Source organism: Euprymna scolopes, chromosome 3, assembly GCF_053919585.1.
Source record: "Euprymna scolopes isolate OS-2025 chromosome 3, ASM5391958v1, whole genome shotgun sequence".
In the NCBI taxonomy this organism is placed as follows: domain Eukaryota; kingdom Metazoa; phylum Mollusca; class Cephalopoda; order Sepiida; family Sepiolidae; genus Euprymna; species Euprymna scolopes.
Window position 1 is genome coordinate 73,855,915 of NC_136484.1, and position 144,179 is coordinate 74,000,093.

General features: G+C 33.8%; 2 protein-coding genes and 1 long non-coding RNA gene across 4 annotated transcripts; 2 read left to right on the top strand and 1 right to left on the bottom strand.

Moving 5' to 3' along the window:
• The first annotated feature begins 34,300 nt into the window (after positions 1–34,300).
• On the top strand, positions 34,301–34,906 carry LOC145261157 (uncharacterized). Its single transcript, XM_080119478.1, has one exon. It carries the CDS (start codon positions 34,301–34,303, stop codon positions 34,904–34,906), a length of 606 nt encoding a protein of 201 aa, XP_079975604.1.
• Positions 34,907–34,974: 68 nt separating this feature from the next.
• Positions 34,975–35,334, top strand: LOC145261164 (uncharacterized). Its single transcript, XM_080119486.1, has one exon. It carries the CDS (start codon positions 34,975–34,977, stop codon positions 35,332–35,334), a length of 360 nt encoding a protein of 119 aa, XP_079975612.1.
• Positions 35,335–42,039: 6,705 nt separating this feature from the next.
• On the bottom strand, positions 42,040–120,252 carry LOC145256268 (uncharacterized). Of its 2 annotated transcripts, none has more exons than XR_013863955.1 (2): positions 119,841–120,252; positions 42,040–42,491 (listed from the first exon to the last, which is right to left on the bottom strand). It is a non-coding gene; the product is annotated as an uncharacterized LOC145256268 (long non-coding RNA). The 2 variants fall into 2 exon arrangements; XR_013863951.1 differs by lacking the exon at positions 42,040–42,491 and adding an exon at positions 96,796–97,749 and having other exon boundaries at positions 119,841–120,251.
• Positions 120,253–144,179: the final 23,927 nt, after the last annotated feature.

The window sequence follows — 144,179 nt, forward strand, 5'->3', positions numbered from 1 at the left end:
ATTGGTTGGAGTTTCCTTTCCAATCCATGCACATATGCATACATGGATTCGGTCACCCAAACATAAGTGCACGTATATATACAAACAAGATGTAGCATAGATAACAGATGATATATAATTATACACACACGCATACACAATCATATGTGTACACCCACGCACATACACATATACACACGCACACACGCGCGCACACACACATACATACGTTTAATTTCTAGTTGTTTGTTTAGTTAACTGACAACTACTTCTACTTACTATCCGACTACATAAAACCTCGCAGCTAACATCACGTGGACTTAATTCATTGAACATTCTTCCACTCGACATCATGGCGAAGAAAAAGAGAAAAAAAAATATATAGAGGTTGACAAAGGAGTATATCTTCGAAATATATTTCTTAAAAAATAAACACTGGTTTATTTTATAAAAAAATTTCGCATTTCAGTCATTTGGCTTCAAACGTGTTCAATACGTATCTTATTTTAATTTTTAAATTTCACTCAATGCTTCTAATAAATATAAACAAAAAACTACCCATACATATATATATATATATATATATATATATATATATATATATATATATATATATATATATATATATATATATGATTATTTTTCTTGGAAAAAGAAACCCAGCAGAGTGCTCAATTAAAAGGAAAATCTGAAATGTAAGAGCGTATTTTTATTATGTGTACAGAAATTTGTTAGATGATATATATATATATATAAATATATATATATATATATATATATATATTATATATATATATATATGTTATATATATATATATATATATTATATATATATATATATATGTTATATATATATATATATATATATATATATTTGTCCTTGCACAAAAGAGCAGGACACAAAATGTTTTAAATAATAATAATAATAGAATAACAATAACAAAGACTTTCGCTGGCGAGGACTACTATTGACCGTAACCAATTATACAGTCCTTTTGAAATTTTCATCTCTGTTTTTCTCGTTATGTACTGAATATTTGTTAATGAAACCTATATGAAATATGTTCCTTATTAAATTTTAAAGACTTTTTTATTCAGAAAGAAGTTTAAAAAATTTAATCTAAAAAAGTTATTTTAAAGTTTTTGTTAAAAAAAATTTAGATTTTCTCATTATTCAGACCTGAATTACAAAGAGGGGATTGCAAAAATGAGTTGTGGTGTGAGGAGTTGTGGCACTATTTCTCTGTGCCACATTTTCTAACACACTCTGCGGCATGGCCGAGTGGTTATTTGGCCATGTGCATAGAAATACAAAGAAACATCTTCCCATAATTCCCTTTCCTAGAGCTCTTCCTCTTTCTGTTCAGGCCGTCATGAGGTGAGCACCATAACTTTTGTCTCTCTGTAAACAGGGGGGGGAGACTAGTTAGGTTAGTTAGCTTTGAAAAGCCTATTGTCCAGTTTTAAATTGTAAAAGCTTTTTGTAATATATTGTATCTCTAATGTAAAATAAAATAGTTATTTATGTTCCATATATATTACAATTGTGTCGCGTGTCGTCTTTCTTGTGTCTGCCATGAATACCCTTATAAATGCCTTCATTGAAACAACGAAGCCGTCCGGAGGATGAAGAAAGAAAATTCCAGTCATAACGCAATCGGGGTGAAGAGGTCAAGACGTTTCCTGGGAGAAGAAGGAGCTACACATCATATCCAACATCTCAGGTATGCTTTTCTTCTTATAGGTCCTAATGACGGCCATCTTCATATCTTCCCGAGACCACTTAAGACATTTAGTGTAACATGTTAAGCCAGTCACACCTCTGTGACCGGCTGATCGTGGTATAAATGGTGCACTATGACCAGGACATGTTGTTTCCCAGCATGAACATGATTTCGACCCTGCAAGTTTTAAATAGATTATGGTACTACCTGTTATAAATGTTGCTTTCAGACGAAAGATTGATTCTGGAGAAAAAAAAACCCACGGCACAACCAAAGGTGATAACCACTAGACGAATAAAGAAAAAAAAATGGTCCACAGTCTTTAAAAACTGGACAAACTGAATATTTCAGGCAAAATTAAAAAAAAAAAATGGCACACTCAATGGAGCACAACACACGCGCGCACAAAACCAAAAAAAAAAAAAAAAAAAAAAAAAAACGCACTCAAAGAAAAAATTCAGAACCTGAAAAAAATGCGAACAAAAGATCGATTAAAAGAAAAGGGTATTGAAAAATTAGCCTTCGAAAAAAAAAAAAGTAAGAATGTGTCCCTCTACAAAAAGAAAAAAAAAACAGAGACGAAAAAAAGTGTCTCTAGATTATGCAAAAAGAGATATCAATATCTCTTTCTCTCACACGCTCTCTCCCCCCCTCTCTCTCTCTCTCTCTCTCTCAAGATATATATCTATATGTGTGTGTATGTATATGCATATTTGCGTGGAAAAATATCCTTCAAGCAATGCTGGAAAAGTAAATTTAAAAGAAAGAAAAAAAAAAAGAATACCTAACATTATTTTTAATTTGATCTTTGTTTCAGATTTGAAAAAAAAATAGAACTCTTGCTTCAATATTTCGTTTTGTGAACTATGGAAAGAAATCATAAGTTATGAACAATGCATTTTTATCTGTTTCATGTGTTGTTTTTCATGTTATATAGCAATTAACGCCGAAACATAGGTGGACTTTTTGATTTGATGTTTTTTTTATTGATTGTTTTGTCTGTTAAAAAAAAGAAAGAAAAGAAAAAATATTATTGCTAAAAATTTAGATTACATAATATGAAGTTTTTTTGTGTGTGAGCGCCTTACGGAAAGTGAGATCCGTTTTTGACAAGCTCAAGCTTAAGCAATAATACTATACATCTAAAGAAGATTAGGTTTGAGGCTCACAAAGTCTATACTAGAATTGTTCACATGGACACATGACACAACAGATAATAGCTTTGTTTATCAATCAGTTTTAGATGATAGTCTTGCAGATTCGATGCTTATTACAGGCGATAATAACTAAGAATATTATAACAATTAACATTTATACAATCATAGTTGAGGGAATGAGAAACATATATAAATAAACGGTCCAGTTTGAAATTCTGTACAAGTTCCCGGGTTTAGCACAAAAATTCCTAAGTTTGATTATTAGATTCCTATGATCGAAGCAATGTATCTGATGAGGGTCAGAAGATACATCGACTGAAACATCATGAACACTAAGATTAGAATGCTAATCCAAATATTAGAAATTATCAATCCTCACCTACAAAAATTCCAAAACATAGAATTATACATCTCAAAAATTCTGACAGACATACATCTTAACTTAAAATGAGATTATGTGAAAACGCAGCTGTATCGAAAACTATGCATTAAAATGGTGCAATTATTTTTATAGCATAACAACTATTCAGTGTGGTTATAAAGCTCCATGTTAGGCAAAATGGCTGACGTTTCGGTCTGATTTTGATGGGATTAAAAAAGATAACATGCTGAAAAATAGTCATTTGATTGAATGAAATTTCTGGAGTTTGCATTTTTTTATAATGCTTGTTATATGTTTCGTGAGGACTCATGGCACTATGGATATAAGTGTCAAGTAATAAACAGTACTATGTAACAATCTTCTCGAGGTTGAAAGTTCAATCTTCAGCATGGGCGATACTAAAAATACAATTACTAAGTAATTTTTACTTACTTCTTGCAATTTTTGGCCTATGTAACGTTCGACCTTTTTCAGGTGAGTCTTGTCGAACACAGAATTTCAAGCAGAACGCTTTATTTATTTCATGGGGGGTAGTTTGCTTTTTTTTTCATCAGCCATGATCAAGTAGAAGCCTTAAGTAAATCATAATTGTATTCATAATATTGTCTATACTGATAATTGACCATTTAACCCCCCAGAAGACTGTCACTGATTATATTAGCACTTATATCCGATGCGCCATAATCCAAATTATCAATCCTCATATAAAAAAATCCGAAGTATTACGATGATAACTACTTGAAATTTGTGATCCTAATCTTTTCTAACTAAAATAAGCTTTGCAATATTGTAATTATCAAAATGGCCGCCAACACCAATTAAACAAATATTCTTATGCATTTTTTACAAGTCATACGTATTTTTCAAGAGCGAAAAAAGAAAATTTAGCATAATTTCATCTTTTTAATTATCAACTATTTTGATGACCACACCCGCAACAAGACGCCTGAATATTGCAATTGTTTACAGTTATTATCTCTCCTATGAAATTATATAACAGAAACTTTGGCTGTGTGTGTGTGTGTGTGTGTGTGTGTGAGTTCGTTCCGTATGGACTTGAAAACGACTGGGCCATTTTTTTTTTAATTTCACACAAAGGTACTTGATGTGACTGGGAGTGTTCTTACGTGGGTTTTGTGTCAGATGCCTCAGATAATTATCAAAAATCGATAATCGAAAAAATCAACGCTCTGATCCCCAGCTGGCATCAATTGTGATGGATGGCTCTCGTCTGGGTGAGGCCCCGTGTTTTGACAAGCTTCTGGGTTTGACCTTTACTCCTGATCTGAAATGGAACACGTACATCAAGTCTGTTGCCAAGGTCGCAGGAAAGATGGTGGGATCCTTCTACCGCTCCAGAAGATATCTCACTACTGATGCAATTCTCTATCTATATAAAAGCCAAGTACGGCCAAGGATGGAATACTGTTGCCATATCTGGGCAGGAGCTGCCAAAAACAGCCTATCATGCCTTGACAGAGTACAAAATAGACTTCGTGGTTTAGTGGGGGATGCCCTTTTCTCTACCCTGCAACCCCTCTCCCACAGAAGAGACGTTGCGAGCCTATCCTTGTTTTATCGTTATTTTCATGGCAGGTGCTCGTCTGAACTCCAATCCCTGGTCCCCCCCTCGCCAAACTTTCACGAAAAACACCCGTCTAGCTGAATCCACTGTAAAAAATTTCCCCCACTCTATATCTGTGCCTAAATCAAAACGCGGATTTCATGAGCAAAGCTTCTTTCTTAGAACTGCACGCCTGTGGAACTCTGTTCCGTCTGCCTGCTTCCCTCCGGACTACAACTTGGATGTCTTCAAGTCTAATGTTAACAAATTCCTAATGAACCGCCCCCCTAATTAAACACTTCATAAAATCTCCTCACTAACGTGATGTACTTGCAATAACCCTTATCCCTGAGTGGCTTCCGGGCCTTGATAAGTGGTGATCACTGTGTAAAAAAAAAAAAAAAAAAAAAAAAAAAAAATCCAATTAAAGAAAGTCCAATTTTGACCAAAATTAACGCTTTTATATAACCTAAAATCACAAGTGCATTTGAGAAGTTTTATCACCACACAAGCAGAAAGGCCTAGTCTATGAAATCAACTTTATATTCTTTTATAAGAAAAGGGCACGTTCGAAATGAATGTTTATTTTTAGAGCAGGATCAACCATGATAACTTTTATACGTTTAACTTTAAATCAAGTGATCATGTAAAAATAATTTCATAAAATCAACAGTCGGTTCTTTGATAAGACAGAGGCATATTTGCAATGGATGTTTCTGTTTAGAGCACAATTGAACCATAATACTTGACATTTTAGCGAATTTCAAATTATCATGTAAACGAATGTTTGATTCTATGTACATTTACTTTATTAAAAACGTTTCCTTTTATATTTTTATTGCAAACAGTTTGATCAGATCTTCTACACTGATCTTTTGCAATACTTAAATAAACGAGATGTATGTTGTCTTACTATTTCAATATGGCCCTTCGTTTTTCTTTTGCTTGATGTCTTTGAAACGCGCTTATTTTAATTAATGGTTAACCCAGCCGTCCTTAGTAAAGCCAACCTTCGAACTCCAACCAAAGACGTCGCCACATACTTTCCAACGCACACATATTCAACCATGGGCTATAATTGCTGTGTAAGGGCCAATTTCAGAAACATACTCGAAATCTTGTTATTAATTTTCTTTAGGTTTGTCTCCTTACAGAAAGTATTAGAACAAGTGTATGTTTTAAAAATAATTGTTTGTTATACAAACGTTTTCAATAATGCCAGAGCCAAAGTGCTAAAGATGCAAGCCTGGCCGTATAAAGAGTGCCAAGTAGGAATATATATTTCATGGCCAAGTGTCAACTAAGCATTCATGAACACATTTCTTTTTTTCGAAGAACACATAAAAACGGCTTCTCTCTCTCTCTCTCTCTCTCTCTCTCTCTCTCTCTCTCTCTCTCGCCAACACAAGAAAACAAAAACACCATTTTTTCAACATTCAATTATTCTTGTTTGTTTTCCCTTGTTTTCCTTTTATTCAAGCGTATTTCAATATTATTTGTTTTCCCTTGTTTTTTTTTCAACAACATGCTTATTTCAATATTATTTTCTATTTCGTTCATTTTTGATTCTGTATTTTCTTTTTTTTCTCGTTACATTATATATGTATGCAATGAACATTTTTTTCTTCGGTTTATTAACCTTTTTTTTGTCTGTAACTAATTTTTTCCTTTACTTTAAATTTCTTTCGTGTGTGTGTGCTTTTTTTCCATTTTTCCAAACTACAAAAAAAAAAAGACAACAGAAAGATTTCTGTTGTCTTTTTTTTTCTTGCGTCTCGTGTAGATTTATTCATATATATATTTTTTTATCTCTTTTTAGGACCCTTCTAAAACATTGAGCTTTATTTTCTTTATTTTTTATTTGTTCATATTTTTCTCTTGGTAACCCGGTTCTTTATTTTTCTTTAAATCTGCGACTTGAAGTCACAGAAATTAAACGTATGTTGTGTATTGGGAAGGGGGTGAATATCTGTATGACTGTGTATATACGGTACCAAATTAAACATATGTTGTTAACTGTTGTGTGTTGAATGTGCATGTGGCACTAATAAATGTATGTTGTGTTATTATCATAAACGAACCAGATATGTGTATTATATTGTATTTGTTGTATAACGGACTGTTATCCTAACTAAATGTCTACCGTACAACCTCTTACTTCTAGCGGCGTTCGTGTGTGCTTTCGCATAAGAACGTATAATACACATAACATAACATGACGACATACCTGTTTCTGCTATTGTTTCAACAGTCGTCCTCGAGGGAGTTGGAATCTGTTTAAAGGAACACTTCAAGACAGAACTCAAGACGATGTTAGATTTTATGCATTTTATTCACTCCCATGTATTTATCATAGCAGGAGGAAGTGATCGACGATCTTTGGCTTGGGGTTCTTCTGTCTCCATTCTGAGACACCCTCTCCCTCATGGGAAGGACCATTTTTTAGCCCACCTGTCTTTGTTTGTGCTTCCCATTCAACTACCAACTATGCTTGTGCAAACCGGAACATGTGATATGTAACAAGTCACGTCCGGTCACTGTTCGCGTCTTCTGGTGCAAAGTGACTAGTCACAGAGTTTCACAAAGTTTGACAACCTATCAAAACATAACAATTCAAATCTCTGTTGTCCACTCATCGCTAGATAGATAGATAGATAGATAAACAGACAGGCAGATTAACAGAAAATTTACTGCTTCTGCCCAACTATTCTCTAACAGTACTAACAAGCAGAAGTTTAAATGTAATGTGAAAAGACATCTCGCTTCTCAACTTCCCATGACCCCTCCCGTTTCAAGTGGCAATATACCTTGTTTAGGGGGTGGGGAGAGTAAAAATATCCCGCCAAACTTCTATATTTTGAAAATCATTAAATGTAATTTTAAATTTAAAAACGTGTTTTCAGTAAGTTCATGAGTCCGTAGATATGGCCCTCCTCAAAAAAATAAGGAAGTTTTTATAAGCTAATGCACAAACTCCAGATTGCATTATCTAAAAATATCATATGAAACAAAATCAACAACACTGATAACATTTATAGTTTCGTTGTATGGATTCTTTGTATATTTATTGATGCAACAAAACAAAAAATGTATTATCACAAAAATTCAGTGATAACACATTTCATAAGTGAATCTGGTGCTTCTTCAAGAGATATCCATTCTCAGTAAGCATCGAAAATACGATTCCAATCTGATGTTATACAGACTTCATGTTATGTAGAAAAGTAATAGTTCAAGGTTTAGTGAAAACAAACAAGTATTTTGTTTTTATTTATGACTTTCGCATTTTCTTAGAAATTTTATGAAAGAGAAAATCAAATTCAAATGGTAACTAGCAAGGGAAAATAACTCAATAAGACTAAATCGTGGCTACAGTTTCAAAATGGCTGTTCTTTAAAGACAACTGGAAAATCTCTTTAAAGTTGGGCTATTTATCGCCCTGAGAGGGATATTAAAACACAAAATTCATATTCAAAATAAAAGATCAATATCTTTTTAATATACTATATATATCAGATGTATGTGAAGTTAATTAATTTGCATATTGCTTTGCAAAAAGAAATCTCACTAATTAACTATTCGTGTTCATTGTTTTCTAATTCAATGATAATTTTTACTTTATTATAACACAGTTCGATTTTTTAGATGATAGTATTGATCAGGTGTATGCGATTGTCATAGTTTTAGACTTAGTATTTTTCATAGTAATCGCTCCAAACAAGACATGAAGTCATCGACCCAGAAAACAGCAATTTTTTTTTAGAAACATAGAATGTGAAGACAAAATCAGGGAAGTGACAGTTATGAGACTGTCAAAAGTAAACTGAAGCTTCACTTTCTACTCTTTTTATGGGTGAAAAGAGTTTTTCCAGTCCTTTCCGGTTAATTTACTGTGCTTAAAGCAATCACGTGTTAACTGTTCTACACTTACCCTGATGGATTGTTAACTATGCTGCGCTCTAAGTAACAATTTCCGGGGGGGAAATTCATACATTGCTACCAAAATCTTCCTACTCCAAAACTCGATGTCAAAAACTCAACTCCAAAATTGAAACTCTGCTGTCAAAACCTCTCAACACAACGCACTACTGACAAAACTTGCTAATCTAATATCTAAATCTAAAATCAATGCAGTCTCTGAAAATTCAGGCTTTTTATGTCAAACCGGAAGCATCTCTTGAATATTAGTTGACAATATCGCAAGCATATAAAGAGAAAAGGCAGCCTTTTTCTCTTTTTCTTCATTTTTTCATGCATGGGACTCTACAGGCTGCATGAAACACGTTTGAACCAATTTTTAAGGCGTTTAACCACAGAAAAGTAATTTACTTTGTCCATTGGTAGCATTACAGACCACATTTACTTTCAAGGGTTGTAATTCTTGATTTCTTCAATATTCCCAAAATACCGTGACAATAATCTATTATATAAAGGACAGTTGTGAGTGTGTGGATATGTATGTCCATAGAAATCAGAAACTACACTAAACATACCTATATAACTGTCATATATTTTTTCAAACAGAATATGGTCACATTTTCTTTCGTTGTTGTTTTAATATTCTTTCGTTTAGAGGTTAACAGGAACAAAATTAGTCAGAGAGGATGACATTTAGAGCGATTTGTTCCTCTTGACCTTTGGTGTGTAATTGTGCTATTGATAGATGTGGATGGGAAAGATGAGAGAGGAATACTGGGATAGGGAGAGAAGAGTGGGGGGGGAGAGATGTAGAGCGAGATCCATGCTATTCTTAACTAAAAACTCGTATTTACTCATACTTATTGTAGTTATTGAGAATTGTTATTCCAAGAACCATTGTTTATCGGAAATACAAAATGTTTACCACAAAAATACCATTAAAACAAGCACAGTTATTCTTAATATACTATAGTTTATTTTAACGATGTTATAATGTGGCATGGTTGCAAGATAGCAATGAGTTGGACTTGTAAAATAGTTGCTTGTAATGTTACAGTAACATCACAGTAGTATCTATCTACTTCAGTGATTACCACACGTTTTCACAGTTGGCCAGATTTACTGAAAGAATGACGAGTGTGGACCACATAATCATTTTATTCAATATTCGTAAGCCAGGACGAAAAATGTGGGATAGAAGACAAAACACTAAATTGCGAAAACGATGTAAAAATATTGAGTGATGTACATGCCCCCCCCCCAAAAAAAATCAAAAAACAAATGCAATCAACATATTTATTTACTAAGAAATTATCAAAGGAGGCAAAAATATAATTACATAGCGCAAGGTAATTTACTGTGGCTTAGGGGATAATGTACTTGGTAAAACAGTTGTACGTTACACTCTTTTGGATGTTGATGGTTCAATCCTCAGTGTAAGCAACACTCGAAATACAATACTTCTACTCAGTCATGGCTGATGGAACGAGAGCATGCTACCCTCGTGCATTAAATAAAGGGTTCTATTTGAAATTCCGTGCAGATTCTTGAGTTTGATAGAAAGATTCCCGAGTTCAACAAGATACATCTGAAGGTCAGTGGTTACATCAACCGAAAAGTTTTGCTAATAACACTCAAGATGAAAGCAGTAGTCTAAATAATCCAAATGATACGAATCAGATTTACTGCGCACATATTAAACTAAGTAGCAAAAATGCAAGTGAAATTTGTAAAACTGGCTTCCAAAATATCATCAATGTTTGGTTTGAAATGACTGCATCCCAATCAAGAGAATTAATTTCGAATGTTCATTAGTCAATCTTGTACAATCTGTTGATTCCACACGTAATTTAAATGAGTTTGCTTCTTTGAAAGTATTTCACCAGCCAGAGTATACCGCTTCTCCCTCCAAGAATACAATGAGATTTCTACTTTGGAAGAACAACTTGTTATTGTCATTCCTTACATTCTCACAACCATATATAGCATATAACATCCTTCTCACACACACACACACACGCACACACACACACACACACACACACACACACACACACACGCGCACGCGCACACACACACACACACACACACACACACACACACACACACACACACACACACACACACACACACACACCATTATTTGTGTTCTCACAATCCTACACTATCTATAATATAAATCTCACCTGTCTGTTTATAATGTATGTATGTATCTATGTATGTATGTCTGCCTAAAACTTTCGACAGAGGCGACAGATTTTCATGAGATTGGTATTGTTTTCAAGCTCGACCCTTCAGACGACAAATACCGAAAAATTTGCTAAAAACATTAATTCCTTCACCTGTAACTGGGAACTTCTCTACAGGGAGGGGTCGCTTTTTTCGCCGATATTTTCGGAAGTTATCTCCTCTTTTCGATTGAGTAGCCTTAATTTAAACCTTCCCCACTTCCGGTTTGGCAATGGACGCAACGGCAAAGGCGTCATTTTCTTTCACGTTCTTTTCCTCCTTCGCGGTACGGGTTCAAGCCTGCCTGACTGCCTACTACGACTTTTTTTTTTTTTGCTTAACACATACCTTCAAACACCCGGGCAACGCCAGGCACCCAGGCTAGTATATAATAAATCCCTCACCCTAACCAAAATACAAGGATTTTTCTATGTTGAAAGAACCTTCTGAGTTAGCTAAGGAAATTATTTTCTTTTATATAAAATGTGAACTGAATATAACTATTTTAGTATCTAATTGCTGATATAATATATACATATATATCTATACCAATGATGAATAAGCCTATCTTATTGTGATTATTAGAAAACTTTTTTCCTCCTGTCATCATCATCATCATCATCATCATCATCATCATCATCATCATCGGGTTAACACCCGTTTTATCTGCTGACATATTCAGCAGCTCCCAATTTTTGTAATAAAAGACAAACCTTCATCTGTTCGTTCCATGAGTTACAATCAATCCTGAATACGTTACCAAATCTGCGAAAATAGGCTTCAAAAGTCCTTCAGTGAAATGTTTCTAATGCTGACTAAATCGCGGTTTAGGGAAAATCATTCTAGTCTGACTCGTAGCTGTCTTTCTTTGCTATTATTTTAGTTAGTAATTCCAATTTTTCTTTGCCTGTGTCTGCATTTACAGTATTTTTTCACTGAACTGCCTTCTTTCCTCATCTCTTTCTCTTTTTTCTTTTCTTTCTCTTTCTCGTATTTCTTCTCTTCGTTTCTGTAATTCAAAAGTTCTTCCATTTTGAAAATGACTTACAAACTAATCTATCTCTGACCAAGTTTTTATTTACCCTTCCATCTTCATCATTTCTTTCTATGTTTTTATTGACTTTCCCCTGTGAACTTACACTGCTACCTCAACTGATAACCTTACAGGGAGATTAAATCTAAACAATACAAGGAAATGAATGCAAAGCAAGAGACTTTCATGATTTGGTCATATTGAAAGAATAAAAATGCATAGGTTAGTAGATGGAGAACAGTGGCTGTAACAGCATCAGTTGGCAGAAAAGTGGAGAGTTTCTTACTTTTGAAAATTAGATGTTAAAGTAATCGAGCCCCCCCCCTTGCCAATCTTTCATGAAAAACACCCATCTAGCTGAAACCACTGTCAATAATTTTCCCCATCTTTATCTGTGCCTAAATCAAAACGTAGATTCCATGAACAAAGCTTCTTTCTTAGAAGTGCACGCCTGTGGAACTCTCTTCCGTTTGCCTGTTTCCCACCTGACTACAACTTGGATGTCTTCAAGTCCAACATAAACAAATTCCTGATGAACCGCCCCCTTAGGTAAGACACTTTATCAAAACTCGAATACTAACGATTAATACGATACTATTGATTACTTACTGTACATGCAATAACCCTTATCCCCGAGCAGCTTCCGGACCTTGATAAGTGGTGACCTCCATGCAAAAAAAAAAAAATCGAATGCAGATTTTGAGTCTGCCTTCGCCCAATAGGATTGAAGAAAAAGATACAGTTCATCTTGATGTAGATGCTGCACATTGTAGTGAGAAGTAAATAACATCTCAGAGCAATTAATGGAGTAATTTGTTGTTCTTTTTAATTGCTTCGATTATTCCAGCCACCAAGAGAATAAAGGAAAAAAAAGGAGCAACATTCCTAGCAATTGTTTTATCACTACTGCTGAGGACATCACTATCTAATGAGCCAACAATTATATGTCAATTAGAAAGACGAACACCTATTTCCTGTCTGCTAGACAACAACCGGCCGGTTGTTCACAATCAGTATTGAAGAAAACCTCATACTGTGCTATAGTGTTACATACAAAGGAATAGCTGTCTATGCATATATACACAGACAATAGACATTAAGATAAATATTTTTCCTAAGATTAATATATGCTTATTTATATTTACAGATAAGAATAATGCTGAAATAACTTATAGTATCTCATTAAAACTGCATCTAACTACATTGAATCATGCCATGAACCAAAGGAATATCAGATCTATCTGAATTTATGCAAGGACGAATCGTGAATCAACATGAAAGTGATCTTAGTCAACGCAAAATAGCACAAACTCTTTCAATACGCCTTTTTACTGTTAATAGAGTGATCATACAATACACAAAAACCTTATCCATGTTGTCCCTGGCCCTCTGAAATAACCTTGTGCCTTGTAAAAAGAAATGTTGAAGACGATCCTTGGTGTAAAGCCTCTGACATTGTAACACAAGCTGGTGTCAATCTCAGAACAGCTGTCAGGTATGTTCATAAGCTGGGCTACTATGATAGAGCTGTGAGAAAGACACCTTTTCTTGGTCCTGCTTATATCAAGCACAAAAAAGATTGGTCTCATGAGATGATGAAGAGACTTATGATCTTTTGGACAAATTTCATTTTCTCTGATGAGTCAGGATCTGCATTATTTCCCTATGGTGGAAGGGTATGGGTATGAAGACTTCCTCAAGAAGAGTTTTACTTTAAAAAGACTGCAGCCAACACTGAAACAAGATTTCTCGGTTATAGTATAGGGTGTAGTTTGGAGTGATGGTTGCTCAGACTTGGTGGAGTGCGAAGGAAACGTCAAATATGCTAAATATGTTTCAATATTATATTAAGGACTCTTACCAATATTCTCGAGTAGTAAAATGAACCAAGTTAACTCCCTATGTATAAAAGACGGAGCTCCTTGTCACTTTGCTGGGGCGACATAACATTGGTTGAGCCAAAATATGATTAATAAACTTCTATGGCCAAACCAGTCTCCGGAATTGAACTCAATTGAAAACCTTAGTAGACCGGAATCTTTGCAAAAAGAAAAGGAAGCCAACATCTAAGCCAAAACTGTTCACATTATTGTACAGACATAGCAAGAAATTCCTCAAGATGATATTCGTCAACTGATCAATGCCATACCTAGAAAAGTCCTAGCATTAGAGAATGTCAACCAAGTATTAGTTATTAAATTTGTGGCCATTTATTTTTGATTTTCTTCTATAAATTATGTTTATTGAAATAAACTGTTTTTATAGGTGTGTATTCTTTTCTGTCATGCCTGTGTATATTCAAACAGAGACACAAGGTATATTATTATATTAGCGATTGTTAACTGGGACACAAGGTGGAACAAGTACCAGCATGATTGCAAGCATTAAGAGTGGATGGAGTGAGTTCAGGGAACTTCGGTCATTACAAACAATAGAGTTTTATCACCGTCGACCAAAAAAAAAACAAATCTATCAGACGTGTACATAGTATGAAGATGTATGGAGGTGAAATCTGGGTAGTGCATGAGTAGAAATGATATGAAAATGATATGCATGTGTAATGTGAGTCTTAAAAACATGCATATTAGAAGAAGATTAAATCTGGACAGTATAGAGAGATGTGTGTAGAAGAATAGATTTCAATGTTTTGACTTTGTTGAAAGAATGGATGTCAATTCTTGTGTTAGTAGATGAAGGAAAATCAAGATTGCAATAGAGAAAGGCCAAGAAAAATATGGGAAGAAGTGATAAAAGTTGGCTTGAAAAGAAGTATAAAGACCTGATGATGACCTCAGGAAGAGATAGGTTAGTCTGGAAGTTAATTTCTTAAATATGTCCAACACATGCCAACATGTAAAACGAATGTTAATTCGAATATAATGATGATACTGATGGTGGTGTGTTAGATAGATAGATAGATAGATAGATAGATAGATAGTTAGATAGATAGATAGATAGATAGATGACATCTTTGGGAAATATATGTATATTCATTAACAGCTCCGATACAAACGAAGCCTAACAATTGCAAATTTTGCCCACTCAGGCAAGGATGTTAGCGACGCAATCGTGTGGCAATCTTTATCATTTGCATATTTCTATATTCCATGGACGAAAAAGCAAACATTTTTACAGTTAGTTCTACGTGATGATGAGATGCCAGATGTTTTGTGAAGCGACAAATTCACCAACATAAAAAACAAAACAAAATAAATAAAACATAATGCATATTCATAGGATGCGTCCATTTAATCTGCACTTTTACTAATGAAAATGTAATTTCAAACTTTTAAGCAGCAAGGCAGACAGAGCCTCTTGTAGAAATATAAGGTCGCACATAAACTAGATCAACCTCATTCAGTTTATTATTACTTATTTTGGGTTCTTTTTATTCAGATCTTCGAAAATAATCTAATTATCTAATACTAGCAAAAATGTGCTCTTTCTCTCTGGTCTCATGTTATTGGTAGTATATACGAATAATGAACATATACTACACTGTCTCTCCTAATGGAAGAGATAATGCTTGGAAGGATTATATGACAACAGAACAGACACTAAATTATTCCACACACACACACACACACACACACACACACACACACACACACACACACACACACACACACACAAGCATTGAAAAATATTACATTAGTTTGAAATAAGGAGAATCGTTTCATGATAACAGAACAAATACGGCACTACACTCCTCCCTCCCAATAAAAAAGTTGATCCCTGGGAGGATGGTATCCTCACCAGAGAACAGGTGCTACAACCCTAAAAAAAATGATTTAATGCCTGAGTGGATGATATGAAAAACGGACAAAAAAATACACTGCCTCCCCTAAAAGAAGAGGTAATATCTGAGAGGATGATATCGCACCAACAGGATTGAACTATATTCCCTTACACAAAACAAGGAAGTAATGCCTGGAATTATGGTATAATCACAACGAAACAGACACTACATTACCCTCCCTCCCATATACACAATCCGGCATTGAACGATAGTACATTAGTCTGAAATAATATAACAAACTGAATTGAGCATTAAAAGATTGTACAATAGTGCAATCAACAGAAGTAATAGTATAGTTTCACTGGCAAATACCAATTCTAAAATAGTTCCTTAGTTTTTGGATTGAGTTACGTTTGAAAAAAAAAAAACTTCGATTTTCATTGTTCTAATAAGCTACAATTTGCAATTAATTCACCAAGTGACTCATCTCTTATTAAGCATCTATCACTTTCATCCTCTTTTGTTGTCTGTTGCTTAACCAACCATTCATATTTCATATGATATCTATAACTTCAACCACTCTTACTTCCATCACTCTCTCTTTTTTTATTCACAGCTGAAGGTAAGAAAGAGGAAAGAATAAAAATATTGGAATAGCCCATTATGGACAATAGAGCATATTATCAAAAGTAACAATTCTATTTAACTTGTAGCCATTGAGCGAAAGACAGAAAAAGTAAGCAGAAAGAAACTAATTTTGAATTTTGTCAGTATTATAACTAACTTTGAAAACTGTTGCGGTCATGTTTAGGAGATCACAATATTAAATTGAAACAGTCATGGTGTTCACTGCAAACGGTTAAACTATGCGTGTGCTCTCTGCTTGACAGCAGAAATGTCTGGCTTACATAGTGCCAGACGAATCCATACTATAATAGATATACAGGTGTTAACTACCCCAGGACACCCTCCTCTGAAGATTTATTTTCCCGAAATATAACTTTTTTTTCTTGGGTTGATTTCCAAGGTGTCTGTCAATTTCCTTTTTCTGCTGGAACGATGTATTTCAGTACTAGCTTGAGGGGGTTCCAGGTCAAATGCGTCATACAGTAGGTCCAATGTCTCTTCTTCAGGCGAAGTTTCACTTGACTCGTTCAAAGTGCGTTTGCATATCTGGTTTAAGTGTTTCTTATGCATGGAATGTGGTCCTTCCACAATGTAGACCGTATGGCCGATCCTGTTCTTGAGTGTTCCCTGCTCCCAGAAAGTATTATTATCTTTGTGCATCTGGAAGAATATTTTGCCAAAGACTGGCCATATTTTTCTCATGAACATCACTTCCGCCGGAGACATCTGAGATGGTGCATTCTCATTAGGCGTTATGCGGTACACTTGAAAAAATTGTTGCAACGCTTTTTCAGATGGAGTGTCCTTTGCTTTCTTCCAAACCCTCTTCAAGGTGTCCATACATGATTTGGCATGTCCGTTTGAACTGGGGCGGTAAGTCGAAGTTGTGATATGGTCCACTTGGATGTCCTCCATGAACTCTTTAAAGTCCCCCATATGTAAACTGAGTGCTGTTATCTGGAGCTAAACAGTTGACCACTCCAAACCATATGAATAACTCATGAAGAGTTTTTATAGTGAAGTCCATAGTTGGGCTTTTACACTTAAAGACTTCAAGCTATTTAGAAAAGATGTGCAATACTATGAGGTAGTACTGTCCATCAAGTGGTTCCACATAGTCCACGTGTATCCGTGACCATGATTAGTTATCTTAGGGCCATGGGCTAAATTAAATTGGTGGCGCTTTAGCAGCTAGTGTACATCTTCTGCATGCTTTCAACTTTTCTTAAATATTCTTGGCCATATTTTTCCAATACACGTATGAATGCATTAAACTTTTCATTCTGATGGCGCCAGATTGTCCGGTGTGAAAATCCTTTAAGATTTTCTTTTGGAGGGTCGCTGCAACAACTACTCTCTCCCTATATAATAATACCTGGTCGCATGCTGACAAAACCTTGGCTACTTGTTCATCATTCTGCAGTTTTTCCTTGATTTCTCTTATAAAATCGTCGCTTTCAGCTTCTTTTCTCATATCATCCAGAGTAATGGAAAGTTCTTACACAGTGTTGCATAGGATCGAACTATAATCTCTCTCTGATCCTAGTGATGCGATCACCGAGTCTCCAAGTGGTTCACCATTCCTTAGTATTAACTGGGATAGCCTGTCTGTGTGTTCTAATTTCTTTGATGGAAGGAACTCCATATCAAAGACGTAATTGTTCCCCATCTTTGGAGTCTGTTTGCTATATATGTAGGCAATCCTTTCTTTGAGCCAAAGATAGAGATCAGCAGCTTATTAGGTCGTCAAGAGGAAACGAATCTGTACCACCTCTATTTATCTGTTAAATAGAATCAAAAAAATTACAACCAGAACTTGCCCCCATACTTTCCAAACTGTTTAAGCGTTGCCTTAAGGAGAAGTGCTTTCCAACAACCTGGAAAACCTTATAAGTATGCCCTGTATTTAAGAATTCAGGATATAAGTCATCCCCCTCTCAGTACAGACCAATAAGTCTCCTGTGTGTCATGAGTAAGTTGCTGGAATCCACAATAAATAGAGAAGTAGTCAACCACCTCAGCAGAAATAACCTTCTTAGCGACACACAATATGGTTTCCACTCTGCTAGATCTACAACAGATGTGCTAACGGTTATATCTCATAGGATTAGTGAATCTCTCGACAAAGGCTTCATTTCTAGGGCAATTGCTCTCGACATATCAAAAGCCTTCGATAAGGTTTGGCATAAAGGCCTACTACACAAGATTTCCAGGTACGATATAACTGGAAATGTTTTCTCTATCATTAAGTCATTTCTCTCAAATAGGCTCATAAGAGTAGTGGTTGATGGGCGAAATCAGAGGCCCACAGTATTAATGCTGGTGTCCCTCAGGGGTCCATACTGGCCTCAACTCTCTTCCTGATCTACATCAATGATCTCCCAAAACACATACTAAAATCTTTCGTTGACATCTATGCTGATGACACGACCATCTATGGCAACACATCAAAGGCTGTAAATGATGATGTTCTCTCTGATTCACTCTCCTCTGATCTTGGGCGCGTGGTACAGTGGGGAAATAGGTGGCTGGTTACCTTTAATGCATCTAAGACCAAGCTCCTATCTCTACATCATAAACGCTCTGATCCCCATCTGGCATCAATTGAAATGGATGGCTCTCGTCTAAGGGAGGCCCCAGGCTTTGATAAGCTCCTGGGTTTGACCTTTACAACTGATCTTAAATGGAACACATACATCAAGTTTGTGGCCAAGGTTGCTGGGAAAATGGTGGGATCCTTCTACCGCTCCAGAAGATATCTCACTAATGATGCAATTCTCTATCTATATAATAGCCAAGTACGTCCAAAGATGGAGTACTGCTGCCACATCTGAGCGGGGGCGGCTAAAAACAGCCTATCTTGCCTTGACAGAGTACAAAATAGACTCCGTGGCTTGGTGGGGGATGCCCTTTTCTCTACCCTGCAACTCTTTCCCACAGAAGAGACGTAGCGAGCCTGTCATTGTTCCCCCCTCGCCAATCTTTTTCAAGAAACACCCGACTAGCTGAAACCATCGTCAATAATTTTCCCCACTCCCTATCTGTGCCTAAATCAAAACGTAGATACCATGAACAAAGCTTCTTTCTTAGAACTGCACGCCTGTGGAACTCTGTTCCGCTTACCTGTTTCCCTCCCGACTTCAACCTGGATGTCTTCAAGTCCAACACAAACAAATTCCTGATGAACCGCCCCCCCCCTAAGTAATGACACCTCACAATTTCTCCAATACAATTGCTACACTATTCCTTTGATTACTGTACACACAATAACCCTTATCCCTGAGTGGCCAGTGGCCTTGATAAGTGGTGAACTCCATGTAAAAAAAAAAGACACACTACAAAGCTGTTCACAATTTATTATATATATTTTTAAAAACCTGCATTTTTCACGAAAACCTACATCTTTCACAAAAACTTGATTTTATATATAAATTTATCCAGTTGTGAATAAGTATCGAAAAATTAATAAAATTCTGACCATCTTTTGACTTTTACGATTTATATTAACAACAAATGTACATATGCACCTTACAAATGTCTACGCCATAGAAACGCTATTTTAAAACGTCCATAATGTAAACATTATATTAGTTTCTCATTTACCTTATTTTCATATGCTAAAAAAAATTTATGAGGGTTTCTGAATTAATTATTATTATCTCAGTCTAGGAGGACTTCTGAATAAGAAAATATTAAAGATAATGAAAAACAAACAGTTTCATCATTTTAAAATACTTATCTCCTATTAATTTAAAAGAATGCATCGACCTTCCTGAATCAGACCGTAGATATATGACTAAGGCTCGCCAGATCATTCACATCTTCAACGATGAGGAGCCCGATCGTCCAGAAACCTTAAGCAATTTACATATAGACAATGAAAATATGGCAGCTTCACGGTGAGTGAATATGGAACAATTCCCCTACATCAGCATATTCTCAAATCATCATCTGGTAGGGATCGTTGTGGACAGTGGTGCCACTGGGAATATGATTTGACACTCAACAGCCAAGCGCCTAGGTGCTAAAATCACAAAAACTTCTCAGTCTGCCAAACAAGCAGACGGATCCTCCCCACTCAATGTGGTTGGAGAGATCAGGCTTAGTCTGGAGAGAGGAGACACAATGTGCTTCTTTGAAGGCCTGGTTATTGATACCAAGATACTTAGCAGTGACTCATTCATGTGCAATAATGACCTGTCAGTGAGACTCGCTAGGTTTGAGATATGGGTTGGCGACACAGTTCAGGTATGGCTTTATGTTTTACATGCCCCACCATAACAAACCACAGCGTGGCCTGGCGAGTACTTGGCGCTCTCCATGCTCGCTGATGAGGATGATGAATTCACCATTGTGCCTCGTTGGGATTTAGGCCATGTAGAATCAGTTAAATCTTGGCCACTACCCATAATCACAAGGTGTAAGAGGAAAAGTGCGTCTTGTAAAGAACACTAATGAACCACAACAAATACATAGGTCACAACACATTTGTCAGGCTATATCCACGTTCATTCCAACAACAACACATTTTCAGTCTAGAATAAATTCTCAAACAAGGAAAGGTGAAAATAACGAAAAATAAATATTTTCAGCATTTAAAATCTACTTATTCTGGACATATTTATTATTAATACAGTCTAAGAAAGATTGGAGACAACGAAAATCGAATAGCTTCTGTATTTTAAATACTATTTATAAGACGGACGCTTACTTTTTTCTTTTAACGGAAAACTCGGAGTAAAATACCATTTCATTTCTCATCGTCCTACTATATGAGAAAAAGTAATGCAGGATGAAAATAGCAATTGCATTTTTTTAACAAATTCGTCAATTTCTTTAAAGGAAAAGCATTAAGAAAATGTTTTATTTAAAAAATAAAAGATTAACAAAAAATAATAAGGACCACTAAAAAATTATTGCTCAAATGCACTTTTTTTTTAATAACTCTTAGCTGTGTATTGTAAACATCTGATGTTAGATTTGCAATTTTGGTTGCCGGTTAGTTGTTTGCAGCAACTTTAACGATTTTTCTTTAATAAATGGACGAATATATATATATATATATATATATATATATATATATATATATATACATATATATATATATATATATATATATTATTGTTGGGACGATTATTGGAATCGGGAAGCAGAAAAATTGGAAGATTTGGGGGCATCGGAATTGGAAAAATTGATGCCTATTTTCCGATGCCAAAACGATTCTTTTAATTGTTTTTGTATTTAATTATTTTTTAAAGTAAAGCCTTCCATTGCTGGTAATAATGATAAAATAATAAATATTTATCGATTTTAAAATACTAGTAAAACTAAAATCGATAGATCATCCGCCACAAGTGTATGGTGATGTTTAGGATGTTTAGGAATATTTAACATGTGTTTTTACGAAAATCGGGAAAAATAATTATCTTATAGTTAAATAATTAGAGATTTATAAAGAATCGAAATCGGAATCGGTAATTGTATTGGAATCGGGAATTTAGCTCGGAATCGGTAATTGTATCATAATCAGGAAAAATATTGGAATCGTCCCATCACTAATATATATATATTAAATTAATAAAAGGCTATGCGCATAGTTTATTCCACCATTATGCCTTAATTTGTTTCAGTTTGTGTCGACCCGTTATAACTCCGCATTATATTATATTATTATACTTGTCTTGGCATCATCTCTCTTTCAGTAATAAAGATTTTAAACCTGTCTGTCAGTCAATTTTTTAAATGTAATACATCCACTGCAGAATTTTTCTCATTCCAAAATATCAGACATCATAGCTACTTTTAGAAATGGAGAATTAATATATAAATAATAAGGTTCTGGATATGACCTTAAACTATATCCGATGGTGAGGCCTCAGCTTGTGGGCTTTGGGGAGTGTGGAGCCACGTCTTAATTGCCATTGGTCCCAGGTCCACTCTGACCCGGAGTGGTAGTACCTGTTAGGGTCCCAACTATGGGTTGAATAGAAACTGACTTGAAAAAAACCCAAAAAACAAATATACTCTATTAAAAACTTTTTCTTCAAAATCACTGGATTCGGCATTAAATAACCTGAAAAGGGTTGATATGCGGTAAAACAAAAACAGCTGATATAAATAATAAATTGTTAACAAATAAAGCAAATGCCATGCTCGGAGATTGAAACAGAAACCTTGAGATCTTCAGTTTGAGGTTCTACTAGCTAAACTATATGAACTTTCTTTTTGATAGAGCTCCAAACACTACCTTAAATTAGTTATGGCTTTGATGTAACATCATAGAATTATGATTTATGTCATGTTTCAAAACATGAATTCAAACATAAGCGATAATAAAAAAATATAAATTTTCGTTAACATACACGCAAGCAATCTTTAGCAGAGTAAGCATACAAACATTTTGGTTTATGATGTTAATAAGAAATGATTAGTGTATATGCAATTGTCCATTGCATGAAGTTATATAATAATGAATGCAGAAAATTGATTGAGTCGATTATTTATGAGGGAAACACTGATTTCTTCTATAAAAGTCACAAAAGACTAAAATACCATCAAACTGATCATAAATATTCATTTCTTTACAATATGTCAGAAATTTTAAAAGAAAGGTACAAAAAAGAGATTCTAATTCACACTACTATGTAAATCATAGCTGGAATGAGGATATATGAATGAGGATTCATGCATTTGTCAAGGGTATTAGTGAAACTGATGTCAAATCTGGCACACAGAACTCAAAGGAGTCGTAAAACAAATTTATAATTTATTGTAGAATTTCGCTTACCTAATTTGGACATATTCAAAAAATTAAATTAAAATCGATAAAAACAATACGTACGTATATATATATATATATATATATATATATATATATATATATATATATATATATATATATATATATATATATATATATATGCAAATTTTACGGGGGGTACAGAATTTAATAATTTAATAAATACAGACCAAAAAGCATAATGAATTTAAAAAATGAAAATAAAGGTTAGGTAACCAGGTTTCGTTCCTCGCTTATCAAAGCTAAATCGATAAAAATACGGTTAAAAAAAAGAGAAAAAAAAGTCATGAATATGGTGGGGGTAGGAAAAAAAACGAGGGAAAAATTACATAAGGAGACTAAATTAAGTCCAAGAAGATTTTCTTTTTGCTTGCAAAGAGAAGGTCTCAAAGACTTAATAAAAAGAGCCTCTAAAACTTTCAAATGATATTGAAAATGCGACTTACTAAGGATCGTAAACATGTCAGCACTGAAATTCGTGGCACACGCATGGTTATTTATAAGACCAACTTATAAATAACCATGCGTGTGCCACGAATTTCAGTGCTGACATGTTTACGATCCTTAGTAAGTGGCATTCTCGATATTATTTGAAAATTTTAGAGGCTCTTTTTATTAAGTCTTTGAGACCTTCTCTTTGCAAGCAAAAAGAAAATCTTCTTGGACTTAATTTAGTCTCTATGTAATTTTTATCCCGTTTTATTTCTGTTTTTTTTTTTTTTTTTTTTCCTACCCCCCGTCATATTCATGACTTTATTTTACTTTTTGATTTTTTAAATTCATTATCCTTATTTGTCTGTATTTAGCCAATATATATATATATATATATATATATATATATATATATATATATATATAGTCCGAATTGCATGCTGTATCTACATGTATTCCCTTTAATATATGTAAATATGTATGAATAAAAATGATCATTCACACTGAGAAAGATCGAAGTATCGGTCGAAAATATGTGCTTTTGAAAGACACATTCTTGTTTTTTTTCAAAAGGCTTTTGTATTCCTACACATCAACACATAGGAAATAAATAAAGCAAAGATATAAACATTTATATATTTTTCGTATTGATGTTACAGGAAAAAGGTTGTCCCCTTTCCATGTTAATAAGAAGAGTATTAGATAGGTGAAAATGAGATTAGGATAAGCCGAGACGCGAACCTTGTAAGCAAGGTTAAGAATTGGAATGTTAGAAAACAAGGCTATTGTTAATTCTGAATATTAAACATGTCAGTAAAAGAATGAACAATGAAAATTAAAAATATATTGTTAAAAAAATAGGTTAGGTTAAAAAATAGGTTAGGAAAGGATTCTTTGTTTGCAGAAAGTGTGTTTTGGACAAACATGCATAGCCACGTGAATTAGTCACGTTTTAAAAACACACTTCTGATGTCATAGACAAAGGACGATTCTCCATAGAGTTCTATGGGTTCAAATTTCAGAGTCAGTCTGCTAGAACAGTCAGCAGAGTAGGTTGGAGAGAGTTGATCAGCCAAGAGTTGCCATCGTCAGAGGAGGGTCCACTTAGAGGCGAAGGGGTAGAAGATTAACCATGTAGAACAAATGTGAATTCCTGACGTCATCATCATTCGACCGGGCCAATGAATAAAGAATCATTTTTGTGTTCTTATAAAACTGTTGTCATGTGTCATCTTTCAACACTTAAAAGGTAATGTGTTAATCATCTTGTAATGAACATTGTGTAACACTTACAAGATTATGCATCTTCCCTCCTCTGTGTTAAGAACTTAAGTATCTATATGAAGTTCCAATCATCTCAGAACAGAACTGTATCAATGTCTCTCTCCCTCTCACCATCATCGTCATTCATGTATTATATGGCCCCAATACGAATCTCCTTAATATGTGCCCTACGCAACATTTACGTTATTTGGTGCTCGTTTTCCAGTGCACCCACACAAGGGTGTGGAAAAAAAAACTGAATCTCGCGTACACCACGGAAACAACTAAGATCCTTAGCTAGACGAAATACACAAATACACGCAATGGAAAAAGAAGTAAAGCATAAACTCTTACACGGAAAAAAAATGTCGATATGCAGCAAAGAAAAAAACAATAATAATAATACTAAAAGCACCCACATACAGAATATCTATTTAGAAAGGTAAAGAAAAATGCCGGACGATTTACCATACATGCACATATGAAAGAAAAAATGTATTAAAAAAAGAGACGATTTGCCCAAAGAAAAAAAAGAAACAATAATAGAATAAAAAACAAACACTAACAAAATCGTAAATACGACGGTCACAAGGTACTTTTGAGTAAAACATGATAAATACTACGATTTCGGTTAATAATTTTCATTGATAAATGAATTGTTTTGTTTTAAAAATACACACATACACACAAGTAGAGAAATTGGAGTCATTTATTATTATTTTGAAATTTATATCAATGTGTCAAATTGAAATTATTGAAAATTGTTTTGCATAACTGTCAATCAAACTCAAAGTCGCCTGTACTTTTAAAGTCTGTGTTATGAGAAAAGATGTGACTTTGTTGCAAAAAGAATTTTGTGTTCATAGTTGAACTTTTCAGCTTTCCAGGTGTTTATTTATTTTTTTTTAAACAAAGGGAAAATATTTTTGACAGACTTTGTTGTTATTGTTGTTGTTGTTGTTACAGAAAAAAGTTTTGAAAAAAGATATAATTGTAACGTTTTGTGTAAATCATAGTTAAATGTGATAATGTATTTTTTGAAAATGTTATATAGTTGAACAAATATTGTAAATTGTTTAAAATGTATGTATAATGGTATTGTATTTGTTCGTCAGGAATTCAAATCATAAATAAGTAAATAAATTAAAATGAAAGAAACATGTCATAGAAAAAATAAAATGAAACGATAATTGAGACAAATAGTTGGCCTAGAAATAAGTTAGAATTTCAGCGAGGGAACAATAGAAAATTATGTAAACAGGTATTTTGAGTTTTTCGGATGTGATAAGCCAAAAGAGGGAATTTTTTTTTTGATTTTTGCTTTTTTTTTTGATGTCGATAAACATTTTTTGCAAGAAGTGTAGCTTGCCAGGAGACAGCATTAGAATACCCCTGTTAGGAAAAATATAGATGGGAACCTGCGATGTTGTGTGCTTATAAAGCATGCTGCAAGTAACGGCACCAAGCAGAATTATAAGTTTCGGCACAATAAATTAAAAAGGCAGGCATTGAAGGATACGAGAATTCCTTAGGGTGCAAAAGGACTATAACAGTCAGTACCACGGGCAAATCACATATAGCATTAAGAAGGGAGAAAGTAAAATATACCGTAAGTGCGTAGGAAGAAAAGATATAACCATATATTTTTTAGAGATGTATGAATGCGGAATATCTCTGTTGGGATCTTGGACGCTCTGATGGAAGAAAAGAAAGAAAAATCACAGAAATCCAGGCCATAGTTAGAATTCAGTGCGGAAATAGGAATTTTGGCTCAAGGGATGGGGTTTATTTAGTTATATCTTATAATTAGAAGCCAACCACAAAGATTTACGTAAATGAGCTATCTATATCATTATATTTTATGTGGTATATTGGTGGTAGTATCTACTTTAGAGTGGACCAAGTTTTTGTTGCTAAAATGTTATGTTCACCCACCACCTCAAAAAAACAAGTAGGCTATCATGTCAAAGCCAAATAAAGTTATTGTGAATTTTTATTTGTCTAAATAAATTTAACTTTTGGATAGGAGAAAACTACAGCATTTGTTCTGATATTACTCTTCAGCTGTTCTGTCCTCAGTCAGTGAAGGAGAAATCTTTCTAGACTGAAGCAATTTTTATTTGGTGAGCTGGATTTTTCTATGTTAAAAACTGACCTTGCATCTAACTCTGTTTTCATGAGGACAACTAGTGTTCAAGCAGACAGTATGATGCTTGTAGAGGTATGTGAGGATATCATTTGTATTTTTCACATGAAAAATCGAGGGAAGTAAGAACAAATATACGAATAAAACAAAAAATTATTTCCAAATGGAGAGTGCATATACATTGTATTGTTTAAAATAGATTGAAAACCGATGTTCACTTACGTCCTCCAAATCTGAATTCTTGGAAAGAAAATATGAGTGATATGTGTGACTCTTCCATGCAAACGATGTATTATTGTCTTCTCAATAAACATTAAAAAAATAATCAAAATATTTATTTATGATCACAAGGATTCATTTTTCAATGTTTAGTTTCCAAACGGCGATTTTTAGTCTCACTGTTTAATTAATATATTCATATTGCACTGTAAATAGTGCTCAATACTTTATAATAATAAAATGGACTTGAGTAGAAGGAGAAAATATCTTAACTGTTGAATATGGCTTCTAATCAGATTTGTAGTTTAACTTTTAGTTACAAACTTGCAACTACTTCACTGGTACATTTTCGTGAGTTTTTATTTTTTTAGAAAAGCCTTTCATTCAAAGTATCTCCGTGACCTCAAAACCATACAAAATATAGTTTGTAGTAATGAAAACGTTTTAGTACTTGTTCAAAAGGATGGGCTCCATTTATATGATTGAATATTTGTATAAATAGTCGCTTTTACAATTCTGTCTCCACAAACTAGCACATAGGTGCGCAACATTCAGCGATACTTTCCACGGTGGCGTTTATTCTGCATTTTCTTTGGAGAGAAATGAGGGTGTTATCGATCTTAATGTGGAGACCTGTGCAGAATGCGTTGTAACCTTCATATAACACGATGCATGTACAGACAGGATTCATAAAAGTAGATCAACGCCGTGTGCACCTACTGCACATGACTGACGAGGCTATTTGTTTTGCAAAACTTATTTGTCCAGTTAGTGACAGGTCTTTTCTACAAAAGATCCCAATTTTATTCTAGTGACATATGCTAAGATGACGTTTTAACACGCCACTCAACATGTTCCCACTCAAGGCACATACATCAATTTGCGTGTCCTGTCAGAAGATAGGCATCATTGATAACTTATGAGGCCAGCGCTTGATAAGGATACTCGTCCACAATAATTACACGGCAGGGATTGTCTTCATATCCTCGGTCCGCTAGGGCCACTTCATATTTATCATGTTCAGCAACGAGTGTTCTTTAACTCTATGTTTGTTTTCTGTTCCGTTTTCCCAGCTAATAAAACTAAATTGCGACGGCATTCTATAGGCATTTTCAAAAAGCGTTGCCTTAATATTTGCTTGATTTCTGTTTTTATTTGAAGACTTACGGTGACGTCACCATGTTACATTGCAAATACATGGCCTTATAATGTTGCCCTAACTTTCTTTTTCTAGACTCCCCCCCCCGCAACAACGGGAAATATAAAACAAAATCACGATTGAGTTCATAATTGAACAGACTGACTCGGTTCAAGCAAGACACACATTGTTTGTTGAAGATATAGAAGATGCTTGAATAATAAATTTTGTGTAAGATATCCTGGGGATCTATACGACTGCTACCAGGAAAGGCGTTTCATGAGTGCAGCATCAGAAAGATATGCACAGCCACTCATTTTTATACATGAATGTTCCGCTGCGAGCCCTCGGATTCGATAAAATATAATAATGGTTAATTACTGAATTTAGATTTTAATTACTGCATCTAGTTAATTATTTTTGGAGCACCGCTTTTAGTTTCAAACCGGTACATAACAACAGAGAACATTTCTATTAATTTATGCGTTAATTGTTCTCTCTCACATTTTACCTTTTTTCTCCAGATTATTTCTTTATAGCATATTCTTATTGTAATGGTCTTTTCACGTTAATACTAACTTCTCTCTATTATACATCTATAAATATAAACTTCAATGAGATGTCATCTATGCTAATAAAAGTGTACGAAAATAATATTGATAATTTTTTTAAAAATCTATAAATTAAAAAAAAATACTATTAAAATATCAAGCAATGCCTCAAAATGTGAATAGTTGTATGATCTCCAAACACGCGGTTACGTGATTCACACGCCAACATTCAAACCTGAACTGTTGATTCTACCGAACGGAGTTTTATCTTTGAGACACTAATATGTCTAACACGAAGGATTAAAAAGGGGGAAAAATGTCTATATTTTTGAGAAGGAGCTTTTACGTCAAAAGCTCAAGTCTTTTAAATACAAAATTTATTTTAAAAATTAAATTTATTTTTTTTTCAAACAAATTCTTATATGTTATTGATATATTTATATATCTATCTCTTTCTGTATATATGCGCGCGCGTGCACACACACACACACACACACACACACACACACACACACACACATATATATATATATATATATATATATATATATATATATATATATATATATATACTAATTTTAATCCGTTCGCATGGATTAGGAAGGATTGAAAATTGCATTGTTATGATTATTGAACTCATGCATTCATGATCTGAAAGTTTCATCTCTCTGTTAAAGATACTGAGGGTGTGAGAAGAAACTAACTTCTGTCATGGACGTGCGTCATTGAATCCCTACATTCAGATAAAAATAGAACCGATTATCATTCATTATCACCTGTTGAATGTTTAAGAAGTTAATATAGTTGACATCAGCACAGTTAAAAAACGGGTTCGTCGATTTCAGTGTATCAACAGAAATGTGAGTGACGAAGCGCACTTCGGACTTTTACAACCGAGGCATTGTTTATTGAATAAATTCTGGAATACAAACAGCCACTTGTTTTAATGGTGCGGCCCTCATTTTCGTAGCTCTTCCATGTTTTAGGTTTTGAGTTAAAAAATAGGAGACCTTACTTTTGATACGGCTCTTTTATATATGCACACACATATATGTGTACACACACACACATATACACACACACACACACACACACACATATATATATATATGTGTGTGAGTGGATGGGTGTAAATATACTTTACTTCCTTCTAATATATACTAATCCTTATTTAAGAAACTCAATGCAATTATAGAGCAATATAATGAATGACAAAAGTCTATGTTCCAAAGTTCATCAAAGTTTTACAATTTTATTCCTTTAATTCAGTTGACATTTACAATTCTTGACAGTATCTGTTTCGTAGCACAAAATCAATCACTTAATTATTATGTCAATTATATATATATATATATATATGTGTGTGTGTGTGTGTGTGTGTGTGTGTATACATATATATATGTATATATTTATATGTATAAAGACATATATATACATATATACGTATATATACACACAGATACACCTACACACACACACACACACACACACACACACACACACACACACACACATATATATATATATATATATATATATATTGTGAACGTTGCCATGGAAAATTAAGAAACCCAAAAAACTTCTACTCCCATGTCTGAGCCCTTTATTACTCCGTCAGACGTAGCAAAAAGCTTTTTAATATTGAATATGTGTTCTGGAGGAGATGCGCCTTGATCATTAAAATATCAGAATGAAATCTTACACATGTGTGATTGAAGCATTTGCAAAATTTGTCCGTCAGTGATTATGGAATAATTATTTGTTAAAAAAGCAATGGAGAATGTGTGAAACAGGAAGGCAGCCATAAGAGTATGTTCTGTCTGTCTTAATAAACCGACGTACTTCGTTGATATGAACTGAAGAAATAGAACCCTGACAGAATGTAAATAATGCTGAATGACAGTGATTATTTCGTATTAACGTTTCTTTTAAAATAAATACTTTTAGGGTATTGTTTATAACATTATATACGAAACAAGTAGTGATGTAATGTTTATAAATGATTTCGGCAATCGAGGGTTTGATACCAATTAAGTGAGTGAACATGCTATTTTCAGAATATGTCTTATTGATTTTTAGTCCCGATGTAAGAGAGGAGTGGAAAAGTACCTATGAAATAAGGAGTAAAGAGGACTCCCATTTCTTTTATTAATAAATAAAAACAGTCAAGTAGTGATAAAACATCCGAATAGAAGAAACAGATCGAAAGTAATAAAATTATTTTTAACAACATGGATCAGTTAGTGTTAGGGTTCGATATCCCTTCAGATGAGTCTTAAACAAATAAATAATTGAAAGGGGATCATTTTAAATTTTAACCCACTCGTAGGTGAGTTCTGTCTGTCTTAATAGAATATTACTGAAAAAGTAATATCCATTTTTTTTTACTTTGTAAGAAAACCCTGTGTAGAGGACACAAATCTGCTTTTAATCCAACGAGTTTCTGTGTGGCAGCCTTTAAGACACATGAGGTTTATTAAATTTTGAAAATAAATATTTAACACTCCCGTTATTTTATTTAGACTCGATCCTAGTTCAATGTTTAGAAATAAAATCCATTGAATTGGCTCACAGCACATGCACATAACGGGAAGTTCAAATAAAGTATTATAGCAACAAAATAATATAAAATAAAAAAGAGGTCAAAAGAAAAAAAAAAGAAAGAACGATCGCTGGAGATAAAAAAAAAATCATGTACGCCAAACGTGGCGCTGATCACAAGAACAAATTAATATTGAAATCGTTCAGCTTGAAAATTTCCCACGTGAAATGGGCTAGCGCCTCGATTGGAGGTATATTGTACAAGATATCTAGTAAAACATGTCAACTATTAAGAAAATAAAGAATGCATTTTCGTAAATTACGTTCATGTAATCTACACGGTTAACAATAAAAAATGCCATTTTACAATTAAACGTGACAGACCGACGAAATGTGTACGTTAATCGAAGATTGCTTTTTTTCTTTTATGTTGACACACCGCTTATCAAGGCCAAGAGTAATTCGAGGATAGGGGTTAATGAGAGTGAATTATTATATGAAAGATGAGGAAAGTTATGGGAATATTGATCAATTGTATATTTTTACTCTAATTCACCCCAAACAAGCATATTGCCATTTAGACGTAAGAGACTACTGTTTGAAACTATGCCGAAAGGAGGACTATATAGTGTGTTGAACAGCAAGATATCTGTTTACATTACATTTAAATTTCTGCATGTTAGTACAGTCAGGGAAGTAGGAACCAGAGAGAAAATTCAAAAGTTTAGTAGTTAGTGAGAATTATTAGAGTAGAAGGCTTTCCGGCATCTAGGGACCTGTACAGTGAAGATGTGGGATTTTGCTGCTTATTGGATTAGTCAGTGGGGTTTGAGGGGGCACAAGTGCTACAAATTCGTCAGAGCACATTCCATTAAGGTATTTGTAGTACAGGCAGAAATATGCAACATTGCAGGGATGGTTTTTAACTGATTATTTACTTATGAGGCGTTATTTATTTATTTGATTATTTATTTATTTATTTGTCTACTTATTTGACAATAATTTATTGCCATTCGATTTGAAGGCGAATGAGTTGTAATTAATAGGGAAGCAATATAGCAGTAATGATACTTAAGAGGGGGGACGAGAAAGAAGGAAAGAGAGCAGAGGCGAGAAATAGGGGACAAAAAGAGAGAGGGGAAAAATAGACAAGAAAAGTTGCGAATTGTATTTATCAAAGCTAAGAGCCACTCGAAAATAATGGTTTAGGAGACTAAAATATAAGGAAAATTATGTAAGTACAGATAATGATCAATGGTATGAAGTGATTAATACTTATAAATTTTGGACACTAATTTATTGACATTATACTTCAAGACGACCAAGTTGTAATCACGCAGGGAAGCACTTCAGTGGTAATATGTTTGACAGATGGAAAGCAAAGAAGCTCTGTCCATGAAAATTTGCACCTAATATTATGAAAAATGAAGAGAGAAAGGAAAATCTGACATTGTTTTGTGATGTGGCAGAAAACAAGTTCCTGCTGTTAATGTCTTGCAAGGAAGAACCAAAGATTGATTAAAAAAAAAAAAAAAAAAAAACTTAACGGACCAACGAAAATGTTAACAATGGCAGACTGCCGTAAATGTTATGGTACTGAAGCATGACAATTCGACTGACAAAGCTTCTCATTGAGATTTGTGAATGCAATAAAAGCAAAAATAATAAAAAAAAACTAACTTTATAATCTTGCTATGAAAAAATATGCAGGGCATTAAGGAGTTAAACATGTCATATGTAACCAAAGTAATAGATATTTTACTCAATGAAACGAATATATTTACAGGTGATTCATAATTGAACCATGCATTCACGAGCCAGCACAATGAGGAGGAGGAGGAGGAGGAGGAGGTTACTCACTGTTCTCTTTTTACTTGCCTCGCTACGAGGGCAAAGTTAGACATAAGATTGTTTTTTATCGTGAAGATTGCAGCTCCCTAAATTGGAATACTCGGGGTGGAAAAATGGCCCAGTTGAGAAAGATTTCTGTTTCTCTAGTCTGGAACAGGACAGAACACTACGCCTTGATCCACGCTAGAAGGGCGGAAAACACTTGTCCTTATATTACTTATAAACAATAATGTAAAAGTGTCTACGTCATTTTAGGGACAATGTGCAGTTACACACACACACACACACACACACACACACACACACACACACACACACACACACACACACACACACACACCGAAAACGCTCGCGCGGACACCCAGAAATCACTTACGCACACACACATCCATTCCGCACATTTTCTAATTAATAACAACGAATTACTTTCCTCGCGAATTACTTTCCTCATGGGACTTTTAAGTAAGGCAAACTTCGTCAGATAAACATAAACTTTAAAATAATCTCATTATTTTCACACAGGACTTCAACCTTCTAAACTCCTTGATTCCACGAAGATTTTAATCCTAATGACTTCGAAAGAACTTTCACCGATCGGACCTTTGTTTATTCACCTTACTTTTGTTTTTTCGTTTTGTTTTTTTGTTTTTGTGTTAAAAAAATAAATGCGGTTCATTTTAAATCAGAAGGAGGTGTCATTTTGTTTTATTATTTTTTAATTATTTTGTTTGGCGCCGAGAGATTTAATTTTACTTAAACTTCTGCACCCCTAGAAATTGGTGACACTCGACCGTTAAATGAAATATGCACTTCTTTCTACAACCATACAGTTCCACAGCACGCTATTCCCATTTAAATCGGGACCGCAGACGCCCGTCTGCACCGACTCATTCAGAAATAACTCCAGCCACTCTATCGTGAAACATCCCGGTATTCAACTCAGCCAACATCAAATCCTGGTTTATCCAAATCCAAGCGTTATTCGACGCAAAGCGGATAACGTCGCAAATGACACGATACACTTACCTGGTCGAGAAATTACCTACTGACATCGGACTCGAAACTATATCAGAAGAAAACCATTACGACCGGCTGAAGGAAGCAATTCTAAAACGAACTGGCTTATCGAACGAGTCAATGCTACGCAACCTATTTACGCAGGTCGAACTTGGAGACTACACTCCATCGCAGTTGTTACGTCACATGCGCACCCTTTTGGAAGATAACAAGATGTCAGAGAACATCACGAGGAGTTTGTGGCTGGATAAACTACCAGCATCAACAATGCAAATCCTTGAACTAACGACGGAAGGAACAGAGCCTGACAAACTGGCGGAAATAGCAGACCGGATTCACGAGAACCTCTGGACACGCCGAGTAAACTCGCTACAGCAACAGCCTATGCAACGAAGAGACGAACAGCTAGCTGAGCTAAAATCCATGGTTGAGAAGCGGTCCAAACAATTACGGGATTTACTGAAGGCAGATCGCCAACGCTCTCATTACAACAGGTCACCCTATAGACGAAGGAGTACCAGCCAAAGTCGAAGTGTGGAACGCGACAGAGCGGATGGACACTGTTTCTACCACAGTAAATTCGATAGTAACGCGTAACGCTGTACCCACCCTTGTTCTTTCAGTAACAGAACGAAACAGAGAAACGAGGATGCCAGCCAGTAAAGATGACGACTGAGGCTGGACCCTCTTTAAAAGGTCGTCTGTTCTATATCCGTGACAGCACCCACGGATATAATTTTCTAATAGACACTGGCGCCGAAATAAGCGTAATCCCACCACTGACCAGTCAGAAGATTACGACCAAATCATATCACTTGCAAGCAGCCAAAAGTACCAAGATATCTACATTCGGGGATAAATCACTGACCATCAACATCGGCTTCAGGCGGACTTTCACGTGGATTTTTACCATAACCGACGTAACGACGTCCATAATAGGAGCGGATTTTCTGGCGAAATTCAACTTGTCTGTGGATATGACCAACCACACATTAACAGACAACCAAACGACATGCGTGGTGTGAGGAGTCTCCACTCGATACCAGTCAACATGTATCAGCTCAGCCCTACCTGAGGACCCATCTATCCGTCGATTACTCCAAAAATATCCGCAGCTGTCTCAGCCATTCAGGGACATGGACACGGCCAAGCATAGGGCTAAATATTACATTAAAACAACCGGACAACCAGTCCACGCCACCTCCAGACGTTTAAAACCGGATAAATACCGAATAGCGAAGGAAAAATTTCAGCACATGCTACAGTAGAAAATTATCCGACCCTCAAAAAGTGCATGGTCTTCTCGCTTACATATGGTGCCCATGCGGCGATTTCAGAAGACTGAATGCACAAACTGCACCGGACAGATCTGTATCTCATATCCGCGATTTTGCGATCGGATTACAGAATGCGACAACGTTTTCGAAGTTGGATCTAGTGAAGGCATACTACCAAGTTCCTGTAGCAGAGGAGGATATCCACAAAACAGCCTTGACCACACCATTTTGACTTTACGAAATCACTCGCATGCCTTTCGGACTTCGAAACGCTAATCAAACTATCCAACGTTTAATAGACCAAGTTTTCAAAGGATTGCTATTCATATTTGCATACGTGGATGACGTCCTCATTGCTAGTAAAAACCTTGACCAACATAAACAGCACCTGGATCAAGCTTTCTAGAGATTATCTCACTACGGCCAAAAAGTAAACATTGAAAAATGCATCTTCGGCCAATCAAAAGTCAACTTCCTCGGACACACGATCGACAAGGGCGGAATATCACCACTACCCGAAAAAGTGAGTGCTATCGCTAATTTTCCACAGCCCAAATCTGTTCGACAAGTCAGTTGATTTATAGGGATAATCAACTACAGGCGATTCTTACCCAACTGCTCTGAAATTCTCACACCACTAACATCGCTGTTGTAAAACAAGACCAAGAACTAGCAGTTAACATTAGATGGACCAGCCTTAGCAGCTTTTACTCAAGCGAAGAAAGTCCTAGCAAATTTCACAAAGCTGACTTACATAAATGACAAGGAAGATACCAGACTCACATTTATAATGGACACGTCAGACGAAGCCATAGGGGCAGCCATACACCAGCTGACCGATGACCGCTACATAATTATTTTCGGCCAAGCGAAACAAAACGCAAAGAAAATACACCGCATTTTCGAGGGAATTATTGGCAATTTATCTTGCGATTAAACATTTCAAACACATCTTGGAAGGCAGAAATTTCACGGTCTACACAGATCACAAACCGTTAACTTATGCGCTACACACACATGTGGACAAATATGGCCAACGAGAGATCAGACATCTCGATTACATTGCACAGTACTCCACGGATATAAGATATACCGTGAAAGGTTAGGAGAACATTGTAGCAGACGTCTTATCCAGAGGCATGATCATGTCTCTAAATTCCAGCTCGATAAGCATGGAATTGATAGCAGGAGAACAGGAATCAGACACAACACTTAAAGATGTTCAGGAAACACATCCTTACAATTCGAAAAAATGCCCGTAGTCTTCAGTACAGCGATTGTTTATTGCGACACGGCAAAGAAACAACCATGACCTTACATACCACTTAGCCTCAGACGGCAAGTTTTCCAACATCTTCACAATTTATCTCACCCAGGAAAAAAAGTTACTCTAAAGCTAATTACGCAGCGTTTCGTGTGGCCAAATATGAACACAGATATTCGAAATTGGACTAAGACGTGCATACCTTGTCAAAAGCACAAAATTCACAGACACACGAAATTACCTCTGGATTCTTTTAGCACACCCGATGCTAGATTCACCAACATCCACATCAATTTGGTAGGACTGTTACCCACTTCAAAGGGACACACCCACATCCTGACTATCGTCGATAGATTCAGCAGATGGTCTACCGCCATAGCCGTTAAGGATACTTCAGCTTCAACAATAGCCAGAGCCATACTTCAGGACTCGATAGTCATTTTCGGAGTACCTACAGTCATTACAACAGACAGAAGTTCGCAGTTCCAATCGATACTCTTTGCGGAATTCAATCAATTACTGGGAACGAACCACATCAAGACTACGGCATATCATCCATCCTCGAATGGCTTGGTCGAACGCTTTCACAAGCAGTTAAAAACTTCCCTGGTAATGTGTCTAAACAGCACAGATTGGGCAGACAATATACCTTTGATACTATTAATGATATGGAATTCTGTAAAAGAAGACTTACAAAGCACACCGGCGGAGGTAGTTTTCGGTTCCACTTTGACTTTGGCAGGTCAATATTTTGATCAACACACGGAGATCTCACCTACAACCACGTTCGTAACACAGTTGAAAGACAAAATGTCTCGTCTAAATCCCCCCACAGGAGAACAAACAGACAATCCTATACCCAAAAAGATCTTCACACCATCAAACACGTATTTGTCAGGAAAGACTCAGTGAAAAAGCCATTTTGTCCAAATTATTCGGGTCCATACCCAGTTCTGGACAGGCAGGATAAATATTTCACTGTTTCAAAAAACGGGAAAAGAGACACTATCGCGTTGGACCGACTTAAACCGGCATAAGTCGATGAAGATTTTCAAATCATTTCCCTATTGAAGCAACCTTTTAGAGAACCCACTGTTGCACAGAACGCCAACGCGAATATCAAAACGAAAACGAAAGTAAACTGGCCGAAACGTTTTAAGGAATACGTTACATATCGAAAAAAAAATAGAGAGAGAAAAACAGTTTTATATCTTTTTTTCAATCTGGGTGGGGGGAATATTTGTGCAGTCACTCATTCACACACATACACACACACACACACACACACGCGTGCACGTGAAAATACACGAACCTTTATTCACTTCAATTTCCCTGCGCATTTTGCACAAAAATATGTTCTTCCAGCAACGGCACATTTATGGCGGACGTAGTTGGCGACAGTAACACGTGACACAAGCGACTAATGAGAAAATTCAAAAAATTGTCTTTTTAACGCTTTTCCAAAAACCAAAATATCAGCAGTAGCAATCTTGTTTTTGGAGCCGGCCCAAAATGTATAAAAACGCATCAAACAGTCTTCTAGAATTTATTCAATTCATTCAGTTCATTCCGTGCATTAAGTCACTCCAGTCTTCTTCCTTTCTTCTCGCTTCGACGACACACGAGAACATGCATCTCGTCTTCATAATATCGTCGCTTTCAACACCTCCAACACCATGGTTACACACGCTACGCGGGCACTCAAAAGTCAGTTATGCACACACACATCCATTCCGCACATTTTCTAATTAATAACAACAAATTACTTTCCTCATGGGACTTTTAAGTAAGGCAAACTTCACCAGATAAAACACAAACTTTAAAATAATCTCATTATTTTCACACATGACTTCAACCTTCTAAACTCCTTGATTCCACGAAGGACTTTCATCTAACATTCTAATCATAATAACTTCGAAAGAACTTTCACCGATCGTTCTTTTGTTTATTAACCGGTGCATTTTAAATCAGAAGGAGGTGTCATTTTGTTTTATTCTTTTTTTATTATTTTGTTTGGAGCAAAGAAATTTAATTTCACTTAAACTTCTGCACCACTACAACTTTGACACAGCACGCATGCATGATCATCATTACTGAAGTGAATCCAGAGAAAAGAGAAATTTAAAGAAAGAAAGAAAGAAAAAGAGATAGATAGAGAAAAGTAACGATGAGATAGAGTGGGCAGATGGGACTGAAAAAGAAGAGAGAGAGAAAGAAAGAGAAGAAGAAGAAGAAGAAGAAGAAAATTTAGAAAGAGAGTGGGGGAGAGAAAGAGATATGCAGAGAACAAGGAAGAGAGAACGGGAAATAATAGATGGAGATGAGCAGAAGAGAGCGAAAAAGAAGATAGAGAGAAGAAAATTGAGACAGAGAGATTAGGGGTGGAGAGCATATGTACATCTACAGGTGTTCAATGGGGGTTATTTAACCCCCCCCCTCCACGAGGGCGGGATGCGACAAGAGGTCGTCATTTTTTGTGGATCACTGTGATTTCGTTGTGGATCACTCTGTGATTTCGTTGTCAACAAAATCCATTATGAAATAATTACCTCTGCCCGCGACACTCCTCCACGCTCAGAGTCTCATATTATTAATCACAGTTAAGTATGAGTGAGCATATATGTTTTTGTTTACAAACTAAACAACCACGGCGTACTAAATCATCCGCGATGGTTCCAAAGCTTGCAACACGAACCGGCGACCTTCCATCATGGCCGTGTATAATTGAAACTGAAAGTAAATGTTTTTGTTCTAGTTTAAAATTGACAATTAGTTTCATTTTTTGTGTAGATGATTATTATCTGTTACACACACTAAGTAATTGTTCATTCATTTACTACTAATTATTATTCACCCGGCGTTGACCGGGAGTCTTTTTACTTTAATTTTCGTTACCCATTGCCCCCACCCCCGCTTCTAATCTGACCTTTCTTTTAATTTATTGTAACAAAATATTTACGTTTTTTGTGAAGATTATCCAAGGAAGGACCATATGTTATTTGAAAAAGCGGTTTTACAACGAAAAAAAACAAAAAAAAAAACGAAATGTTGAAATTTAAGTGTTTGAAATTTAAATCCCATAAATAGTTTCGAGTTTGATTTGTCTTTTAACAACAAAATAAAGAGGATACGTCAGGTACGGAATAACAGATTATAATTAAAACATCTGTTGTTGCACTGTCCGATCTCTCCCACTTTTTTGCTTGAAATTTTGTGAAACGTAATTGAATATATTTTTGTAAAGTTTAATTAATGCATCCGGTGTCGTTTATTCATTACATAAATTCAATAAAATTGTTTTAAATTATCGGAGAGTCCTGCATTCTTTCATGCAGCGTGTCTTGGGCAAGAATAGCCTGGCGGCGCCCACTCCTCTCCAGGCTTCAGAGCACATACAACACCTGGTCTTAAAAAATGGTCACCCATTTTTGCGTTGGCTTTACGTCAATTAACGTCGCTTAACTTCGGTGATCTAACGATAAACTGTGTATTAAAGTGATTATGCCGTATTTAAAATCACGATACACTACTAATAATAATCATAATTTCGTTTGCATGCGAACTGCCGCAGATAGACAATGTGTTATCTGACAATTACATATACATTTACTTCTGCTTTTCACCATAAGGAATAAATGTAACACGAGATCCTTTTAGTAAGTGAAAAAAGGGGGCGCGTCCATTGCTTTAAAACATCCTGGACCAGTTGCAAAGAAATATTATGGAATCCCCTAAGCATTCAAGTGAGAACTCCCCACGAGGCATACAATAAAAATATATCATCGCCTTTTCCCGCCTTGATCGGGGGAATCTACCCCACTTTGCATTCCAGTATTGGGCCAGGTATTATTTTTTTTTTTATTGTCAAGTATATTAGGAATTAATTTTTGGCATCCGTTGGACGCATACACAATGTTTAAAATATGTTTCATATAATACAATGTCTCAATCCGTTTTTTACCCGACGTTACCCGGACGGAGACATATTCATCTACTGATGAATTACAAAGTTACATGTAAGCGCAAACCGCGCGCATATAAACGGGACTTTGATACTTTCATTGTTACAGAAAGTAAACAATACATTTATAAATTGACACCCTTCGCTGAATCACCACCTAAAAAAAAAAAAAAAAAAAAAAAAATGATATTCTACTTTTTAGGCGATTAAATGTGAACATTCTAAAAGATTTGGCGTAAAATAAAACTAAAATATATTTTAGAATTTAGAACAAGGGAGCAATTTTATATATAAATTTAACATAACATGATCCTTCATTTTTGGGCCATTCTAGCTTTTATGAGCAACTAATGAATTTTTTTTACCACTAACCCTAAGTCTGAGTAGCATGGTCAAAAACCGCGCGTAATCCCCCTAAATACAGATCCTCACCTCTCAAAAGACTAATATAGATTTATTTTCTAGAAAAAAATTAACTGCCCTAAAATGATAGAACGGTATGGAAATGGGGGATCATTTTAGGTTAAATTTATTTGCGAAACTGACTCCAGCAGTTATTTTTTCTTCGCCCCCACCAAATTTTTCACGGTGTTTATATGCAATCGCCTAAAAAAATATAATATAATATATTTTAATACTTCACTATTTCCATAATGAACAGTTTTCTTTCATTTTCCCTCTTTTTTTTTATTTAGCGATTGATACGTTTTTCTTTCTATTTTCTGTTTAAATGTTTTCTTTCTTTTGTCTTCTTTCTCTAGAGATTAAAATGTTATTATTTTCTTAAAACTTTCCAGTTCGAGGCGTTTTTGTTGTTGTTGTTGTTGTTGTTGTTGTTGTTGTTCTTCTTCTTCTTCTTCTTCTTCTTCTTATTATTATTATTATTTATTTATGTATTTATCTTTCCCAAATGAGACATTATTTTATATATGAATATTAGTGCAAACACTAATGAAGCATAATTTCTCTCTCTCTCTCTCTCTCTCTCTCTCTCTCTCTCTCTCTCTCTCTCTCTCTCTCTTATTTAGGGAAGGAACAGGTTTGCCTTTTAAACGTTTTGAAATCTTCTGGTACATAGTGCGTCTGAAGTTTGCGCGCACGTGTGTGTGTGTGTGGGGGGGGGGCGCGCGAACACGCATATGTACACGGTAAGTAATATGCTTTTTATTGTCAAAAAGCACAACTGAGTTTTTACTGACATACGTTTTCAGGTTAAGCTTTTTTAACGTAACGTATTATCAGACTTATACAATTTAATACTATTTTTTTCCTAGCTGACATTTATATGCAAAATAAACAAACTAACAAATGTGCGCTTTTTGTAAGTGCGCAAAAAAAAAAAAAAGAAAAGAGAAGAAAAAAGCGAACACACAACATTCCAACGTGTTTTTCTTTTCCTTCTTTCTTTTTATAATTTCGATATACTCACAGTCTGACGGGCTTTTCAGTACTGCTGCTTCCATTATTTGCCGAATCGTTGGCAGACAATGGAGAAGGGTGTGTATTTTCCATGGCCACGTTTTGGTGACAGTCTTGTGCGTCTTCTTTGTCAACGTTTTCTTGGAGCAAATAATAAACGTGTGTTGTTCGAAAGTGAGAAATACAACAGCGAGGAAGCAGGCTGTTCTGTGTGTTCCGTGGCTTCACAGCGGACCCCTGGCTTTTCTTCCCTCAGTCTTCCTGTGAGAAGAAGAACAACTCAGAAAAAGAAGCGAAGAGGAAGTAAAACGAATTGGGTTTCGAGTTGACGAGCAGCGATGAGAAATTCTGCTCGCAAGACCGCGTACATGCTGTGTGTGTGTGTGTGTGTGTGTGTGTGTGTGTGTGTGTGTGTGTACGATGTTAACATTAGTGCTGTTATTGTTGGACATTACTTCTATGATGAGAGGGTTACGAAGATATATACCTTTTTTCTTTTAGTGAGCGTCTACGCTAGTGCAGTATAGAGAACTAGAGGATGCCGGAGAGAGAGAAGTAACTAATAAATGCAACAGAGGAGTTATATATATATATATATATATATATATATATATATATATATATATATATATATATATATATATATATATATATATATATTACTTTTACCCCGCACATACACATGAGGGCAGAGTTAGACACAAGGTAGGTTTTAATATGAAAAATATTCAACTCCCTAAAACGGGACATCACTCTGGATTGAAACAAAAATAATCTGCACTAGTGCATAAGTAATACCAGCACTTCTTCAAGCAACGGTCAATAAATCGACTCCTCTGAAAGGAGGAGATAATGTCTGGGAGAATTCCCCCAATGCGACACTTTAAATTATCAATTCACAAATAGAAAATAAATTTTACTTACAAATTAGGCACAGGATCAGTGATCACTGAAAAAATGTGTGAGTGGGTGGAGAACGTTTGGTCAGCCTCGACTTATCGCATTTTGATTATTTCTCTATTATCCTTCCTTTCAATATTTCATCATCTGTCCATCACTTTCACTTCAGCAGGCACCACAATACCACATTTACTCTATGGACTACCCAAATTTAAAAACAACTTCAATGGTTTAAAACCATTTTTTTTTTTTATAAAATACATTTATTTTTCTAAATTTTTGAGATGTGGATTTGTATTATTTTTATTACTTGGACTACTGTTCTCATCTTGAGTGCGATTCTCATAACGTTTTCGCTGATGTAATCTCCGACCTTCTTTAAAATTATCTTGTTGAAGTCGTGAATCTGTATACAATTTCGAACGGAACGCTTTATTTAATCTGTTCCGTCGGGCGTGACTAGATAGAAGTCTTAAGCAATGCTACCCCTCTAATTTAATTCAAAATTTCATGCAGACTACAGAGTTCAACAGAAAGATTGTTGAGTTCGGCAAGATACACTTAAAAGAGGTTAAGGATTACATCAACTGGAACGTTGAGAGAATCATGCAAGATCAGAATAATCTAAATAATACATTTTTACAATTCCATTGGAGAAAGGTGGAGAGTGCCCTTTCCCCTAAAAAAAGGTGCTGGTTAGTAAAACCTCCAAACCAATTTAAAGAGTAGACTACTCAATATTTTCCGGTTTGTTTAGCCCCCCCCCTCACAAAAGACAGGTATATCTCCAAGAGAGAGTGGGAGGTAAAGTTTGGAAGTGAATGGTATCCTTCTAATACAAATAACATTTGAAGAAGTCAGAGCAAAATAAAGATGGGACTGGCCATCTTGAATAAAAAAGAGGATGGGGGTCAATCAATTAGCTAAGAGGCTACCTGAATTTGCGTGAGTTTCAAAAGAACTCATAACTGTATGTAATACGTTCAGACAAGGAACACATAAGCATGCTTACCCCCCTTTCATATGCACACCCTCACAACGTGTATCCACCTTTGTTGAATTCCATGGCTGTCATCTTTTTTCCATCACATATAATTTGGACCTTAAGCTGATGCTTGAAGAATAAACTCAGACACTACATTTTGACTTTAGCTCAAAAACCAATAAGTATATGATAGATTTTTATGTTGATTGATTTCTTTGGATAAATTTTACAATGGAACATTGCAAAATATATCGGTTTTTGCTTTTTGGATAAAGTTGTTGAGTCTTAAGTGATATTTTTTTGTCCTGAAATATAGCTATAAGCAATCGACTATGGAAATTGTCTTTGAATTAGAAATTTGAATAACTGGCAGTCATCTTGGGATATTTTATAATGCTTATGATTTTGAAATTAGTATTTCATCATTTTAAAATTAATATAAGAAATTCTTAAACAAAAAAATTTAAGTAAAAACTCTGAAAAATTACAATTTTATGAAGTACAAAAAGAAAATAATTACTGCTGGATTATTACTTGGAAGCATTAAGACTTCACGTTTAAAATCTTAGTGGTAATGTGCCATTCATGAATAAATATTTAATTTAAGTAAAAAATACTTTAAATCCTTCCATAAATCCACTTTATCAATTTATCGTAGTAATTATCTTTTAATTAAAGATTGTTCTAGAAACTTCTAAAACATGTTGGCATAATTGAATATTTTTTGAGGGGGGGAGCATAATTAGTAAAATTGTATTCTTTGAAATTATTATTTGCATGTGTAATATTAATAACTTATGAAACCTGTTTCAAATTTTGCATTGCTTCCACATTCATCTGAATAATTTACTGTTGATAATAATATTTCTTTTAAAATATTAAATACCTTTCAGAATCATTACTATTAAGAAATATTTTTTCTGTAAAATAATTGTCATTGGTAGCTAAATATTCTTTAAGTGCATAAACAAACGCGTCGATTCTTTATTTATTTACTAGCAAGCAACCCGGCGTTATCCGGTCGTAAAATAGGCATAAATATTAAATTTTAATTCATACAGAACTGACACAATGCATGCGAGTATTATGTTTTTTTCTAAACAGTTCACTTCTTGTAAGTAAAAAAAAAAAACTACTCGAGCTGAGATCGAAACCAAATCCTAAATACAGTGAGTTAAGCACGATAACCATCAGGCCAGCTTAACACGATCTCTAAAAAGTCTTTTCAATCCTACTTATTCTTTCAAAGAATCTGTCGTGTGAATAATTCACACATGCACATTCGTCAAACAGTTGACAAACATAAAATTCTGATGACCCTACATACCAACTTTTTATTTTGACCCCTTAGCAGCTCTTTTTATGGCTAGTAAAAAACGATTAAAAACTTTTCCACATGTCTGACTACCTTTTATACCAAATTTAATGTCTGTAGATAAACATTTGTTGAGTATATAGGTTGAGAATGTTCTCTCTCACACACACATGCACATTCTCACTTTTTTAGATGTATAGATCTAAAATTGTAGCAATTTAATTAATTTTAAAACAGTATTGTCGTATCACTGTCATCTGCATAGTGTCCCAATAAATACAACGAATGTGACTTTTTGAAATGTATTTATTTGAAATTGTACTATTTTAGTCAATGGGACGGCATAATTTGACTTTGGAACAGTCCATTTTATAGTGGGTAACGTTCAAATTATTCACCTTAGCGACATAAGAATAATCAATATCTTTGCTAACTCATTTTCTTTTAATGTGTGTGAGCTCCAATCTCTAGTAAAAGATTTACAGCAAGAACTCGCCCTGCAAAATCTTTTGTTTCTTTCTCGGTGTGCCTAACATAAAGTAAAATTTCTATGAACAGTTGCTTTTAAATAAATTTCTAACTATGGAACACATTGCCACAAGATTGCTTGTCTGAGAGTATGACAACAGGCATGGAAACAAGCGGCCAAGGGTGGCGTGTGCGACAGTTGAAACTTTAAACTCGGTTGATTGGACATGAAAAGGTGACTTATGCTCAAATTTGATCGCGTCTTAATTTGCGTATGTCGAATTTGAACATATAAAAAACTGGTATTTCTTTGATTGGAGAGAAGATTTTTTTACTCACTCAGTCATTGCATGTCAGTGGGACAAAGAATGACAGGTTTTGTTTTGTACGGTAAACTTACATATCAGAGGAAGACAAGAACAACGGATTCTTTTTTTGTGCACGAAATGGTATTCGGCAGTTTAAAACTTTAATTTCAACACTTCAAGCTATTCCATCCGTTATCATGGCGAAAATACAACTAAGCAGTGACATGGTGAAATAACCATTTACTGGTGAGGGAGATGTAATGACATGGCTGAAGAATTAAGGTTGGTAGCAAAACTCCAAAAGATAGACAGTGTGGCAAGCCTATTGCCATTGTATTTGGAGGAGGATGCATTGACCCTCTACTTAGAAATGAGCAAGATTGACCAAATCGACGTTGAGCGGATAGAGACTTGATTAAAGGAGGCCTTCACAGATGGTGCATTCACAGCCTACAGGAAGTTAACCATGGGGAAATGTGTTGGCGAGCAGGTGGACATTAACACGAACAATATCAGACGGTTGGTTGAACTGGCTGGTTTTGAAGAAATTGAACTAGAACAACTTGCCAAACTGATGTTTGCCAGAGGATTACCTGATGCCATTTCCATCAAACTCTGGTAGGCACCAAACATTGAGACCCTAACCATGGGGAACCTAATAATAAGAGCAAGGGTGTTGACATCAATCAGGAACCAAAGCCTTCACGTGAGACCATCAAATGGTAGATCTGCTGTTCCTACTGGGGATAGTCCTGGCACAGGAGTAAACTGCTTCAAATGCGGCTGCAAGGATCACATAGCAAGAAATTGCTGAAGACATGAAACTCATTGCTACTGATGCAGCAAGGGTGGACACTGGGCCAAGGACTGTTTGGAAAACGAGCAAGGGGATGAGACACAAATGCCAGCCTACTCCCCCACTAAGATGTAAATGTGGCGCTTCCGGAGATTGTCGTCTACATTGATGGAATGTGGTGTTCGGCATTGACACAGGATGCTCACATACAATAATAGATGCAAATCAAAGTCGATCCTGAAAGACAGCAAAAGTGAACGTTTGACTACTGGAGACTCGTCTCGTGCGTGCTGTAGAAGAGAAGTCATTAGTTTCCACGCATATGACTATCTCCATCAGTGAATTAGACTTTACTGTTATGTTTGACTATCAGAAACAAGCATGGATAGTGGCATGGAAATGGGCAGATGACTGCCCATCTGAAGGACTGCATAATGGAGTACAAAAGTGGCTGTGGAGCTTTGACTAGAATATGATCAAGAACTTTGAGCATGGATGGAGAAGGGTTGGCTTGTGCCATGCTCTGAAGACAGACTCTGACGTTCAAAGTGATTAATTCTATTGATAGCCATGATGCAGCGGATTAAGGTAAAGGTACGACTACAGATGGACTACCTCAAACTCAACAATCATATAGATGCATTCATAGTGAATGCAGATGTTTGTGTTGCTAAGATGCACGAGTAGTGCCAAAAAGGGCCAAACGTATCACTGCTTGACCTCCGCAGAGCATATCTCCAAGCACGAGTCCACGAGACACTGTTGTCATACCACACGGTATAGGTAGATGGAAATAGATACTGTCTGACATGTTTAGAGTTTGGCTTGAACGTGGCTACCCTCATAATGAAGGTTATCATTAGCAGGGTGTTATCATAGAAGGAAGCAGTGAGCTGTGGACGATGCAACTTCAGTTTACATCGATTATCTTTAATGATGAAGTAATTGTGCTCGCCTCTCAAGTCCAAGAAGATTTAGCTTGATTAGGACTAGAATGTAAGGACTTGGAACAATGGGGGACAGCACGTGTGTGTTGGGAGTGACAGTCTTAAGAAAACACGGTGTCCTGCGCTGGAAACAAGGGAATGCAATCCCAAAAATTTCCATAACGCAATGGACTGTATTTTCCTTGAGTGAGGGCACCTCTCAGTATGTGTGTGGCTACATGTGGAATGTGGCGTAATAAAGAGAAGAGCCTGCTCAATCACAGACGGCTGGAATGATAAGGTGACAGAGTCCCTACTCAAACATATGATGCGTGAGACTGTGGACACAGTAAATCAGAACAATTCAGCTTGTGGGGACTCGTACATAGACAACCGGGAACTGAATGTATGGGTTGATCAGTTTTGTCATATTTTGCTGATCTGCCACTGATAAAAGCAGAACTCCCATAAAGGGGAGTTAAGTCAGTCTGTCATTTAATCAAGTAATAATGAATGGCAGATGTGACAAAACACAAAACTACTTTAAAAATTTTATTCAATAAATTTTCATAGTATTTTATGAAGAAACTTTAGATTTACATGATACATGAATATATTTACATGATACATGAATATATTTACATGATACATGAAAATATTTACATGATACATGAATATATTTACATGATACATGAATATATTTACATGATACATGAAAATATTTACATGATACATGAATATATTTACATGATACATGAATATATTTACATGATACATGAATATATTTACATGATACATGAAAATATTTACATGATACATGAATATATTTACATGATACATGAATATATTTACATGATACATGAATATATTTACATGATACATGAAAATATTTACATGATACATGAATATATTTACATGATACATGAATATATTTACATGATACATGAATATATTTACATGATACATGAATATATTTACATGATACATGAATATATTTACATGATACATGAATATATTTACATGATACATGAAAATATTTACATGATACATTAAAATATTTACATGATACATGAATATATTTACATGATACATGAAAATATTTACATGATACATGAATATATTTACATGATACATGAAAATATTTACATGATACATGAAAATATTTACATGATACATGAATATATTTACATGATACATGAATATATTTACATGATACATGAATATATTTACATGATACATGAAAATATTTACATGATACATGAATATATTTACATGATACATGAAAATATTAAGGAGATTTTACTTGAATGCGATTTTCACCCATGCCCCAACACCAACATTTGTTAATTACTGTTTTTTCTTTTGATTAATTATCACCCAGAATAGTCTCTTTTACAAAGACATTTTTTGGGAAATTGAAAAAAGGATTATAAATCCTCACACCAATTCTAATAAGGGTGTCGTAACCTAGAATAAAGTTTACTATCAAAATGAATGCTCACTTGTAAATATAAATATTTGTAAATTTAGTCTTTAATCAATATTTATCAGAATAAAAGATTTAAATAAAAATTTTAGAGGGTATGAGTCGCATGAACTTTCATCCACAATTTCGTGTGTAAGAATCAATAAAGTAATATGAGTCTTGAAGGTAGGTTTAGATCTGATGACCTCAGAGGAATATCAAAATCTGAACTGTACTGGACAATGTGCGCAGAACAAGAGACTTCATTAACATTGTCACATTGAACGAATGCATAAGAGTTATAGCTAGAGTAAGTAAATGTAGAACAGTTGAGGTAGCAGGGTTAGTTGGCAGGGCAAATCCCCCCCCCCAAAAAAAAAAACGTGAGGTTGGATTTGAGAACAAAATGGTATAAATAAAAACCTGCCGGAAGATAGGTTACATAGGAAGTCAATTTCTAAAAGCTGTCTAATACATAAAAAATGGACATTAAACCTAATATGTTGATGATTGTAAAAAAATAATAATTAACAAAGAAAATACAGAGGGAAGTCAGACCATTCTGTAATAGATCCCCGGGATATGGTGGCCCAAGAATATATTTTTTCAGGTTACGATGTGGAATATGATGTTTTTCCTGGTCTCTGATTACAGTATTTGCCCCGTCTTACGGTGTTATTTATAATGTTATTTGATTATATACACTTGTATTATATACTGTACTTTATTTATTTTTTTTTTAACGAATTTTTAATGTCGTTGCCTGGGGTTCTACTGTACTTGCATAATGTGATGCCTAATCGATAGTTATCCAAATAAATTATGAATAGAAAAAAAAAAAAAAGAGGTGCAACATTTAACTTTCGTTCACTGTAAATATAATGTTTCACTTTTTAAAAAAATATTCTCATTATTTTGGGGATAGAGCATCTTACTGGATGCCAAACATTCACACGTTATTTGTGGCACTCCAACCGAGAGATCTTTTTAAGATTCTAACTGCCTCTTTAAGTGTAATTGTTTGAATCTCTCTTGCACTTGGTTCTTCACCTGATATATTTGCCAAGTAGTTTTTGAAATTCTTTTTCATGAGTTCAATTGCTCCTATAGTTATTGGAATGATGGAGATCTGTCTAAGATTCCAGTTTTTTTTTCTTTCATGTTGTGTATAAGACTTTGGTGGTATTTCGTTATCTTCTCCCTCTCAGACCTGTTAAAGCCAGTATCATTGACTTCAACTAGGGTTACTACTTTCTTACTTTTGTCCCATATCACTATGTTACGTTTAACAACTCCGTTATGAGTGGCCTAACGATGATATTTATTTTCCAAAATTTGTTCGGATATCTATTAAAATAGAGGAGTAAACGGAATACTGATTTAAATTCATAAATAAATATGTATGATATTAATAATATATGAATACGCATGCGCATGTAGTCAGGCGTTATTATTCAATTTGCATAAGACGTTATCCTATATCTATGCGGTTAAAGAATGGGGACAGTTGTAGGATTTCTGAAGAAGGGTTCAAGACCACCATCTTTTTTTTTGATGAAGTAAACTGGAAAAATAAATAAATTTGTCGAATCATAACTTAGTCTCAATCTATGGCGATGCACCCGAGCGTAGTGTTTATCTAAAATGATAATAATATCGAACCGATTTACATCTTGTAATTATTTACTGCTGATGAAGTAGAATACATTATTATTTTTACGTTTTTTAACGACGCATATGCTAGAGAAAAGTGGGTGAAAATCTCAGACGTAGTTACTGACGGAAGAGTCTATGTTAATTGTTTCAAACACAATAAAAAAACACATGTATGGCCGGGGTAAAGAATTTATAGAAAGAGTAGATACGATTTATTTTGATGATATTTGGGAATGATATCTGCGACCAGTTGAAAATAGCTATGCTAAGATATCTAGCTGTTAAACACATATACACAGTTCATACAAGCACATGTGGTGGTAGTCGAAATGAACATACACACACTCTCGCACTAACAAAATAAAGGCACGCTAATGCATACACGCATACAGTCCTGGTCAAAATCATAAGACCACTTAAGAAAGTAAGCGTTTACGCATATTATCGAATTTTTAATCAAACAAATGGTTGAAACCATTGCCAAAAGGGAAAATATGATGGAAAAAAATGAAATCTGCTTCATTCGAAACCTTAACCCTGATCTAATAATTATTTTTTAAAAAACAAACATTTTCATCTGGTCAGAATGATAAGACCACTTTAAAATTGGTTAGTTTTGAAAAAAATGAATACAAAAACTTTCTATGTGACTAAAAGCAACTTGTTAGTGGATAAAAAGCATCTTACTAAATTATAAATGGCAAAAGGGAAAACATTATCAGAGTTTGAGAGAGGAAGGATCTTTGAACTTAATAGGGGTGGACTCTCCCATAGATCCATTGCAAACGAAGTGAATCGTAGCAAAACGGTCATCACAAATTTTTTAAGAAATCCGGATCAATATGGGCACAAAAAGAGTTCAGGTCGACCAAAAAAAAAAAAAAAAAAATAACCCCATTACTGGATCGCCATATCACAAGAAGTTTAAAAAAAAACTCCAGTGTGCTGAGAAAGTTCCAACCAGAACTTGCCCCCATACTTACAAAACTGTTTAAGCGTTGCCTTAAGGAGAAGTGCTTTCCAACACCCTGGAAAACCTCATCAGTATGCCCTGTATTTAAGAATTCAGGTGATAAGTCTTCTCCCTCTCAGTACAGACCAATAAGTCTCCTGTGTGTCATGAGTAAGTTGTTGGAATCCATATTAAATAAAGAAGTAGTCAACCACCTCAACAGAAACAACCTTCTTAGTGACATGCAATATGGTTTCCGCTCTGCAAGATCTACAGCAGATGTGCTAACGGTTATATTACATAGGATTAGTGAATCTCTTGACAAAGGTTTCCAGGGCAATTGCTTTTGACATATCAAAGGCCTTCGACAAGGTATGGTATAAGGGCCTACTTCACAAGATTTCCAGCTACGGTATCACTGAAAATGTTTTCTCAATCATTAAATCATTTCTCACTGATAGGTTCATAAGAGTAGTGGTTGGTGGGTAGAAATCAAAGGCCCACAGTATTGATGCTGGAGTCCCCCAGGGGTCCATCCTGGGCCCAACTCTCTTCCTGATCTACATCAATGATCTCCCAAAACACATACTTAAATCATTCGTTGACATCTATGCTGATGACACGAAGTTCTCTCTAATTCTCTCTCCTCTGATCTGTAGCACATGGTACAATGGGGGAAGAGGTGGCTGGTCACTTTTAATGCATCCAAAACCAAGCTTCTATCTTTACATCATAAACGCTCTGATCCCCATCTGGCATCAATTGAAATGGATGGCTCTCGTCTTGGGGAGGCTCTATGTTTTGACAAGCTTCTGGGATTGACCTTTAGTCCTGATCTGAAATGGAACACGTACATCAAATCTGTTGGGATGCTGGGAAAATGGTGGGATCCTTCTACCGCTCCAGAAGATATCTCACTACTGATGCAATTCTCTATCTGCATAAAAGCCAAGTACGTCCAAGGATGGAGTACTGCTGCCACATCTGGGCAGGAGCTGCTAAAAACAGCCTATCCTGCCTTGACAGAGTACAAAATAGACTTTGTGGTTTGGTGGGGGATGCCCTTTTCTCTTTGCTGCAGCCTCTCTCCCACAGAAGAGACCTTGCAAGCCTGTCTTTGTTTTATTGTTATTTCTATGGCAAGTGCTCGTCTGAGCTCCAATCTCTCGTCCCTCCTCACCAATCTTTCACGAAAAACAACCGTCTGGCTGAAACCACTGTCAATAATTTTCTCCACTCTTTATCTGTGCCTTAATCCAAATGTAGATTCCATGAGCAGAGCTTCTTTCTCAGAAGTGCACGATTGTCGAACTCTCTTCCGTTCGCCTGTTTCCCACGTGACTACAACTTGGATGCCTTCAAATCCAACATAAACAAATTCCTGACAAATCGCCCCCTTAAGTAAGACACTCTATCAAATCTCCAATACTAATGATTACTACAATACTATCTCATTGATTACTGTACACACAATAACCCTTATCCCTGAGTGGCCTGCGGGCCTTGATAAGTGGTAACCCCCCATGTAAAAAAAAAGAAAAAAAGTCGATTGAAAAGCCAAACAGAAGCAGAATGTAGTCCAAAAACCATCAGAAGGCATCTAAAAATGAAGGGTTTCTTAAATATGCCGCCAAATACCAGACTTAGGATGAAGAGAAGTGGTAAAATGTAATTTTCTCCGATGAGAAAAAGTTTAATCTAGATGGTCCAGATGGATTTCAACTCTATTGGCATGATAAAAATTTTCCCAAAGAGAATTTTTCAACTCGGCATAGTGGAGGAGGGTCTTTAATAATCTGGGATGTTTTCTCGTCAGCTAGGACCCTAAAGTTTCAAGTAGTGAAAGGCCGGCAAACATCATTAGAGCACATTTCAATGCTTGAAAATGCTTCTATCAGGACTGAAGGTCCACGTCTGTGTGGAAGAAATTGGATTTTCCAGCAAGACAACGCTGCGATACAGACTTCTCGACAAGCACGAGAATACTTTTCTTCAAATAATATAGAATTGTTAGATCATCCAGCATGTTCTCCAGACCTCAATCCCATTGAACATCTTTGGGGATGGATGGCAAAAGAAGTGTTCAAGGATGGAACCCAGTATGATTCGATAAAGGAACTTTCTGATTCAGTTTTCAGTACATGGGACAAAATTCCTTCTCAACTGATAACAAACTTAGTCGCAAGCATGCCGAAGAGAATTTTTGAAGTAATTTGTAATAATGGAGGCTATACTAAATACTGAGACCCTTTTTAGTAATTTATAATTGCCTTTTGTTAGATAAATTATCAGTGGTCTTATCATTTTGACCAGGTGAAAATGTTTGTTTTTTAAAAAATAATTATTAGATCAGGGTTAAGGTTTTGAATGAAGCAGATTTCATTTTTTTCCATCATATTTTCCTTTTTTGCAATGGTTTCACCATTTGTCTGATTAAAAATTCGGTAATATGCGTAAACGCTTACTTTCTTAAATGGTCTTATGATTTTGACCAGGACTGTAGTTTCATTCATGATTATTCATTTGCAGACGTGTAAACGCACACGGCACCAACCAAAACAAGTATGTGTATTCAGTTTTTCTTATACATAAACAGTTCTTTCCTTCAGGAACGTTTCTTTGAATTCTCATTATTTATGAGCACTTTATTTCATTGTCTTAACAAGTTGTCGAATAAAATTAATTATTTTGTATCGATAGACTTTGTTATTCTTTTATTTGATCATGTATTTGTTACAGGATTTTGTAAAAGACAAACGTAAGCGAAACATAATAAAATAATTTATAAAAGAGGGAAAATAACATACTCACAAATGGAAACGTCTCGTTAATAGTCCCAAACATAATCGAAAACCACATGTATTGCTAGGGAAAACAATTTTCCTAAATAAAATCAATTGATTGGGTTAGCATTGAAATTTGTTCTAATATCTATTAAAATAGAAGAGTAATGATAATAAGAATCTTCCATTCTTTATTAAAACCAACGTGTATTCATTTGCATATTAATAAATATATGTACGTGTATCCAGTCACACAAACGTTAGTGCGTAAAACATACATTTTTAGCACCCAAACAAAATTATTGATGAGATGAAACGAAAAAACAAATAGCAACTCAAACAACCACCTCAGATGTATTCAACTGCCTGCATTGAATACATAAAGAAATCCTGCAACTACTACCTTTACAACAAAATTGTCAGTATTGGTTGTTTTTTCTTTATGACATAAGAAATGATAATAATTTATATATGTAAAATTAAATTACTGTTATACTTCTATTTTATATGAATATTTTAGTAATATATTTAGATATATAGAGAATGCGAACACTGGCAAATAATAATTTTTGTCATTTTTGACAGAGGATGTATGCTAGTATACTAATATAAAATTTATTTGCAGAGGCACTAACATCGCCTGTCCTAGAAAATGGCAGTGGATGATCTGAGTGATAAGTTGTCTTCATTTCTGTTAAGATAATAAGAGTTCCGTTTTTGTGTTAAGATCTTAGTGATCTCCCTTGCTTATTGCTGTGGATTATTGGCTAAAAGAAAATGGAAGCTTATTTCCGTTTCATGAAAAACTAACGGCCATTATCATCGATAAAGTCAAATAGTAAACGATTATTTCAACAACACAAAGTGATTTCAAACGGTTATCGAAAGAGGTAGAGGGGACTGGACATCTGGGGAATCTTGTTATCACTCAGACTTTGTGAGCAGCAATCGTTATTGTCAATAAGCGATCCAAAGTAGATTTCAACATGTAAGAAAAAACTGTTTTTTATTTTTTACTAAAATTCTATTCGATATTTTTCTGTAATGTTTGGTATACACAAACATTTTTACCTGCTATGCAAGTATATTTCTGTTATTTTAGTTTCAACCGCCATATTTCACATATACATCAATTTAAATAAGTATACAAACAAGTATCTCTCTCGATATTTCAACTGCTCCACCCCGTGTAAAATTTTAAAAGCAAGAATTGATTTTCTGCCAATATAAAAAAAAAACTTTCTTTTCTCTATGTACTTTAAATCAAACGAAATTTCCACAACAGCCTTTCTGAGACATTTCCATACGTGGAATATTTTACCACAGAAAAGTTTCACTATAGACTACAACATGCTCGTTTTCAAGTTCAATGTCAACAAATATCTGTTGAGTCGTGTTGTGAATTAATCACAGTACTATGAAAGGATTGAATCTTCTCATAGCACTGTTTCATCATCTAAGTGAAAATCTTACCAACCTCTATCCTCGAGTGGCTTTTGGTTTTAATAAGTGATGCTTCATTAGTTTAAGAAAGAAAAGTTGTTTTCACAAACAACTATCTTTTGCCCTACATTCACGCAATATATGCATATCTACTTGCTTTTACTTGTTATTTTGAAAATATTTTAAAATAAATTCTTTTGTTTTGTTGAAATGTTATTGTTCCCTTTTGTTTCCATTCATTATACGCTTTTTTTTAAGTGACAAATAAATAGAACTATTTTTTCTACAAAAAAAAAAGAATAATAACAAAAGATATTAGAAAATAGTTCAAGTATGCAATTTGAATGAAGGTGTAGTTATCTCTGTGGCGAATCGAGTTAACAATTGAACATCTATCCTCGAGGCTAGTATATGCAGAGTATGGAGTTATCAGGTTGGAGTTCTTGGATGTATCTTGGATATCGATAATGTGTAAATAGCATAATGTATTCGCTTGTGTGTTGCAGTGTGTATGCATATCAATGTTCGTGGTCAATGATCATTCTAGTGAAGTTGGAAAACTCCTTAGGCTATGCAGTTTTTTGTTTTTACACATTCATCTGGGTCTTACTTCATAAAAACACCATATTTTCAATTGATTCCAGAAAGTTCTGCACCTACATTATCCTTAAGTAATTATCTGCATGTTGAATATGATAAAAGAAACAACGAAACCTTCTGTCAGTTCACACGTATATTCTTATTTCCGGATAAGAAGGCAGTGAACCGTGGTTGTCAAAAGTACCCCATGTTTCCAACAGCCTAGCCACCTACCGTTAAAAACACATCCACCACAGTTAAGATCTTAAGAGAAAAAGAGAACAAGCGAGGCAAGAAACGGAAATGACTTCAGTGCCCTCTCGGCTCTAATGTCATCTTTAACGACCTGTTTGGATTAAATCCTCGAATATAGATGTACGATTGTAGACTCGTTTTGTCGCGGAAATAACTAGACTTTCGTTTTTTATTACTCATTTCCTAGAGAAATCCCTTGAAAAAGATGAATAAGTCACGTTCAGCTTGACGGAATTAAACAATTAAAGCAGGTACATACGCATATTTGAGTTTCTTCCAGTTCGACAAAGCACTAAAAATATCTTTGCTCCAACTCAAAGAAAATGCGAGAGACACACAACATTATTTTTCAACCGACTCTTTGAACATTCTATTTCTTACTCTACCTTAGTAGTAGTAGTAGTAGTAGTAGTGGTGGTAGTGGTAGTGGTAGTAGTAGTAGTTGCACTACTGTTCAAATCTTCGTCCGAAATACAAAATATTAATCCTCATCTGAAACATAAAAATCTACATAAATTTTGAAAACTTTAAATCAATTCTTTGAGCATTTCATTTCTTGTGAGTATGCCAACTTTTCTTATGGTTTCATTCATAGCTAATCCGTATTACAATTACTTTTCTTTGTTCAGAACATTTATTGTAAGCGATTGTATTTACCTTCATTTCAAATTGTTACTTGGCGCATTTCGTTTGTATTTTTCGACGTCAGCACGGAAACTATATGCATTAAATGTGTTTCGCTTCGAGGAATATTTTTTGAAAAAAATTGTCTACAAACAAGAATTTTTATTCCTGTTTTATCGCCTCATTGTTTCGGGTTAATTTATGAAAAGAAAATTTATGTAAAAAGAGACAAATTTATGACAAAATCAAGAAATAAATAAATGAAAACAAAGAGCTATATATATATATATATATATATATATATATATATATATATATATATATATATATATATAATGCATCTAAAACCAAGCTTCTATCTTTACATCATTAACGTTCTGATCCCCATCTGGCATTAATTAAAATGAATGGCTCTCGTCTTGAGGAGGCCTCAAGTTTTGACAGGCTTCTGGGCTTGACCTTTACTCCTGATCTTAAATGGAATACGTACATCAAATCTGTTGCCAAGGCCGCTGGAAAAATGGTCGGATCCTTCTATCGATCCAGTAGATATCTCACTGCTAATGCAATTCTCTATCTATATAAGAGCCAGATACGTCCAAGGATGGAATACTGTTGCCACATATGGGCAGGAGCTGCTAGAAAAGACTTGTCCTGCCTTGATAGGGTTCAAAATAGACTACGTGGCCTGGTGGGAGATGTCCTTTTCTCTTCGCTGCAACCTTTATCTCACAGAAGACATGTTGCGAGTTTGTCTCTGCTTTATCGTTATTTTCATGGAAAGTGTTCGACTGAGCTTCAATCTATGGTCCCCTCTCGCCAAACTTTCACAAGAAACACTAGACTAGCTGAAAACATTATCAATAATTTTCCCCACTCTTTATCTGTACCGCAACCTAAACATAGATTCCATGATCAAAGCTTCTTTCTTAGAACTGCACGCCTGTGGAATTGTCTTCCGTTTTCCTGCTTTCCAGCTGTCTATAATATGGTTGTCTTCAAGTCCAACGTGAACAAGTTTCTGGTGAGCCATTCCACCTAAGTTAACAAATTTACCCAACTTCCATTACTATCTATTACTATATTGTCCTTTTGACTACTCTACACTCTTTAACCCTTATCCTTGAGTGGCCGATCGGCCTTGATAAGTGGTGACACCTATGTAAATATATATATATATATATATATATATATATATCTCGTAAAAGAGTTTATTAGTAGTACAGAACTTACAAATAACAGGAAAAGAAATTCTTTAAGAGCCTAGAGGTTTTTCGTCATCCTCATCAGGGGCATACGATGGCATTTTTTAACTTAAAAAAAAAAAATATTTTCTTTTTTAAAATAGTTTAAAAACGCCATCGTTTGCACCTGATGAAGATGGCGATATATATATATATATATATATATATATATATATATATATATATTGCTCTTCGTTTTCATTTATTGATTTCCTGATTTTGCAATAAATGTATTCCTTTATAGAAGCTCCGACTGTCGTTTGGGCAGTCAGGTTTCAATCCTGGCTTGAGTTTATTGTTTGTCTATCCACACTGATGTGCTGTGATATAGCGAGACAGTATTGCATGTGAATGACTATAAATGCTCTCTATTTTGGGTTGAGCATATTGGAAAGTGATATACAAACTGCTATTAGCGCATTAAGCGATTCTCTTTGTGTAAACAAATTGAGTTTAGGTGTTTGGAAAATGTTAAAATATTATTAGTTCACTGCCCCGCAAAGCAGCAGCTGAATAGCGTAACGGTTTTTCGGCCGATTGGGTTTCAATTGTAGCTTGAGGTAGTTGTTTATCTAGCCGCACTGATGAGCTGTGATACAGCGAAACAGTACTGTATATGAATGACTACAATATATATATATATATATATATATATATATATATATATATATATGATTTGTTAAGTTTCGTTGTAGTTTACTTTTTCATTAGAACCCCGGGATACGGTGGATACGTTTTTTTAGGTTACGATGTGGAGTACGATGTTTTCCGGCCCTTATTTACAATATTTGTCCCGTCTTACGGTGTTGTTTATAATGTTATTTGATTATATACGTGTGTATTATATACTGTACTCTATTTTGTTACTAATTTTCAATGACGTATTCTGGGGTTCTACAGCATTTCTAATTTTAATACATATTAATCAATAGTAAATAAAACATAATAATAATTCAAAGTGTTGATTTAACAAAGTTATATATAGATGAGAAACGCATATATATAGACAGGACTTATTTTTCTATTATCGAATAATGGGTGAATTAGTTCTGGCATCTGTTCTAATATTTAAAATATATTTCATGTAATACAATGTCTCAATCCATTTTTACCCAGCGTTGATCGTTTATCTGGTGACTTCCACAGACCGAAGCGTAATATAATTCTGATCTTAGCCAAAATTAATTAAATATTAAAAAATCAAACACACACACACACACACACGCGTTTCAATAGATGTTGTATTTTTTTTACTATTAATTAATCTTGGCAACACCCAAATCGATCCCTGAAATTATATATATATATATATATATATATATATATATATATATATATATATAGAGAGAGAGAGAGAGAGAGAGAGAGATAGATAGATAGATAGATAGATAGATAGATATAGCATGACTATATAAGAAAATAATATTCCGACAAGATACAGAAATGAAAAAGATGCAAAGCAGATTATGTGTTCATCAGCATTTCGTCTTTATTTCAAGAATTCATCGGGTTGAATCATGGAAAAAATAAGATATAAGTACAATATTTGAAAGTATCCGGAGTGTGAAAATTTTTTTTCCATTTCAACAAGCATATGGCGTTGTGAAGTGAGTGATTTATAACTTCATATAGTTGTTTAAATATTTTAAATTATATGAGAGAGAGAAAGAGAAAATGAAAGCAAGCGAGCGAAAAAAAGTAAAGGAGTAGACTAAAAAAAGGAGAAATAAAAACAAAAAGAAGTAGATAAAGAGAGAAATGAGATCAAGAGAGAGAGAGAGAGAGAGAAAATGAAAGAGAGATAGAGAAAGAGAGAGAGAGATGAATATAAAAGATATATATATATATATATATATATATATATATATATATATATATATATATATATATATATATCCCTCTCAATACAGACCTATAAGTCTCCTGTGTGTTATGAGTAAGTTGCTGGAATCCATATTAAATAGAGAAATAGTCAACCACCTCAGCAGGAATAACCTTCTTAGTGACACACAATATGGTTTCCGCTCTGCAAGATCTCCCACAGATGTGCTGACGGTTATATCCCACGGGATAAGTGAATCTCTTAACAAAGGCTTCCTTTCTAGGGCAATTGCTCTTGACATATCAAAGGCCTTTGACAAGGTATGGCATAAGGGTCTACTTCAGAAGATTTCCAGCTACGGTATAGCGGGAAATGTTTTCTCAATCATTAAATCTCTCTTAATTAAATTTCTTAATTAAATTTCTCTCTGATAGGCTCATAAGAGTAGTGGTAGATGGACAAAAATCGGAGGCCTGCAATATAAATGCTGGAGTCCCTCAGGGGTCAATCCTGGGCCCAACTCTCTTCCTGATCTACATCAATGACCTCCCTAAACACATACTTAAATCATTCGTTGACATCTATGCTGATGACACGACCATCTACGGCAACACAGCAAAGGCTGTAAATGACAAAGTTCTCTCTGATTCTCTCTCCTCTGATCTCGAGCGCGCGGTTCAGTGGGGGAAGATGTGGCTGGTTACCTTTAATGCATCCAAAACCAAACTCCTATCCTTACATCATCAACGCTCTGATCCCCAGCTGGCATCAATTGTGATGGATGGCTCTCGTCTGGGTGAGGCTCCGTGTTTTGACAAGCTTCTGGGTTTGACCTTTACTCCTGATCTGAAATGGAACACGTACATCAAGTCTGTTGCCAAGGTCGCTGGAAAGATGGTGGGATCCTTCTACCGCTCCAGAAGATATCTCACTACTGATGCAATTCTCTATCTATATAACAGCAAAGTACGTCCAAGGATGGAATACTGTTGCCATATCTGGGCAGGAGCTGCTAAAAACAGCCTATCCTGCCTTGACAGAGTACAAAATAGACTTCGTGGCTTAGTGGGGGATGCCCTTTTCTCTACCCTGCAACCTCTCTCCCACAGAAGAGACGTTGCGAGCCTGTCCTTGTTTTATCGTTATTTCCACGGCAGATGCTTGTCTGAACATCAATCTCTGCTCCCCCCTCGCCAATCTTTCACGAAAAACACCCGTCTAGCTGAATCCACTGTGAAAAATTTCCCCCACTCTATATCTGTGCCTAAATCAAAACGCAGATTCCATGAACAAAGCTTCTTTCTTAGAACTGCACGCCTGTGGAACTCTGTTCCGTCTGCCTGCTTCCCGCCGGACTACAACTTGGATGTCTTCAAGTCCAATGTTAACAAATTCCTAATGAACCGCCCCCTTAAGTAAACACTTCAGCAAATCTCCTCACTAACTTAATGTACTTGCAATAACCCTTATCCCTGAGTGGCTTCCGGGCCTTGATAAGTGGTGATCACTGTGTAAAAATATATATATATATATATATATATATGTATATATATATAATAGAAATGGTAATTAATAAAAACTTGAAGAAAGTGCCCAATACTGTTGTAGAGCAAATATGCGTTTTATTTTTTATTACCGTATTTTTCTGTTTAGTTACATTATTGTTTCAGCTACGCAACCGTTTTTGGCCGTCATGTAGCCTCCTCAGACTTTTACAGAAATGTTCGTTTATGGTGGAATGAAAGAGTGAATAATGTCAGGGGAGGGGTGCGAGCACACACATGTATACATACGTATACATGTGCGCGTTTCTTTAAGTGTATGTGCGTGTGTATGTGCGCATGTGTGTGCTCGCGCGTATGGTCCCAGGCTAACCTTCTCAAAGCACTTAACAACAAATAAAAATCAAATAGATAAACCGAATCATAGCCCCTCCCCGCCTCCCAACCTAAGAGAACACCCAACAGGTCAAGATATACTTAACAAGGAATAATCTCACCAACGAGACGCCAACAGCTTAGAACTCGAAATTTAAAGTACCCCCACTTCTTACCCCTACATATTTCCCTCCCCCTCCATGTATCCCTATGTCCTTAGCCACACCAGAGATGAACTTCCCAGACCCTCCACAACCACCTAATGTTCTTGAACTCCAAAACTAAAACACTACCGACCCACCAAGCACCCCCCTCCCACCTTTCCCCCTTTTTCCCTTCTTCTTTTTCCGCTTTACTCGCACCCCTCCCCTGACATCATTCACTCTTTCATTCCACCATAAACGGACATTTCTGTAAAAGTCTGAGGAGGCTACATGACGGCCAAAAAAACGGTCACGTAGCTGAAACAATAATGTAACTAAACCGAAAAATACGGTAATAAAAATAAAACGTATATATATATATATATATATATATATAGAGAGAGAGAGAGAGAGAGAGAGAGACAGAGAGAAAGAGAGAGAGAAAGTAAGACAAAATAAATGACAGAATAAACGAAGATATACAGAGCGACATAGACAGATAGAGAAAAAAAAAGATAGACAAAAAAAAGAAAAGGAGGTAGACAGAGATAGAGAAAGAGGGAATAACAGAAAAAAAAGCAAGAGAATTAGAGAGAAAACAGAGATAAAGAGAAAAAAAGAGAGATATAGAAAAAGAAAGAAACAGAAAGGAAGAGAGAGAGAGAGAGAGAGTTTGTGTGGGGAAGAGGGGGGAAGGGAGAGCAATCCGAACAACATAGGAAAGATATGAATAAAATGAGTCGGAGAAATATACGAGTCTGTTAGTGGTTGAAATGCAAAGGCTTGATTTGATTAGCCCAAGTGATTGATGTGTAAAAACTGACGAATGGCTCGAATTTCTTGATGGATTGTTCCTTCTTTTAAAGATGGAAATAAGTTATGCACGGAAAGAAAATGCAGAAAAATATGAGTAATGATGTATGAGGTAAGAGACAAAAGGTGTTGATGAATTGAGGAGAAAAAGAAATGTTGAAAAGATTTTGACCTCTCCAGGTGATACATTTTTTATTGATGAAGTCAAGGTAAATATAGATCTTACAAAAATAGGTGAAACCTGTGAAAAAAAAAATAAATAAATAAATTGCAAACCAGAATAAAAAAAAAAAAAATTAAGCCTCCTTTCTTAGTTCAAAAAATGACATCTGTATGATGAAGTCAAAAATAGATTTTGCCAATAAAAGAAAATGCCGAAAAAATTCCGCCTTCCTCTCAACTCGCCCAAACAAAAAAAATATCCAATGACATCTGTGGACATGATGAGAGAAGACAGTGACACATTGTAGGTTGCGTGTACCGGCAGGAAAGGGACACTAAGTCATTAAGGTTGAGAGAAATACAGGACATAAGCTGGATTCAAGCATAAGCAATCGCGTAATCCGAGCAGACGAAATGTAATGAATTAATTATTTTGTGAAATAGAATAAGATGATGAAAAAGATGAGGAAGTAGAAGATGCAGAAAAGATAACAATAGAAATGATGAAGAAGATAAAAATACGATGTAGAATAGGAAGAAAAAGAAAATGTAATGAAGGATGATGAAATAGAAATTGACAAAGGAAAGAAAAAGCTGGAAAACATTAAAAAGAAAAGGAAAGATGAAGAAGATGATAGAAGTAAAGAGACGAATAAGATAAAGAACAAATGAAGAAGTAGAAGATGGTTTAACAGTTTTATATTAAAGCATGTATTAGACGGCTTTTAGTAATCGACTTCCAAAGTAATCTCTCTCTGGCCAGGTTTTTATTTTTCCCTCTTCCTCTCAAATCCGTCTTTGTCACTTACTCTCATGTTTTTTCTGAATCTTCTCCCACCAACTAACCATACTAATTCAACAATTCTAACCCCAAACATCTCATCCATTCTTTCACCAAACCAATGAAATTTCCTGTTCTCCACAAATCTTCCTGTACTCTCCCTCTTCCTAATGTTTACTCTTCCTCTCAGATATACGCCTGTCTTTAAGACTCACATTACGCATTCACCACCAATCTACGTATTATTAACACCTTCATTGGCCAGGTTTCACTTGTATACATCAAAATCGTATTAGTGAAACCATTCACAATAGAGAGAGAATTCAGAATAGAATAATGTCAAACACTGAACGGAAGCAATGAAAAGTTTCAATAGAAAAGTTAAAAAGCTTGTTTAAAAGAATAGTCTCTATTTGAAAGGTTATTCTTTTGATATTGTTATTTTTCATTATTTACAAATTTTGGACAGTTTTCTTTCATTATGTTATTTTATTTCATAGTTCATGTATTAAATATATTTCAAACTATCATTAGAATATTAGTCAAAGCTAAGTCAAGTACCATTAACACATTTATTTACAGTAAACATTAAAAAAAAACCAACATCATACAAAACATAAATGACATTAGTTTTCGCTCTACATGTTAAAATAAGAACTCAAATATTCTTCAGAGGGATCCTTGAACGAGAGGTCGAATCGCAGTGAATTCTCAAAACTATTCAGTATTTTTTTGGCAAAACCAAGAGGAAAAATCTAGCGGTGTCCAGAACTGGTACACCACCAGGATTGGTTCCATACACCCTTGTTGTAATTGTCACAACATTTAGGCCGTTGTTCAGATGATCTTTGTCATAATCGGTTGATTATGATTCCTACTGGCTAACTGACATTTACTGATCCATATAATCTTTAGCATGTTTCTACTAAAATAGTATCTACTTCCTGTTTTTATTCAAGGGAAAAAACTCGCCTATCACTTTCATATAAACACGGTTACACTGTGGGAATTTCCATTTAAACCCTTTATTTAATCCACTGACTGCTCTCATTCTACATATCTTTTTAGATATCTAATATTTAATTTATTATTTTCATCCTTCCCTCACAACCTCTGAGTAATCTCTATAATATTAAAAAAAAAACCTTCATTCACTTGACAACGTGTACAGTATACGTGCATACTTTTTTTTACCTTTTATCATTTTATACTTGTTATCTAAAGGTATTTAATGATAGTTCAAACGGTTAATCTAAAAATAAAATAATAATTTATTATTGCAAATGAACAATGCAATACGTAGTTACAAGTTGAGTACCTGGCTTGTAATATGTATGGGTAACAGTCCAACTGTACTCGTACCATTATCGTACTCTTTGGGGTTAGCATGATTACTACTATCAGAGAAGCAATTCCAGGATAAAGTGTTCCATAGATGATTATATTTTAAAAGGAACTTTGTTCATAGAAATTCCATTTTATGTTAGACACAAAAAGGAAGAAAAGAATGTAATTTGCATTTGTTGCAATAACGTGAATTCTTGCTGTGAATGTTTCATAGAAAAAAATCAGAGATTGCAACTCAGTAAGACATTTGTTGCGGTTCAACCAAAAGAAATCGCTCATCAAAAAAAGATTCCAATTCAAAACATAAACATCACAGCCGACGACCCTTCGACAAGTACTCCAACGTGAATAATTATCCCGTGGAACACTGTAATTCCTGCTAGAATATTACTTGCAACTTTCTCAGCTTCAATCTTATATGACACATGAAACACAAGCGGTATGGCGTGTATTATGGATAAGGACGAAATAAGTCACGTGAATCGGTGAGAGTTGTTGAACATAAATGACAAAACTTTAAGGGAAAGAAGTCAATTTTATTTCGCTTGATGAATAAACCTTCGTCAGCAAAAGATGCGTATGCATAGGAAACAAAACGGCGAAAAGGGAAGAAAAAAATCCTCCTTGTAAAGAATTCAGGTGTTGTGAACTATAATTCTTCAAACTCTACAGAAAATATTCCAAAAGTCTTATTGGAATACTGGAAAAACGCCAACTATCACTCAGAATATTTTCCTGTCTCTTTTAACCAAATCTTAACGAGAAAGCAAAAGTAAAATGTTAACATATGAAGGCAATTCTCCAAGATGAAAATAATCTATATATATTTGGATAGACCAAGAATATATCAAATCTTTTTTAAGTAGGGTCTTTTGAATATTTTTTAATATTCAGTTTTAATTTAATTTTAATCTTTTTTTTAAAGAAATAATTTAAAAAGAACAGGAAATGTAAGAGTTTTGTGCATACATATCAAAAATCCATTGCCGTCTTTACCTAAAATTTAAATCCCATATAAGAATCTGTACATCAAGCACTTATCAATGGCTACGTAGTTTTCGATGTTGAAGTAGTATTTTTCCAGCTCCTTACATCTTTAATTAAAACTAAACTTACAATCAATAGCGCCGTTATTTTTCAGCACTTTCTGAGACAAATTGCAAAAATAGTTTTACGGCATATCAATCCTTTTTAATTCAGAAATAATGTATCCATTATCAACAATTTATCCTATGATTACAAACTACTGTTTAATCCGTAAGGGAAATCGTGGATTCATAATTTTTTCTGCAGTATTCCACAGATATGAAGTTCTTGGAAATCTTTCATTAAAAATAAACTTATAATCGATATAGCAGTTATTGTTCAGTAACTGCCAAGGCAAAATGCCAAAAATAAAACTTGCTTGGCTTGTTTGTTTTATGGTATAACAACCCTTTTTGTTTTATCTATTATCTCTAATAATTATAACTAATATCTTTATAATTATATTTATTACAAGCGATTTATTCCATGCGGTTATCAGCATAAATTGCTATTTAATTCAAAGCTGGAAGGAAATTGTGGGTTCATACCTTTCCAACAGTATTAGTGCATAAGACATCCCAATGGATCCACTACGTTTTGAACTACGCATAATCGATTTAATAATCAATGATAAAGTCCATTGGGGCAATTATGATGCATTTAGATCCACCCCCGTGCAAATATTATATCAAAGAATTTCTGATGTCTCTTAAAAAGAGTAATATGCTGAAGCGGTAGTGGAATTTTTCAACTGACTGATCATCGTAAGACACTTGCCTTTTACATTAAATCTATCATGCGTCATGTTATAGTATCATCCTTATTTAGATACACAATGGACTATAATACTTTGCCTGTAATATACTCAAAGAGTAGCAAAATGTTACACAGGTGACAAATATAGCAAAAAGTTACACTGGTGACATTGTATTCCTGTAATATAATATAACCTTATTCTTCTTTTAAACATATATGATTGTTTTATAAATTTATTATGGCCATTTGAGGATATAAGATATCGCATTGTATCGAAGTGGAGATAGTTGATAAATGCTAACTATAGTGAAGATATAGCAACAGCATATTGAATAATTATGTGTTGTAGCACGTTTTTCCCATAAGTGTGTTTTAATCTTACTTGCTGCTACGAATTTGAACGACTAGTAGTTATCAAGGAGGTATTCAAGTGATATATGTCTAAGATGCGTAGGAATTAGTCTTCTCTAGCTAATTCATAGTTTAGTGAAGATTTGAAATTTAACGGATCTGATGTTAAACCTGTTTGTTAATTAAAAACATAGAACGCTTAAGTTTGGATAAGAATGTAAGATTATAAGATGATGTGATTTCTCAAAAAGTGATGTCACATAGCAAGAAGTAGCTCTCTGGAAGATAAAAGAAAAGATTTGTTTCCTTGTCTGTTTAGTTCAAGACACTGATCAATATAGACTCAATTTTCAAATGTGGTTTTCATTTTGCAATTAAAATAGTCACACCTTAGTACTGTAAATACACATACTGTAATCCAAATTCACGGCTGAAAAACCAGTACCATCTTATTTGCATACAAGTAATGACAGCAAAGTATAAACTTCGCCGCTACACATTCTAAGGGGTGAGGGGTATTGGAACACCTTAGCAAAAATGAGATCCACAATTCTTCAGAGAAAAATACAAAAAAGGCGTAATAAATTAGTGAAATTTATAATATGAAAGTTATTTTTATTTTATTGGTTATTATGGCAACTATGCTTGATCTTACTACAACCACTAACTAGCGTAACATCAAGGAGTAAAATTACTACTAAAGAACGAAAAAGAGAAGCAGACACTATACCTACTGGTTCTCCAATTACCAGCAGCAAATGGCACATCAATTATTATTGATATGTTTTACATCACAATAAAATGACAAACGCACAAGCCATATGGTTGTAATGGCAATAAGATTTTGTGTAAGGTAATACTACCAGAGGAAATAAAATTCGGCTTCTTGGTAATGACGGAAATTGTATTCGGAATGATTTAAGGATGAAACCTCTGAACCCTGGTAAGTGGCATAAGAAAATAAAAAGTCTGAAGAAATTAAAAAATTATTAAGCTGCAACAAAAACAATGTAATTTTTTTAAGAGGAAGTGCACTTTTTAAATTAATTATTCAAAATTTAGTACAGATATAAATATGTATATATACTTTTGGTCTTTAATCATACTCACCTTTTTTTTCAGATACATAAATAAATAAACGGATATCAAAATGGCTGCCATTTTGAAAGTTTGACAGAAGCAAAGAGCAGTAATCGAGTTCTTGTTGCCGAAGAAAAACTCACAATAAACATTCACAATGAACGTGCGAGCATACGCCCAACGCCGAGATAAGAATTAAGCAAACTCAAAAAAGCTGAACAGACATGCTTTTTGTAGCTATATTAGACGTTGGTGAAATAGAATTGTCCACATGAAGTATATATAAAGTGAAAAAAATAGAAATTCTATTCGATGTAAAAGATTAGGTCATGACGTCATTGAGAGGAAGTTCGGTGACATGGTGCAAAGAAGCTATCAAAATATTTCTTTGGCTAGAAAGCTAGTCTGATTCAGATGCCTTTTACAGAGCTCTAGAAAGAATATTTAATAAAGGTTATGAGTCTTTTAAGCTTGTGTAAATATCAATTCTAAGGAAAGTAGCATTATTGTTAGCATTTAGAACTGCCTAAACGAAGGTGGCTACTTTGCTCAGGATAAGTATTTATGTGGACTTAAAAGGCTTATAATAAGAATAAGCTAATATGATATATCTATGAAAACTCAAGAATAAACTAATCTGATACAGATTTGTGAAAACAAAAGCAAAAACAAAAAATAAAAGAAAACGATGGCAGAAATGGTAGGCCCATAACCATTGGCGAGTCAGCTCAGAGTTAGCTACTTCCAACAATATTGAATTACTTATTAAAAATTGTGCGTTGGTTATCAAAACAATTGACAGATGAGCACAGGATTGCATTATTTAACATTGTTCAGTGTTCTAACGTCTTCAAATAACTTTATGGAATGATGTTTTCAATGATGTGACTTATCACTTCTATCAAAAATATTTTATATATATTACAAACAATGCTAAAAGTAAACTAAACGACTATCTTAGTTTTAGAACTATTTGCTATGAACAAGTTAAAACTTATAGAAAGTATATAATGGGCTTAGAAGTGATAATGTAAGAGGTCAGGGTTGAGAACAAGAGGAAACAGAGGAGCTCATTAATTCCTGGGTAACACCGTGTAAGTTGTTAATAAATACGTGCAAATAATCATATGATATCTCAGATATAAGGTGTTATTTTAATTGTTAAATGAAAATGCTGTTTCTTGCCAAGTGGGCATCAAGCTCTGGCTCTTGAAGTCTCTCATGTAGTGTGTCACCCAAATACCGATCCTACTTGTAGTTTCTATTTGTTTTGGCTCTTGTGCTATCCGATCAGCATACGGCAACAGGATGTGGGCACTTTGCCCAGCCTTTTAAATACTTTTGTCCAGATGGAAAATTAAGTTCTTAACACTTACATTAGTAAAGTACAACACACACACACACACACACACACACACACACACACACACACACACACACACACACACACACACACACACTAGTAGACTGTTCGGTGTTATGCAGTCGTAAAATATGCTTAAATATAATGTTTTAACTCATATTAAGTATTTATGATTATTATATTGTACCCAATGTATACAGTAATTATTTCAAAAGTTAAAAACATGACTTCAGTGCCATCAGCTGGAATAAAAACCAAAAAACATTCAGGCTTAGTTGTTATTTAGCACTTAAGTCTTCATCGTTACCATCTGAGCTATCACCAGATGTGGATAAAAAAGGTTAAAAATTAAGTTCAAACTAAAAATGTATATGTATACACGCTCACATGTAAGTCGATTTTCTCCTGCCAAGGTAAACTGTTTATTTTTTTCAATTTTGACCCCTTAGCAGCTATTTCTACAAGTTAAAACCAAATTAAAAGTCTCCCTGTCCAAGTACCCTATATATCAAGTTTCAAGTCTGTAGACCAAATATTTAGACAAAAGTTTGGTATACACGTTTCGCACATACACCGCTAAGATCATTATATATATATATATATATATATATATATATATATATATATATATATATATATATATATATATATATATATATATACTAGAAGGCTGCCTGGCATTACTTGATCGTAAAATATGTTTAAATATGATATTTTAATTCATGTAGATTTCACATTTATTATTATAGAGCAAATTTTCTATTGATTATTATATTGTACCCAAAATATATAGTCATTATTTTTAAAGTTTTACAAAAATTTTGACGACTTAGCAACTATTTCTACAGGCTAAAAATTAAATTGAAAGTTTTTTCGATGTTCAAATACCGTACTTATCAAGCTTATCATGATTAGAACGTTTTCATCAGAAATTCTACAAAATTATGCTCAATGTAAAAACTATGCATCAAAAGAACTAAGCATAATATTTAGACAAAAGTTTGGTATACACGTTTCGCACATACACCGCTAAGATCATTATATATATATATATATATATATATATATATATATATATATATATATATATATATATATATATATACTAGAAGGCTGCCTGGCATTACTTGATCGTAAAATATGTTTAAATATGATATTTTAATTCATGTAGATTTCACATTTATTATTATAGAGCAAATTTTCTATTGATTATTATATTGTACCCAAAATATATAGTCATTATTTTTAAAGTTTTACAAAAATTTTGACGACTTAGCAACTATTTCTACAGGCTAAAAATCAAATTGAAAGTTTTTTCGATGTTCAAATACTGTACTTATCAAGCTTATCATGATTAGAACGTTTTCATCAGAAATTCTACAAAATTATGCTCAATGTAAAAACTATGCATCAAAAGAACTAAGCATAATAGTCAAATGAAACCAATCATTTAATAAGAAAATATGAAAAATGAATGATTAATTAATGAACATTAGTTTTTCAAAGGAATATGCAAATTAGTTAACCTTCATAAAGTCACTTGCATATCCATAACTAAGTATATTGAGAAGTACGTCTTAATAATTTTTTTAAATAGAAAAAGTAGGGTATTAATATCAATGTCAGAGTGAGAAAAAATTCAGATCTCACAGGTCTTGATGCTCTGGTGAACTGCGAGGAAAGCTGGATCTACTGCTATGACCCAGAGACCAAGAGACAGAGTTCCCAGTGGAAACATGCTGACTCTCCCAGACCCAAGAAGGCCAGACAGAGCAAATCCACCCAGAAACGTGTTTCTTTTTTTTTTTTTTTACAGCACAGGAATGATCTACATGCACTGAGTTCTCACTGGTCACCCAATCAACAAAGAATACTATGTTGAGGTTTTAAGGGAGTTAAGGAAGGGATTCTGTTGGAAGAGGTCAGCACTCTTCAAATCGTTCAAGAGCATTTCCAATAGGACAATACACATCTCCAAACCATTGTCACAGACTATTTCATCAAGACGGGCATCAAGACAATTTCTCATCCTCCCTATTGTCCAGACCTTTCTCCCTGTGACTTGGTTATTTCCTAAGTTCAAGGAAAATCTTAGAGGCTGTTGCTATGAAACAATTGAGTAGATGAAAGAGGCTGTGACAAGGATAATTAACACGCTCAAACAAGAGGACTTCCAGAATTTGCTGGAATGGTAAAACAAATGCATTGCAGCCGGAGGAGATTACTTCATCAGTGCCGCTAGACTAGCACCTATCCCAAGCCGAGGATCGAACCAAGAACCGTCGTGATGACAGTCGGCAGTTCTACCCCTTGACCACGGAAGCGGTGCCCGCAACTAATCTGTCCGAATATGTATTTAAATAAACATCCGTCCGCCACTCGTAAAGTGCTCAAACGTTTGTTTGTAAACAAACCGCGAGCTTCGCATTTTTTCAGCCAAATTAAGTAGCGAGTGAGATTATTTACGATAGTGCTCAACCCAAAGAGGGGGGGCTTTATAAAATATATTTTAGTCATCGACATACAGTCCTGTTTCGTTGTATCACAACTCATCAGTGCTGCTAGACTAGCACCTATCCCAAGCCGAGGATCGAACCTAGAACCGTCGTGATGACAGTCGGCAGTTCTACCCCTTGACCACGGAAGCGGTGCCCGCAACTAATCTGTCCGAATGTCTATTTAAATAAACATAAAGTTATTTATAAGCAATAAAACCATCACACATTTCATACAGGACCTTGTAGCAAAGTACCTAACTACAGTCCCTGTTATCAAGGTTTCGAATTGATAAACTGCAGTAATGGCGAATCCATGCACATGTGTTTCGCCATTACTGTAATTCATCAATTCGAAACTTTAACAACGGAGACTGCGGTCAGTTTCTTTACTGCTTAAGCTATGAATGTCATGTCTGAAAAATGTGATGGTTTTATCTATTATAAATAAACTAATTTATATATCTCTATATAAAGTAGTAGCGTTCGTGTGTGTGTGTGTGTGTGTGTGTGTGTGTGTGTGTGTGTGTGTGTGTGTGTGTGTGTGTACAACTCTTCTATAGTCCACATCATTGGATCGATCATGATCGAAGCTGGAATGATGATGTTTTCCTCACTTATAGATGGTGCACACTACTTTTCAAGATCAAGGTCAAAGGTTAACCTTGATATGACGTATTTGCTTTAAAGTTTATTGTTGGATTTAAGTCACTTCAGGAAGTAATTAAAAAATCTTAAACACCTTAAATAATAGTTGCTCTTACAGCATGCACTTACTGCAAGGGTGCCTGCCATTTGTGAGTACCCGAGTGTACAGCAAAATCTGGCGCAAAGTGTGGGTATCTTTGTTAGTAGAGAGAGAGAGAGAGAGAGAGAGAGAGAGAGAGAGAGAGAGAGAGAGAGAGAGACGCACACACTCCTTCCTATCATATTTATTTGTATATTTTTACATAAATATATGCAGCCAGGACAAAAAAGTTAACAAGTAAAATGTATGCCTTTTTCCAATCTATTAATGAAACAATTTTCAATAGTGAAGAAAAGTGAGAAAGCAAGTAGCAAGTCAGGCAACTTGTGCTGCTTGAAATTAATTAGAAATTCTTCACTCTACATAAAAATTCTACGGTAGTTAGTTTTTCTTTAGGTCATCAGAGATGATAATTTATATATGAAAGATTAAATGACTAATTCTATGATTTTATATTAATATAAATGGGGATGCTTGCAGAGCATAATTATCTAATGGCATTTTTTGACATGTATACACTAGTGTATATACATACTATATATATATATATATATATATATATATATATATAGATATATATATATATATATATATATATAGTATGTATCATAAAATAGTCGAAAAAAAAAACAAAACAACAAAAAAAACACATGTGTTCGATTTTAGGTTCTAAAAGAGCTAATATAAAGTATTTTAAGTCCAAAATAAAATTTACAGTTTTGGGTGTACCAGGGTTTCATCAATCGAACCATGCTAAGTTTTTTCTTAGATTCCCTGCCTACTGAACGATGCTGAAGGGTCGATGTGCAACTATAAGACAGTTTCTAACCCAAATCCAGGATGGACAGATCGTTGAAACTCTCATGCCTATGTAATGCATAGTTTTTAAATAAATTACTCTATCTTCTTTCTTTTAACATCGCTTTTCCATCGATCAGGTGTCAGACATTTTATAATAATATTCGCAAGTTAACTGCCTTTTTATAATGGTTCAGTTGCTCAGCTGTTTCTAAATTTCAATTTGTGTTGTCTTGTCTAAACACTCGCTTCTAAGTTGTCCTTGGCCGGTCAACCTTCCTGTGATTTTGGACTTCTATGTTTCTGCAACAGTTTATCCAGGAGAATGAACATTCCACAAGACCATAGCAGCATAATCGAATTATCCTTACGATAACCTCCATATTGGCTTTCAGCAAATCTTGTTTGGTCAGATTTCATATTGCAGATTAATCTGATCATGGATCTGTCATTGTGATGCAAACGGGGGAGAGATAGATGGATGAGGGCCCAGTATTCACTATCATATATCATGGCGTTCATGACAACCCACTGTGGATATACAGAGAAACAGCTCGCAATGTTATCAGAGGCAACAACTCGTAAAATTTCACTAAAGCTACATCAACATTAATGGCCATACTAAGTGCTCATCCACCACCTGAACTCAACATATATCGGACAGGGTAGAAAGTGTTTACTACCTTCAAGGTGTTGTCATATAGTATCATATATAGAATCTATTAGATGTGAAGGGAGTACCTATTATTTATGTTCTAAATCTTTTATAGTATGTTATAAGTAGCTGAATGATTCAAAAGAAAATAAAACGGTCGCGCGAAAATAGATATACCTACAAACATTGTGACTGTCTGTGTGTGTCCACTTAAAAGTTTAAACTATACAAGATATATCCACAAAAAGTTTATATTCTTTTTTATCATTGTTTCGAGCAGAATATTATAAAAAGGGGGGTGGGTTATCATTCCCACTTACCTCCCTTTAATACACTAACAATCTAAAAATAGGGTCTGTCTAATTAACCAATCAGGGACCCCCGTTTATCTGGTTCGCTTTTAGAACAATAGTCTCTTCTTCTTTTAAACACAGCTCGTCCATGAAGCAACAGGTAGGAAATTTCCTCTCCTAAAATTTTGTGCCTATACGAACATTACAAGAGCCGTCTAATTCTTTGGACGTAAAAGAACTTTATAGTTGGACTTTTTCTAAAGCCGCAAACACAATAAGTTTTGCAAAACTTGTAAATTTTATTGTTTTAATAATTAATACTTTTTTTCTATATCCTGTTTTGTGTCGTTAGTGAATCCCTTTATTTCAGTCTGCTCCAACGAACTTCGCGGCAATTTCCGGACTACAACCTCCATTTGCCAGTATTCGCTTTATTATGAGCTGTTTTTAATTTTCATTATTTTAATAATCAAAAAAGTATAAAATTAGTCAGGTGTGTGGCACAATGATAAAGGGCCCTTGAGCCGTCCACATTTAAAAGTCTTATATCCGATCTGTTTTATCGTTTTTGGGAGACAAATAAAATTGTAAAAAGTGTTAGTAAAATATGACGAATACAGCAACTTTTGCTTATCTGAAGCTGACAGTTTATTAACAAAAAGTCAGATCAATGTTAAAAACAAAATATGGATTTATGTATCTCTCTGTTTTTGTCTCTGTGTCTTATATATATATATATATATATATATATATATATAGTCTTTGAAGTTTTTAACCTTTAAAACTATAGAAAAAATATTTTTTATCATTCGTTAGAAAACCATCTAGTCAGTAAGTCATTTAATCACCTGCAATCACTGTATCAACTCGCTCTCGAATTTACTATAACACCAATAATTTATTTTTCAAGAGATCATCAGTTGTTTACCATGAAACACTGTTTCGGGGATTTAAAAACAAAACAGTATATTACATCATAGCTCGCCAGCAGTGTTGATCAAACACCACCTTCCTTAATCTTAGGAAGAAGACATGTTACAAACATTTGATCCAATTTCCTATTCTTAATTGCAATTACTAACCTTTTTATACTATAAAAATGAATTTCTTACCTGTACGATTCATCAATTTCCACATTTAAAATGGATACATTTTAAAAATTTTTTAATTTATCAGTCTTGTATTTATAAGATTAGGATTAATCCATTTAACTACTTGTCATCCCTACTATGATTAGTATTTAGTATATTTACATTCTTATTTAAAATTAGATATATAAAGGTTAAAAATATTTTTACATATATACATTTTTTTTTTAATATATAAATTTATTATATGTAATTATAAATACATTTTATACATTGCTAATATAGTTTTGGATTTCCTTTATTAATATAGTCTGGTTTATCTATATATTATATATGCCTATCTATCTATCATTATATCTCTCGTATTTGTATGTAAAGTTTTTCGGCGTTGTATGTGATATTGATAAAGAGCGCTTTCTGGGAGAGCTCTTGAGCGCTTTATATTTAAACTAGCGGGGGTGCTTGGCGTTGCCCGGGTGTTTAGGTGGTGTAGTAAGGACGCCCGGGAGGTAAAAACAATAGTAGCTGGGGTGCCCGGGTGTTTGTAGGTGGTCTAGTAAGGAACTCCGAAAAAAAAGTAGGAGTAGCAGGAGGGGGGATCAAAACAACAGTAGACAGAGGTGTTAAAAAAAAAGCTGTAGTAGATGTAACCATTACGAAACCGAAAGTGGAGAACGTTGAAATTAAGCAAAGTCAATGCAACAGTGACGATGACTTGCTAAAAAGTCGGCGAAAAAAGCAACCCCTCCTTGTACAAAAGCGGTCGAGTTAAGGGTGAAGGAATTAATGTTTTTGGCCAATGTTTTGATATTTGTCGTCCGAAGTGTCGTTCTTCAAAATAATATGTAATTCGTCAGGATCCATTGCCTCTGTCAAAAAACATTTATCCCTTTATATATACAGAAGTCTTATATCTGACCTATCTTGTCCTTTTGGGAGGACAAGTAAAGTTGAAAAAAAGGGTTAGTAAAATATGACGAATACAGCAACCCTATGCTTAACTAATGCTGACTAGTGTTGACAAAAAAGCGAAGGCAACCGGAATTTAAAAAGTCAAATCAATGTTGATGACACACGCTTCTAAAAAGCTTAAAATTCAGAATAATCTCTTGTAATTTAATAACGAAATACATATTCATGTATATTTCTCTCTCTTTTTATCTTTAATGTGCTTTTTATCTTTAATGTGTTTAAAAAATTGTAATTCAGTTGAATCTGAGATGACGTCACAGCCGGGTCAAAAACGGTGGATTTTGCACGCCGTTCGCAGTGCGTTAGTACTCAGATCAACCAACTCTCGAGTTAAAGAAATTGCTCGTTCTTAAATGTCTGAATAAATTTCCGTTTTTATAAAATTTTTATGACTCTCATTTATTTTATACAAATATTCAGTTTCGACACAGCTGTCCTTTCAGAAAGCATGCTGACAGAAGTTGCTGGAATCCATATTAAATAGAGAAGTAGTCAACCACCTTAGCAGAAATAACCTTCTTAGTGACATGCAATATATTTTCCATTCTGCTAGATCTACAGCAGATGTGCTAACGTGTGCTATATCTCATAGGATTAGTGAATCTCTCGACAAAGGCGTCCTTTCTAGCGTAATTACTCTTGACATATCAAAGGCCTTTGATAAGGTATGGCATAAAGGCCTACAGGCCTACTTCAGAAGATTTCCAGCTACGGTATAACTGGAAATGTTTTCTCAATTATTAAATCATTTCTTCCTGATAGGCTCATAAGAATAGTAGTTGATGGGCAGAAATCAGAAGCTCTCAGTATTAATGCTGGTATCCTTCAGGGGTCTATCCTGGGCCCAACTCTCTTCCTGATCTACATCAATGATCTCCCTAAACACATACTTAAATCATTTGCTGACATCTATGCTGATCTATGCATCTATGGCAACACATCAAAGGCCGTAAATGACAAAGTTTTCTCTGATTCTATCTCCTCTGATCTTGAACGCGTGGTACAATGGGGGAAGAGGTGGCTGGTTACTTTTAATGTATCTAAAACCAAGCTTCTATCTTTACATCATCAACACTCTGATCCTCATCTGGCATCAATTGAAATGGATGGCTCTCGTCTTGAGAGGGCTCCATGTTTTGTCAAGCTTCTGGGATTAACCTTTACTCCTGATCTGAAATGGAACACATACATCAAATCTGTTGCCAAGGTTGCTGGAAAAATGGTGAGATCCTTCTACCGCTCCAGTAGATATCTCACTACTGATGCAATTCTCTATCTATATAAAAGCCAAGTACGTTCAAGGATGGAGTGCTGCTGCCTAATCTGGGCAGGAGCTGCTAAAAACAGCCTATCCTGCCTTGACAGAGTACAAAATAGATTTCGTAGCTTAGTGGGGGGGGTGTCCTTTTCTCTTCCCTGCAATCTCTTTCCAACAGAAGAGACTTTGCGAGCCTGTCTTTGTGTTATCGTTATTTCCATGGCAAGTGCTCGTCTGAGCTCCAATCTCTGGTCCCCCCTTTTCAAGCTTTCACGAAAAACATCTGTCTATTTGAAACCACTGTCAATAATTTTCCCCACTCTTTATCTGTGCCTAAATCAAAGCGTAGATTCCATGAACAAAGCTTCTTTCTTAGAAGTGCATGCCTGTGGAATTTCTTCCGTTTGCCTGTTTCCCACCTGACTACAACTTGGATGTCTTCAAGTCCAACATAAACAAATTCCTGATAAACCGCCCCCTTAAGTAAGACAGTTTATCAAATCTCCATTATTAACGATAACTACGATATTATCCTATAGATTACTGTACACGCAATAACCCTTATCCCTGAGTGGCCTCCGGGCCTTGATAAGTGGTGACTACCATGTTAAAAAAAAAGACCCACCAGTAGGTGCAGCCGACGCTATAAATCCCTTGATGTAAGAGACATTTTATTGTATATGCTTATCGCTTATTCCTTCAGAGAACTGGGTGTCTTGCCGGGTCGTAACAGATATTCCAGAAACGTCCGCAAGACACGGACACACCTAAGATTCTTTCCCTGGAAACAATCTTGTCAGAGGTGGATCAAGATTTAGAACAATACTTTGGTATGAAACTCAACCTAAAATACGCTTTCTTAGTCTTATGTTAGGATCAATGTGAAGCATCTATTCTGTCCTAAGTCGGTAAAAAGTATTTTATTTTTTGCCTGTGGAGGAGGAAAAGCAGAGATTATGAGAGGATGGTAGTGGATGAAAGACGGAGGGGGAGAGGAGTGAGTGAGAGATAGAAACTTAAAAAAATAGAAATATTACACACTTAAACGAAAAGAGAGAGATAGTAAGGGAAAAGAGTGAGGTTAAGAGAGGATGGTGGAGTTGATAGAGGGCCAATTAAAAGAGATAGAGAGCTCAGACAATCTGAAAGAGGAAACTCACAGTCGGAGAGAGAAGAGAATAGATGGAAAAGAGAGGAGAAAAGAGATAGAGGAAAGAGAGGCGGTAAACATGTGAGCATATATATATATATATATATATATATATATATATATGCGCAAAGATATATACATATATGTGTGTGCATGTGTATGTGTGCAAGTATATGTGTGTGTACATGTATATATGTGTGTCCAAGAAACAAGCTAGAGAGAGAGAGAGGGGGGAGATATATAGAGAAAGAGAATGAGTGTTAAATGGGGATATACCACTGTACTTATGTGTTAAGAAAGAATCAAGAGACAAGGAGACAAAGATGAGGAAGATAGGGAGACAGACAGGGTAGAGCAGAGATGGGTATTCCAAAAGAGAGAGAGAGAGAGAAAGAGAGAGGGGGGAGATAGATAGATAGAGGGAGAGAGAGAGAGAGAGAGAGAGAGAGAGAGAGAGAGAGAGAGAGAGAGAGAGAGAGAGGGCAGTAAAATTCTATTCACTTGAAACTCTTTCCTCTTAAGGAAAACCTGCAAGAAACATTAAAGCATCACTTTTGATTCAAGTAGTCACATAAGAGCAACTGTTTTTCGCTTTGAAAGTTGAAGAACTCACCAATCAAAACGAAAAGAACTGAATCAAAAACAAAGAAATCTATGTCAAATATGTCGGGTGACAACGCCTTATTACAACACTTCACAATTTCCAACAGAAAATCTTCAACAAGAAAATATAAACATTAAATTCCGTAATACCACTAGTTTTTTAAAAATAACTCTACTTAATAAATTTCTATCTTACAGATTTGATGTCGCTAATGGTTTATCCCTCACCCCCACAACCTATGCAATAGGGGCGTAATTATATTGCAGAGATTAGCTAATTTTAATCACATTTTCAGCATTTATTCAATTGCCCATCTTATAATAAAAAGCAATGTTTATTTATTTGTAAATATATATATGTGCCGCCACACAGTAGTTTGCCCGATGAATAAAGGAGGGAGAACGCAAATCTATTTTCATACCGAGACGTTTTCTTTATTTATACATTTCTGCTTTCCATAACGATTTATACTTTTTTGCCCTTTTTTCTTTCTTCAAACTTTCCAGTTTGAGACGTTTTCTTACTTCTTTTTTTATCTGAGCAACGATTTTTCTCTTTCAATTTAATTTTTAATCTTTTCACTTCCACTAGCGTTTTTGATTTTCAATAGTCTTGCGTCATTCCTTTGATGTCTAGCCGCCCGTACCTCCTAATAATCAAAGGATCACGGTTAAAGAAAGCAAACAAAATAATAATAATTAATAAACCAACGGGAACGTGCTAAAATTAATGTTTTCCTTTGATTTAGAAGCATAAATTAACCAGAGACTTGAGTTGTGCTGTTACACTTAAAGCCTAAAGTGACTTTATATTTCAATTCAATTCGATCAGTTTGGCAGGAAATGAAACAAGCTTCAGTTCCTATGTAAAGAAACGGTGGTAGAAATTACATACAAGAGGATACAGTTACTCAGCATCTGTTCAATTGCAACATGCATTCCTGCATTGATGACGCATTTATTACCTCTTTTGGAAGTCTATTTCAAGGTACAGGGATCCTGATTAAGAAAGCGGCCCTCCTCTAGTTCATCGAAATCGAAGATTAAATAGTTTCTTGTGATGTTCACTTAGATCTCTTCCTTACCAACTGAAATGACTTTCTAACTTATAATGATCACAACATAAACATATATGACACATTTTATAAAGCCTCCACTCTATAATAAAAAACGAATATTTATTATTTGTACATAAATAAATATAAATCTGTCTCTGGGTAAACATAAAGTGTCTTTTTTCTTTTTCTAGTCCATGGACGAAACCATTTCAAATGGTGAGAGGAAGCGAGAAAGCAAATAGCAAGTCAAACAACTTCCACTGTGTGAAGTGGATCGGAAATAAATCTATTAATCTTAATAAAAAGTAATTGGTAGTGTGCTTTTTTCTCTTTAGGTCATCAAAAATGATAATTTATATGCAAGAAATTGCTGACACCATTTTATAATTTTATATGAACATTAGTGTGAATACTGGCGAAGCATAATATTTTTTCCCCCCGCGTCGTTTTTATGAAGCGTGTACGAGAGGCGCGCAATAAGTAATGCCCCTGACCCAGTTCCAGTTGTCTAATCTAGCTGAAATTTTGCATGTGCAATGATTTATATCTCTACGGGTTATGTGGAAAATTACAGCTCTGAACTAATTATGGTTTCTGTTTTACAGGTGTTTGAACTGAGTCAGGTGTGAAATGGAGCCTGTTGAATGTCGAGCAGTGATCCGGTTTTTGTATTTGAAAGGACGCACACCACAGGAGACTTTTGATGAAATGAAAGAAACTTATGGTGATAATACTCCATCATATGACCTTGTAAAACTCTGGCATCGTGAATTCAAACATGACCGGAAGTCTGTGAAAACAGCTCCCAGACGTGGTCATCCTCCTTCTGCCATTGATGAGGCATCTGTCCGTCAAGTTAAGGCTGCCATTTTGGAAGATCGGAGCATTACTATTCGCCAAATAGCCCAAGATGTCAAGATTAGTACAGGGTCTGTGGAAACTATCATTCATGACCATTTGCATATGCATAAGGTGTCTGCCAGATGGATTCCCAGGTTGCTCACACCATTCCAGAAGTGAGAACGTGTTGAGTGCTTAAGGATGAATTTGGAGATGTGCCAAGAAGATAAGTCAAAGTTTTTCAAAAGACTGATTACACAGGATGAAACCTGGATCAATCACTATGATCCAGAGACCAAAGCCCAGACCAGAGCCATTCATTTCCATTGTTGCCAGACGGGGATCAGAGCTTTGTTGATAGAAAGATAGAAGCTTGGTTTTTAAATGCATTAAAATTAACCAGCGGCCTCTTTCCCCATTGTACCATGTCATCAAGATCAGAGAAAAGAGAATCAGAGAGAACTTCGTCATTTCCGGCCTTTGAAGTGTTGCCATAGATGGTAATGTCGTCAGCATAAATGTCAACAAGTGATCTTAGGATGTGATTTGGGAGATTATTGATGTAGATCAAGAAGAGAGTTGGGCCCAGGATGGACTCCTGAGGGACTCTAGCATTAATACTGTAAGCTTCTGATTTCTGCCCATGAACCTATCAGAGAGAAATGATTTAATAATTGAGAAGACATTTCCAGCTATATTGTAGCTGGAGATTTTGTGAAGTAGGGCTTTATGCCATACCCTATCAAAGGCCTTTGATATGTCAAGGGCAATTGCCCTAGAAAGGAAGCCTTCATCGAGAGGTTTGCTAATCCAATGAGATACAACCGTTCGCAGAGTTGCTGTAGATCTAGCAGAATGGAAACCATATTGCATGTCACTTCTTTTTACACTCTACTTTTTACTGTAGTTATTCTACTTTTTCTTTCCCCTTAATTTCTTAGTGTTATGGTATTTATGAATTATTTAGTAATGTTTACTAGACTTCAAAGACTACTTAGCACCAGCAGGGTTATTTTGAGTCTGTTCCGTGAATCGGAATTATTCAAGTCAATATAAGTTTCCATTAGAGTTAATGTTAGACTTAAGGTTCAACATAAAAAAAAAATTCTATCTTTAAAAATACAAAATTAAAAAAAAATGTTTTTGCCAAAATATAATTAAAAAAAAAAAAACTATCTTTAAAAATACAAAATTAAAAAAAAAATGTTTTTGCCAAAATATAATTAAAAAAAAATTCTATCTTTAAAAATACAAAATTAAAAAAAAATGTTTTTGCCAAAATATAATTAAAAAAAAAATAGTTTTACCACATTTCATGCAAGAAAATAATAGTTTTACTACGTTTTATGCAAGAAAATAATAGTTTTACTACGTTTTATGCAAGAAAATAATAGTTTTACTACGTTTTATGCAAGAAAATAATAGTTTTACTACGTTTTATGCAAGAAAATAATAGTTTTATCACGTTTGAAGTAAATCTATATAATTATAAGATATTTCTGATATGTTATATCTCCCCTCTTTTGGAAATAGGGTACGATTATGAATATCTCCAGCACCAAATAATCCTTATATACTGAAAATTTACTTTATGTATGAAAACCAAAGAGGGAAGATATAACATATGAGAAATATTTGGAATCAAGCCTCCCCTTGCCGTTGTTTCAGATCATTTACAACCATAGCAGCAAGTTTTAGTTTTCCCTCTATCAAGGCCAGAGGTTTGGGGGAAATATAAGATATTTTGTAATTCATATGCAAAACTAGGAAAATAAATGACTATGATTGAAACATTTTCCCATTCTTGCCACAGATCAGGTAAATCTTACTGTAAAAATCGAAACAACAAATAAATAAAACTTTGCAAAAATATGAAATAAAATATGCAAATTGAATCTTATTTACGTGAATAAAGCTTTACAAAAAAAAAAATGCAATGTTTACTTAAAAAATTACTTCTCCCTTTCTCTCTTGAATGTATAAACAAGCTAGCAACTGGTTGAAAACAGGAATTAAAAGCTTTAAGAATTTTTTTTAAAAATTCGATTAGAACGAATAAAAGCAAAAAGTAAATTTAAAACCAAACCAAGACTTATCATCATTTCTTAACATTTCTTTTCTTTCTAACAAGTGCTACACAACTTTCTGATTCTATTATTGTTACATATCTGTGTTTTAATGAATATTTGCTATCGATTATAGTTCCGATTTTTCTTGTTTTGTTTTTCCTATTTACTTTGCCTCCCCACTAGGGCAGAGTTAGACACCAGGGTCGTTTTTTAATGTGGAGAAAAGGAACAAAAATAAAAATTGCCTCAGTCGTGCAGGATTTTTTCACCACTAACAGAAAACAAGAAATTGAAGTGTAGTATCAGATACTACACTTTGATCTTGACCCAAAGTTTTGTTGTAGCTGAGAGGTTAATACCGCACTTGGGTTCTATGTCAGGTATTTCTACACCTGCTGAGTATATGTACCGAGTATTATCTTAAGATTTCTGTGAATTATCCAAAAGATTTGGAATATTAAGAATGGTAAGACATTTTTTAGCTATAAACCTTATAAAGTGCTAAGAAATTCTGGTTACCGACATAATTAACAAGTTATTCAAGTTTTCAACTAAATTGCGTTAGCACCAAAAATTCTTTGAATCTTTTAAACACAACGTGGGCATAAAATGATTAAAAAAGCAATTAGTCGGAATGCATACATACTTTGTAGCATCAAGCTACATTTGGTGTCGTGAAACCCAGAATACAACCATGAATGACTTCCGTGGCATATGGGATCACATACTGAGTGTAAAAACAGAAGAATGGACCAACCATAAACGGGCAAAATACCTACCGACTGAACTATCCCAAGAATATATTGATAGGGATGGTTCCCTGGACTGGCTCAAAAGAGGATCCCTCCATTACGACCAAGAGAGGTTGATATTGGCTGCACAAGACCAGGGCCTCATGACAAACGCCTTCAAAAAGATGTGTGGTCTAAGCAACAATAATAAATGCAGGTTCTGTAGCACTGAGGTTGAGAGTGTGGGCCACCTGATTTCTGGTTGCAAAGTCCTACTTGGAGACGGTTATTATACAGATCGCCATAACGGAGTTTGCAAATACCTTCACTGGAAGATATGTAAGAAACTCAACATTCAGTGTAGTAAAAACTCCTGGGAACATATACCCGAACGAACAGTTGGGAATGACAACTACACTATTCACTATGACTACATAATCCCTACTGCTACATATCTTGAAAATGCAGCTGTTAAACCAGATATAGTGATTTGGGACAGAGCAAACAAAAAAGCGACCGTAATAGAGGTCAGTGTACCCAATGATACAGGGCTTAACAGAGTTGAGAGGGAAAAGATTACAAAGTATCAAGGACTTATGTATGATATGAAACGAAATTGGAAATTAAAAGACGTTTCAATTATACCAGTCATCATAGGAGCAACTGGGCTTATGAAAAAGAACTTTAAAAAGTACATAGCAAGCATACCCGGTGAACCAAGTGCAAGTGAAATACAAACGATTGCACTGAAAGGGACGGCTAGAATCCTGAAAAGATCTCTTGGTTGGACTCACTAAAATAGGGGTAAATGTCAGACATCTGGTTGGATGTCCCATCCCCTAGAAGAAAAAGTTTAAGAAAAATGAAAAAAAAAAAGAGAGAATTGGTAACTAGAAAGAACTTGAATATCTACTAGATACTTTTCTTTGAGTGTTTAAGATTTCTCTGTATAAGGGTTTTCAGGACAACCTGACATGAGGATAGTTTTTGCTACAAGTATATTTTGAGTAAATATTCAAAATCACATAGTATTCGTTGTCCAAATAAGATATCCTCGATATGGCTAACCCACACTGGTTCTCATGAGGAATGGTGCACCTTCTCCAAATGATATTACAGCACAAAGCTGGACACTCCACCAGACTAGATGTATTCTTGCCCTGGAATCAAGTAAGATCAAAGGACCAAAATGAAAGATATACTATAACATTTTAAAATGATATATTAAGGAAAGGGAAATAATGTTCTCAACTTCTGACTCAATGTTTGAAAGATAAAGGAGAACTTTAATGGAACATTCGAATAGTTATGTTCATATAGAGATCAAGTGTTAGCCACAAGAAGGCGCCTCCTGGATGTCTGAGAACTTTGACTGAAGTAAAATGAAAATTGGTAACATCTTTTCAAAAAAGTATATAAGTATAATGGTTTACTTATACAATAACATTTAAAATATATTTCTTATGCAAAAAATGAAAAACAAATCCAGTTCTGATGTTGTTTATTTGGCCTTGTAATATAATTTGTGGTCAGCTAAATGTCATTGCCAAGCTGTTTGGATTTGTGCAGTAAGAATGCTTTCTTATGATATCTATCTCACAATAAGCCCAATTATCTTTCTCCTTCTGACAAGGAAAGGTATATTTGGCCAAAAGTCAAAGTTACAAAGTGACATTTTAAAATATGATAACCATTTCTTCTTCTGCAGACGTGAGAGTTTAAACTGGCATGGAAAACTGCCTCCTGGAATAGTAAAGTTGGTGAACTGCCATCATTAATTATAATAGCCTAGTGGAAGAAAATGCTTTTATACGTCAACATGTTTTGAGATGAAATATCAGCAGCTTTTAAAGTTTCCATTCACTCAAAGTGATGCCTTTAAAAATAATCTTGTATGATTGCACAACTGATGGGTTTATAGAATGATGTTCAACATCGGAATAATTACTTTTCCATTGGTTAAGGAATTTTAGGATTTTCAAGGAATCCAAAAGTGTGTGTGTGTGTGTGTGTATGTGTGTGTGTATCAATCTTTCTACAAATCAATTCAATAAAAATAATTGCCCATGCATGTTTGTATTTTTATATCTATAATAATACGAGTGTATTTTGCCTGTCTGTTTGTAAGTCTATTATCTACTTAGGATATTAAATATGAATTTTAAATTTTATAACAACTTTATTCTACCTATACAAATAGTTATATCTATTTAAAAAAGAGAGACTTTCCATGGAAGTATGACTTATCTCTGATTATTTTTCAATACATTTCTTTGGGATTTTTATCCCCCCCCCATATATATATATATATATATATATATATATATATATATATATATATATATATATAGTACAAGATATATATATATATATATACTTGGATGTTGTGCCAGTATATTTGTTCTCATGCTACGCTTTAGTTAGTGTTGAAGCTCGACTGAACACATGGAATAAATAACTACAACACAAAGTAAAGTAGAACAAATATATTAGAAGGAAAAAAGTATATACAAATATTTACATAGAGTCCATTGGTATGGTCATGGGGAGACCGTCCCTGGAAGAAGGTGTCAGCTGGGTGGTCGTTGACTCTCGATCTCATGACTTTCTGAGTCTCTGGCTTAGTCTTTCATTGGGTCTCTCCCTTCTTTACAGTACCAACAATATTTATATAATTGACACTCCACGTATGCTAATTAGGTGGATCTTACCACAACACCCCCTCCCAAACTTTGGAGTCCCTTTCGGATTTCAAATGACTTCATATATGAAATGATGATTATGGGGTATTTTCGTTGATTATGGGGTATTTGCATACTTTATATGAATATGTCCATAAGTGTAATTTTTAATATTTTTTACGTTTTTTATTCATGTCCAATTTTTTATTCATGTCCAATGGGTCCGTGAACTTTCATTTCCTACCAGATCTAGGTTCAAGAGTATTTTATGGAGGTTCCATTTGAAAAATTTCAGGAATTAATTCTTTAGGATCTTCCTCCTCATCCAGTATACTCTCTTCATGCTCTTGTGCGTAACATTTTTTTAGTTAGTTCTGGTGCCTTTTATGAGAATTTTTCGGTCCTTTAATTATGTAAATTATGTCACCGATTCTCTTATCCACTATGCCTCGCTCCCAGAACACAACATTGTTTTTGTAGCACTTGAAAAATACCTTCTCTCCAAAGATTAATCTTTTTCTAGATGTATGCCTAGCATTCTTTACTATATTCTGTTTTGGCAAGAGTTTGTCAAATAATGACTTAACTTTTCTGGCGAACATTAATTCAGCTGGTGACAGGTTTGAGGGTGTTCTCTGGTTCGGCATAATCCTGTATGCTTGTAGGAACTGCTGAAGCACCTTATCCATTGGAATTCCGAAGGCTTTTTTCAGGGCGCGCTTTAAGGTGTTGACAAATCTTTCTGTGACCCCGTTGGACCTTGGATAATACAGCTGTGTTGTCATGTGGTTAATTTGGTATAACTCACAGAAATCCTTAAACTCTTCAGAAGTGAATTGCGTCTCAGTATCACTCACAATACACTCTGGCACACCGAACCGAGCAAATGGTTCATATAGAAAGGTTGTTATGATATTCGCCGTTGGCTTCTTGCAGCACATCTGGCGATTTTGTGAACCTATCTACTACTATTAAGCAACAATATTCTTTTACTGAACCAGTGAAATGAATGTGTAATCTTGTCCACGGATGATTCGTCTTGGGCCATGGTTTGTGTACTATAGGTGGAGCCTTTGCTACTAAGAAATACCCTTTACATCGATGAACCATGTTTGCGATATCGACACCCATGCCTTTCCAATATAAAAAGCTCTGCATTAAGCTTTTTGCTTTATTGGTACCTGGGTGACCCATATGAAAGTCCCGCAGTATTTTTTTTCTGCAACCTTTTCGGAACTACTACTCACTCACTTTATAATAAAACTCTGTCACATACTGAATAGGTCTCTTGCACTTTTTGTATCATTATTACAATTTTGTTTTTTATGTCTAAAACAAAATCATCATTTTCAGTTTTCTTTCTGATTTCATTTAGTGTAACTGGCAGTTCTCTTACAATGTTGTTTATCAGGCTTTTCACCTCATAATCTGTTTTGATAGTTGCAATAATCGATTCTTTGAAATTTTCGTCTTGAACTGGTGCGAGTCTTGATAAACTGATCCGCATGGCTTATGTTTTTAGATGATAGATGCTTTATGTGAAAGTAATAATTGAGAAGAATGTTGCCCCATCTCAACAATCGATTTGCCGAATAAACGGATAAATCTTTCTTCGACCCAAAGATTGTGATAATAGGCTTATGATCCGTTTCTAGCATAAAGTGCCTACCATAGATGTATCTATGAAATATTGTTTTAATTTGTGCAAGCCACAAATATAATATAAGTTGAACAAAAAAATTGAACCAACTTTCGTCTTTTTTATTTCATGTCTTGCTTTTGACATCCGTAAGTCCGTGATAATCAACTTTTGATATTCTTTTATATTTTGGGAACAGAGTCTATCGGTGAAATTTTATTTATTTTTTATTTTTACTCTCTGCGAGTATGAATTATTTCACTTGCAACACAAAAAAGAACGAGTCTTTATAACTTCTTTTTAGCAATTGTCATTGTTCGTTCGTTCTTTTTTCATTGTACTTCTGTTCGCGTATTTTAACGAAAACACTTCCGATTTTGATTTATTATCAGAAGTAAATTCGTTACTAGAGAATTGAACAAACAAAAAATAAATTTTATAAAGTTCGTTACATTTTCAAAGTTAAGTGTATTTGTGCGTATTTTAATTCCATGTATGTTTTAGTAGTCAAACTAATTTTATGGTGTTCGTTGCAGATAACTTTTTCAATTTAAAGTCACCGTTGTTAGTGTAACGACATATTTTTTTCTGAATGAAAATACCTTAATGCTTAGTCGTCTTTTAACGACTTTTATATATCATAAAGTTCTGAATCCTTTATCGTCATTGTTGAAGCTCGACTGAACACATGGAATAAATAGTTACAACGCAAAGTGAAGTAGAACAAATATATTAAAAACAAGAAAGTATATACAATATTTACATTGGTATAGTCATAGGGAGATCGTTCCTGGAGGAGGTGTCGGCTGGGTGGTCGTCAACTTTCGATCTCGTGTCTCTCTGAATCTCTCGTTGGGTCTCTCTCAACCATATTTATATAGTTGACACTCCGTATGCTAATTAGGTAGACCCTACCACAACAGTTAGGTAGGTAGCGTTCATATAAACCACAGTTTTCTAATTGTTCAATAGCAGTTGACATATATTCAGAGAGAGAGAGAGAGAGAGAGAGAGAGAGAGAGAGAGAGAGAGAGAGAGAGAGAGAGAGAGAAACAGATATTTAGTTGTTTTCTTTTACTACGTATCAACCTTAGTCATTGGTTCGCTGACCTAGTCAGATTTGGACCTTGGAATTCACCCTTGTCCATTCGTCCACTCGTTCCTCAAATTCTCAAAAACTCATTACATTTTTCTGAAATTTTCTATGAAGTTACAATTACCCATAACATTCTCGGATGTTTTTAATAATTCTGGTTACGTCCCCAGGGGGTCAGAAGGGATCAAAATGGCCCAAAATAACACTTTCCGGACAAAATCTTTTCCAACTATTAGATTTTGCTGAAAATTACCCAAAAGCAAGACCACATGGATGTACATCTGGAAATGTAATATTTGACCTGGGGAAAATTCTGGGGCTTAAGCCCCAGGGTGTTTAAGGGGTGAAAAACACACCTTTTGAGGCGAATTTTTATTTTTCTCCTAAAATTCATACATATGTCTAAATAAAGGGTTTAAATGATACTGAATTTAAAATAATTAAGGCATCGTTTGTCATGAAACAGTATCATCTGGCTGTTTTAGCCCAATGTTTTACATTAGGCCAGGGGTTTAAATGGGCAAAATAGGTAACAGTTCTATGACTGATTTTGGCTAACAGTATAAGGGAAAGAACTCTTGCAGACTCGATTTTACAAATATTGATTATATATTCATAGATTGATACATGCAATTGGTTGTATGCTCATGTACTGTCAGCCTGGCCCACTAGGGAATTTTATAAATCTTTCTCACCAATGAGTTCAACAACTTGCCTCTTGGTACTTTTGTTGGGTGATTTCAATTTGGATCAGCTTCTTGCAAACAATGTGGCACTAATAGAATCCGTTAATGGATCTCAACAATTTTCTTCAGCACTCAAATTACACCACTCAAATTGAACGTGGTATATTGGACTTAATTCTTAATACAGAACATTTTTCTTCACCAGCTCTGTGGCTTCCCATCCTATTTAGTGATCAGCTTGTTTTGTACTTTAATGTGTGATTACTTTATGTCTGTTTTGATTCATTTACTTCATATCGATAAAATAACAAAATATAACAATTATTATATTAATATATGTTAAATATTATAACAAATAACAAAAGATATATGACCCCCTCCCGATTTTAACATCTAGAACATAAAAAAAATAATTAAAAAATAAAAACTTATGTAGAAGCAATACCTTGCCGTGGTTATAGGGCTTTTACTAAAGTTGCTTCATTACCTTTTATTCAAAAACATAACAAAGGCATCAGTCGGGGAACCATAGAGGTTTTGGCTTGTTCTGATAAAATTTAATTAATTCAACTAATAGACTATTTTAGCCAAACATATAAAGTAAAAACTTGCATGTAAATCAAATTTTCTCAGTCATAGATATTATATGGTAAAATGATTATATTTAGAAAGATAATCTCTATATTAATAACTATGTAGCTATATTATATGATATCCTAACTTCATGATATTGTCTCATATATATATATCCCCAATGGTGATTTGGTATCTTTTCTTTCTGTTTGAAGCCGAAATGAAACTAGTACTATTATGTACTATCACTGTATTATCTATTAATGATTAATTAAGTTTACTATATTATTTCAGACGAATTTACTTGATTTCAATGATTTTTCAGGATGAAGGCATTGTAGTATCTGTACCTTTCCTATGATACCATCATCTTGGGAAATACCTCCTCCTTTGGGGAGGGCGTAGTATAGAATATGCTCGTTCGTCATGATATCATTCTCTAAGGGATTATCTTCTCTTTTTGGAGGGGATATTTTAGTGTCCAACCGTTTCTTTGCCATGAGACAATCCTCCTGGACATTATCTCTCCCTTTGTGAAGACGGTTGTTTAGTGTCTGTTCGTTCGTTATGAGATCATCTTCCCAGGCATATCTTCTTCTTAAAGGAGGGGCCTATGTACTATATATTCGTTTGTCAAAAATAATAGAAAAGAAAAGTCACATAGGCAATAATCATTGAAAGCGAGATGTAGAAATACAAAAAAATAGAACACATTATTTATAGCAAACCTGCATAAGCTATTTTCCACATCGTCATTTTTAATAATCATAATAATATTTAACGTAAACAGTAATGTTTTGCAACATGTGTAAACTTGTGGTATCAATATCGATTTAATCTGACGTCGATGTTGAATCTATTTGCTTCATATATTCATATATTTTACAATTATTTCAGACTAAGTCTGGCCCACTTTACACTATAAAAACAATCTGATATTAAACAGTTGATATTTACTTGATTCCCACCGAAGTAAAAGGGTGGCACAAAGCCGAAGATGGGAGGAACATTCTGGCTTATAAAAATTGCCTGGGCAGCACGATCAGCATTCGGAGCATCTTAGGCAACTAGCAATAAACTAACTCCTCCACAAATAAGGAAGGCGAAACCAAGTAGAGTTGACCTCCTGAGATTACCCAGGACTGGTACCACAGCCTAACAAATAAAGGGCTTCCTGTTTGTAAACAAATGAACTTGAAAAGGAGAAAAATAGTTGAAAGTAAAGTAATAAAACTTATCCACAGTAAACACATGGGCAGTAGCTATATTTCGATATGGAGTGAATATTATTCAATGGAAAGAAAATAAACTGAAAGATATGGACAGGAAGACAAGGAAAACAATACCAATGAATGGAGCTCTTCATCCAATGAGTGATGGTAATAGGTTATATGTGAAAAGAAAAGAGGAAGAACGAGGACTAATAGGTGTAGAACGATGTGTAAAAGAAAAAGAATATAGTCTGAAAGTTTATGTCTCCAACTGTAAGGAAAAGCTTATAAAGGGTGTGTCAAAATTTTAAAATTTGCAAGAGAGCAAACTAGTAAGAAGCAAGAAATTTAAAGCAATAAACGAACAAAAAATGAAAAACAAATGGATTGAGAATAAAATGCATGACCAGTTCAGCAGAGATTTACCAGAGGCAATGGACAAAGGAAAAACCTGGTGATGGTTGTGAAAATGTAACTTGAAGGTTGGGCAAGACAAATGTATGTGAAGTATCACGTTGATTAAACGGCTGAACGTCCCCCATGTTGATTGTTTGCACAGAAAGGTGAGAATGTACAACACCTCGTCAGCAGTTGTGAGAAGTTAGCTCGAAAGGAATACAAGAGACATGGCAATATTGTGAGAAATGTCTATTGGGATATATACAAGAAAAAAGATTGGAATGCAGTGAAAAATGGTATGAGTATGTTGCAGAAGGGGTGGTGGAGAGTGATTATGTGAGATTATTGTGGAATATGAATATCTGATGTGATAATGTGATTGAAGCAAGGAGACCAGATTTAGTCTTGTTGGAGAAAAAGAAACACAAGGCGATAATCGTTTATATAGCAATGCTAGTTGATGTGAATGTGGAAGAAAAAGAAAAGGGTCGAAAAGTACCAAGACTTGAAAAGGGAAATAAAAAGATTGTGAAACTTGAATAAAGTAGAAGTATTTATTGTGAAAGGTGAAGAATTGTGATGGAAACTCTGAGGAGTGTAAGAAAAGGATTTGACAAGTGGATCGAGAAAAGTGGGATCCATTGCAATGTTGAAGTACTTCAAAAGACTGACTTCTTGGGAACTGCCAAATTCTTGTGGAAAGTGCAAGAAGACTAAGAAAACATTATACTGATAGCCTATATTCATTTGTTATGATCCGCCTATCGGTATAAAATCAGCAGTACCAATATTCATACACAAAATATGAATAATAATAAATTTTTTAAAACAATTAAAATTATTTTCAAATTCTGCGGAATTGTTCACTTTTGCGATAGTCATATTATGCACGTTTTTAAATCAAACACACGAAAGACAAAATGTCAGAAGGAATATGAAAATATTTTTTGTACACGGCTGCCATTCTAACCAGTAAGGGACATAATTATGATGATGACCATAAATTTTAGATTCAAATGTTAGGCATTATGTGCTCGATAGTTTTGATTGCTATCTTGGAATATACTTTCTTTTTCCATTAAATTTTTAATTATCAAAATGGAATATCAAGTAAAAAAAATGACCATTTTAAGCAACACACCGGTTTTACTTTAATTTTATTTATTTTTGTTTTTAAAATTCTACCGTTTAGATATTGAAAATCTTGTTAAACACTGAGAACAAGTTGACAACAACAAGGGAGATTAAATTACTAATTATTTCTATTGAAAATTTGAAATTAAAAAAATTTGAGAACTTATTTGCTAACCCAATATATTTTTGGTAACCCCGCAGTTTGAATTGAATTCCTGGAGATTGAAGGTTCAATATTCAGTGCAGATGACCCAAAATTACAATTGCAAATTGCTTGAGACTTCTAACCAATCATGGCTGACAAAAAGAAAGTATGGTGCCCGCCTCCCCATAGATTCACTGAAGAGTTCCGTTTGAAATTCTATGTAGATTTCCGAGTTCAACATAAAGATTTCTAAGTTTGACAGAAAGATTCCAGAGTTCGACAAGATACATGAAGAAGGTCGAAGAGTACGTTGACCGAAATGTTGTGTAAATAACATTTAAGATGAGAAGAATCTAAATAATATGAATAAATCAATCCTCATCAAAAAAATTGAAAAATATAAAGCAATCTATTATACAAAGTAAAGTTGTGTGTGCGCTTAGTTAAATGCCAAAAACTACACAAAACACATTCACAAAGCTGATATATTATTTATCTTAAAAATATTTATTCTTTTGGGGTCAACAGAAAAAATAATCAGAGGATCGACATTTAACACAATTTTAATGTTATTTAGTAATTCGTCAACGATTTTTTTCCACTTGTCAAAGAATGTGATAGAGTATGTAATAACGAGAGGAAGAGAGAAGTAGTTGGATAGGAGAGAAAGGAGAGAGAAGAGAAAAAGCGAATAAGGACGGGAGAAAATATAGATAGACAAAGATGGGGAATAGAAAGAGCTATGAAGAGAAAGACATTTTAAAAGAAATATATTACACACACTTTTTAACGCTTCTGTCTTGTTGTCCGGGATAACACAGGGTGGCCATGCTAGTATTAAGTAAACTATTCTTTGATGACTTTCATCATTTTTGTATAGTCTTCGTGTTTGTAGTAATAATAAAATCTCGCTAAAGTCAACTGTACAAAAGAATATATTTCACGTGATGTTTTGGGGAGTTTTACAAGTGAATTCAGTGACAATTCTCGCTGCAATGAAGAAATGCGTTCTCATTCCATCATCAAAGTAGTTTTAGCATATGCGAGGAGTAAATCAGTTGACTTTACTATGTTGCCTAAAAAACACACTAAAAATAGTAATACTTATCTGAATGAAGTCAAAACCTTTGACTGATAATCATGCGACCATCAAGGGCATCTGTCAAAATATTTATCTAAATAAAACTATTAAAAGCAAAACGGTCCAAGTGTGGAACACTGACAATATAATGACCTTTTCAAGTTTATTTTCTTTTTAGCATCTTTAGACGGTATTAGAAACAATTTGACCGATTAAATTTAGCAGCAAAATTTCTGAATAATTAAAAAAGAATTAGTATTATTTACAGGAAAATCCATTACCACAGTACTGAGTAGCTGCCATACGTCTTTGACAATCAGTTCAACAAAGTTTAAGTCATTTTTAAGCAGTTGATGAACTTGCAGTCAGAGATACTCTTCTGTGCAGTTCAATGAGGTACACCTTCCCAGACATTACTTTCTTTCTTTTAGAAAGGGGTTAATTTATTACTAATTGCCAAAAGGATGTGATGAGTCTGCTTAAGAATTTTTTATAGGCCAAAATACACTTCTCCCAGTGGACTGGCTTTACAAAACTTTTCCTGACTTTGTGTTTAAACCCTGAAAAGACCATTGGTGATCTTCTTTATATATATATATATATATATATATATATATATATATATATATATATATATAGCCAGTAGAGTTTAGTTTCCTAGAAGTACATCCAATGAAACAACATGTGTCTACCAAAAGAGTGCTCAATGAGTGAACAGAGCAGGTATATTAAATTTATTTATACAAACATTAATGGCTACATATGTGCATACATGTTTCTGTAATCATCCGCATTGGGGGATTACATCTTCAGGCCGACGGTAATTCTTGGCCTGAAGACGTAATCCCCCAACGCAGGTGATTACAGAAACATGTATGCACATATGTAGCCATTAATGTTTGTATAAATAAATTTTATATATATATATATATATATATATAGAGAGAGAGAGAGAGTCATCCACATACGGATTGTTTTGTTGTATCACAGCTCATCAGTGCGGCTAGACTAGCACCCATCTTTAGCCAGAGATTGAACCTACAACCATCTAGTTGATAGTCTATCTAGTTGGCTGTTCTAACTTCTGGCCCAAGGTGGTAAAATAAATTTGTCGTCCTAAAGAAAACAACACTACATCTTTATTTTAAAACTTTTATTGAAAAATTCAATTCAGGTAATTGATTATGTAGTACAGGTGATATCTATTAAATATAGCCGCCGTCAACCTCAATCACGACCTTAATATGGGTCCAGAACAGGGAGCATGCCTTTCCTTAAGTCCTGGCAGGAGGTCGGCGAATACACAGCAGATGGTGGATATCAGGCTGGCTTTGGTATTGTGGGAGGTCATGTTGGTGATATTCTCGACGTATGACCAAACAAAGTAGGCTAGCAGGTTCAGCTCAAGGAAGGAACGGACCAGTGAGAGAAAAGTACAAAGTCATAGAACTCCTTCTGAAGCCAAGCCTGAGTCTCTTTGACTCGTGGACTAGCACCCAGTCCTGCTGCCACACCCAGGGTCTGCCAAAGGCCACATGATTGCATCAGGGATCACCACACTCTTCAGCACATCCACATATACTTTGGGGTTGACTTTCAAGCCGACTTCAAAGATGTGAGGTGGCATGATGTGGCCTTCACTTGAAACTACTCCAAAGATCATAACCGTGGCCAGAAACTGTGTTGAGCTGTGCCCTCAAGCATTGAACTGTCCGGATTTGCATTTTAAGAGTCTTGGGAATGGTCCTGTTGTCATAACTTGGATCAGTAGAAAGCATGAGTTGTTCAGCGGTATATTTCTGATCTCGTTTGTTGAACATTGTGTCACTTTCAGACATGACAGAAGGCTTCAATTGCTCTTTGGATTTGTACACAACTAGCCAACTAGTAAATGGTCTGCAACAAAAAAAGAAAATCGGTTTTCATCAAACGGAAATGGAATTATGTCATATTTTCTAGGGCAGTAAATTTTATTGTTCCACCCTGTATGAATGCACATATATATATATGTGTGTGTGTGTGTGTGTGTGTGTGTGTGTGTGTGTGTGTGTGTGTGTGGTGCGTGTGTGTGTGTGTGTGTGTGTGTGTGTGTGGTGCGTGTGTATGTGTGTGTGTGTGTGGACATTTGGGGGGGGGGGGTAAAAAATTTCATAATAGTTAAATAAAGGTCAAATTTTACTATAATGAATTATAAAAAATAAAAAGTGAAAGGGCCAACTGACCAGTTCCACGCCCTGCTCAACAGAGCTAAAGTGATTTATGATTAAAACAATAATATGAAATGGAAATATGGTGAGGGACACAAAAGGGGGGGGATTAAATAGGGAAAGATCAAATAATGAAATAGAAACCACATTAAGTCCTAAAAGATTTTTTTCTTGTTTACAAAGAAAGGAGTTAATATATATAGTTTCTAGGATTTTCAAATGAAATAATGAGTGTGACTTGCTGATAATGGAGAACAAGTCAACACTTAACCTGGACGAAGCTTTAATATGTGAATACATATGCATATATATGTATGCAACGTTTTACTTATTAGTAAGTTTTTCGTCCAGATATTGGACCTTTTGAAAACCCATCCACAAAGTTTCGGCCGATGTAACCTCCGACTTTCTTCATGTGTATCTTCACAATGGTTGTTATTGATGAATTTGAAAATTAATGTTTTGTTCTTTTTTTTCCCTAACGGACCATAGTCGTTATAATTTAAAATGTGTGATGTGTTTATGAAACGAAAAAGAATATTCAGTAATTCCATTTGTGTATAAATCCGAGCCTAATTTTCTTTTTGTCATTCTTGAATATTAATTCTAGGATGGTAGCAGCTGTTTTGGAATTCCTACAAGAAATATTAATTTAACACTATTAAATAATGCGGTTAGCTTGACGGTTCCTGATATTCCTAGAGACGATGAAGTTTCTAAGATTGAAGATAAGTTGTGAAATAACGTCTTCCAATACTGTGAACAATCGATAATGTCTGATCCAGAAGAGTCGAGGTCTAAGAGATCAGGTTTCATTGTTACATCGAATACATTGTATTGAGAAGAGATTTTCGTTTCAGCTTGACTAAACGTCATTCAATATGAATTAACTCTGGTGAAGAAATAGGCTTGGCCATTGTATGTTTCAGACAGTAAAGACAGAGAGCGATGTCTTTGTCTTCATCACAGACTGCTTATTTTCATTTATCTTAAATGGGTAAAAAGTACAACTACGAAAAACATCTTTGTATACTCTGTATGGTGCCATCTCCTGTTTCAAACAATGATCCTATTTCATCTCTTATTGTAAAAATTAAAAGAAAAACAAGCAAACAATATATATATATAGTGTGTGTGTGTTTATGCAATTTAAGCAGATATTGTTAAACAGAAGGAAAAGCTTCTCTTAATTATACCATGTTTATTTTTTCAATATTTCTTATGATCTTTTTTTTTTATTAAAATCAACATCTACAAAAACATAATTGCTCCCTCAGATTAAGATAAATACCAGTTAATAAGACTAAAATTATACATTCTGAAACCAACTAAAAAATACTCGAATCTATCTACATCAAAATTCGACAACCTACAATAAATAATATTACCTACAAAACCAGTAATAATATTTTAAAATGCTTTACGCAATACAATTTTATCCTGTGACGCTAATTCTGGAATCACAAGATTTAAATTCTTAACGTCTTTCCTGGAACAGTGTGAAAACTTTCCCTCAGCGTTCAACTAGCTTCAAACGCCTAGCTACTAGTTAGAATTCTCTTCTTTTCTTCAGATTTTCGATCATTTGCTTTTACACCTGATTATAATTCGATAAAGAATCGAAAATGTTCGTGATACATGCGGAACTTGTATTAATTTTTTAAAACTTAACACAAAAATACCATAAGAAAAAATAAACATAAAGGTTTTCTACTATTTTTAATAATAATAATAATAATAATAATAATAATAATAATAATATATATATGTGTTTGTGTGTCTGTTTTCTGTCTCTCTGTTCCACTTTTTTTTCTCTATATCTATAACTGATATCTGGCTGAAATTTTGTATTGACGTTCGTTATGATAAGGTACAGCAAACTAGGTATTTTGGGATCGTTCGCTTACCAGTTAGAGATTAATAAGAATCAATATTTCATGCAAAAATACAAATCTAACCATATTCAACCATCAACTTGGCATAATGCATTCATTCTAAGTCAATGAGCAGTAACCTTTTCCCTTTTTAGCAGGATAAAAAGCCTAGTATATATGTCATCTTATTTCATCTCTTATTATAAAAATTATATATATATATATATTACTAACGCTAATTTTACAAAACTTAACAGCATTTTGGAGGGCGCTAATCTCATTTCGGCTACACTACTTGGATCATGCAAGTTTGATTTCGTTTATTTTATTACCAGAATCCTTTCGTATTGTCTAAACTTTCTTTCTTTTTCTTTTTTCAATTTTCTCTTGCCCTCTTCAACTGTATTATATTGCTTTTGGTCGTTCTTGACACAGGTTTTTTATTTTTTATTTTCTATTTTCCCTTGTATTACTTATGTTTTCAGTTGTTCTTGACACTGAATCTTCTGAAATGCCACTCTGGTATTTTGACTGTTGGAGAGAATGTCATCTTTAGTCTTTGTTGGAGAGTGATGTAGTTATGATAGATGCACTGGTTTCTGATTAGCTACATAACTATTTTTTTGTTGGCCAGCTTAGTAACCCCCTTTTTCTCTATTGCTCTTTTGAAGGGCTTATCTTTTTAGTTAGCCTGTTTGGAACTCAGGAGATTGAACACTGGTGGTGGGGTCTCTTTCAAGTTTTATCTGTTTTGAAGTTATTCTACCTTTATCTCCTTTTTACTTGTTTATATATTTTATCATGCCTTCTGCAGACCTACACAACAAGCACCTTACTGTTTTGTATAATAACATCAGAAGTCTCAGGTCAAACTTTTCTGATGTTTAGTCCTTTCTTTTGCACCAATATCTTAACATTCTTTCTCTTTGTGAGACAAATTTAGATTCTTCTATTGACAGCAACGATGTACATGTAGAGGGTTATTTACCTCTTGTCTGTTTAGACTCTTCCACACATTTGCATGTTCTTGCTATTTTTCTCCACAAGGATTTTCCCAATCTTGAATCTCATGGATGTCCTTTTATTTGTTTGATGTTGCCTTTGCTGCGCTCCACTTCCTATTTGTTAATGATGCTATATCCAACAGTACTGATAATGCATTAAAACTTCATCTTTCAAGCTGTATCTTTGTTTTCAGTGACTTAATGCACACCATTCTAATCACACAGATCTTGCTGGTGAAATCTGTCTTTTCTGTTTCATAGCTTATCCCAAATTGTTACCTTCCTTACACGTTTTCTTGATAATGACCTTCATCAACCATCTTTACTTGATCTTTTTCTCACTTTTGTTCCTGAATCATGTACTATTTCCCCTTCTCCTCCATTGGGTTCTTCTGATCATGTTGTTGATGATGTTGAGATCGATTTTTCTGTTAAGTGTTCAATTGATTGTCTCTATTGTCTTCCATAAGAAGACATTTAACTACAAGAGGATTGATTGTAATGTGCTTTGCAGCTTCCTATATGACACTCCATGGGATCCTATTTTTGGTATGTCTCTGAATGTCGCAAAGAAGGTGAACTCTCTCTCTACCGTACTAAAAAGTATCCTGTATCTCTATATGACCACTATTCGCCCATGTTGGAGTATTGTTGCCACATTTTGACTAGGGTATCTGCTACTAGTCTTTTATTCCTAAACAGGGTTAAATTAAGAATCATTAACCTAATAGATCCCGAACTGTCAACTTGACTCCAACCCCTGTCCCATCGATGAAATGTTGCATCCCTGTGCCTGTTTTACAGGTATTTTAATGAAAGGTGTTCCAACGAACTTTAAGTCCTTGTACCCTCTCAGCATAATTACCTCTGACAAACCCAACAAGCAGCAAGGTCCCACCTATACACAATACAGATCTCTAGATGCCAGAAGGCCTTCTACTCTAATCTAGTTTCTTCTTTCAGACTGCTAAACTTTGAAAATTTTTTCTGGGTTTCTGCTTCCCGGACTATATTGAAATGCAGAAGTTCAAGTGTAATGCAAACAGACATCTTGCTATTCAACTCTCTATTTTTCATTTTTCTTAAACTTTTTCTTCTAGGGGATGGGACATCCAACCAGATGTCTGACATTTACCCCTATTTTAGTGAGTCCAACCAAGAGATCTTTTCAGGATTCTAGCCGTCCCTTTCAGTGCAATCGTTTGTATTTCACTTGCACTTGGTTCACCGGGTATGCTTGCTATGTACTTTTTAAAGTTCTTTTTCATAAGCCCAGTTGCTCCTACATAATATTCCTGCAAATTATGTCTCAAATAGTAGCCCTTACATCAAAGTGGTACTGTGCTTTGTTTGGGATGAAAAAAACAATAAAAGTATTTAATTAAACAATATAAATATAAATATTTTCTTGATTAATGGATGCTCGATATTATAGACAGAACATTAATATTAGATAAATGGAAATTATGAAAACTAAAACTAAAAGTTACATTATTTATTAGTTCATTAAAATTTAAACAAGGAATAAAAAACACCTTCTTATTCCAAAATTAGGCTTTTCTCTTCAGAGGAAATGACTAGTAAAATAAAAATAGAAAATTACTAGTTTTCTATCAAGTTTCAAAATTTGATAGAAAAACAAATGAGTTGAAAATAGTAGAGGGAAGTTGAGCAATAGGTACATTTAAAAAAAGTTTAAACTTTTCTTATTTTCTTAATACAGAAGAACTCATGGCGTAATGGATAAAATGCTATGTGCAATTCAGTTATAAGTGACATTGAATGTTCAATTCTCAGTGTGGAGGATACTCAGAATCCAATTGCAAATTACTTAAGACTTCTACCCAATCATGGCTAACGAATTAAAGCATGCTAACCTCATGGGTTTAATAACGAGTGCTGTTTGAAATTCCCTTCAAATTTCCAAGTCTGGCAAAAAGATTCGACAAGCGACACCTAGACAAGGTTGGATATTGCATTGGTTGAAACATTGTGAAAATACTCAAGATGAGAACAGTAATTCGAATAATTTGTGAGATTCTTATTTAGATTTTCACATTTTTTCCACTGTTTATCGACTCCATTTTTACCATGTCATTTTTTCCGGTGCCAGTTTTACCTAAATTCATTTTAAGTGAAATGACCACTAGCATAACTGTGGTAGTGCAATGATTTTGGCAAAGAGTAGGAATGACAAACAGAATAAAAAAAGGATGAGCAACGACCCTGCTTTCCGAATACTTCTGTGCCTAATTTGTTCCAAATTTAGTAAAATTTGTTTATATTTTTTTTGCAAACAAATAAGTTTTCTTTGCATATCTTTGAATCACGTTTTCATACAACAGTTTCCCACTTTTGTACGCAGCTCTTTGCATTATTGCTGTGTTCTACAAGATGTTTCAAGTTGTGCAGCTTAGGCAGCAGAGGGCAGACAAGTGTGGCATCATATGTTCCTCCTCTTCACACTTGCAAACGATTGAGTCGATTTTCTAGCCCTATGAATAAAAGTGTAGCATCTGTTCTGATGTTACACTCCATCTGCTTTTCCCCAGTTTACAAAGAAGAGGCCTTTCTCGACTAAGACAATTATTATTTTTGTCCTACTTCATAGATCCCCTTTTTAGGGAGCTGGATTTGCCTTACATTAAAAGCTGACCCTCTGTCCTCGTGACGAGACAAGTAAATAGGGTCATCTTTGTTACCTGAATTAGCTGATTTTCTCAGTACGAAACGTCTGTAAAGGGTGAAGGTGGCGTTAATCATTTTCATCTCTGTCACGTAATCGGGACAGAGATAAATACTCTCGAGAGTTCCTACGGTGGCAACGCCATGCATGTTTAATCTAATATTTGCATATGGCGTGATAACGTTTATTAGGAAACGAAATACAACGTAAAAGTTTTTATGGGCTGAGACATGTGTTTCATGTTGTTGGGTATAAAATCTCCGCTCAGATTTTCTGTGGAGTTTTAAAATATTCTTTCTTTTTTATATAGCAAAGAATCTTGAAAAGCAAACGATCTATAATTACCAGGAAGATAAATCTAGAGAAAAGAAGAAGAAATGTTTGTGTGAAATAAAATTGTGTGACCACTTCTTGTGTGTGTGTGTGTGTGTGTGTGTGTGTGTGTGTGTGTGTGTGTGTGTGTGTGTGTGTGTGTGTGTGTGTGTAATTTTGATGTCAACATGACTTTGATAATCACACTTAATTTAATTATTTTTTTTGCTATTTATGTCGTTTACGGACCATGCTATTTGTACAAAGGATTTTCAAGTTAAATTTAATTTTTACGATATCTTTTGTTTATTAAATTGTTAGGTTAAAGAATAGAATAGTCAACAAAGTTCCTCTCTCCATATTCAGAATGGCTTTCAAATAATAACATAATTATTTCAGCACAGTTTATAAATTGCACAAGTACCATTTTTTATTCACTGTTAATCGAATATTTATATGAATAAAAATGCAGTAGTATAAAGTGAAGCCAATGTTCAAAATTCTATTTGAAAAAAATAATTTAATGATGAAAATAAATCCACCAGAATGCTTTACGGTTTATTCATAAACAAGTCAACCATTTTAATCTTTTGTAATATTCGAAAAAAAAAGAAAGAAATTAGTTAATCTTGACCTTTCGAAATTTGAAATGAAATTGGAAGCATTTAAACTGTTGAATAGAAAGTCATTTAAATTGGCTCTAAATTTCCTAGCATGCTCAGATTGCAAGTTACAGAAGCTTTTTATCAAAACAACATTAACTTAATGAAAAGTACCTCATTTATAATTTCACTATTTTATCTTTATACAACAAAGCAACAGCTTTGTATATATTTCTTATGAAAAAAAAAGCATTATCAAAAGAACGAACTTACCTTTTAAGGCACATTCACAATATATCAAATATTTGTGTCGGGAGGTTATATGCAATTGTTAAGGGAAGAGTATATATATGTAGCTGTATGCACCTGTATAGCCATTGGACAAATTCTTATGAGATTTGAAACAATAAATCAATATATGTACAAGGGAGTATATATCTATACTCCTATAATTTTTTTTCTTTGTATTGATATTCATATTAAAAACCCTTTTTCTCTATTTATTTAAAAAGAAAATTTACAAAATTTATTAAATCATTAAGTGCTCAAGCAAGGATTAAGAAAATTAACTTTAATCCATGGATTTTCGGAGATAATCTCTTCTCATCATAAGGAAAAAATCAATAAAATAACAAATTCATGACTTGCATACATTTTTAAAAATTGCAAGTAATTGATGTCTTTATTTATATATGATCTTTTGGGTTCGGATTTTATTGGAATCATTCACTATATACACAGAATCTTGGCGTTGGGTTCTATTGGATTCTTTACTGTTTAAATCCACTTTACCATTTCAAATTCTACGATTTTCGAATTGCTTCTTTGAATATTTTCATAAATATAATGTTTTCTACACAATTCAGAAATTTTCCTTCATAATTTTTTTTTAAACAGATGATAAAAAATTCTTTTGCTTGCAATTTTGCAAATTTTCAAATTTTCAGTAATTTGTTATTTTATTGGTTTTCATCTTCTGATGAAAAAAGCTTTATAAATTTCCCAATTTTATTTTCATCATTTCAATACTTCTTATATTAATGCTTTATTTACAATATCTAACAATATATCACGATAGAATCTAATATAAAATATTTATCTTTATATTATTCAATTAATAAAATCTATACACATGCATACACACATACACCAATATATATATATATATATATATATATATATATATATATATATATATATATACGAGATGCCTTTAATAAGTTTGCAGTATTTCGTAATATGGACACTTTTATTAATAGTAAACATATGAAATTCTAGTCCTCTTTGAAGTAATTTCCTCCAGCTACAATCCACTTGTTGTGTACCGTTCCAACAATTTTTGGAAGGCTCCGTGGAAATCTTCTTGTGTGAGCGTGTCAATGACCCTCGTCACAGCCTCTTTCATCTCCTCAAGAGTCTCATAACGACAGCCCCTAAGGTTTTCCTTGAGCTGAGAGAATAACCAAAAGTCACAGGGAGCAAGGTCTGAACTAGAGGAAGGGTTAGGAACTGTCTTGATCAAATAGTCTGTGACAATGAAAACTACATCCTTTGGACTACATCCTTTGGACAAATTTCACATAAATCTTTTGGGTCTTCTGTTTCTCACGAATAATTGTGTGTACAGTTCCCGCACCACTGACATCAAACTGTGCACTTATTTTCTCTATAGACACGCGGCGGTCCTCATCCTTGAAATTCTGTATTTGGTCAATCAACTCTGGCGTTCTGGCTTCCTTACTCTTCCCACACCTCCTTCCTCAAAAACTGATGTTTGATTCATCCAAGATGGTCAAAAAGCAGTCTGAAGCATTCCATACGTTTCTGTGCCATTTTTTTCCAAATTTAAAACATAATTTTATTGCATATCGTTCTTTTAAAGTCTCCTCACGATCAAATTGCATTTTTGAAATTCACCAAGCTGTGACAATTAGGCTTTAGTAGAGTGCATTCCAATTCCTGCTGTAGCTGTTCATTTGAACTTGAAATCATAAAAAAATGGTCAGTCACCTCATAAGATGTATTGCAATAACATACTGAATTTTCAAGAGTCTACAACAATTTTAAATCCCTGTACGAAAAATGTCTGGAAACTTAGTGAAGGATCCTTATATATATATATATATATATATATATATATATATATATATATATATATATATATATATATATATATATATATGACTAAACATGAATTATTCAGAGTCATTCCATATTTTCTATTACAACGTTTTATTGAATTGCTTATTTCCTAGAACTGCCCGCCTATGGAACTCTGTTCTGTGAGTTTGCTTTCCAGCTGACTACAATATCGGCGTCTTCAAATCAAATGTAAACAAGTTCTGGTTGAGCTGCCTGCTTAAATAATCAAATTCTACCCAATTTCCACCACTACAGATTCTTATGCTGTGTCTCAGTGATCACCGTTCACTCTTTAACCATTATCCTCAAGTGGTCTTTGGGCTTTGATAAGTGGTAACTCCCTTGTAACAAAAAATATCAATTTATCTGCTACATCGATGTTTTATTCTGATTACTCAGTCCGTTTCAAAAATTATCACTTTGTTGTTTGCAAAATAAATTGAAATTCCAGTCAATTTCTTCAATTACATATCTTATCCAGCTGCGCAATGTTTGTGTGTAGCAAACACATTGGAGTAAAATCCACCAGAATAACTTATATGTTAGCAGTCGATTTACTAGAGATGTGGAACTTTCAAGTTGTTTCTTCTAAGAGTATCTGAGTCCACAAATAATCTGTGAAAGTAATGTACATTAAAAAATAATGAAGCAGATCAAAAAAGTTTGTAATACAACGATTCATACGATTTTTGGTCCCCCGACAAAAGAAGGGTGAATCTGTAAATTCATCCTTGTCCTTTCGTCCGTCCGTCCGTTCTTTCGTTTGTCTACACTTTTCTCAATAACTAGGCCTCGGAATTTTTTGAAATTTTGCACAAACGTTAAACATGATATGAGTAAAAAGTAACAGAATGGATTTTCCGGGAAAACTCGGGTTGGTCCCCTAGAAGTGCCTTTTGGGTTAAAATGGCTGAAATTGACAGTTTTGTGCTTATTAAAAAAAATGATGCCTTGGATTTTTATAAAACATTTTGATAACTCTTGGATGTGCCTCAGTGGCTCTTTTAGGGCTGATAAAAACACTCCAATTTTGTGACTATTTACCATATTTGTCCAGAATTTTCTGTGCATGTCTATTTAGCAGTTAAGGCCTTGAGAACTTTTTTTTTTTTTTTGCATGGTGCAGAACTCAAATTTACATATGTTAAGGCCTTGAGAACTTTTTTTTTTTTTTTTGCATGGTGCAGAACTCAAATTTACATATGTTAAGGCCTTGAGAACTTTTTTTTTTTTTTGCATGGTGCAGAACTCAAATTTACATATGTTAAGGCCTTGAGAACTTTTTTTTTTTTTTGCATGGTGCAGAACTCAAATTTACATATGTTAAGGCCTTGAGAACTTTTTTTTTTTTTTTGCATGGTGCAGAACTCAAATTTACATATGTTAAGGCCTTGAGAACTTTTTTTTTTTTTTTTGCATGGTGCAGAACTCAAATTTACATATGTTAAGGCCTTGAGAACTTTTTTTTTTTTTTGCATGGTGCAGAACTCAAATTTACATATGTTAAGGCCTTGAGAACTTTTTTTTTTTTTTTTGCATGGTGCAGAACTCAAATTTACATATGTTAAGGCCTTGAGAACTTTTTTTTTTTTTTTGCATGGTGCAGAACTCAAATTTACATATGTTAAGGCCTAAAACAGCACCGTTTGTTTATTTTCACCAGGATTTTACGTGCCCTTGGGACTTTGGGGGCTAAATGGGGAGGGGCAAATGTTGAACTTAGTCATTTTTTATGCCTCGTTTACTGTGGATTCACGGGAGGGAGCCATGCATGCTTCACTTGTTGGTATTGTGATTTACATTATATGTCTGAAGAGATTGATATGCAGTAAAACATACACCTTAAACGCAACGTCAATCTCTTGGCTATTAATGAATCCAGTTAAAGCATTAAAAAATTAAACCAGCAGAAGAAAACAATCATGACATCATCATCATCATCATCATCATCATCATCATCATCATCATCATCATCATCATGTTAATAAAAGAAACTACAAAACTTGAAAGGTGAATTAGGATTTAATCATTCTAATAGATGCTAATTTACTCCAGATGATTTTCTGCTTTACCGATTGATTGCCCCCAGGGAAAGAGAAGAATGGTCTACCATGCCTAATCTCATATCTTCCGAACTAGCAGACATGTCAAACGAGATCCAGGAATAAATGAAGACTCTTGTGTACTCTTGCTTTAATTTCTGCAAGGCATATACTATTTTTTGTTCATATATTTAAATATTTTAAAATAATTCTGTAAAGGTAAACAAATGAAATATGTGCCTGTGTATGAGGTAAACAAGGTTCTTACTCTTCGGGATTAGTGGATCATTTCTATCAAATATTGTAGGCCTTATAATCTAAAATTGACAAAGAGACTATTATATATATATATAAATATAAATAATATATATGTAATGAATATAATATATATAAATATTATATATATTATATATATATTATTTATAAATTATGCATAATTTATATATATATATATATATATATATATATATATATATATATATAAATTATGCATAATTTATAAATAATATATATATAATATATATAATATTTATATATATTATATTCATTACATATATATTATTAACAATTTTATCAAAACGTTATCGTAAAATTTTCAAATTCAAAATAGTTTTGTGATAAAAAAAAGTGTGTTTGAAGGCTTCTCAATGCAGGAATTATTCAGTCGTTGGAAACAGATAAATAAATAAATAATGATAAATAATTAAAAGATTTCAATAATTTGCAAAAGATATTTATTTATCTGACTGTGAATGATATATTTCCTCAAATATTATTTAAGGCAAGGTCTATTTTCTAGAGATAATAAATGTACATCAACTTTTTATGCTGCTGTTTTCGGTTTGTATTTAAATTGGCCATTACATTTTTTCTTTTTTGAAAAGCTATTTTTTTTTTAATGCTTAAAAATTACGTTAATTGTTTAGGAGAGATAATTCTGTTATCTTTCTTTTTTTTCTAACTTAAGAGAAGTAATTCTGTAACTGTAATTAATCCGCTTGTGTTTTTATGAGGAAAATGTTGGATGTTTCTGCTTTATTATTAATTTCTGGTTTTAATTTTTCTATCAATATCAATTCTTTTAATCTCAGATTTCCTTGAACTTTCTCGATTGTTAGTATTTTAACAATTATATTTTTATTGGGGTTGTGCGTGCAAGATACGTGTTCATAAAAGGCGAGGTCTTTGTGGTGATGTGTTCTTTGATTCGGGTATGCAACGGCCCTTTTGTATTTCCAATATAAGTCTTATTGCATGTGTATACACTGCAAACTACTTATTCCATATGTATACCTTTTATGCACGTAATAATATTTAATAATATAATTTAATACGTCCTATAAAAAGTAAGGGACAGCATATATATATATATATATATATATATATATATATATATATATATATATATATATATATTAATTTTATTTATACAAACATTAATGGCTACATATGTGCATACATGTTTCTGTAATCACCCACGTTGGGGGATTACGTCTTCAGGCCAAGAATTACCGTCGAAAGTGATATTTCCACCAAATACATTTTCCTATTTCGTTTATCAAGTTAGCATGCAACCTGGGTGGGAGTCATAAAATACGGTAAAAGGATGAGTGAGGTCTTTTGAGGATAATAAACATCTTTTTCTTTCCCTTTCCCTTTCCAAGCTAACTTTTGATTTTTATGGCATAAGGTACTTGAGAATTTAGTTTTCTTGTCTTGGAGTCTGTAAGTTAAGAACCTTAGCGATGGTCAGCTAAGTACTGACCGGTGCCTTTTAATCTACATCCACCCACACACACATGCAACACACATACAACACACACATACACAGACACCGCCACACACACACACACACACACACACACACACACACACACACACACACACATTAATACGTATATCCAAAAGCGAATCCATGCTGTACGCTTTTTTTAAAATTTTTTTTTTATTCACAACACACATACTGAAACTAGACAATAACTCTGAAACTACGCAGGAATAGAGTTAAAATTACATTAAGGTAAATAAAACAAGACAAAAATAAATAAAATTAAATAAAAATAAAAATAAAATTAAATTAAAACAAATGAACAAACAAACTATGAATAAATATAAAACGCGAAAGTTATCTAAACCCCACATGTACCTATATATATATATATATATATCAATATACTTATAAATGCCTACATTTTGCCAGACCCGCGCATATATACACACACACATTAGACATACAGAGACGAATAATAGCGTTTTTCTTTACTTCTGTAGCGTGGTAACCCCTTCGTACATTCAATAGTATGCTATCACACTCCAGACGGGTGTACATATATATATATATACATACATACATATATACATATATATATATATATATATATATAAACACACACACATACATACATATATATACACACATATATACATACATACATACATACATACACACATATACATCCACATATAACATATATATAAACAACATTCGGACATTCATACATTCTTGCAGTCTATATTGTTACAACAATCATATACGAGGCAGCCTATTCTAATAGTTCAGAAATATATATGCATATACATACATCTACATACAATACACACAGAAATACATCCATATCCAAACATACACACAGATATATAGATACACATATATATATAAATATACAAACATACATGCATACCTAAAATACACTTATACATACATACTCACACAAATATAGACATATACATATATACCTGTACCTTGCCACCAAATGATACATCTAAAGTAGAGACAGACATGAATACATTTACCATATAAATTCCCTTTTTCTATCAAACTCTACACGCATAGTTATATTTCATAGCCCCACCCGCTTGTTACATTTTCCTAAGTTATAGGTTTTTTCGTAAAAATTTACACTACGTAAAAGTTTATATTGAATTCAGCATGAAGTTCATAGGCCTATCCTGATATTAAGCAAACACTCTTTCGATGGTAAGGCAGATATACATAAGATGTATCACGATACAATAATAATATATAATGACACATGACAGAAATCAGAGTATTTAGGTTATACAAACCGAGTCTATAAGCTTATATATTGTAGTACTTACCTTCATCTTTGTTTATTCACCCCAATTTCCCTATCCCCTTTTTCTTTCATTCACTCTTCATTCCTTACTTTCTTTCATCTATATATTTCTTCATTTTTTTTTTTTTATAAATTACTTTTCCTACCCGGGTATACAAAGATCCTATATCCATACATGCACACACCCAAAAATATCGATATGCATACATTATTACGAGATTCACTCAAAAACAATCTATTACTCGTTTGGTTACAAATATACCTTCATACAGGTACTTGTTTCGGTTAGTAATACCATAACTGCTCGATGAAGTAGAATATTAAGCGACTTACGTAACCCACACCGGTATGATCATAGTTGCGACCCCACTTATCCTCTTTGTGGGGAAGGGGGTTATTTGATGGGGGTTAGTTGTACTCATAGTTGTTCTAGTCTACTAATTTAGAGTTCTTTAAGTGCGTGTATTCTGAAATGTTTGCAGGATATAGCAGTTTCTTTTTTAATATTTAATATTTTTTCTCTGTCTTTAAACCTAGTTATCTCAAGTTTTTCTGATAAGCATAATGGACATGGTGAGTTCAATGAGTGGCAAGTATTGGCCCTCCTAATAATCTTCCATTCTGTACTAGGTGTTTTATTTTCTCTAACTAATTTCCAGTAATATAACGATAAGGAAGTTTCCTTTTCATATGTTTGATTACTCATCGAGCGTGTATGTCCATAGAATCTATTTTTGAAAGTCATTTGGGTACTCCCTATGTAGAATCTTTCGTCCCTTGGGTTCTCCACCGGGAATATCCTAGCTTGGTATACCACTGATGAGGTTAGACATTCATTTTTTATTGGGCATTCCTCAGGCTTTTTACAGTTACATTTATTCACCGCAGTGTTTGCACTATTATTTTCATCTTCTCTATTAGTCGTCTTTAAAATTCTTCTATTATGCTTTTTTATAATCCTTTCTAAGTTATCACTACAGCTATAACTTAATTTTAATGTATTTTTATTAAATATTTTATGTAATATATTATTTGGTGGGAAATGCTTGTTAATAAGTTGTAAAAATTTTGTACCAAGTTTTGTTTTCAACATAATATTAAAGGGGGGTGTGAACCAAATAATTTTCCTACCACGATTTCTAGATCCATTTGTGCTAGTGTTAGTTACTTTATATTTTATCTCTATGTCCTTATACCCACTATTTTTAAGTGCTGTATTATAAATAGCTTTGTAATCATTGAAAGTTACTTCATTAGATGAATTGTTACTTATTCTACTTTCAATAGATAATGGTATATGCTTAATAATGGATGGTGGATGGTTAGACTGCGGGTGTATATAAATAGGGTTAGCATTATCCTTCATATATGGTTAATAAGTATTCGAATCCAGATCTAAATTCGAATACGCGTTATTCATCCATTGAAACAAAGATTTTACCTGTTACTAACCATGATTACAATTTTCTGTTATTTTTCGTTTTATGTGACTAGTAGTTTAAGAGTTAATCAGGTAAATATTTTCACACATCTACATACAGCTACTGTTTCATATATATATGCGTGTGTGTGTGTGTGTGTGTGTGTTTGTGTGTGTTAATATACGCCCCATATGTATCACAAACGTTTCGTTTCCGGGTTAAAACCATCTTCATGTGAGAGTCGAATGGTGTACTGAGAAAACTGGCGAAGGAAGGAATTATTGGTAGCAGCAAATGATCAACATTAATAGACAGTCGGCGCCGGGGTGTTTTTGAGGCAACTATCGAACCAAATTCTGGGGTAATAGTCGTATAAACAGAGAGAAGTTGGCGGTTACGGCACACATTTTAGAATATTGTGCCTTCTTTGAAATGCGAAGTAGTTTATTCTAGGTTTGGGATTTTTCATGTGGATGGGTTAAAATATTTTTTGCTTTTTGAAATTTGTTTCATGATGTATTATTTTTTGAGTTATAGACTAAGATTTGTCTTACGGCAGAGGTGGGGACAGCCATGTTTCTTTTTGTTTTTTTTTGTAGATGTTGAAAAATTGCACTGGGATCTACATTATGCATGGTGAGGTGACGGGATAGGTTAGTGGTTGTGTATTCAATGTAACTATCTGTTTCAAGGTTGTTATAGAATTTACACTTTTCCAAAACGCATTTAAATATATAGATAACATTGGTTCTTTTTAATGATTTTAAATTTTGGGAAACATTGTTTTTGGTTGTAAATTACTTAGTAATAAATGAGTTTTATTTTTATTGTTTGTTGGGGATATATATCTGTGTATGATAATTTTTTTTTTTGCCTTTTCTTCTAATTTAAAGTCTAGTTGCGGTTGATTGCAGCAGAATATTTTAATAGAATTCGGGATGTGATGTTGCGTGATTTTATTTGTGGTGGTAGTTTTTAAGTTCCAAAACATTAATTTTACAATGTAGTTAGGAAATGTATTATTGATAAGAATTTGTTTTATATTTTTTAGTTTGAAGAGTAATGTTTGTTTTAGAATAGAAGTTTAGTTTTGTGTGGTTTAATAAGTTTTTGATGACAGCTATTTTGTAATAGTGAGGCCATTCTCTCTTAAGATTAAAAGGCAAGAATTTGGGTTAGTTATGTTTTTGGTAATTGGGAGTATTGAGTGTATTGTTAGAGGTGTCTATGAGAACATCAGGAATTTCGTTATTAGCGTTCAGTTGTAAAGTAAATTTGTACATAAAGTTTTTTTGTATTTCTTCATTATTATTGGCTGGAATAAGTACATCATCAATACATTGTAGATAAATAGAGGATTTACTTTTAAATATTTTATTGTCGAGGGTACTCATGTAGAGTTCGCTAAAGATCGAACCAAGAACCGATCTCATGAAAACTCCATATATTTTCATCTTAATGTTGTTTTTGAAATCATAAAATATATTTTAGTAATGCAGATAATTGATAAATTTTTAATTATTTTTTATTGATTTTAAGTGGAGAGAAAGACAAATTGTTGCAAATATTGTCGGGGATTATATTTACAGTTTTTGTGACGGATACATACATGAATAAGCTTTCTACTTCGAAAGGGTCAATAATTTTATCGTCGGGTTTCTTTGTTTTTAGGATTTGTAATAGTTCTTTGTTGATTTAACACTATTTATTGGCTAAATATGAGCTGATAAGTTCATTTACGATTTTTGTTATGGAATAGATTGAAGAGATTACTGGTGATATGATAGGTCGGAGAGGAGTTGCGTTTATGTATTTTAATGGTTCCATATAGATAACCCGATTTTGTAGTCGCTAACAATTTTGAGAATTTGGTAATTCTCGATTTGTGCATTATTGACCATGGTGAGTTTGCTGACTTGTGACGTTAATATACTCGTGGAGATGTTAATTTATGGGGATTTTATATGGCCCTCGAGAATAGTTTGCAGTTTTGCATGATAGTGAGATTTATTGTGTATTACAAATATATTTCTTTTATCGTTTTTTATCATGACATTTTTGTGCTTGCATAGATCATAAACAATATTTTAAAGGTTTAATTTTATTTTTTTTAATTTGATTTAATTTAATTTGATGTTTTTAATTTGATTTAATTTAATTTGATGTTTTTAATTTGATTTAATTTAATTTGATGTCTTTAATTTGATTTAATTTAATTTGATGTTTTTAAAGTTGATTTAATTTAATTTGATTTTTTAAAAATTTGATTTAATTTAATTTGATTTTTTTAAATTTGATTTAATTTAATTTGATTTTTTTAAATTTAATTTAATTTGATTTGATGTTTTTAATTTGATTTAATTTAATTTGATGTTTTTAAAGTTGATTTAATTTAATTTGATTTTTTCTTGTAATTTTCTTGTTCAGTCTTCTTCTGCGTTCAGTAAGTCATGTAAGCCGTGGTGTTTGGTAAGTTTATTTTCTTGCTTCTAGTTTAGTTATAATTTTGTATAGTAATTTTATTTCTGCTTTTTTGTTTTGGTGGTTGAACTAATTGAATAGGTGGCAATTCAGTCCAAGGTTTAATAATTAAAATCATATTCTGATAGGTTGAGGTAATGTTGTATGTGGTTGGGTAATAGGATGATTCATTTGTATAGGGAATTTAATTTTTTGAATCGATGTGAGTGTTCAAAATTAGTAACAATATCTGTAAGTCATTGTTTGTGCTCAGTAATTTGTTCTTCAGTAATCCGGTCATTCAGCTGATGTTCTAGTTCATCAAGTGCCACAGTGTGTATTCAAATTACTTCTTAGGCGATAGTAATTTGCCTTTTAATTAATATAATTCAGAATTCTTGGATTGTAGTATTGTGTTGCACTGCAGGATCATATACTTTGAATTGTGTATATTTCGTCAGAATGTTTCATATAAATATACATTGTTCAAGAAAAAAGAGTTTCTGTTTAATTAGGCCTTTTTTATTTTTTTCGATTTTCTCATCTTTTGTGTGGAAAATCAAAAACGCTAATTTATGCCCATATGTATAAAAAATATTTTCACTCTGTTGTGGAAGCATCTTTAGGTGGTATGCTGAGAAAGAATGGTAAGAGATGGAATTAGTAGTAGCAACGAATGGTCAGTAGTCATAGGCAGCTGACGCTGGGGTGTTTTTAAGGCTAGTAGTGAACCAAATTCTGAGGTAAGTAATAGGGTTACATAGAGCGAGAGGGGTAATAAGCACATGACATATTCCACACTTTTTAACCTTATACAAAAAATAACAATGTAATGGACACAACTCTTTTTTATAGTTTTCAAGTAAAATATGAATTATTTTCCTTGCTGATGTTTCGTTTTTTATAGTTTTCAAGTAAAATTTGAATTATTTTCCTTGCCGATGTTTCGTTTCCGGACACTTTTTTAAAAAGGTGTCCATATTATAAGTTGTTTGAGTGGAAGTACACCATATTTTTAATAATCTGTAGCAAAGTAGGATATTTTAGAGCAAATAACATGGCTCAACGATAACAGATATAAGTAGGCCACAACATACCTCAAGATATGTTTATACGTTAGAAGAAAAACTGTACATTGTTGTCTATGAATTGCATACAAGATAACATTGGTTGGCCTTTTGGCTAATATTAGAGTATAGTATCTATTCTAGTATTACACTTCATCTGTTCTGTCTTCAGTCAGTGAATGAGAGATCCTTCTAGATTGACACAATTTTAATTTTTTTTCCAACTCAGAGTGCCCCGTTTTTAGGAGCTGGATTTCCCGAGATTAAGAACTATCTTTAAAAAGTAAATACTAAAATGTATTAATATAAATTAATACATTAACAAAAATACATAATCTAAAAAGCCAATAATGTATAGCATAAAATAATATGCATTAATAAAAAATGAATTATTTATATATGTAGCTGAATCTTTATTTTCTATAAATCTGATACTCTTTAACAAACAGATATCTTTGCATGTTTCTTTTTGTAAACGGAGAGATCTTTTGAGAAGAGGGGAGTTTTTCTCGAAATATCAAAATAATTTCCACCATTTTGGATTGTAATTATAGTAGGTGAAACCAGTAACGCGCCAAGCAAACTACCACATATTTTACGTACATGCGTACACACACACAAATATATATATATATATATGTATATATATATATATATATATATATATATATACATGCATATATATATATATATATATATATATATATATATATATATTTCCATCAAACCTCTGGCCTTGATCGAGGAAAGACTAAAACTTGCTGCCATGCTTTCTTAAATAACAGTAAGAGGAAACTTGCTTCTAAATATTTCTCATATGTTACATCTCCCCTCTTTTGGAAATAGGATGCAATTATGAATATCTCCAGTATCAAATAATCCTTATACACTATGAAATTTACTTTATGTATGAAAACCAAAGAGGGAAGATACAACATATGAAAAATATTTGGAATTAAGTCTTCTCTTGCTGTTATTTCAGATCGTTTGAAACCATAGCAGCAAGATTTTATCTCTCCTTCATCAAGGGTAGAGGTTTGGGCGAAATATCAGATATTTTGTAATTTATATACAAAACTAGGAAAACAAATGACTACGATTAAAATATTGGTAAATATGCTGTATCTTTCCACCCACAAAAAATCCTTTAAAATTACGATTATTATAGGTTTTCGAGGGTGCTGAAAAAAATACCAGGAAACAATTTCCAAGATATGAAACAGAACAACTTTGAAGAACTTTATGCTTACGATTATTGACATTCAAATGCGCACTAAAGATTTTGTCTAGAATCCTTATTCTAATTGTAATCAAAATCATGTAATAGATTTTGATTCTAGAAAAGGTATAAAGATTAGGTTCTTGTCTAAAATTCTTCCTATATTAAAAACAAACATAAAATATCATTATAGTGTATGTACCCGTGATGACACGAAAATATTACATTCCCAAAATCATTTAAATTAGTCATGTTTTAATTTTATAAAGTAGACTGTTTTCAAGCGATTAATCGGAATTCATAGGCATTACAATATACATCGATTAAGGATGAATTATTATTGTGGCAAGTCAAACAAAGAAAGTCGGATGATCATAAAATTTGATTTTCTTATTTAAAAATAAAACTACTTGATCAATTTACATAGTTTTTGGAATATGATATTTTCGTTTCGTCGTACATCATACATTTTTCTTTATTTTCGTTTTTAATATAGGGTTGATTCTGGACAAGAATCAAACTCTGAAGTTTTCAGTTTAAGCGGTTTTGAGAAGAAATTGAAGTTCAGGGAATTTTTCTTAATTACAGTTTAATGACTATGCATATTTATTCCAACAGTGCTCAATATAGGAGAAAAAGCTTATTAGTGATATAAAATTAATGCTTATGTCAAGTAAGCAACACATTAGACACACGGTTTTTCTCAGAAATGCTGCAAACGTTTCTGTGTAGCTTACTTCCTATAAGTATATTTTCATACTATATATATATATATATATATATGGAAAGAGAGAGAGAGAGAGAGAGAGAGAGAGAGAGAGAGAGAGAGAAAGAGAGAGATAAACAGACAGAATATAAGTTTTTGTTTGGGTCAAACATTTTTTGCTATACATTTGCAAACTAATAATTCTGTGTATCTTATTTGCCAAACTTTGCATTCATACTAAGCTCTATTCACATAATGAACACTGTTGAAGTAAATACTGAATATACATACATATATCTATAATATAAAGCTGAACGTCTTGTGTCTGGTCACGAATATGCTCCTATATGGCTGACTATTATAGAAAACTGATCACATATAATGATAGAAGATGTATCGAGACACAGGCATGGGTATGTTTGATCTGGCATAATGATGATTCATTAAAATTGTGGGGTCTGCATACGCGCCTGCTCCACAAAGTATGGAAATAAAAAAATTTAAAAATTAAAAAAAAACGTTTACAAGTGTTTTTAATATAGATGTATATAATAATACTTTGATAAGTATGTTTTAACTTAAATAGGGACGATATAATAAAATTGTAGGGTCTGCGTTCGCGCCTGGTCTCCATAGAATGGAAATAGGCACAAACTTTAATAAAGACTTTTCATATCTATCTGCGTAATTATACTTTGATAATTATGTTTCAGTTTGAAGAAATATGGTATAATAAAATTATGGGGTGTTCGTTCGCGCCTGACCTCCATAGAATGGAAATATGTCACAAAGTTTAACAAGGTTTTTTTTTAATATAGATCCACAGAATATTGTGATAAGTGTTTCAGTGTGAACAGGTATGGTATAATAAATTATGGGGGTTATCTATTTTATTTTTACTTTCATCATATTTCGCTTTGGTTTTGAAACCCCCAAATTCGAAGCTATCCCTTTACAACCCTTCCTTTTCATAATCTATCATACTTTCATAAATCAGAGTCCATTTTCTGTAGGCTGTTTTTGAACCCAGTCAACGATAGGTACTTTTGCTAGTATATATATATATATATTATTATTATTATTTTATAATATGTATGTATATGCATACAATAGTGATACTTATGGATAAAAATAACAAGAACAAACGAAATAGATATTTTATACTTACAATTCATCGGTGTCTTTAAGACTCATTGTATTATCCAATTTGCCAGTAGATTGTGATTTAGTTTCCAGTTTATGAACGAAAAAATGCAAAAATGAAAAGATAAATCAAGAATTCCTGATCAAAGATTCCTTCGTCACCGTCACCAATCTAAAAATAAAAATGTGCGTTTCTGTTTGGTTTCGAAACTAAAACTCAGAAAAACTTGATAACGAGTAATTAAGTTTGACCGTTTGGATTTGAGTTGTTTTTTTTCCAATTCCGTTTTCGTAATTGTGTTGTGTTTTTCGCAAGAACAGGAAATAAAAAAATAAGAAAACGATTTGAACATTTATATTTCGATTTTAGGTTTCCTGGTATGACCCTCTTCTGGACAGATGCTCTCTGCTGATAACGTATGCACCACAACTTAGTTTCAAAGGATGAGGCAGGAAATAATGTCATCGCAACATACACATTTATGTGCGCGCACGCGCGTGTGCGCGCACACACACACGCACACATAACTCAGATACACAACCTATTTGTCAATAGACAAGTGAATCCAATTTTTTATAATAACATTATAAATAGTGGTTCTTATAAAAACATTGCACGCTTTAAAAGTACACAACCATATATATATATATATATATATATATATATATATATATATATATATATATATATATATATATATAATATAATGTATATATATATATATATAATCGCAGGTCGGGCGTTGCTCAGTCGTTAAAGACGCATAAATACTTTATTTAAACAGTTCATGTTTTGCAAGTAAAAAAAAAAATATATATATATACTCGAGCTGAGATCGAAACCAACACCTTTCACATGTTTGAATGCACTATACACCAAATTTCAAGTCTGTAGATAAAAAAAATAGGTTGATAAGTGTCCTTACACGCATTTTCGCATTTATATATATATATATATATATATATATATATATATATATATATATATATATATATATATAAATGCGAAAATGCGTGTAAGGACACTATATATATATATATATATATATATCAATGTCTGTGTATATGTGTGTTGATGTGTGCCTTATAGGAAAAAGAAGGTTAGAGAATCTACATAAAATCTAAAAGTATATTTTTATGTAAAACAAAACGGGTAATATAATGGGAACATTCCTGAATCCAAGGGAGCTATAGACAGATTTTTTCAGGGGTAGAGTTTTTGCACTCATAATTTGGCAAGAAAATAACATGTAATTTCAATGCATTTTTACAACATGATATTTTTTTTAAAAGCTTCTTTTCGGACTAGGGAGGGGACAAGAAACTCGGAAAAGGTGGTTTTAATTTTTATTTTTTTTAATTAAACGGTTGCGATAAATGTAAGATTATAGATTTATATTTGGTAAGTGGTATATAGTAATTGAAACATGCTCAACATTATAGATGGAGCAGGTTTGTTTATTTAATCAAACCTGTTCCATCTAGCGTTGCCCGAGAGAGAAAGAAACTTTTTTGTCTTTTGTTATCTCAGTGTAACCTGGGAGCTATAATATAATGCAATGTTATATTTGTACAAAGTGCTCAATAACATAGATTGAGTATTGTTTACTCGGCGTTACGCGGGAATCATCAATATCCTAGATAGAGCAATCCTGCATAGAACAGGTGTTTTTAAGCATCACATTTTTGGGGAAAATACACCAAAATAAATGTTTCATTAAAATATAATTTAGGAGGAAGGAAAGATAAGAAACTTCACGTTTTCTGGATATAAATTAAAACAAATATGGATTTCATTATATATATTTTTTAAGGTGGAGAAGAAAGTTTCAGGGAACAATAACATTAAAGCTTAGATTAATATTATTATTTTCAGTCCTTGAAAGAGAGAATGAAAGAGGGGTAGGATGAAGGGATGGGGAACAAAAAAAAAAAAAGAGAAAGATAGAGAAACGGATTGAGGTGGGTGGGTAAAGAGATAGAAATTTTAACATGAAGATGTAACACACTTTTTAATTTCTTCTGACGGGATAGAAGTACAACGTATTTATTTATATTCTATTAACTACACAATAATCTATATATAACTAGCCTGGGTGCTTGGTGTTGCTCGGTTGTTTGGAGGTGTGCGTTGAACAAAAACTTTTTAAAAAGTGGTAGTATGGCAGGCAGGCTCGATCCCGTAACGCGAATGAGCAAAAGAACGTGAAAAAAAAAACTAAAAAAAAACGTGATGTCTTTGTCGTTGCGTTCATCGCCAAACCGGAAGTAGCGAAGGTTTAAATTAAGACTAGTCAATCGAAAAGAGAGGATGATTTTCGAAAATATCGGCGAAAAAAGCGACCCATCCTTGTAGAAATGTTCCCAGTTGAGGGTGAAGGAATTAATGTTCTTAGCCAATTTTTGATATTTGTCCTCCAAAGGGTCGAGCTTCAAAACGATACTAATCCTAAAAAAATCCGTCGCTTCTGTCGAAAGTTTTTTTACATACATACATACATACATTTAAACAGACAGATGAGATTTATATTATAGATTTTTTTACATAGGCATCACCACTTATCAAGGCCCAGGGGCCACTCGAGTATAAGGGTTAAAGAGTGGTTAGTAGTCAATTGGACAATATAGTAATGAGTGATGGAAATTTGGTAAATTTGTTAACTTAAGTGAATGGCTCATCAAAAACTTGTTTACGTTAGACTTGAAGACAGCCATATTCTAGTCAGCGAGAAAGCAGGAAAACGGAAAACAATTCCACAGGCGTGCAGTTTTAAGAAAGAAGCTTTTTTCCTGGAATCTACGTTAAGGTTTAGGCACAGATAAGATGTGGGGGTAATTATTGATAGTGTTTTCAGCTAGACGAGTGTTTCTTGTGAAAGTTTGGTGAGAGGGGACTATAGATTGAAGCACTTGCCATAAAAATAACGATAAAGCAAAGACAAACTCGCAACATCTCTTCTGTGAGAAAGAGGTTGCAGGGAAGAGAAAAGGACATCCCCTACGAGGCTAAGAAGTCTATTTTGAACTCTATCAAAGCAGGATAAGTCCTTTCTAGTAGCTCCTGCCATGATGTGGCAACAGTACTCAATCCTTGGACGTACCTGACTCTTATATAGATAGAGAATTGCATCAGCAGTGAAATATCTACTGGATCGATAGAAGTATCCAACCATTTTTCCAGCGGCCTTGGCAACAGATTTGATGTACGTATTCCATTTAAGATCAGGAGTAAAGGTCAAGCCCAGAAGCTTGTCAAAACTTGAGGCCTCCCCAAGACAAGAGGCATTTATTTCAATTGATGCCAGATTGGGATCAGAGCGTTGCTGATGTAAAAATAGAAGCTTGGTTTTAGATGCATTAAAAGTAACCAGCCACTTCTTTCCCCATTGTACCACGTGCTCAAGATCAGAGGAGAGAGAATCGGAGAGAACTTGGTCGTTTAGGTCTTAGATATGCTATCATAAATGTCTACAAATGATGTAAGGATGTGATTCGGAAGATTATAAATGTAGATCAGGAGGAGAGTTGGGCCCAGGATGGACTCCTGAGGAACTCCAGCATTAATACTGTGAGCTTCTGATTTCTGCCCATCAACTACTACTCTTATGAACCTATCAGAGAGAAATGATAGATGGTAGTTTTTAAGTAGTAATTTATTTCAACCCGATGAAGTAGTTTCACAACTACAATTTTGTCTTTCTGGAAAAATATAGAGATCATCCGAGTTTTTGTAAACGTCATCAGTAATTTAGGAGGAGGAGGAGGAGGAGGAGGAGGAGGAAGAAGAAAAAAACGTTATGCTTTTCACTTTACTTTAAGAGTAAAATACGGTTCCTTCTTTCATTAGTTTTTTGTGTTTATGTTTTATTCTATTTCTTCATTTTTCCAAATCGTTTTGTCTCCCATTTTGAGAGTTTTTCTGTCCACAGTTCGAATTTGATGATTCACATAATTGTAGGACCTTTTAGTCGTTTTGAGCCTTAACGAAGATTGAAGTTCACTAAACGAACACAACGTAGTTTTTCATTTATTTGAAACATTCATTATCGCCACGACCACCACCATCAAGTTGATGGTGGCTAAGTGGTTAATTACATACACTGATAACTTGAGTGGGCCAAGTAAGAATTCAGTTTGTTCCACAAAAACATTACGTTGGTTCCTACTGTAATTACCCAATATCTTTCGTAGAAAGACTTCTAACTAGAAAGATATTGGGGAAACGAATGCCAACAATAATCATCTGATTGATACGAAATGACAGCAACGACAGCATTCATCTCCATCAGTTTTACAGGCTGACATGCGTTTGATGGCTTTAAGAAATTGACATACAAAGTAACCTATCTCTGGTCAGGTCTTTATTTATCACTCTTTCCCTCAAGTCCATTTTTTATTACTTTCTTCCAGGAACCGAACATTCTATCGCAACTTTCCTCAAGCTATGAACTTAAATTTTAAGCATGTACCTTAATCTGGACCCATTCATTTTCACACAGTTCTTGTCATTGCAAGGATAGTTTTATAAAGAAAAATATGAATATAAAACTCTTTTGTGAAAATATACGTATGCAAGGGATGCTTCTTAGGATTTTTCAAATTTATTTAATTTACTTGCTATGTAATGTTGAAATGTCTTTGTAAACGTTTAAATGATCCAAGTTCTTAATATCTAATATTTATTCATTCTATAGATAAACGTTTGTTTCGTATCTTGAAAGAAAATAGTCTGTGAATGATAGATTAAAAAGTTGCTAGGATCTGAGATTAAAGGCAGCAAAAGTGTGACTTTAAACTTCCTAAATCTCCCAAATTGTGAGCTCCCTACATGATGCAGTTTAAAGTCGTACTCAGAATCAGTTCAGAATAGTAGACTAAAAAGTATACACTTAACTAATAACAAAAACGCAATACTATGAGATGAACACAATATACCCAGCTCAAACTGAAACAATTTTAATAGATCCCATTGATCTATTAAAATTGTTTCACTGTGAATATTCACATTGAAGTTTTCATTCAAGGATTTGTAAACGAATGGATTTACTGATATTCAAATTTAAAGTCTTTTTTACCTTTGTTTATTAAAAACACACGTTAAACATTTTCAGTGAAAAGTTGGATTCATGCTCGAATACAAAATATTAATAAACCAGTAAATCCAATTAATTTTTAGCAGACTAGTAAATCCAATTAAGCAAATTAATAAACCAGTAAATTCAATTTAAAAATAAATTATAGACAAATAATTCCAATAAAAAAATTTAAAAGAACAGATTTTTATATTAGTTCCTATCTTGACAAAGAGATGTTCGATATTAAAAATAGAGCATTGATATGAGATAAAATAAAATGATGAAATAAATTTAAAATTTGTTAATCCATTATAAGTTCAAAATCAAGTAATATAATAAAAGATTTTCCTTATTTCATGGATATTTAAAAAAAAAAAAAAGGTAGGCTTTTTTATCAGACGAAATAACGAGCAAAATAAAAGTATAAAAATGCCATAGGATTAATAACTAGTAAAATAAATGTATAACAATACCATAGGATTGCTAGTTGACATAAGAATTTCAATTCCTAATGTGTTTACACTGTGGAACCTAAATTGAGGTCATTGCAACAAATTCCTCAGTTCAATTTGAGAGCAGAATAAAAACGTAACTACCGCCAATTTTTGAAAAGAAACATACAACACGCCCCCTCGTCTCTCTCTCTCTCTATCTATCGATAGATAGCTAGATAACTAGACTAACAGAGGTGTCATTTGATCATTACATCTATCACTGCGCACAGTAAAGATGATTATTGCAATTATTACTTTATGTACATAATTGTTGATATTAGTGCTGTGTTAGCCGTGGGTGTGAAAATGAATATTTGTGTCAATGCACGCACTAATCGTTTCGTCACGTGTCACTGTCTTTCATTGTTTAAAAATTACCTGGTGAGTATATTCAGGGTGAACCAAGTAAATAAGAGATTCGCACAGTAAGGTTGAAAGAAATGATTTGGAGTCTCGTAAATAGCAGGTGAATGGCATCCTCAGCAAAAACGAAAAGATAAGAAAATTGGAAAAAAAAATATTAGCTACCTCTTTGTTATTATGCATGTTTAGTGTTGCAATACAATGATAGGACAATATTTCTTAAACCGATAGAGATAATTCCACGTTCGAATAGCAATTTTGCTCACTCTCAGTTTAAAATAACAACTGTCACGGAAATTTCCAAAGTATAGAAAAAATCTGAATATACGTTTTTATTCTGCTGTGATGTAATCGATGAAATGCGAAGTTTCCTAAACCATCTTCGTAACTATAGCAGCAACAACAGCCAGTGAATGCTGTTAAACTTTTGATTGAATAAGATGTCAATCAACATGTTTTTCAGCCAATCAGAAGTATTGAAATATTCACCTCCATTTGATACAATATTAATATAAAAACCAAATACTCGCATTCTCTCTCACGCACACATACTTTTCGAGCCTCTTTCAGGCTTGATGCAAGAAAGCACATCATTAGAACCAGCTTCACCCTCTATCCCAAAGGCACATATTGAAAACTATCACAGACTACTGAACACACAGCAGCAGCATATGCACACTTCTGACTGAACTTTCTTGCATTGAAGTTTATGCATATACTCTCAAGCTGACAAAAGGAACAAAACCAGAAATTCAGTCAACTTCTCAAACAGATTAAATTGTACTTTTCTCCACTTGAAACTTTCTAAGACACTCTGAAGTCATGTTTACTACTAACACTTTATTTTCGGTTGTACTAATAAGTTATCAATAACAATTGATTGTTTTCTTCCTTCAACATAACTATCCAATGTTTATTTATCAGATTATTCATGGTCGACTACTGTGTGAATATTTATATTGCACAGGGAGAAATATGAAATACAGACAAAATAAATCATAAACGTGTGGAACATATAACAATGTCAAACAAAATAACATATAAATATATATATATATATGTATATATATATTTATATGTTATATATATATATATATATAAAATATATTCTGTATTCTCTCTCGCCCTCCTTTTCAACTCTCCCGGATATTACTTCACTAAAAGCAACGAAAAAACAACAAAAAGCCGATCAACTCACTCGTTTCTCTCCTTGTGCTTTTTACCCTCTCTCCTTCCCATAATTCGTCATTTCCCCAACTCACTTATGCCTATCTTAACATGTACATCACAAAATAAAAGGTTTTTCATTATGATTTAATGGAAATCTCTCCTTATCCTTATGATCATTTCACATGACTGTCTAGTGCCTGGAGCTCTCTTTGAAGCAACATTTGATTTTTATTTCTTTCATTTTCAGTGAGCATGTCTTCATCAACTCAATAAACCATTAGGTTGTTTGTCTGGTGATTGCACTCAAGTCACATCTACTTTGAGTCTTGCATCTCACACTGAGCAGCTTCACCCAAATCTCTTCCCCCCCCCCGGCTCTTCCTTATTATTATTTGTTGATGTCTCCCTCTCTGGTGCTCCCACTCATACGTAAAAACTGCCCTTTGCGATACTGTATCTATTGTAATTATATTCTTACTCCTCCCGGTGTAAATGTGTCAGTCAGTCTCTCTGTCATTATCAAGAACGAGGAAGAGAATGCAAACAGATATAAGAACAGAACATCTGAAATCAAAAGAATAAACGCAACATCAACAATGCCAGTGACACCATACATGATTGGTGCTCTTGGAACGATGTCAAAAAATGTAAAGACATTTCATAAAAAAAATAGATATACGTATTGCGACTGGGACTGGACAGGATTAAAAAAAATTCTTGGAACAACACATACATTGCAGAAAATGCTATGCCTTTTAAGAGGTGCAAAATAGCTGAGATCTGACTTCAATGTTTTAGTAGAACACCAAATAACTGAAGTGATGACAAGATTGAGAGAAATTGAGCATATTCAATGGAGTTGAAAGGAGTTGTAAATTATATTCTTACCCCCCCCTTCCAAATGGAATCGTCATTCAGTCAGTTTTTCTACCATCTACTCATCACTCAGTCAGTTTTTCTACCAAAGACTGTCTAATTGTTCATCCTCCCCACTGTTCTTGCTCTATTCATTTGAATTAAAAAATTTCCCAATGATATACTGATCTCTCATTAGTTTCCGTTCAATCGTACAATCTAGCTCACCAGCAGTCCAGTCTCCTTATATGTCTTACAGTAGACACGATGTTGAGACAGAAAATCGTTAGTAAAAGTAACGTTTTAATAAACGTTGCCTTTACTAACGATTTTCTGTCTCTATCTGCTATTGCTTTCACGGTTCAATGGTATCGTTCGACTATTCCATTTGCCACTCAGCTGTATTCAGCTCTGTAATATGTTCTGACATTTCATTTCTAAACATCACCTTGAATTCTGAGTACAAAGCTTTGTAACTCTTTCTTTCCAAGAATTGCAAACTCTCTTCCGGTTTACTGTTTTTCTCCTACCTGTAGCCTTTGTCTTTTCAAGACAATTGGCCAATAGGCCTCTCCTTATTGTGTGATAATTATCTTTCATTCCTGTTAGTTCCTTACATCAAATGGCTTCATGCCTTGTCTAGAGCGATTTTCATAAAAACTCTTGTTTCTCTTATTTTGTCCCTTAGTTTAAACATTCCATGTGAAATGTTTCTGACAAAAGGGGAAAATTGCCGTTTTCTGTGTCGTAATCTATCCATCTAAGTTTGCTAGTTTTTTTTTTTTACTTTGAAGTAGTGTTTTTATTTTTTAAATCAAGTGACTTAATGCCTTATCTTTCATATCAAAAACAAATTTTGTGCCAAGTAAAAATAAAGTTAAATTCATGATGTACAAGGGACGTTCGACTGAAAGAAGATGTGTATTATCTGTAAAGGGAAAATGGTTGCATATATTCATTTCGACTAGCACTATAATCCATAAATGTGATAGTCATGAAGATGTGCATGTATATCCAAGTGCCTGTGAGAGAGATGTATATGGATTGTGAAGAAGAAAGTAGTTTGTTAATATTTCTTGTTGCACCTACTAAAATGATGTCAACATAGATTATTGAAGATAATTTGTGAGAAACCATTCTTACATGTGTCGACTGAGAAAAAAAAAGGAAAAAAGTGAATGAAAGCGGCTGTGTTTGAGTTTTATAGTACGTGCAAGAGTTTGGGACTGAATATTTCTTTTGCCGTAGTTGGTTGAATGAAACTGCTGATTTGAGCTCTTGCCCAATCAATAATCGATATGTAAAAACAACAATCCCTGCACTTCTAACAATGTAATGTAAGTTATTGTCAAAATGCTTTTGATTCCTAATGAGGGTATGATCCCAATGATTTCGACGATCTTACTTATAACTTACGGTTAGGACAATCTATCAATCAGGGACTCAATTCAGTTCGCTGTCAACCTCCGTCTTGAAACGACTGAATAGTGACTGCATATATATATTTGAAAAGTATGTATATTTATATGTCCATATATATATATATATATATATATATATATATATATATATATGAAAAGTATGTATATTTGTATGTGTTTGTGTATATGTTATTGTGTATATATTGTGTCTATATATATATATATATATATATATATATATTGAAAAGTATGTATATCTGTATGTATATGTGCGTATGTACATATTTGAAAAGTATATATATATATATATATATGTATGTATTTTTATATGCATTATAAAACAAAAAACCTTAAACAAAAAAAATAAAAAATGATTAAAAATGGCTTCTTTTTGCACACATTATACGAATATAGTGATATTTTTTGATCAATGAGAATAAAGACAAATTCCAAAAATAAATAAAACCAAAGAAAAAGAAGAAATGTTATTTTATTTATTTACTTATTTATCTTTTATCAAATCAAACCAAATTGAGTCAGAACGGACTTTTTGCTATATCAAAAGGGGGGGGGAGTAAAATGTTTCTGGTTCATAATGAGAATATGACCCCAATGATTTCGACGATCTTACTTATAACTTACGGTTAGGACAATAAACCAATCAGTAGTCTCCAACTTTATTATAAAAATATCGAATTTTGGATTCAGTTCAATTCGCTGTCAACCCTCATCTTGAAATGACTGAATCATGACTGCATTGTTTCTTCGCTGCTTTGATTTACTACAGCCATCTTGTTTAACATAATGTCTCAACAAACAGTTATAGTTCATGTTCGCTGCAGTCATTTAAAGCACAAACAATTAGATTTATTGTTGTAGACTCATGCTAGAGGTCACAAATGAAAGAAACCACAAGTAGTGTAAAGTATATAAAATATAATATGTATTTATCATAAAGAATACAGGAGCCACTAAAGTGGTATGAGAGGAACGTGTTCGTAGCATGCGGTTAAATATGGTATGAATGCTTCCATTTAGTCTCTGAAACCAGTGGTATTCATAGGACTGGCTGATTCCACTTAGTTCTCAAATAGGGGTGATTTGTATCCCATAAAATTTATTTACGTTTATAAAATAAATGAATTAAATGTATTTAATGTAAAAATTTTCGAATATTCTTCCCTTAGTCCAGAAGCGACAAGATGAAGTGGTCAAGGGGAATAACTTTGAGGAGTTATTTCTCTTTGATTCTTTGTTAGGAGATTACAGCCTAATAAATTTGAAACAACTTAAATCGCTGATTTCATTTAATAATCCTATTTTAATAGACTCACTTCAGAATCTAAAATGTTTTTTGAGTTAAAAAAATAAACACAAAATCGCTTATACACAACATTTACTTTGTAATACAATGCTTTTAAAATCTGTATTATCCTTAAAATCTTAAACCAATCGTTTTTTATTAGTAAAAACAAAGTTACAGATAATAATTATTCAGAGAACATTTCTTTTACCATGTCATCATTAAGTTTTTGTAACAATAGAGACAAAAACTATCTTGAAAGTGAGGGGGGATGGTTTATGTATCTGGCGGTCATTTTCTAGAGAAAAACAAAACTTGTGCTAATAATTGTAGTAGGAACTAATTTGCATGCGTGGCAAACTGATTTGCATGCAAAGAAGCCACCCGACTTTAAGAAGATGAATTAAACGCAGACAAGCAGACGGATTTTTTGACAGCTGAGTAAAAGCAATGATGTTGCTAATTTTGTTAGTTTTATCACAGTTTGGTGTGAGCAGGATTTTTTTTTCAAAATTTGCCTTTTTATGCGTCCGCATAAACTAGTATACACACATAGGAAACTCAGGTTTTATTTATCTGCTGATAAACACACTCGAACATCGATGTTTATAAAAATGTTCTATTCATAGAAGAACAGTCACAGAAAACATGAGATACGTTATTTTGCATGCGTGAGAGTGTAAGATAGATAGACAGATAGCTCGTTTTGTTACATATAGTTCCATTGTACGCGTTCGCTCTCTATTAGGGGTGGCACGCCAGACACGTATTTCCTGCTTGAAGTCACTCTAGCTAAGAGGTAGAAAAATCTCCGCCAGAAAGTTGCGTGGTTCCATTTTGGGGTCAACTCTCACTTAAATCGTACATCGGATTTTTTACAAAGAAGACTATAGTTGAATAGATTCTCTCTCTTTCTCTCTCGCTTTTCATTCTCTTTTTCTATGCGTTTATTAATGGTCGAAGGTAATAAAGACAGAACAAAGTAAAGAGATCGGAATAAGGGAATACCATCATAGGCAGTAATATCATTTAAGACATAGTTGGAGAGAAAAAGGAAGAGAGAGAGAAAAAAAAGAGAGATAATTACTGCCCTCTTCTCTCTAAAATTATCATTTGATTTTGTCAATCGTAACAATGAAATAACTACCTTGTACTCCGAAATAGTCGCATCTGATTGGTCAATTCTCTTTGACTAATCAACAGAAACTTAATTTTGACGGTGAAAATCCCTCTTTGTCCAGATAAAATTTAAAGGAAACTCATGCTCTCTTTTTTAGTATGATAACTGTCCTAACAGCATAGACCCTTTCACAGAGTTGTCTAATTTCAACATTCAATGGGAACATCTTAACAATAGTTGGTCATTTACTAAAGCTGCAAAAGTATACTTGTTTTTTATTTCAACAGACATTTACCGCATTATAATTTAATACATATACGTTCTCCTGTATCTTCTTCTTTACGTCTTTTTTCATCATTTTTCGGCAAGAAATAATCAAATCGCTCTTTTGTCTCAAGCATATCAATATTTACTTCTTATTTAATTTGTCATTAATATCATATTCATATTATAATTATTTGTCTATGCATCTTTCCCTTTCTCTTGTAAATAAAGAAATGCGAAAGTTTATTTTATTTCTTACAATAAGACCAGGCTATTCTTATGTAAATTAATAATACAAAATATGTTAAAACACTATATATAGTACAGACGAAAGACGGCCATTTCAATGCTTAATTTGCAACATTGTTTTTTAAAACGATTCATAAGAAATTAATGTTCCGTGATATTCATTTGCAATTTTATTCTCTTATCTTTTCCATATATATGCAACAGTTTTGTCGATATTAATAATAGCGGATTAAAGTGATTTAATTAAAAAAAATAACACTGATAAATCGCTAAAACATTTCTTTAAATATTTACTGGCTAATTTTCAAGAGAAGAAATTTAACTAAAAGTAATTGGAGAGAATGATATGCCGATCAAGAATAAGCAATCATTTAGAAAGGAGAAAGGGTGACTGAATGTTCTCTCTATATATCTCTCTCAAGCGACGTAAGTTTTTTTTTATTTATTTTAAAATTCAATGAAATACTTGAAAATTATAAAAATGACCCCCCCCCTACACCCACTTGCCCGGGCAAATTTATTTATTCTTTCTTTTTGTTTTCTTACGATTTTATTTGAAAGAACTTTGTAACGTAAGTAAACAGGCAAAGCCACACACACACACACACACACACACACACACACACACACACACACACACACACACACACACACACACACACACACACATATGTGTATATATATGTGTGTGTGTGTATATATATATATATATATATATATATATAGATAGATAGATAGATAGATAGATAGATAGATTGATAGATATGGTCTACAGACTTGAAACTGTATATACAGGGGAGTAGAACCTGTGGAACAAATTTGGTTTGGTTTTTATCCGATAAATATAGTTGCTAATGAATCAAAATTGAACAAGTGAAACTTGGCAGTTGTAAGTGGATTTAAGTGCTCCTTTACACATGCACCAATATAGATTTATATGTAATAAGTTAATTAATTTTTAAAGCTTTGATATCCATCTGTGGTTAGCCCAGATGGTAACAAATAACACTGGAGCACTAAATGTTTTGGTTTCTATTCTAGTTGTCCAAATCATATATGTTTTTTTAACTTTTAAAATCACTACTTTTGGATACAATAATCAGTAGAGAATTGGTTCTTTAATAATAAATATGAAATTTGCATAAATTAAAATATAATTTTTAAGAGTATTTTATGACTGGGCAACGCCGTGTGACGTGTTAGTATATATGTAGTTAAAGAATCCACATGAAATATAAAAGTGTATTCTAATATGAATTTTACCGGATAAGATAGTGGAAGTGTTCTCGTATCTCTACTTGCACCTGCTAGGGGACTCTTCTTCTTTATTTTGATTATATTTAAATAATCTGTATAAAAATTTCTGGTGAGACTATAAATAGTCTAGAATCTCTGCGTTACTTTCTATATGCTGAATATCTTTGCTCTCACACCATGGATAAAACCCTTTTTTAAACTTAAATAAGTACATCCGATTTTAATGCAATTTAAATCATTTATATCAGATTTGCTCAACATTTTCAACTTTCTGACTCTATTAGAAGGCGAAACGGGGGAGAAGGAGTAAAACCCACCAAAGTAATATAATGCCATAAGCATAAACAGTTGCATAGGAGCGATCCTTACTCAATCCTGAGCAACGTCGGGTCTTCCTAGTAGTGTATGGGTTTGATTCTCATCGAGTTCAGCTTTGCTGATGAATCATATAACGACGAAACACATGTCCATAGCTAATATATTTTAATATGTTATATATATATATATATATATATATATATATATATATATACGTGTGTCTGTGTGTGTATGTGTGTGTGCGTGTGTGTGTGTGATGTCATTTCATGTATTAAACCAAATCTAATTGATACTATTGTAAGGAACCGAATAGAGCTAATATAGTTGAATTAGCTAATAGAGTCTATAAAAATTGAATCAAACGAATGTTAACATGCAATACAAAATGCAATTAAAAGTAAATGTAAGACTGTCGTAGTTGACCAACTCTTGTGAAGGTTGATGCGTTTCTTCTTTGGCTCTCAATTATAACATGCAACGATATGGAATGAGAGCAATCTAGGATTAACAGAGCAGCTGAAAAATAAGAAATGGCTAAACTTCAGGGTACGATGGGACATAACGCTTCTAACCGTACAGTGGAATTATTAGGACAAGATAAAATCTTGTTCAAATGAGGTCAGCCATGCAGTGAAACAGACCATTACAAAGTGGAAGTAAGGGCACTAAGGGAACGGACGTGCATCATACGATAATAGACAGGTAGCTTTAATTATCAAAGACTCTTGGAATTAATTAAAAATTTCAATAACAGATCGGGAATAACTCGTTCGAATATGACACATATAATGGATTAGTTGAAATATTCATCCATGGATGAGTTCAGGATAGGGAAACATATTTGGAATACCTAAGAAGTGACACATGCCTATAAAAAACTAAAATAAAACAATGTGAAATTATACACATTTAAAACCTTTGTATTATCTATTAGCATGGGTGCCCGGCGTTGCCCGAGTGTTTGCAAGTGTATAATGAGCAAAAAAAAAAAAAAAAGTAGTAGTAGAAAGGCAGGCTCGACCACGTACCGCAAAGGAGGAAAAGAACGGGGGAAAACCCTGACGTATTTGCTGTTACGACCTCCGCCAAAACGGAAGTGACATGTTTTAATTAAGGCTAGACAATCGAAAGGAGAGGATAACTTTCGAAAATATCGGTGAAAAAAGCGTCCCCCTGTTGAAAAATGCCCAGTTGAAGATATTAATGTTTTTTAGCCAAGTTTTTGATACTTATAGTTTGAAAGGTCAAACTTAAAAACGATACTGCGATACTGATCTTGTAAAACTCCGTCACCTCTGTCGAAAGTTTTATGCAGACATGCAATCATACATACATATATTTATACATTGGCAGCTCAAATTTTCGACCCAAACCGATTAAAAAGCTTGCCCTATCTCTGAATACCCTTTATGTAAAATTTTAAATGTTTAGACCAGAAATTGTCTGAGTAATTTGGTAGAGACCGAAGCGGTCAAAATTTTTTTTAAACTTTGACCCCTACTATGACCCCTTGGCATGTATTGTTTTGGGCTCAAATCAAGTTATTAAGTTAGATCCATGTCCAAGGAACCTGTATCTAAAATTTCAATTATTTATACCCAAAATTAGTGGAGGAGTTTGGTAGAGTTCTCAAAGGTCAAATCGTTGAACTTTGACTCCTTAACAGCCAAATTTCTGACTGAAGATGGCTTACAAAGATTTTCCCAAATCTCAATACCCTGTATATTAAATTTCGAGTCTGTAGACTGAAAATTGACAAAGTTATTGTGTAGGGAAATGCACACAGACATACATACACACACAGACAGACATTTAGATAAACTAGCATTTCACCCGGCGTTGCCCGATTGTTTGAAGGTGTATGTTGAGCAAAAAAAAAGTTGTAGTAGGAAGGCATGCCACGTACCACGAAGGAGGAAAAGAATGGGGAAAAAACGTAACGTCTTTGCTGTTACGACCACTGCCAAACCGGAAGTGACGTAGGTTTAAATTGAGGCTAGATAACCGAAAAGAGAGGATGACTTTCGACAATATCGGCGAAAAAAGCGACCACTTTCTGTAGAAAAGTGCCTAGTTGAAGGTGAAGATATTAATGTTTTTAGCCAATTTTTCGATAGTTGTCGTTTGAATGTCGAGCTTAAAAACGATAGATCTTGTGAAAATCCGTCGCCTTTGTCGAAAGTTTTAGGCAGACATGCAAACATACTAAAATTTCAATTGTTTATACCCAAAATTGGCGGAGGAATTTCGTAGAATTCTCAAAGGTCAAATCGTTGAATTTTGACCCCTTAACAGCCAAATTTCTGGCTGAACACGATTTACAAAGATTTTCCCAAATCTCAGTACCCTGTATATCAAATTTCGAGTCTATAGGCTGAAAATTGACAGAGATATTTTGTAGGGAAATGTACACAGACAGACAGACACTTTCATTTTTATAGATATATAGATAGATATATTAATACAATAGCGTGTGTGTTATTTTCTGTGTCATGCTTACATCCGGGGCGTTTAATTGCTATGTACTTCCATTTCTTGTCATAAATAATGTTACCAACAATTCTTCATAAGTTTTGGTTTCGGTTTCGATTATAGCTGATGGCGCTTTAGTTATATATATCAATCTACACATATATATATATATATATATATATATATATATATATATATATATATATTTCATAAGATTTTATTTCGGTTTCAATTCAAGCTGATGCTCCAAGTCATATGGGTACATCTTTTTTATTTTTGAAATTGCAACTTTATAATATATAAAAATCGATAGAACATTAACTCTATAATAATGTATATGAAATCTGCAAGAATTAAAAAATCATATTTAAGCGTACTGTACAACCCGGCTTTGCCAGGCGTTCGTGCTAACTTAGATAAATACTTTTGCAGTTTTAACAAAAATGCTACAACAATATCAGAGCGTCTCCATTTACACTGAATATCTACAGAATGCCAACATCAATATATTACATATGAATGAGTCCTCTGTGGAATTTCCACAGGTCTCGCTAGTTTTAATTATTCAGACTGCTATTTTCATATTGGGCATTATTTTCACAACGTTTAGATGCATACTATTAATATGTATTACTACATCTATTGTGCACTATAAGTTTGACACAATAACAAGAGTATTTGCTGATGGGCCGGGAGACTAGGGTTCAATTCTCAGCCGAGTTATACAAATGACATATTATATTTCAGGCTCTTGCTCAACAGGCAAGGTGACGATCAAGGATAAGTGGAGCAATCCTAGGAAAAGTTACCTTCCTTACACTTCAGTGGAGTAGCTAAGGAAAATGGATGCTTTGAGTTACCATTGACTATGGTCAACCCTTTTACATTTTTATTATATTTATGTGCATATTTTTAATGGTGTTCCAAATAGACCTAGTATATATAAAATGGGAACCAATAATAATAAATAATTGATTACAATGCTATTATATATATATATATATATATATATATATATATATATATATATATATATATATATATATATATATATATATATATATATATAACTTATTATGTCTCGGCAGCCGTGTGAAAAGCATATCTTATTTTTCTTTTATCAATATTATTGGAATTTTTCCCCTTTCCCTTGTACATATTTGTGAATTAATCCATGGATTTCGGCCTTTTGGATTATTTTGGACCATCTTCCAATTACGTGATTTCCTTGGATATTACTTGTGCAAATGGAAATTCAATTAACTTTATTGGAGTCATATTTTTGGATTTTACCGGGATTGGATTATTCACCTTTTTCTTCACCATAATCCCTCTGCTTCACTTTTTGTTATCAAGTAAGATCTTTGACTTGCAGTTTCATCAAATACTTTTGCATGCAAAATCCGATCCCGCATTTTGCTAATTCCTACCCTCTGATGAGAAGGAAAGTATTACTTCGAAATTCCGTGGATTAAGGACTATCCACTTATCAACTGTTTCCTTTTCAGATTAATTATGTTTTTAACTCTTTTTCAAAGTGTTTTTAACATGTTTTATTAACTATTTGCTCTTATATATATATATATATATATATATATATATATATATATATATATACGAGGGGCGTGCAATAAGTAATGCCCATGACCCACTTCCAATAGCAGTAGAGCAACGAAACTTGGCACAGTTATTAGTCTTTCTCTACATAGGAACTACAAATAGTTATGCATTTCTCCCATCGTTTGATGCAGCTCTGGAGACCGTTTTTGTAGAACACCCCAGGTTGGCCCCCCAACCACGATGTGACTTCAGAAATCAAGGCTGCATCATCTGGGAAACACTTTCCTTTCAAAAACAACTTCATGGCTGGGAAGAGGTGAAAGTCAGAGGGTGCAAGGTCAGGAGAGGAGGAAGGATGGAGTAGGATTTCATAACCACACGCCCGTGCTTCTGATCTGGCAACATGCATGTTGTGGACTGGAGCGTTGTCCTGCAGGAGGAGGATACCTTTGCTGATCTTGCCCCGCCTCTTGATTTTGATAGCTTCCCTTAATTTCCTCAAAAGTGAAGCATAATAGGCTCCTGTAATTGTGGTACCCTTTGCCAGAAAATCTGTCATCACTACTCCATCCTGGTCCCAGAAGACTGTGAGCATGAGCTTGGCAGTGGAGGGCTGCACTCTTGCCTTCTTTGGAGATAGTGAGTTCAAGTACTTCCACTGCATTGACTGTGTTTTGGTCTCTGGATCATAGTGATGGACCCAGGTTTCATCCTGTATAATCAGTTTTTTGAAAAACTTCGACTGATCTTCTTGGCACATCTCCAAATTCATCCTCGAGCACTCGATGCGTTCTTGCTTCTGGAATGGTGTGAGCAACCTGGGAATCCATCTGGCAGACACCTTATGCATATGCAAATGGTCATGAATGATAGTTTCCACAGACCCTGTACTAATCTTGACATCTTGGGTTATTTGGCGAATAGTAATGCGTCGATCTTCCAAAATGGCAGCCTTAACTTGACAGACAAATGCCTCGTCAATGGCAGAAAGGGGGGGGGCGACCAGGTTTGGGAGGTGTTTCCATGTTTGAATTCACGATGCCAGCGTTTTACAAGGTCATATGATAGTGCATTATCACCATAAGTTTCTTTCATTTCATCAAGTCTCCTGTGGTGTGTGTCCTTTCAAATACAAAAACCGGATTACTGCTCGACATTCAACAGGCTCCATTTCACACCTGACTCAATTTAAACATCTGTAAAACAGATAAAACAATGAGTTCAGAGCTATAATTTGCCACATAACACATAGAGATATAAATCATTGCACATGCAAAATTTCAGCTAGATCAGACAACTGGAAGTGGGTCAGGGGCATTACTTATTGCACGCCCCTCGTATATAATATAAGTGAGAATTTGTGTTTGTGTGAGGATACTTCTCAACCTATACACACAAAGAATTTTTGATCTCCAGAATTTGGTGCATATTAGGTATTCAGACATGCGGAAAACTTTTTAATTGGTTTTCCTCCGGCAAAAAGTGCTGCTTAGTGGTTAAAATTTAAAAAATATTATTTGGGTGGCATCGAATTATCTGTGAAACGACTTTGCATGTGTTAATTGTTCATGTTATCTAAAAAAAAATGAGTAGGTTTGAAAACACTTTTTAAAGATCGTATCAAGCTGACCTTAGTGTTGAGCCATTATGTTGAACAAAAATGATCAGCGAATAATCAATGTAATCCGGATCAGCAGTGGTTCAGTCGTTTCAAGGGGGAGACTGACAGCGAACTGACTTGACACTTAAGTTCGATATTTTTATAAGGTCAGAGGCTTCTTATTGGTTGATTGTTCTAACTCATAGTTATAAATAAGATCGTCTAAACTCTTGTAGTCATATCCTTATTACAGATCAAAAACATTTTACTCCCCCCCCCCCAACACTTTTTGATATAATGAAAAGGTCCTTTCGGACTCAATTTAGTTGTATGGTGTAAAAAAAATACTTACTCCTTTTTCTTTTTTTAAAAATTTATTTTTGGAATTCATCTTCACTCCCATTAGTCAAAAAATATCAATATATTGGTATAATGTGTGTAAAAAGAAGACATTTTAATCCAATTGTCTTGTGTTTTTTTAAATATATATGTAAATATGTATGAATAAAAAATCAATACGAAAAATATATAAATGTTTATATCTTTTCTGTATTTATCGTCTGTGCGTTGACGTGTAGGAATACAAAAAGTCTTTTGAAAAAAAAACAAGAATGTTTCCTTCAAAAGCACATAATTTTCGACCGATCTTTCGATCTTCCTCAGTGTGAATGATCATTATTAAATATATATGTATATATTAATACGTGCAGATATACAAACTTTTCAAATATATATAACTACGTACAGATATACATGCTTTTTAAATATATACATATATATATATATATATATATATATATATATATATATATATATACAAATGCATACAAATTTACGTTTTTTTTTTTAAAAATAAGTTTATACACACATATTTAAATATATATACAAATACATACAGGTAAATATATTTTTTTAAATATATATACAAATACATACATATATACAGAGCGTGTACGTTGTAAGAGGACACTTTTAATTCAATTGTTTGATTTTTTTTTTTGAAGAAATGGATTTTTTAAAGAAGAAAACGAAAAAAAAATCATATTTTTGTCAAACAAAAACTCGAAACATTGTGTTAGATTTTTTAGTTTGTTAAGAAAAAGCTCCACTTCGCAATCTCAATGGCAGGACGCGCTCAACATTTTTCATAGTGAAAAGCTCACACACAAGCTCCACATTTTCAGTCCACTCGATAATGGGCATATAGGCGGCAGCACCACTATATTCCGGAATCAACTGGACATCAAACATCTTGGTTTTCCATGGCCAAAAGGTGACATAAAAGGCCGAAATAGCTTCTACAGTATTTGCACCGAGTTAAATTTGTTGTTTTCTCTTTTCTGATTTAGTTTCAATAGTTTCGTTTCGACACATGTTCTCCCAACACACTGTCTTCCCACTCGCCGGTGATTCCTTTCCCTTCCTTTTTTATACCCGCTCAACAAACTCCCTCGTCTCTAATTTGCATATCTCACACGTAAATTTGCATGACTGTCACACATATAAATGCGACGTCGTCATTTTAACTTTTTTTTCTTAGAGGAAAAAAAACACGAAACTCGTGCTTTTCATGTAAGTTACGGTTTTCCTCACAGTTTTAGGCCGTACAATGACTTATTCAGTTTCGATACGAATTTTTTATTTTAAATCCTTCACGGAGTAAATATAAATCTCAGTCAATCGTAGCATTTAAATAAGCATTTTTTTTTTACATCCATTTGATATATTTTTTAATTGTGTTGAGCAGCAAGTTGCAATAAAATTCTAATTGTCGTTAAACTTGTCGTTGGTGAGAATATGGCAAAATAATCAACTCTAGAAATTTGGGAAAAACCTTTTGCAACAAATTTTGCTTTAAAAGTTTCACTGCCAGAGGCTGTGATTTTTATTTTTTTATTTTTTATTTTTTTTTTTTAGTAAAAACCCAGCGAAGAAAAATTATATTCTTATCCCCTGGTTTTGGTACCCTTTCAGATGTATTATTTTCATATAAAGCTTCCAATTCGGATTGCATAGCTTTTTTTCCATTCTTAGTGATTTTCTGAATTAATCGCCTCAATATAATTTCCTGATGCGCTTTTTAATGAGTAACAGTAATATATTGCATAGTCTTGTAGCTTTTCAATTTTTAAGAAGTCCGACCTTTTCCGATCTCTTATCAGGTATCGACGTGTCAGGTTAATATTTACGTCAGTAGATTTACTGCAATTCTTGTCATTATTTATATTTTCATTGTGATCGACAAAAACACTAGGTAATATTTCCTCACATCTTTCGTCTACTGGTTCTTCATCTTTTAAATTAAATGTGTCATTGAATTTTACACATCTAACTCTTTTTTTTTTATAGCATTCTGGTCTGGAAAATACATTAAGTAAGGCAGGGCTGCTTTTATCGTAACCGATGAAAATACCTGTTTCGTTTTTAATATTTAGTTTACAGGTATTTTCTATGAAAGCAAAGCAATTTGGACCAAATATATGCTGTCAAATTTTATACTGTAAAACGCTTCATACGGAGTTTTACCTAAGCTTTTATTGAGCGATCTATTTCTGATATATGCCGCAGCCATTAAAGCATACATTCATAAAGTTTTGGATAATCTCGATTCGATAAATAGACATCTTTCCATTTCGAAAAGGGTATGCCATGCTCTTTCAGCGGTGCAATTTTGAAATGAGGAATAAGGGGCTGATTTCTCGTGTTTAATACAATGGTTAATTAACAGAAGTTCCAAGTTTTTACTAATAAATTCAATTCTATCGTATGAACGAATACATTTTACCGAGCCGTACGGGGAGATGTCATCTAAATATTTTTAGTGCCTAGGATAGTGTCGAATTTGTTTTGTTTTAAGAAATAAACCATAATTAAACCTAAATAATTGTCAACAAAATTCATTGCATACCTTAAGTTATCACTTCCCATCGGACTCATCGGGCCTGCCAAGTCACGGTGCAAGCGTGACAGAATTTTTGTGGCTATTTTGTCTGGTGTTTTGCTTATATATTTCGCAATTTTTCTCTGTGCACATGCCTCACAATTTGAGAGATTGTCTAAAGGTATTATTTTCATACCTTCGACGACATTTGGCATCGTTTTAATGTCAGCTGTATTGCAGTGTCCCAGAATTTTATGCCAGGTTTCCAAGTCGTGACAGGCGGTTTTTGAGGGAACAATACTTTTTAAATAATATAGTCGGTTATTTCCTTTAATGTCAAATATAGTTCCATTTGGGTATATCAATTTTGACTTGGTATGGGCCAAACTTTATATTCACGCCTTGTTTGATGTCTGCATGTACGGAAAATATGTCTTGCTTAAATGTAGGTATGAAAAGAGCATTTTTAAGAATACAGTTACAGATTTCGCCTTTATTATTTTTAGTGATATTTTAGCATCGCCTCTTTTTCATTTATTTGACTACCGTCGGCCAGTTCGACAAAATGACTCTGTGGATTAATGTTCGAATCAAAATTAATAAAATCAGATTCCTTGGTGATAACGTGTGCTGTCTACAAGAAGCCACAGTCTATAAGAAGATTTTTACCATTTGTCGTATTGCCAAATTTACATGTAAATAGAAATGTATGTTCTTCATTAAAGTTCTCAACGTTTTTGATAGAGTCCACTTTTGAGTTTTTATATCAACATTGAAAACTTTTGTGATTACGTCGTCCACAATTATAGCAGATAATTTTTTTTTCTTGGGAAAATTATTTTTTGGGAAAACATTGCGGTGAGATGTGTAATTTGTTTGTGTCGGTTTTCGAGAAGCATTTTTGAACTTGATGATATTGTTAGAGTTATTATTGTCCACAATTTTCTCTTCGTAACTATGCAATGCCACTTTAAATTCACTGAAAGTTAATGGTGTGTCTTTTTGCAATATAACAGTTTTAAATATTTTAAAATCGGCTGTGTCATTGAAATTTAGAGGCTATCGCTTATTATTTCATCCGAGAGTTTTAATGCATTTGTTGTTGTTTCTGCCCTTATAACATAGTCAGTAATAGTCTCGTCTTCGTCGCGTTTTAGAGACGTTAGTTCTGTATATGGAGATATAATTTTCGGTTTCCCTTTTGATAAATAATGTTCTCTTAATATGTTCAACGTTTTACATCCATCATCCAAGGCATCTCTTTTAACAGTACTTGACTCACTATCTTTACATTTTGGTTTCGCTCTCAGCTCGAGCATTTTGTTTTTTTACTAACAAGAAGTGAACTATTTAAAAAAACATATTCGCCTTCACATGTCTCAGGGTTTTTTTTCTCCAGTTTTTTACTCAATTTTTTTAAAAGGTAGTGAACGTTACGTTTAATGCCTACAGTATTTCTTTTTATAATAAATAAGAATTCTGCATTATTTAAAATGTAATATTTATGCATATTTTACGACCGAGCAATGCTGGGCAATGTTAGATGGCCTGCTAGTATATATATATATATATATATATATATATATATATATATATATATATATATCCTTGTGTAGTATATATAGTATCCTTGTGTCAGCCAGAATGCTAAGATCATTAGATAATGACTCTAATTCTCCAGCTTACATCTCACAGTCTTCAAGGTATTCACGTAGTACTAAGTTGCAGTTATATTTTAGAATGGTGATGCAGGTCACTCACTTCCAATATTCCAAGTCGTCTATTGTTGCTAGAACTCAAACACATTATTAATGCACAGAAACAGCTATTCATTATACTTCTCCGCATTTAAATACTTTAAAGTATTAAAAATAATTGCAAAAAAGTAATTTCAAGAAAATCTAAGTATCTTAGATTTTAGATGAGGGCTATCACTGTTTGCACATTAGGGTGAAGAAATTC

What these genes read in the sequence shown, in the direction of transcription:
- LOC145261157 (XM_080119478.1), top strand. Translation starts at nt 34,301, where the DNA reads ATGACACGATACACTTACCTGGTCGAGAAATTACCTACTGACATCGGA.
- LOC145261164 (XM_080119486.1), top strand. Translation starts at nt 34,975, where the DNA reads ATGACGACTGAGGCTGGACCCTCTTTAAAAGGTCGTCTGTTCTATATC.